Raw genomic sequence first — 144,179 nt, 5'->3', positions numbered from 1 at the left:
AATCCGCATGTACAATCCGCGTGTACAATCCGCATATACAATCCGCATGTACAATCCGCATGTACAATCTGCATGTACAATCCGCATGTACAATCCGCATATACAATCCGCGTGTACAATCCGCGTGTACAATCCGCATATACAATCCGCATGTACAATCCGCATGTACAATCCGCGTGTACAATCCGCGTGTACAATCCGCATATACAATCCGCATGTACAATCCGCGTGTACAATCCGCATGTACAATCCGCATGTACAATCCGCATGTACAATCCGCATGCGTTTTTTATGCCAGCGAGATGCAGAAACGCTCAGGAAAAATCCGGAGCTTTTGTGCATCGTGGGCACATAGCCTAAGTCTCTGCATTTGTCTGCTTACACATCTGTACATTTCTGAACACATTCAGCAAAAATTGCAGTACATTTGTTAAAATTGGGCATATAGCATACTATAGGTGCTTCTCACAAAATTAGAATATCATCAAAAAGTTAATTTATTTCAGTTCTTCAATACAAATAGTAAAACTCATATTATATAGAGTCATTACAGACAGAGTGATCTATTTCAAGTGTTTATTTCTGTTAATGTTATTATCTCAGTAAATTAGAATACTTTATAACACCAGCTTGAAAAATGTTTTTAAAATCTGAAATGTTGTCCTACTGAAATGTATGTTCAGTAAATGCCCTCAATACTTGGCCAGGCTCCTTTTGCATCAATTACTGCATCAATGCGGCAATGTGGCATGGAGGCGATCAGCCTGTGACACTGCTGAGGTGTTATGGAAGCCCAGGTGGCTTTGATAGAAGCCTTCAGCTCGTCTGCATTGTTGGGTCTGGTGTCTCTCATCTTTCTCTTGACAATACCCCATAGATTCTCTATAATAGATTCTCTATGGGGTTAAGGTCAGGTGAGTTTGCTGCCAATCAAGCACAGTGATACTGTTGTGTAAACCAGGTATTGGTACTTTTGGCAGTGTGGACAGGGGCCAAGTCCTGCTGGAAAATGACATTTCCATCTCCATAAAGCTTGTCGGCAGAGGGAAGCATGAAGTGCTCTACAATGTCCTGGTAGACGGGTGCGCTGACTTTGGTCTTGATAAAACACAGTGGACCTACACCAGCAGATGACATGGCTCCCCAAACCATCACCGATTGTGGAAACTTCACACGAGACCTCAAGCAGCTTGGATTGTGGCCTCTCCACTCTTCCTCCAGACTCTGGGACCTTGATTTCCAAATTAAATGCAAAATTTACTTTCATCGGAAAACAACACCTTGGACCACTGAGCAACAGTCCAGGTGTTTTTCTCCTTGGCCCAGGTAAGATGCTTCTGGCGTTGTCTATTGGTGATGAGTGGCTCGACACAAGGAATGTGACACTTGTAGCCCATGTCCTGGATACGTCTGTGTGTGGTGGCTCTTGAAGCAATGACTCCAGCAGCAGTCCACTCCTTGTGAATCTTCCCCAAATGTTTGAATGGCCTTTCCTTAACAATCTTTTCAAGGCTGCGCTTATCCCGGTTGCTTGTGCACCTCTTCCTACCACACTTTTTCTTTCCACTCAACTTTCCATAAATATGCTTGGATACAGCACTCTGTTAACAGCCAGCTTCTTTAGCAATGACCTTTTGTGGTTTACACTCCTTGTGGAGTGTGTCAATGACTGCCTTCTGGACATCTGTCAAGTCATCAGTCTTCCCCATGATTGTGGAGCCTACTGAAACAGACAAAGGGACCTTTTTAAATGCGTAAGAAGCCTTTGCAGGTGTTTTTTGTTAATTATTCTAATTTACTGAGATAATGACTTTTGTGTTTTCATTGGCTGTAAGCCATCATTATCAACATTAACAGAAATAAACACTTGAAATAGATCACTCTGTAATGACTCTGTATAATATATGAGTTTCACTTTTTGGATTGAAGAACTGAAATAAATAAACTTTTTGATGATATTCTAATTTTGTGAGAAGCACCTGTATGTTTGATGCATCTCATTAGCTAAGCTCAACCTCTTCCTTGCTTCACCTCAATTTGAGCCATAAATTGTGATATTTCATTTTGGTGCATTTTATGACTCCTTTTTGTCACACTTTTCTCATAACTATTTTTTTTATAACTGAGGGAAAATAACAAAATCTTATTTGTTGTACTCAAGTTTTCACAGAAACATCTGATAAAGTGTTGACTTATTTTTCTGAGTTAAACTCTTCCTTTTGGCCCTCTATATATTTGAGTTTGACAGCCCTGATGTAGATGGATGATGATGTGGCAAGAAGGGGCAGAGGGGCAGAGCCTCCTGGCTCTCAGCTTCGCTCTCCACTGCTCACAGGAGACAGCAGTTACTTCACAAATGTAACTGATAGAAAAGATGTCACGTAAGAGGGGGTCAGGGGAGCGATGTGCTGCAGGAAGAGGAGGATTAGGCAGGGAGCGCTGTGCTGCAGGAAGAGGAGGATTAGGCAGGGGAGTGATGTAAAGCAGGAGGGGGAGGCTTAGGCAGGGAAGCGATGTGCTGCAGGAAGAGGTGGCTTATGCAGGGGAGTGATGTAATGCAATAGGAGAGGATTAGGCAGGGAGCGATATGCTGCAGGAAGTGCAGGATTTGGCAGTGGGCGATGTGGTGCAAGAGGGGATTTGGCAGTGGGTGATGTGGTGCAGGAAGGGGGAGATTTAGAAAGGGCACAATGTGCTGCAAGGAGGGGAGGATTAGACGGGAGCAATGTGCCGCAAGAGGGGGAGGTTTAGAAAGGGGAGTGATGTGCTGCAGGAGTGGGAGAATTAAGCGGTGAGAAACATGCTGCAGGACGGGGAGGGTTAGGCAGGGGAGCAATGTGCTGCAGGTGGAAGGAGAATCTGTGACTACAGCCCAGTGTTTAAGGTTTATTGGAGCCTGTCTTTTATATATTTTATTGTTTTTTTTTCTGACAAAACTGCATAACATCTGACATGAAGTCCGCTTAGCAGTCACTGTCCCTGTAGATTGTTACTGTCCAGGTTCACCGCGGTCTCTTTTTGTTTTTAGTGCCAATCTGACAGCAGTGAAGGTTCCGCTGATAATGGCGGTCGGGTTCCGAATAGAATGTTCATGTCTGTTCTCATTGTAGTAACATCACGGAATATGCTAATTTCTTCTGACCACACCCGATGACTGAATAAAGGCGCCTCACCCACTTGTCTATGTCATCACTTTGTGGTGTCACAATGATCTAAGGGGATAAAAAAACGCTCCTGGCAGCTTTACAGTCGTCCCTTCGTGTTAAAGGAGCAGGATGATAGAGCCGCACCATGCCAGCCAGAAGAAAAGAAAGTGGAGCCCTTCAAGATGATGAAGCAAGAAAGCAGACTGTGGAAGGCCATCCAGGACCAAGAGCATCATGAGGGCCTGGTAACGTATACTACACAACTGTTCTGTATATGCTCATGCCATGTAAACCTATGGTGGCCGATTCATCAAGGCTGGTGGATTTCTATACCAGCATTCATGAAGCGCCTATTGGAGGAACGTGCACCAAATTCATTAAAAAGACTAAACCTCTTAATGAACTTGACTCATCCTTAAAGGGGTTGTTCCCTTTCAATAAATGAATGTCCCTAGCTGCAGGTCATTTAATTAAAAAAAAGAGGTTCCACCATCTCAGAGCTGCAGCAGCTCAGTGCGCTCAGCTGGGCAGTCCGTCTGATTACATTTGTTGGCTGCGGCAGTATTGAGGTGATGTCAGTGCCATACACAATCCCAGGAATGGGTCAGGACAGCACAGTTTGATTCCTTATACCTGCAGCCAGGGTCATTCATTTATTGAAATATCCCCTTAAAGCTGACGTACTACACCTCAAGAAATGTACTCCAGTCAAAAGATGAAGTCAATTTCAGTCCTATTTTACACCACTTTTCCAGCCTAATTTGTAATAAGTTTTCAGGTAAAGCTAAGCCACAAGCGGTCCAGATAAGCTCTGTTCACTATTTAAGAAGTTAAAAGAGTGGGTGTAAAAAGGTCAGAGTATTTAAATGTAAGTTGCGCAGGAATTTACTGAGATTCAAACAGTTGTGCAACACATTTCCGGTGAAAACTGCTTGATGAAAAATGTTCCTTGAATAATATAACATTTCAGGTTAGTGGTAATAGATTTTATTATGGGACGTTGATCCAGGGAACTAGTCTGATTGCCATATGTGGAGTCGGGAAGGAATTTTTCCCCTAAAATGGGGCAATTAGCATCTGCCTCATGGGGTTTTTGCCTTCCTCTGGATCAACACATTAGCTTTTAGGTTGAACTTGATGGACTTGTGTCTTTCAACCTTAAAACTATGAAACTGTCCCTGTATTGAGGTTCAAGGGTGAAGCCCAGGGTTCATTTGGAACCATCAGAAATGGTGTGTTTTGCGCCCAGTCTGTCCAAGGAAGCCTGTTTGAGCCAACGGCCTCAGAAATATCCTAACATTTCAGAAAGTAGCAATAGTTAGGGTGGCTGAACCATTCTAGCCTTAAGTTTGCCCCTCCAGTCAGCATCTACTATGTAGATGCAATCAAGGCCATGTAATAAGTCTTTATCGCTGTACAGGGCTGTAAGAGTGAAGGCCAGAGTTCCTTTGGAACCTGTAGGATAGACTGGCTTTTGCCAAGTCTTTCCAAAGAAGCTTTTTTGAGCCATAGGCCTCAGACAGGTCCTAACAAGAAAGTGGCATTAGATAGGTTTTTCTTTAGTTAGGATTGATTCAACTACTCAAGCCTCAAGCGCACTCCTCCGGCCAGCAGCTACTCTGTAGATGCAACCCTGGGCCTATGGTAAGTATCTATCCCTGTACAGGGGTGTAATGGTAAAAACCTGGGTTCCCTTGGGATCTGCAGAATGGAGTAGCTTGCGCCAAGTCTGTCCGAGGAAGTCTGTTTGAGCCAAACAGCCTTAAACAGATCCCAGTATTTAGGAAAAAAAAAAGCTTCAGTTAGAGTTGAATCAACCACTATAGCCTCAAGCTCGCTCCTCCGGCCAGCAGATACTCTGTAGATGCAGCCCTGGGCCTATGGTAAGTATCTATCCATGTACAGGTGTGTAATGGTAAAGGCCAGGGTTCCCTTGGGATCTGCAGAATGGAGTAGCTTGCGCCAAGTCTGTCCGAGAAAGCCTTTTTGAGCTGATGGATTTAAACAAATTTCAACATTTAGGAAAAAAGCATTAATCTATTTCAGTTAGAGTTAATTCAATTACTCTAGCATAAAGATCCTAATTCACTTTGTCTAAAGGAAGTTAGTTGGCAAATTTTTATTGTGTGAGCAATGAGGTTATGAAACTCTCTACCACATGAAATTGAAATACTTAATTTTCTAAAAAAAATTCAAGGAGGGCATGTGTGTGCCTTTCTTGAATAATATAAAATTGCAGGTTATCCGTACTAGATTTTGTTATGGGACGTTGATCCAGGGAACTAGTCTGATTGCCATATGTGGAGTCGGGAAGGAATTTTTCCCCAAATATGGGGCAATTAGCATCTCCCTCATGGGGTTTTTGCCTTCCTCTGGATCAACACATTAGCTTTTAGGTTGAACTTGATGGACTTGTGTCTTTCAACCTTAAAACTATGAAACGGTCCCTGTATAGAGGTTCAAGGGTGAAGCCCAGGGTTCATTTGGAAACATCAGAAATGGTGTGTTTTGCGCCCAGTCTGTCCAAGGAAGCCTGTTTGAGCCAACGGCCTCAGAAATATCTTAACATTTAAGAAAGTAGCAATAGTTAGGGTTGGCTGAACCATTCTAGCCTTAAGTTTGCCCCTCCAGTCAGCATCTACTATGTAGATGCAATCAAGGCCCTGTAATAAGTCTTTATCGCTGTACAGGGCTGTAAGAGTGAAGGCCAGAGTTCCTTTGGAACCTGTAGGATAGACTGGCTTTTGCCAAGTCTTTCCAAAGAAGCTATTTTGAGCCATAGGCCTCAGACAGGTCCTAACAAGAAAGTGGCATTAGATAGGTTTTTCTTTAGTTAGGATTGATTCAACTACTCAAGCCTCAAGCGCACTCCTCCGGCCAGCAGCTACTCTGTAGATGCAACCCTGGGCCTATGGTAAGTATCTATCCCTGTACAGGGGTGTAATGGTAAAAACCAGGGTTCCCTTGGGATCTGCAGAATGGAGTAGCTTGCGCCAAGTCTGTCCGAGGAAGTCTGTTTGAGCCAACAGCCTTAAACAGATCCCAGTATTTAGGAAAAAAAAGCTTTAGTTAGAGTTGAATCAACCACTATAGCCTCAAGCTCGCTCCTCCGGCCAGCAGCTACTCTGTAGATGCAGCCCTGGGCCTATGGTAAGTATCTATCCCTGTACAGGGGTGTAATGGTAAAGGCCAGGGTTCCCTTGGGATCTGCAGAATGGAGTAGCTTGCGCCAAGTCTGTCCGAGAAAGCCTTTTTGAGCTGATGGATTTAAACAAATTTCAACATTTAGGAAAAAAGCATTAATCTATTTCAGTTAGAGTTAATTCAATTACTCTAGCATAAAGATCCTAATTCACTTTGTCTAAAGGAAGTTAGTTGGCAAATTTTTATTGTGTGAGCAATGAGGTTATGAAACTCTCTACCACATGAAATTGAAATACTTAATTTTCTAAAAAAAATTCAAGGAGGGCATGTGTGTGCCTTTCTTGAATAATATAAAATTGCAGGTTATCCGTACTAGATTTTGTTATGGGACGTTGATCCAGGGAACTAGTCTGATTGCCATATGTGGAGTCGGGAAGGAATTTTTCCCCAAATATGGGGCAATTAGCATCTGCCTCATGGGGTTTTTGCCTTCCTCTGGATCAACATATTAGCTTTTAGGTTGAACTTGATGGACTTGTGTCTTTCAACCTTAAAACTATGAAACGGTCCCTGTATAGAGGTTCAAGGGTGAAGCCCAGGGTTCATTTGGAAACATCAGAAATGGTGTGTTTTGCGCCAAGTCTGTCCAAGGAAGCCTGTTTGAGCCAACGGCCTCAGAAATATCCTAACATTTAAGAAAGTAGCAATAGTTAGGGTTGGCTGAATCATTCTAACCTTAAGTTTGCCCCTCCAGTCAGCATCTACTATGTAGATGCAATCAAGGCCCTGTAATAAGTCTTTATCGCTGTACAGGGCTGTAAGAGTGAAGGCCAGAGTTCCTTTGGAACCTGTAGGATAGACTGGCTTTTGCCAAGTCTTTCCAAAGAAGCTTTTTTGAGCCATAGGCCTCAGACAGGTCCTAACAAGAAAGTGGCATTAGATAGGTTTTTCTTTAGTTAGGATTGATTCAACTACTCAAGCCTCAAGCGCACTCCTCCGGCCAGCAGCTACTCTGTAGATGCAACCCTGGGCCTATGGTAAGTATCTATCCCTGTACAGGGGTGTAATGGTAAAAACCAGGGTTCCCTTGGGATCTGCAGAATGGAGTAGCTTGCGCCAAGTCTGTCCAAGGAAGTCTGTTTGAGCCAACAGCCTTAAACAGATCCCAGTATTTAGGAAAAAAAAGCTTTAGTTGGAGTTGAATCAACCACTATAGCCTCAAGCTCGCTCGTCCGGCCAGCAGCTACTCTGTAGATGCAGCACTGGACCTATGGTAAGTATCTATCCCTGTACAGGGGTGTAATGGTAAAGGCCAGGGTTCCCTTGGGATCTGCAGAATGGAGTAGCTTGCGCCAAGTCTGTCCGAGAAAGCCTTTTTGAGGTGATGGATTTAAACAAATTTCAACATTTAGGAAAAAAGCATTAATCTATTTCAGTTAGAGTTAATTCAATTACTCTAGCATAAAGATCCTAATTCACTTTGTCTAAAGGAAGTTAGTTGGCAAATTTTTATTGTGTGAGCAATGAGGTTATGAAACTCTCTACCACATGAAATTGAAATACTTAATTTTCTAAAAAAAATTCAAGGAGGGCATGTGTGTGCCTTTCTTAAATAATATAAAATTGCAGGTTATCCGTACTAGATTTTGTTATGGGACGTTGATCCAGGGAACTAGTCTGATTGCCATATGTGGAGTCGGGAAGGAATTTTTCCCCTAATATGGGGCAATTAGCATCTGCCTCATGGGGTTTTTGCCTTCCTCTGGATCAACACATTAGCTTTTAGGTTGAACTTGACAGACTTGTGTCTTTCAACCTTAAAACTATGAAACGGTCCCTGTATAGAGGTTCAAGGGTGAAGCCCAGGGTTCATTTGGAAACATCAGAAATGGTGTGTTTTGCGCCAAGTCTGTCCAAGGAAGCCTGTTTGAGCCAATGGCCTCAGAAATATCCTAACATTTAAGAAAGTAGCAATAGTTAGGGTTGGCTGAACCATTCTAACTTTAAGTTTGCCCCTCCAGTCAGCATCTACTATGTAGATGCAATCAAGGCCCTGTAATAAGTCTTTATCACTGTACAGGGCTGTAAGAGTGAAGGCCAGAGTTCCTTTGGAACCTGTAGGATAGACTGGCTTTTGCCAAGTCTTTCCAAAGAAGCTTTTTTGAGCCATAGGCCTCAGACAGGTCCTAACAAGAAAGTGTCATTAGATAGGTTTTTCTTTAGTTAGGATTGATTCAACTACTCAAGCCTCAAGCGCACTCCTCCGGCCAGCAGCTACTCTGTAGATGCAACCCTGGGCCTATGGTAAGTATCTATCCCTGTACAGGTGTGTAATGGTAAAAACCAGGGTTCCCTTGGGATCTGCAGAATGGAGTAGCTTGCGCCAAGTCTGTCCGAGGAAGTCTGTTTGAGCCAACAGCCTTAAACAGATCCCAGTATTTAGGAAAAAAAAGCTTTAGTTAGAGTTGAATCAACCACTATAGCCTCAAGCTCGCTTCTCCGGCCAGCAGCTACTCTGTAGATGCAGCCCTGGGCCTATGGTAAGTATCTATCCCTGTACAGGGGTGTCATGGTAAAGGCCAGGGTTCCCTTGGGATCTGCAGAATGGAGTAGCTTGCGCCAAGTCTGTCCGAGAAAGCCTTTTTGAGCTGATGGATTTAAACAAATTTCAACATTTAGGAAAAAAGCATTAATCTATTTCAGTTAGAGTTAATTCAATTACTCTAGCATAAAGATCCTAATTCACTTTGTCTAAAGGAAGTTAGTTGGCAAATTTTTATTGTGTGAGCAATGAGGTTATGAAACTCTCTACCACATGAAATTGAAATACTTAATTTTCTAAAAAAAATTCAAGGAGGGCATGTGTGTGCCTTTCTTGAATAATATAAAATTGCAGGTGATCCGTACTAGATTTTGTTATGGGACGTTGATCCAGGGAACTAGTCTGATTGCCATATGTGGAGTCGGGAAGGAATTTTTCCCCTAATATGGGGCAATTAGCATCTGCCTCATGGGGTTTTTGCCTTCCTCTGGATCAACACATTAGCTTTTAGGTTGAACTTGATGGACTTGTGTCTTTCAACCTTAAAACTATGAAACGGTCCCTGTATAGAGGTTCAAGGGTGAAGCCCAGGGATCATTTGGAAACATCAGAAATGGTGTGTTTTGCGCCAAGTCTGTCCAAGGAAGCCTGTTTGAGCCAACGGCCTCAGAAATATCCTAACATTTAAGAAAGTAGCAATAGTTAGGGTTGGCTGAACCATTCTAACCTTAAGTTTGCCCCTCCAGTCAGCATCTACTATGTAGATGCAATCAAGGCCCTGTAATAAGTCTTTATCACTGTACAGGGCTGTAAGAGTGAAGGTCAGAGTTCCTTTGGAACCTGTAGGATAGACTGGCTTTTGCCAAGTTTTTCCAAAGTTGCTTTTTTGAGCCATAGGCCTCAGACAGGTCCTAACAAGAAAGTGTCATTAGATAGGTTTTTCTTTAGTTAGGATTGACTCAACTACTCAAGCCTCAAGCGCACTCCTCCGGCCAGCAGCTACTCTGTAGATGCAACCCTGGGCCTATGGTAAGTATCTATCCCTGTACAGGGGTGTAATGGTAAAAACCAGGGTTCCCTTGGGATCTGCAGAATGGAGTAGCTTGCGCCAAGTCTGTCCGAGGAAGTCTGTTTGAGCCAACAGCCTTAAACAGATCCCAGTATTTAGGAAAAAAAAGCTTTAGTTAGAGTTGAATCAACCACTATAGCCTCAAGCTCGCTCCTCCGGCCAGCAGCTACTCTGTAGATGCAACCCTGGGCCTATGGTAAGTATCTATCCCTGTACAGGGGTGTAATGGTAAAGGCCAGGGTTCCCTTGGGATCTGCAGAATAGAGTAGCTTGCGCCAAGTCTGTCCGAGGAAGTCTTTTTGAGCCAATGGCCTTAGACAGAACCCATCATTTAGTAATAAAAAAGCTTTAGTTAGAGTTATAGCCTTAAGCTCACTCCTCTGGCCAGCAGCTACTCTGTAGATGCAACCCTGAGCATGTGGTAAGTCTCCATTCCTGTAAAGGGGTGTAATGGTAAAGATCAGGGTTCCTTTTGACCTGCTTATGCCAAGTCTGTCAAAGGAAGCCTTTTTGAGCTGATGGCTCTAAACAGATCCTAATGTTTAGGAAAAAAGCTTATGTGTATTTCAGTTAGATTAAAAGTAAAGCCAACAAAAGAGAATTTAACTTTCCCCAAAAAATCAATTATTAATATAGCATTTACCTGCCCAGATCTCAGAACTAATGCACTATTAGGATGTAGCAATCCCATATAATTTTGTGTGCAGTTTTAATACTATGTAATCACCCCCCTCCATTAATTGGTAATATGTGAGTGGTTGTCACATCAGTATTTTGCACCTGTATTGCTGTCATCGTTATTATATGGTATGATTAGTACTGAGACCTAGGCAGGTAAACACTGTTGCCCTTTTTTCCTGTGTTAATTCTTGAATTTTGGTGGGAATTTAAATTTGTCTTTGCTTTTAATGTTAGTGTAGGGACTCGCAAGTATGAGGACCCTTGACGCGGGTTGCGAGCTTGTGTATTTTGGCCAAAATATTTACTAATACCTCATATATATCATATATATTTTTTGCACGTTATTTTTATTCAGGGTGCAGCCAGACCCATCAATGTTGGCCTTGTAAACTAGGGTGTCTGTCTTCATGGGGTGTACTTAAAAAGTGCTGGGCAGCCCGCCTAATCTAATAGTTTGGGCTTCACTAATAGGCTGTAAGCCAGACATTGTGCACTACCTATGTGTGACCAGTGCCCTATACAAGGCTTATTTGTGTGCAGTTTTAATACTAAGCAATCACCCCCTCCATGAATTGGTAGGTTGTGAGTGGTTGTCTCATCAATATTTTGCACCTGTGTTGCTGACTTCTTCATTATATGGGTTTGCTGCATCCTTGTAATTATTGTTGCTGTATTTGCTGTGTTAATTCTTGAATTTTGGTGGGAACTTTAATTCCTTGTTTTTGTGACTTTGCTTTTAATGTTAGTGTAGGGACTCGCAAGTGTGAGGACCCTTGAGCAGGTTGCGAGCTTGTATATTTTGGCCAAAATATCGACCAATACCTCATATATATCATATATATTTTTTACATGCTATTTTTATTCAGGGTGCAGCCAAGCCCATCTACAGGTGCATCTCACAAAATTAGAATATCACCATAAAAGTTAATTTATTTCAGTTCTTCAATACAAAACGTGAAACTCATATATTATATAGAGCCATTACACACAGAGTGATCTATTTCACGTGTTTATTTCTGTTAATGTTGATGATTATGGCTTACAGCCAATGAAAACTCAAAAGTCATTATTTCAATTAATTAGAATACCTTATAACAACAGCTTGAAAAATGTTTTCAAAATCCAAAATGTTATCCTACTGAAATGTATGTTCAATAAATGCCCTCAATACTTGGTCGGGGCTCCTTTTACATCAATTACTGCATCAATGCGGCAATGTGGCATGGAGGGATCAGCCTGTGGCACTGCTGAGGGGTTATGGAAGCCCAGGTGGCTTTGATAGAAGCCTTCAGGTCGTCTGCATTGTTGGGTCTGGTGTCTCTCATTTTCCTCTGGACAATACCCCATAGATTCTTTATGGGGTTAAGGTCAGGTGAGTTTGCTGCCAATCAAGCACAGTGATACTGTTGTTTTAAACCAGGTATTAGTACTTTTGTCAGTGTGGACAGGGGCCAAGTCCTGCTGGAGAATGAAATTTCCATCTCCAAAAAGCTTGGCGTAGCTAAGGTTTTGGTTCAGGGGGCCGAAACTTCTGAGTGGGCCTCTAACCAGGTAACCCTGATTCCAACTATAGCGGCGCACCCAGATAGTTGATGTAGGAAAACCTCAGCAGATGACCGCGCTGTTACTAAAAATAATCTCTATACAAAGACCAGCACTGATATTACCGCCATATGGTGACATATATTGATAGATGCCAGTCCTGCAGAACATATAAGAGATCACAGCTCAGTTATATATAGTACCTTACAGCTGACGTTCTTTCTGATTAAATTGTTCACTTTTCCCGTCTTTTCCATCTGGCCCAGACCGACACGACAACTTCTCCAGCCAGGACTCAGAGTCTCAGGTATGCAGAGATCACAACAAAGACACATTTGACTCCTTACATTTCAGGCACTGACCACATCTATCCCCAACCTGCACAAACTTCTCATCCTGCTGATACCCCAATACTGAGCCTCTGCTGCAAAATGTGTCCCTATTACTGCACCTACTGTGTGCCCTCTAGATGGTAAAACAAACCTCTAAAATAAAGTAATGCCGTGTGCAAGTGTCCTAGAAAACAGTGCCCACATTGTGCCCCCTAGAAAGTAATAGTGCCCCTTCGACAGTCACGATAACCTGAGTTCCCCTATAACAATAAGTGCCCACCTAAGATTTAATAATGTCCTGAGTCTCCCCCCATGTAGAGCTCCGCTCTAACCAGTATGATGTTCTCCTATTCACTATATAATTCCCCCTCACTGTATAGTACCCCCACACAGTATACTGACCCCTTAGTAGCCCACAAGCTGATGGCTCCAACACTGTATGATGGCCTCCACACCATACAAAGATCCCACATTATCTCCCACACTGTATGATGGCCCCCACACTGTTCAAAGAACCCACATTATCTCCCACACTGTATAAATAGAGTACATATAGTATAATGCACCAGATAGTCCCCAATATAGTATAATGCACTCCCCATAGTCCTTCGTATAGTATAATGCGCCCCCATAGGCAGAGTCTGTAGTATAATGTGCCCCCCCTCCTCATAGGCAGAGTCTGTGATATAATGCCCCCCCCATCTCATAGGCAGCGTCTGTAGTATAATGCCCCACCTATAGGCAGAGTCTGTAGTAAAATGCACCCCCCATAGGCAGAGTCTGTAGTATAATGCTCCCCCTCTTATAGGCAGAGTCTGTAGTACAATGTCCCCCCATAGGCAGAGTCTGTAGTCTACTGCTCTCCCCTGCTCATAAACAGAGTCTGTAGTATAATGCCCCCCATAGGCAGAGTCTGTAGTAGAATGCCCCCCCATAGACAGAGGCTTTAGTATAATGCTCCCCCCCTCCCCATAGACAGTCTGTAGTATAATGCCCCCCCTCCCCATAGGCAGAGTCTTTAGTATAATGCCCCCCCTCTCTGTGGGCAGAGTCTTTAGGATAATGCTCCCCCATAGGCAGAGTCTGTAGTATAATGCACCTCTCCCTTCCCATAGGCAGAGTCTGTAATATAATGCCGCCCCCCACCCGGCAAAAAATAAATAAACAGTACTCATCTCTCCTCCTGGTTCCCTCGCTGCTCAGAGCACCCAGCACGCACACATCTTCAGCACAGCGGGCTGGGCGCCAAGTGATGATGTCAGAGACGTCAGTCACAGAAGGGACTAATGGGAGAGAGATCCGCGCTCCCTCTCTCATCAGTAAACTTGCGGCGGTGGCGGGCAGTGGGGCCCGATGCTGGCACCAGGGGCATGCTAGATACAGTTACACTGGCGTAGCCCTGGATGGGCCCCCTAAGAGCGAGGGGCCCGGGGCCACCGCCCCCTTTGCCCCCCTGGTAGCTTGATACTGTGGCAGAGGGAAGCATGAAGTGCTCTAAAATTTCCTGGTAGACGGCTGCGCTGACTTTTGTGTTGAAAAAACACAGTGGACCTACACCAGCAGATGACAAGGCTCCCCAAACCATCACTGATTGTGGAAACTTCACACTAGACCTCAAGCAGCTTGGATTGTGGCCTCTCCACTCTTCTTCCAGACTCTGGGACCTTGATTTCAAATGAAAATTGGAACTCTGGACATCTGTCAAGCCAGCAGTCTTCACCATGATTGTCATGATTGTGGAGCCTACTAAAACAGACTAAGGGACCTTTTTAAATGCTTAGGAAGTCTTTGCAGGTGTTTTTTGTTAATTATTTTAATTTACTGAGTTAATGACTTTTGTGTTTTCATTGGCTATAAGCCATAATCATCAACATTAACAGAAATAAACACTTGAAATAGATCACTGTGTTTGTAATGACTCTATATAATATATGAGGTTCACTTTTTGCATTGAAGAACTGAAATAAATTAACTTTTTGATGATATTCTAATTTTGTGAGATGCACCTATATGTTATGGCCTTGTAAATTAGAGTGTCTATCTTCATGGGGTGCACTTAAATAGTGCTGGGCAGCCCGTGTTCTGGCCTCATCTGCGAATTTAGCTATCCAGGGAATCTAGTCACTTTATGTGTATATCAGTTCTGACATTATGTTGCTTGCATTTGAATCCTGTCTATTTTTTATTGTTTGATAACTGCACTGTCTGCTAGTGATTTAATGTATTTGCTCTAGTTTCAATTTGCAATGCATTATGGGAAAGTTCCAAGAGCATTGTGAGACAGTTCTTGTTGCATTGTGGTCCTGTTCTTGTCACAGTTTGGGCAGCGACCATTATTTCCTCTTCTCTTCTGATGGAGAAGTTCCCTTATCACTCATCTTGTAAAGTGGCACAGAGCGGTAGTCGTGACTGAACGTCAGTCTGATTTCGCTCTGGCACTTTACAGACAATGGGTGTCCCAGTCCCAGTGTGCTCTAGGGTGTGGGGTGCAGCACACTCTCTTGTAGGCCGCAGGCCTCCACTGCCTTCAGGCTTCTGTCCTCAGAAGCCGCCGCACACAATTTAGGGGACACGAAGTTCTTTGTAACAGTCAAACATATACTTGACAGTTCAAGTTCATCAGGTGGGTACAGATGGGATAAGGCACAGCAATTCACATTATCCTCCTTCTTAGCATAACTCCTCTTCAGCCCTGTTGCTAGCTCATCCTGTATTTCTCGTCCACCTCTGCAGTGCACCCGGGACTGGCCTTCAACTTCCATCTATGCAGGTCCCTGTCCATCTTCCTTTGTACTTCAGAGCACACAAAGTGTCCGGCAGCTCCTATGCCAGACCTTAGGCTCTGGACGTGACTGGAGCGACTGCTCTGGATCCCAGTAATGCCTCCCACTGCCTGGAACATTGAGTACTATATACAGTGGGTACGGAAAGCATTCAGACCCCTTTACATCTTTCACTCTTTGTTTCATTGCAGCCATTTGGTAAATTCTAAAAAGTTCATTTTTTTTCTCATTAAAGTACACTGTGCACCCCATCTTGACTGAAAAAAAACAGAAATGTAGAAATTTTTGCAAATTTATTAAAAAAGGAAAACTGAAATATCACATGGTCATAAGTATTCAGACCCTTTGCTCATATTTAAGTCACATGCTGTCCATTTCTTGTGATCCTCCTTGAGATGGTTCTACTCTTTCATTGGAGTCCAGCTGTGTTTAATTAAACTGATAGGACTTGATTTGGAAAGGCACACACCTGTCTATATAAGACCTCACAGCTCACAGTGCATGTCAGACCAAATGAGAATCATGAGCTCATAGGAACTGCCTGTTACGATGTTAATAGATACCCTGAAGTCCAATGGCGTGGGCCAAAAGCAGAGACTGAGACAAGAGTAGTGTGAAAGTCTATTTTAAACTCAAGTGCAAAAGATCACAGCAAACAGTTTATGAAGGTAAGTTCATTCCAAACAACACTTCTTAGAACCTAATCTGTAAGGCACGGCCTTCATTACTATTAGGGTATGTAAACGTTAACCATAGTTCAAGTTTACTTAGGTACAGTAATATGCAAACAGAAATAAGGATAGTAAGCAGACGTAGGCATTCCTCAATTGATTGTGGACTCACGTAGTGCAGAAGAGAAGACAAACTGGAATATGGATCTGGATATTGAAGAATGCAGGAGGTGCAGCGGAGGAAACAGCGATGTCTTAAGCAGAGCTGGAGCCGGGTATTTAAACACAGAGCAAGATGGTGACTATACCAGAGGTGTAGAGATCCAGGAGAAGTTTTCTTCAGGAAGACAAAAGTTCAGAGATCCCAGCGTGAGTGAACAACAGCCAGCGGTTCCTTTCAGCAGAAGTCCCCTTAGCAGAGGATTCAGGCAGCAATCCTTTCAGCGGATGACTAGGAGTAAACACAAAGTCAGCAAGACTCTATTCAGAGGGCTAGCACAGGTGAGTAGAAAGCTAAAAGCACACAATACTCAGGCAAGGCATGATTGCAACACATGCAGTTTAAGTAGGTCCACAGGCAGGAAACACATGACCCCAGTGAGGCAATGGAAGCCATCTTGGCTAAGGGAAAAACTACTGGCAAAGTAAAATTAAACCTGGCATCCTGACACTGCCAAAGGAGCTTAGAGACAGAATTGTGGCAAGGCACAGATCTGGCCAAGTTTACAAAAGAATTTCTGCATTAGTCAAGGGTCCTAAGAACACAGTGGCCTCCATAATCCTTAAGTGGAAAAAGTTTGGGACCACCAGAAGTCTTCCTAGACCTGGCCGTCCAGCTCAACTGAGCAATCGTGGGAGAAGAGCCTTGGTGAGAGAGATAAAGATGAACCCCAAGATCACTGTGGCTGAGCTCCAAAGATGCAGTAGGGAGATGGGAGAAAGTTGCATAAAGTCAACTATCACTGCAGCCCTCCACAAGTCGAGCCTTTATGGCAGAGTGGCCCAACGGAAGCCTCTCCTCAGTGCAAGACATATGAAAGCCTGCACAGAGTTTGCTTAAAAACACATGAAGGACTCCCAGTCTATGAGAAATAAGATTCTTTGGTCTGATGAGACTAAGATAGAACTTTTTGGTGATAATTCCAAGGGGTATGTGACGCGCCCCCTGGGCCATATTCTTTAGTGGGAATATCCGGAGCCGGATCAGATGGGGGTTGTAGTCTTCCGAGTGGCTGTGACCCGGTCCGTGCCCAGGGTGTCAAACTCAGTTGTATGTGGCAGTCCTACAGATGTTAATAAGTTCTTAATGTCGACTACGCCACCCGTTGTATTGCGGTCACTATGGCCGCCGCTGCAGCAGGGTCCGCTGAGGCTGATGGTGTAGGTGCAGCTTGTGATGGTATAACCCCCAACGGGTGGGGTATAGCCTCAGGGGGTCAGGTGCAGAGGATGGGGGTTGTGGTGGTGCAGCATAGGTGTTAAATGAAGACAGAGTCGGGTTGTGCAGTTTAGGGTGTTTACTCACTGCTGATGTTCCGGTCACTCCAGCTTCAAGTGACCTCCCGAGCCGTGCTGCATCCACCAGGTCCTGGATCCAGCCAACCCCCAAACAAGTCCGGAGCGTGACCCTGAGCTCTCCTTCTGTCCTTTCTCTGGCCGTCCCCACTATTGATCCACCCAGGTCCAGCTCCCTCGGGCCTTCTGTTGGGAGACCCTTGGCCTTGGGTTCCCTGACCCTCCACGTGGTATGCCTTCGGGGTGGATGTGGTGGGTGGCCGTGGCAGACGCTGCCCACGGCCTCCGGTCTCTGGCTGGGGTGTGTTTTTGCCCCCACCAGCTTGGGTTCCGGTACCCTGATGCCGACTCTTCACCCGTGGATTGGATTTGGGTTCTTAGAGTCCTTTCTTCTGTTTCCCCCTCTGGGTCTCTCTTTCTTTCTCCTCTCTCTCTCTCTGGGGCTTCTCTGCTCCTCTGCTTCTTACTTCTCTGCAAAGGCTGACAGACTGACTGACCCTGTTCTTTGATGGTGCCCACCTTATATACACCCTCTATGTGTGAGCTCAGGTGACCAGCACCCAATGAGCTCCTATCTTTACCCAGGCTGCTCCCCCTATCTGCCCCTACACTACTTGGGATGTTCCACCCCCCTCCCACTCCAGCCAGGAACAGACTCGGTCGTACCTGCACATTTCTAAGTGGGAGTACCGTCGGTCTGCTCCTCGGAAATGGGATGTGTGTAGTGCATGCAGCCTACCGAGCTCAGGTCCACACTCCATCCTTACCCGGGAGTGGAATATCACACCTCTGGGTTGAGGTGCAATACCCCTGTAGCAGCCGAATCCTCAGGGTGCTACATTCCCCCCTGGTAAATCACAGCACGTCCTCGGGCTGTAAGACATAAAACAACACCAAAACATACAAATTTTTTTTCATAAACATATAAAACATATAAAACATTATATATATATATATCAAATAAACTTTTCATATAAAACATTCTCGTCGCCTCAGGCTCCTCCCTCCGGTCACTGTGCAACGTGTGACCGGGTAAAGTGCGACAGTCTTTTCTTGAAAAATGGTTTTCCTATAAAACCGGTAGGGGGCGCTTTAGGAAGCGCAACTATATACAAAAGGGGTAGTGGCCGCTCTCAGTCCTCGGCCAGGTATTAGGGAGGAATGACCGCTCTCAGTCCTCGGTCAGTGGGATTTAGGGACACACAGGTTAACAGTTCACACATGCTGGTCCCAACGGGGACTATATTAGCAACAGCAACAGTTTCAGTTTACTGTTTCAGTTTCACGGTTTCAGTTTACTGTGCCCCGACGGGCAACTATATACAGCTTCTGCTTTGCTGTCCTTAGCGACGGCGTCCTCCTGCTCTTGCTTTATGGTTACCTTTGGCTTCAGACCCGTCCGGGTCCTCTTGTTCTTCCTCCTCACACCGCAGCTCTTCCTCCGTCAGGCGATGCACATGGAGGGCGTAGGGACCTTTGGCACACTTGTGCCGGGTGAAGGTGACCTCGTCCCCGATGTAAAGGTCACGACCTCTGTGTCCCTCCGGTAGGTGGGACTCAACGTCTCTCCTGGTTACGAAGACGTCGCCTAGGGTGTGGTGGTCTCGGATGAAGCCCCACCCATGCTGCATGTTAAACTTGATCACAGTCCCGGTGGTGCGGGGACTATGCGCTGCACGGGGGTCTCTCCTGGCCCGGCTCTTCTGCTCCGCGCTCCTTATTTGAGCTTGCTGTTCCCGGACCCGCCTCTCTCTCCGCTCCCTCTCAAAGTCCTCGAGCTGTTGGCGGCAGCACTCAGCACGCTCCGCTGCAGCTGCCCGAGTCTCTTGAGTGAATCCCATAAGATCTTCCCCGGTGGGGTCCCACTCAAACTGTGCTTCCGCTAGCGGGGGCGAGATCCTCTTTACGGGCTTTGGAGCCGGGATCAGGGGTTCATCCAGGGGTCTCTCTCTCCGGAGTCGGGGATGGTGGAACTCCGGTGGCCATATAAATGGCTGCCCATCCGGGCACGTGTGCTGGGCGTACAGGTCCTCTCCCAGATGCGGCACTCTTGGTCTTATGGGCGCGGTGGTGTTAGCGCCCGGGTTGCCCGGGCCTTGCGGCCAGGCCTGGGGTATCTGGAAGGTAAAGGGCACCGTAAGGACGGCGGCGCCCTGGGCTACTTGGCCCTGCGACCAGGCCGGGGTCTCCGCGGAGGTAGGGGGCGCTGTTGGTATTGCGGCACCCGGGGGTACTAGGCCTTGCGACCAGGCTGGTGGTACTTCCTGCTTGGTCACGCTCGGGGTCGAGGCGTGTGACGTCACAGGGGTCGCGGCTCCCGTTTGAGGCCTAGTCTGCGGCGGTGACGTTGCAGCGACGGGCACGGCAGGATAGACTTCGGGCTCTGCGACGGGGAGCTGGGGCAGGTACGCGGTTTCCCGGTTTGGGGTATAGACGTCCCCTTTACCTGCCTCCACTCGTTCGGCTCCCTTCTCGGCGCCGTCTCCGGCCTTCAATCCTCCCGCGCCATCCTCAGAGGCGGTCTGTCTCCTCGTCTCAGGTGGCGTGCTCCGCTGACGAGTCTCGGTCTTCTGGGCCATCTCTCGGCTCCACTCCGCCAACGTCTCTCGCTGCACCCGGGCCATCCTCCTTGCGAGGCCCTCCAGAGCGGTCTGTGCACACTCCCGGTCTCGGGGGAGCTGTGCTAGGACCTCCACTAGGCCTAGTGGGGTCGTTGTTTCCAGCAGGCTCCTGACCAACGGGTCGGTGCTGCTCTGCTCTCCTACAGTCGTCTCCAGCAGGCTCCTGGCCAGCGGGCCGGTGCTGCTCTGCTCTCCCTCCTCGGTTTCTAGCAGGCTCCTGGCCAACGGGCCGGTGCTGCTCTGCTTTCTCGCCATCTCCGGGTAAGCTCCTCCGATATTCTTCTCCAGGCTTCTTGCCTCCGGGTGCGCTCGCTCTAGACTGCTCCAAGCGACACCCATCTTTGTTCTCTTCTTTCGTCTCCTCCCCCTTCGAGGGCGGTCCCGGGGCCACTTGGTGACTGTCAGCTCCAGGGGCTGTTCTTTCACACTGACAGACACCTCTAGCATCACAGTCTCTGTCGGTGGGGGCGGTTTCCACTTTTGGCGCCATTTTCGGTCCTGGCCCACGATGGGAGGTGGCCTCTCGCCACCCTCTGGCACGCCCATAATGGCGTCCGCTCTTCCAAGGCGGGAAACCTTTGGAAATGGCGGGAATCGCTTCCCAGTGGCGGGAAACTCTGCAGATGGCGGGAAAAAGCTGTTAACGGCGGACAACCGGCGGGGATCGACTGGTGATGGGGTCCGATGGCGGGGACCCTCCGGAACCGGCAGGAGACTTCTTTTTGAGGTAAACTCGTTCTTTTCTTCAGGCACGCAGTACCCGGTTGTTGTGGGCACGTAATCCTGCCGACTACGCCAAAGTTGACGCGCCCCCTGGGCCATATTCTTTAGTGGGAATATCCGGAGCCGGATCAGATGGGGGTTGTAGTCTTCCGAGTGGCTGTGACCCGGTCCGTGCCCAGGGTGTCAAACTCAGTTGTATGTGGCAGTCCTACAGATGTTAATAAGTTCTTAATGTCGACTACGCCACCCGTTGTATTGCGGTCACTATGGCCGCCGCTGCAGCAGGGTCCGCTGAGGCTGATGGTGTAGGTGCAGCTTGTGATGGTATAACCCCCAACGGGTGGGGTATAGCCTCAGGGGGTCAGGTGCAGAGGATGGGGGTTGTGGTGGTGCAGCATAGGTGTTAAATGAAGACAGAGTCGGGTTGTGCAGTTTAGGGTGTTTACTCACTGCTGATGTTCCGGTCACTCCAGCTTCAAGTGACCTCCCGAGCCGTGCTGCATCCACCAGGTCCTGGATCCAGCCAACCCCCAAACAAGTCCGGAGCGTGACCCTGAGCTCTCCTTCTGTCCTTTCTCTGGCCGTCCCCACTATTGATCCACCCAGGTCCAGCTCCCTCGGGCCTTCTGTTGGGAGACCCTTGGCCTTGGGTTCCCTGACCCTCCACGTGGTATGCCTTCGGGGTGGATGTGGTGGGTGGCCGTGGCAGACGCTGCCCACGGCCTCCGGTCTCTGGCTGGGGTGTGTTTTTGCCCCCACCAGCTTGGGTTCCGGTACCCTGATGCCGACTCTTCACCCGTGGATTGGATTTGGGTTCTTAGAGTCCTTTCTTCTGTTTCCCCCTCTGGGTCTCTCTTTCTTTCTCCTCTCTCTCTCTCTGGGGCTTCTCTGCTCCTCTGCTTCTTACTTCTCTGCAAAGGCTGACAGACTGACTGACCCTGTTCTTTGATGGTGCCCACCTTATATACACCCTCTATGTGTGAGCTCAGGTGACCAGCACCCAATGAGCTCCTATCTTTACCCAGGCTGCTCCCCCTATCTGCCCCTACACCACTTGGGATGTTCCACCCCCCTCCCACTCCAGCCAGGAACAGACTCGGTCGTACCTGCACATTTCTAAGTGGGAGTACCGTCGGTCTGCTCCTCGGAAATGGGATGTGTGTAGTGCATGCAGCCTACCGAGCTCAGGTCCACACTCCATCCTTACCCGGGAGTGGAATATCACACCTCTGGGTTGAGGTGCAATACCCCTGTAGCAGCCGAATCCTCAGGGTGCTACATTCCCCCCTGGTAAATCACAGCACGTCCTCGGGCTGTAAGACATAAAACAACACCAAAACATACAAATTTTTTTTCATAAACATATAAAACATATAAAACATTATATATATATATATCAAATAAACTTTTCATATAAAACATTCTCGTCGCCTCAGGCTCCTCCCTCCGGTCACTGTGCAACGTGTGACCGGGTAAAGTGCGACAGTCTTTTCTTGAAAAATGGTTTTCCTATAAAACCGGTAGGGGGCGCTTTAGGAAGCGCAACTATATACAAAAGGGGTAGTGGCCGCTCTCAGTCCTCGGCCAGGTATTAGGGAGGAATGACCGCTCTCAGTCCTCGGTCAGTGGGATTTAGGGACACACAGGTTAACAGTTCACACATGCTGGTCCCAACGGGGACTATATTAGCAACAGCAACAGTTTCAGTTTACTGTTTCAGTTTCACGGTTTCAGTTTACTGTGCCCCGACGGGCAACTATATACAGCTTCTGCTTTGCTGTCCTTAGCGACGGCGTCCTCCTGCTCTTGCTTTATGGTTACCTTTGGCTTCAGACCCGTCCGGGTCCTCTTGTTCTTCCTCCTCACACCGCAGCTCTTCCTCCGTCAGGCGATGCACATGGAGGGCGTAGGGACCTTTGGCACACTTGTGCCGGGTGAAGGTGACCTCGTCCCCGATGTAAAGGTCACGACCTCTGTGTCCCTCCGGTAGGTGGGACTCAACGTCTCTCCTGGTTACGAAGACGTCGCCTAGGGTGTGGTGGTCTCGGATGAAGCCCCACCCATGCTGCATGTTAAACTTGATCACAGTCCCGGTGGTGCGGGGACTATGCGCTGCACGGGGGTCTCTCCTGGCCCGGCTCTTCTGCTCCGCGCTCCTTATTTGAGCTTGCTGTTCCCGGACCCGCCTCTCTCTCCGCTCCCTCTCAAAGTCCTCGAGCTGTTGGCGGCAGCACTCAGCACGCTCCGCTGCAGCTGCCCGAGTCTCTTGAGTGAATCCCATAAGATCTTCCCCGGTGGGGTCCCACTCAAACTGTGCTTCCGCTAGCGGGGGCGAGATCCTCTTTACGGGCTTTGGAGCCGGGATCAGGGGTTCATCCAGGGGTCTCTCTCTCCGGAGTCGGGGATGGTGGAACTCCGGTGGCCATATAAATGGCTGCCCATCCGGGCACGTGTGCTGGGCGTACAGGTCCTCTCCCAGATGCGGCACTCTTGGTCTTATGGGCGCGGTGGTGTTAGCGCCCGGGTTGCCCGGGCCTTGCGGCCAGGCCTGGGGTATCTGGAAGGTAAAGGGCACCGTAAGGACGGCGGCGCCCTGGGCTACTTGGCCCTGCGACCAGGCCGGGGTCTCCGCGGAGGTAGGGGGCGCTGTTGGTATTGCGGCACCCGGGGGTACTAGGCCTTGCGACCAGGCTGGTGGTACTTCCTGCTTGGTCACGCTCGGGGTCGAGGCGTGTGACGTCACAGGGGTCGCGGCTCCCGTTTGAGGCCTAGTCTGCGGCGGTGACGTTGCAGCGACGGGCACGGCAGGATAGACTTCGGGCTCTGCGACGGGGAGCTGGGGCAGGTACGCGGTTTCCCGGTTTGGGGTATAGACGTCCCCTTTACCTGCCTCCACTCGTTCGGCTCCCTTCTCGGCGCCGTCTCCGGCCTTCAATCCTCCCGCGCCATCCTCAGAGGCGGTCTGTCTCCTCGTCTCAGGTGGCGTGCTCCGCTGACGAGTCTCGGTCTTCTGGGCCATCTCTCGGCTCCACTCCGCCAACGTCTCTCGCTGCACCCGGGCCATCCTCCTTGCGAGGCCCTCCAGAGCGGTCTGTGCACACTCCCGGTCTCGGGGGAGCTGTGCTAGGACCTCCACTAGGCCTAGTGGGGTCGTTGTTTCCAGCAGGCTCCTGACCAACGGGTCGGTGCTGCTCTGCTCTCCTACAGTCGTCTCCAGCAGGCTCCTGGCCAGCGGGCCGGTGCTGCTCTGCTCTCCCTCCTCGGTTTCTAGCAGGCTCCTGGCCAACGGGCCGGTGCTGCTCTGCTTTCTCGCCATCTCCGGGTAAGCTCCTCCGATATTCTTCTCCAGGCTTCTTGCCTCCGGGTGCGCTCGCTCTAGACTGCTCCAAGCGACACCCATCTTTGTTCTCTTCTTTCGTCTCCTCCCCCTTCGAGGGCGGTCCCGGGGCCACTTGGTGACTGTCAGCTCCAGGGGCTGTTCTTTCACGCTGACAGACACCTCTAGCATCACAGTCTCTGTCGGTGGGGGCGGTTTCCACTTTTGGCGCCATTTTCGGTCCTGGCCCACGATGGGAGGTGGCCTCTCGCCACCCTCTGGCACGCCCATAATGGCGTCCGCTCTTCCAAGGCGGGAAACCTTTGGAAATGGCGGGAATCGCTTCCCAGTGGCGGGAAACTCTGCAGATGGCGGGAAAAAGCTGTTAACGGCGGACAACCGGCGGGGATCGACTGGTGATGGGGTCCGATGGCGGGGACCCTCCGGAACCGGCAGGAGACTTCTTTTTGAGGTAAACTCGTTCTTTTCTTCAGGCACGCAGTACCCGGTTGTTGTGGGCACGTAATCCTGCCGACTACGCCAAAGTTGACGCGCCCCCTGGGCCATATTCTTTAGTGGGAATATCCGGAGCCGGATCAGATGGGGGTTGTAGTCTTCCGAGTGGCTGTGACCCGGTCCGTGCCCAGGGTGTCAAACTCAGTTGTATGTGGCAGTCCTACAGATGTTAATAAGTTCTTAATGTCGACTACGCCACCCGTTGTATTGCGGTCACTATGGCCGCCGCTGCAGCAGGGTCCGCTGAGGCTGATGGTGTAGGTGCAGCTTGTGATGGTATAACCCCCAACGGGTGGGGTATAGCCTCAGGGGGTCAGGTGCAGAGGATGGGGGTTGTGGTGGTGCAGCATAGGTGTTAAATGAAGACAGAGTCGGGTTGTGCAGTTTAGGGTGTTTACTCACTGCTGATGTTCCGGTCACTCCAGCTTCAAGTGACCTCCCGAGCCGTGCTGCATCCACCAGGTCCTGGATCCAGCCAACCCCCAAACAAGTCCGGAGCGTGACCCTGAGCTCTCCTTCTGTCCTTTCTCTGGCCGTCCCCACTATTGATCCACCCAGGTCCAGCTCCCTCGGGCCTTCTGTTGGGAGACCCTTGGCCTTGGGTTCCCTGACCCTCCACGTGGTATGCCTTCGGGGTGGATGTGGTGGGTGGCCGTGGCAGACGCTGCCCACGGCCTCCGGTCTCTGGCTGGGGTGTGTTTTTGCCCCCACCAGCTTGGGTTCCGGTACCCTGATGCCGACTCTTCACCCGTGGATTGGATTTGGGTTCTTAGAGTCCTTTCTTCTGTTTCCCCCTCTGGGTCTCTCTTTCTTTCTCCTCTCTCTCTCTCTGGGGCTTCTCTGCTCCTCTGCTTCTTACTTCTCTGCAAAGGCTGACAGACTGACTGACCCTGTTCTTTGATGGTGCCCACCTTATATACACCCTCTATGTGTGAGCTCAGGTGACCAGCACCCAATGAGCTCCTATCTTTACCCAGGCTGCTCCCCCTATCTGCCCCTACACTACTTGGGATGTTCCACCCCCCTCCCACTCCAGCCAGGAACAGACTCGGTCGTACCTGCACATTTCTAAGTGGGAGTACCGTCGGTCTGCTTCTCGGAAATGGGATGTTTGTAGTGCATGCAGCCTACCGAGCTCAGGTCCACACTCCATCCTTACCCGGGAGTGGAATATCACACCTCTGGGTTGAGGTGCAATACCCCTGTAGCAGCCGAATCCTCAGGGTGCTACATATGTGTGGAGAAAACCAGGCACTGCTCATCACCTGCCCAATACAATCCCAACAGTGAAACATGGTGGTGGCAGCATCATGGGGGTGTTTTTCAGCTGCAGGGACAGGACGACTGGTTGGAATTGAAAGAAACATGAATGTGGCCAAGTACACAGATATCCTGGATGAAAACCTCTTCCAGAGTGCTCTGGACCTCAGACTTGGCCGAAGGTTCACCTTCCAACAAGACAATGACCCTATGCACACAGTTAAAATAACAAAGGAGTGGCTTCAGAACAACTCTGTGACCATTCTAGACTGGCCCAGCCAGAGCCCTGACCTAAACCCAATTGAACATCTCTGGAGAGACCTGAAAATGGCTGTCCACCAACGTTCACCATCCAACCTGACAGAACTGGAGAGGATCTGCAAGGAAGAATGGCAGAGGAACCCCAAATCCAGGTGTGAAAAACTTGTTGCATCATTCCCAAGAAGACTCATGGATGCACTAGCTCAAAAGGGGGCTTCTACTCAATACTGGTCATTTGGTCTGACATGCACTGTGAGCTGTGAGGTCTTATATAGACAGGTGTGTGCCTTTCCAAATCAAGTCCTATCAGTTTAATTAAACACAGCTGGACTCCAATGAAAGAGTAGAACCATCTCAAGGAGGATCACAAGGAAATGGACAGCATGTGACTTAAATATGAGCAAAGGGTCTGAATACTTATGACCATGTGATATTTCAGTTTTCCTTTTTTAATAAATTTGCAAAAATTTCTACATTTCTGTTTTTTTCAGTCAACATGGGGTGCAGAGTGGACTTTAATGAGAAAAAAATGAACTTTTTAGAATTTACCAAATGGCTGCAATGAAACAAAGAGTGAAAAATTTAAAGGGGTCTGAATGCTTTCCGTACCCACTGTACTTCAATAAAACTCACCCTATAGATACCCTAGCCTGAACCTGCATGTCAACGGAGATGGGCATCCTACATATAGATGACAATGGCACCCTTGCTGAACGGCAGCTGCCCCTAGACCCTAAAAGTCCCTTATTCGTACTTACATAGACCAAAGATCTGACAGTCTACCAGAAACTGGTACAGATATCACATCAAACAATCAATCCTCAGTGTGTACTAAATGATTAAAGTGACAACAGTGAATAAAGTGACAATGTGCAAATTTATAAAAACACCCAAGAACGCTCCTAATATCTTTGGACCTCCAAGCCAAAGGATACATTCAGGCATCCAAACAAAGGCTACAATCAGCCCTGTTCAACACCCTAGATGCTGATTACCTGCCTTATAGTGGAGGGTGACACCCTAGTTAATGTTGACACTGTGGTGCCCCGCTCCACGGCGGCTATCCCTGGATAACCCTAGCCAGCCCTGGAATTAATCACCCATAGAGGTATCAATGACATAAATGATCACAAGACTAAACAATAAAAGGAACTTATCTTGATAAAGTGCAATACTGATGCGGATCATCTTTATGCCGCATGTCCCGATTTTAAAGAGATTTAATAAAATTTGTATTTTAGGGTTTATGTTATACTTATGTCTTATGGTATCCTAAGCTTATCTTATGCTATACTCACATTATGCATTAACACTTCACATGCTGTTACATCACCATTATACATTACATAAGACACATATCACTTTTAGATATAAAACCGCAAGACAGTATTCACATGACGCGTTTGTTGTCTTCAGGGGCAGGAACAGGGTAACACAGTCCACATCCCTACAGTTTTGTATCTTGGGCTCTGTGCACACAGCCTGCTCCAAGCTTAGCCGGTAAGAGTCCTATCTATGGGGTACAATACTGGGGTTCATCGTATGTTTTCCGCATCTACTGTATGGAGGTTTCTCTACTATCAATAAAGAGAAGGTTTTTCGCAGCCTTATTCTTAAGAAGACAGGGGGTTTAGCTCCATGTCACACTACACACCGTGGTAAGGTGTATGAGGGGAGCATAGCCCGCCTAATCTAATAGTATGGGCGTCACTAATAGGCTGTAAACCAGACACTGTGCGTGACCAGCGCCAAAATATTTACCAGAACCTCATATATAGATTTTGCACGTTATTTTTATTCAGGGTTCAGACAAGCCCATCAATGCTGGATTTGTAAACTAGGGGGTCTGTCCTCATGGGGTGCACTTAGATAGTGCTTTGCAGCCCACCTAATCTAACAGTATGAGGGTCACTAATAGGCTGTAAGCCCTATATTGAGCACTATCTGTGTTAGGCGTCAGGTGTTTTCTGGATCTGAAATGGGTTCAGAATCATCAGTGGATTCTGTGGTCTCCCATTCCGGTCCAGATGCTGCTCAGCATCGTCATTGGTCCCAACGCATAGCTGGTGCACAAGATGTACAAGCTGTCTCTTGGGTCTTTGTTCCTAGCAACATGAAGGATAGGTTGCGGAGGGAAACAGGGCTGTTACAGCCTAAGTCCAGGATACACTGCACTGAGCATGCCCGTGACATGGCGGACCGTGATTAGTGGTTTGGGAGTCAGCTGATCCGGTGACCTGGCACCGCCTGATTGGTCGCGGGTGACGTCACCAATAATGTGACGGTGGGCAGGGCTTAATATTTAAATAGCACGCCCACAAACATGGCGGCGCGCTCTGATTATTGAGCTGAGTTGGTGTTATTGTGTGGACGCTTGGTCGTTTCGGCTCCACGTGTACTTTTGCTGTTATAGCTTCTGACAGGCAGGTTTAGCGGGGGATAGACAGCCTTAGATGGAGGGAGGCAGGTAGCTTCGTCTGACAGTCTGGCTCCAACAAGGGGGTCGCTATACACCCCGAGCAGACTGCGGACTCCGTATTCCCGGCACCGCCTGTTAGCCACGTGGAGAGATACTCCTCAGTCCGGTAGCAAGCCGGCTGGGAGCACGTATAAGCCGGCGTGAATCACACATGCATCCGAGCGCCTGCTGCGTAGCCTCTGTGCAGTTAACAGGGCTACAGCTACATTATTTGTCGCACATCTCTCGTGCAGTTAACGGAGATAGTGCGAATCCCTATTCCCGTTCCGGTGTGCAGTAACACGGGGGGGATTGTTATTTCAGTTGGTTGTTTTACCTTCTTACCCGGAAGGTGTTCGTCCGCAGTCCTCCAGGCTGCATCGCGGACCCCGGGTTCGTTTGCTTTCCATTATTTAATAAAGTTGTTTGCAACCATTCCCCTAACAATCTGTGTGTGACCAGTGACCTATACAAGCCATTTTTTGTGTGCAGTTTTAATACTAAGCAATGACCCCCTCCAAGAATTGGTAGGTTATGAGTTGGTTGTCTCATCAGTATTTTGCACCTGTGCTGCCCCTGCCTTTATTATATGGTTTGCTTCATCCTGATTAGTGCATTCGTTTTGAGACCTGGGCAGGTGAATAAATACTGTTCCTCTTTTTTACTGTGTTAATAATTTTTTTCAGTTTTAATTCAACTACTCTAGCATCAAGCTCCTAATTCGCTTTGTCTAAAGGAAGTTAGATGGCAATGTTTTATTGTGTGAGGTATGGAACTCTCTACCACATGACCTTGTAATACTTAATTCTCTAAAAAAAAGTTCAAGGAGGTCCTGTGTGACTTTCTTGAATAATATTACAGGTTATTCATACTAGATTTTGTTATGGGACGTTGATCCAAGCAACTAGTCTGATTGCCATATGTGGAGTCGGGAAGGAATTTTTCCCCTAATTTTGGGCAAGCAGCATCTGCCTCATGGGGTTTTTTGACTTCCTCTGGATCAACACATTAGCTTTTCACAGGTCTCTATATATAGTGTGATGGCTCCCACAGCTCTTTATATACAGTACTAGATGGTGTCCCGATTCTAACGCATCGGGTATTCTAGAATCTGTATGCGGAGTGGTGTTTAAATGTGGCGCCAAAATCGCTGATTGGTCGCGGCCGCCGGCCACGACCAATCAGCAGAGCGGTGTTTAAATTTGGCGCCAGTATCGCTGATTGGTCGCGGCGCCAATATCGCTGATTCCGACCAATCAGCGAATCGTATTACTGAGGACCGGGCAGCGACGCTACCTGTGCGGGTACTTCCGCTGCGAGGAACCGGGAGATGGCCGGCTGCTCACAGCCGAAGTATCCCGACTGGCGGCGCCGCTGCCCGGTCCTCGCTTCACACTTGCCGTCGGGAGATCAGCGGCCCTAGCCATTGATCTCCCGACGGTAGCCGCATGGAGGTCAGCAGCGCCGCCGGTCGCGGTACTTCTGCTGCGAGCAGCCGGGAGATGAGCGGCTAGCGCCGGTCATCTCCCGGCTGCATCGCCGCTGACCTCCGTGCGGCAGATGAGCTGCTAACGGCCGCCATCTTTTTCTGAAATCCCGCGTCGCTGATTGGCCGCGGCTGGACCAATCAGCGACGCAGGATTTCCTGGACAGAAGGACAGACAGACAGACGGGATTAGACGATTATATACAGTACAGACCAAAAGTTTGGACACACCTTCTCATTTCAAGATTTTTCTGTATTTTCATGACTATGAAAATTGTACATTCACACTGAAGGCATCAAAACTATGAATTAACACATGTGGAATTATATACTTAACAAAAAAGTGTGAAACAACTGAAAATATGTCTTATATTCTAGGTTCTTCAAAGTAGCCACCTTTTGCTTTGATGACTGCTTTGCACACTCTTGGCATTCTCTTGATGAGCTTCAAGAGGTAGTCAATGGAAATGGTCTTCCAACAATCTTGAAGGAGTTCCCAGAGATGCTTAGCACTTGTTGGCCCTTTTGCCTTCACTCTGCGGTCCAGCTCACCCCAAATCATCTCGATTGGGTTCAGGTCTGGTGACTGTGGAGGCCAGGTCATCTGGCGTAGCACCCCATCATTCTCCTTCTTGGTCAAATAGCCCTTACACAGCCTGGAGGTGTGTTTGGGGTCATTGTCCTGTTGAAAAATAAATGATGGTCCAACTAAACGCAAACCGGATGGAATAGCATGCCGCTGCAAGATGCTGTTGTAGCCATGCTGGTTCAGTATGCCTTCAATTTTGAATAAATCCCCAACAGTGTCACCAGCAAAGCACCCCCACACCATCACACCTCCTCCTCCATGCTTCTCGGTGGGAACCAGACATGTAGAGTCCATCCGTTCACCTTTTCTGCATCGCACAAAGACACGGTGGTTGGAACCAAAGATCTCAAATTTAGACTCATCAGACCAAAGCACAGATTTCCACTGGTCTAATGTCCATTCCTTGTGTTCTTTAGCCCAAATAAGTCTCTTCTGCTTGTTGCCTGTCCTTAGCAGTGGTTTCCTAGCAGCTATTTTACCATGAAGGCCTGCTGCACAAAGTCTCCTCTTAACAGTTGTTGAAGAGATGTGTCTGCTGCTAGAACTCTGTGTGGCATTGACCTGGTCTCTAATCTGAGCTGCTGTTAACCTGCGATTTCTGAGGCTGGTGACTCGGATAAACTTATCCTCAGAAGCAGAGGTGACTCTTGGTCTTCCTTTCCTGGGGCAGTCCTCATGTGAGCCAGTTTCTTGCAGCGCTTGATGGTTTTTGCATCTGCACTTGGGGACACTTTCAAAGTTTTACCAATTTTTTGCATTGACTGACCTTCATTTCTTAAAGTAATGATGGCCACTCATTTTTCTTTACTTAGCTGCTTTTTTCTTGCCATAATACAAATTCTAACAGTCTATTTAGTAGGACTATCAGCTGTGTATCCACCAGACTTCTGCACAACACAGCTGATGATCCGAACCCCATTTATAAGGCAAGAACTCCCACTTATTAAACCTGACAGGGCACACCTGTGAAGTGAAAACCATTTCCGGTGACTACCTCTTGAAGCTCATCAAGAGAATGCCAAGAGTGTGCAAAGCAGTCATCAAAGCAAAAGGTGGCTACTTTGAAGAACCTAGAATATAAGACATATTTTCAGTTGTTTCACACTTTTTTTGTTAAGTATATAATTTCACATGTGTTAATTCATAGTTTTGATGCCTTCAGTGTGAATGTACAATTTTCATAGTCATGAAAATACAGAAAAATCTTTAAATGAGAAGGTGTGTCCAAACTTTTGGTCTGTACTGTATATTAGATGATGACCCCACAGACCCTTTACACAGCATTATGTTTCCACAGCTCCTTGTATACAGTATGATTCCCTCATTGTTCCCTAAATACAGTATGATGTGCTCACAGCTCCATATACACCGTATGATGTCCCCACACATGCAGATACACAATATGATACCTATACACAATATGATGCCCCTACATCTCCCTATACACAATATGATGCCCCTACATCTCCCTCCATCTGAACAAGTCTCTCCAACTTCAGAAAGATTATGGACGCATCACATTTTTTTTTACGGACAGGGAAAAAAGTGCCCTATTTTTATGGACTGTCCAAGAATTTCTGGACAGTTGGCTACCCTGCTATTAGTTCCACTGGGGTGGCAGCCTAGGTGGATGCTGGAAGCACAACCGTCTCTCCCTAAGATTCGGAGAGGGAAGGCCACCGATTCCTGACCCTTGCTGTGGCCTTTTCGTTGAGAGGGATGGTTTATTGAGGGCCCATATATACACACAGTCATGGCCGGAAGTGTTTAGCAACCTTGAGATTGTTCCAGAAAGTGAAGTATTTCTCCCAGAAAATTATTACAATTACACATGTTTTGTTATACATTTGTTATAATATTAATTTCCTTTGTGTGTATTGAAACAGCACAAAAAAATGGGAAAAAAAGGCAAATTGGACATAATTTCACACAAAACTCCAAAAATGGGCCGGACAAAATTGTTGGCACTTTTCCAAAATTGTGGAAAAACAACTTTGCTTCAAGCATGTGATGCTCGTTAAAACTCACCTGTGGCAAGTAACAGTCGTGGGTAATATGAAAGTCATACCTGAGACCAGATAAAAAGTGGAGAAGATAGATAGATATGAGATTGATAGATAGATAGATATGAGATAGATAGATGGATATGTGGCACCCCAGGGGTCTGGTTACCACTGTAATAGAAATATTATGTCTGAGAGCAAGTGGGAGGTTTCCTGGTTCGGAGCCCTTAAACATTCAACACCTCCTGTCCCAGACCAGATAGGGGAGGAACCTGCCCTATATAAACTGGATCTGGGGCGGGGTTAGTGAAGTCAGAGCCTGGAGTTAGTTCCAGACACAGGGAAAGTAACAGCGAGGAGCTCTGTAGGAGCAGGAGCTGAAGACCAGGGACTTGAGCTAAGTGGAGTTCGTCCTGGCAGAAGACTCTGAGAACCGGACACAGGAGTCCGAGGTTGCGGGGACTTATATATACCCAGCAGCAGAAACCCGCCGGCAGGGGATTTCAAGTCCTCTGGCCATAGAAGCCCGGAGGCTCAGTCACGAGCAAGGGACCAGCACTGCAATCGAGGAGCGGGGGCTATCAGAAGGCCCCAAGTCACCAGCCATACAGGTGAGCACCACACGGAACACTCAGGGACGTGGGCTACTTCCACTCGCTTACAGCAAGGTAGCCAGGAAGAGTGCAGATAGTCGGGGAGGCCTACAACTCCACCTGGCCAGGGGAACTCCAGTTTGCTCACAGACTGACCAGGCCTCTTATGCTAGCCAGTACTCCCGGGAGGGTCTGCCTTATCACCATCAGTAAAGACCCTGAACTGCACTGCAAAGCCTCTGAGTCGTTCCTGCTGCGCTCGTGTACCATCACTCCTATCATCCACACTCACTAGCCTGAGGCTATACTCCTCCCGTGGGGAGTTATACTACACTCTGCTGCCCTCACAACATCAGCCTCAGAGGTCTGCTCAGCAGCGGCCGTTCTTATTGACCGCAATCCACGGGTGGCGTAGTCGGACATTGCATTATACTGATACAGAGACTGCCACAATATTGGTCTGGCCACCCTGAGCCACGGGACCAGGTCGCCACAACTACTCCCAGCATTGCCCTGAAGTCCGGTCCCGGGTGCCCCATGGCCCAGGGGGCGCGTCATATAGATAATAGATAGATGATAGATAGTCCTATGATATGAGATAGAGGTCGTTATAGACAGGTTTATACACTCTCTCCCGAAGTCGGTAAAATCCTGGGTTGCCCAGGGAGATCCCTATAATGCTGATGACTTGGTGGGGTTGGTGGAAAGATACCAGGCGGTTGAGAGTCCGTTGGGAAAACAAGGGGTCGTAGCCTCTCAATACTGGGGTTCCCAAAAGGAGGCGGACACCCAAAAGAAGGGAGCTAGCGCCACACCTGGGGGGCATCCTAGAGTTCAGGAGGGGTCTGAGTTGCTGCCCAAGGTCCCACCCCATAATATAGTGTGTTGGAGATGTCATACCCCTGGCCATATTGCCTCCCGGTGTCCCATAACCTCTGAACCAATGGACTGTAACATGGGCCGGCGTTGCTCTTATTTTGCCTACCCCGCCTGCAGCGCGGTTCGTCAACATGGCGAGGGCCCTCAGGGATGCTCAGTGTCAGTTAACGGGGCACAAGTCTCTGGACTATTGGTCTCAGGAAGTTTGGTGACCCTGATAAGGGCCACACTCCCTCATCGGCTGGTTTCTGGGAAGGTGGTGGGTGTCCGGTGTATCAATGGGGACGCTAAGAACTATCCTGTGGCCCAGGTGGATGTAAACACAGACTGTGGCACCACATCTCATGAAGTGGCGGTCGTTAAGGACCTATTGCATCCCATAATAATTGGACGCTACTTTGCATTATTCTGGGAAATGTGGGGGAAAGCGGGGACACCTGGTTGCTTGGACGACAGCCAGATCGCCCCTAAGGAAACTTACCCGCAGAACATAGTAGATGAGTTTCCCATGTGTGTGCTGGTGGGCAATGAGGCTGAAGTAGCATCCCCTGAGTCCAATATCCCTGAGCTTTAGGTGTCCGAGGGAAACTTTGGAACTGCCCAACTCAGGGATTTAACTCTGAAAGGGGCCTTTGAAAATGTTACTGTGTTAAATGGGGTGCCTCAGGAACCGGGGGCTGACACTCGGTTCCCTCATTTTGCTGTGAATGGGGATTTGCTGTACAGAATAACCAAGCCAAGGGGTGAGGTAATAGAACAGTTGCTGGTGCCAGGGCCCTATAGACGCAGGGTGTTAGACATGGCTCATTCTCATGTGTTGGGTGGTCACCTGGGTGCAGACAAGATTCAAGAACGGATCCTCCAAAGATTCTACTGGCCAGGTTGCTATAGAGAAATATAGAGTTATTGTCGTTCCTGCCCCACATGCCAGATAACCTCCCCAGTGGCCCACTTCCGCAGTCCCCTAGTGCCACTACCAGTCATCGAGGTTCCATTCGAACGCATAGCAATGGATCTAGTGGGGCCTCTGGTCAAGTCCGCCCAAGTGCATCAGTATATCCTGGTGGTATTAGATTATGCTACATGGTATCTGGAGGCCGTACCACTACGAAACTCCTCCACCAGGTGTATAGCCCGGGAGTTAGTCCACATGTTTTCAAGAACTGGGTTGCCTAACGAGATCCTAACAGACCAAGGAACTCCATTTATGTCGAAGGTCATGAGGGAATTGTGCAAGACACTGCAGATTGCACAACTGAGAACCTCCGTGTACTCTCCCCAGACGGACGGACTGGTAGAGAGGTTTAACAAAACCTTGAAAGCAATGTTGAGGAAAGCAGTGGAAAAGGATGGCCGAGACTGGGACTATATGTTGTTCGCCATGAGGGAAGTTCCCAAAGCTTCCACAGGTTTCTCCCCGTTTGAACCACTCTATGGACGACACCCTCAGGACTCCTGGAGGTGGAGAAAGAGTCCTGGGAAGCTGAGACCACTCCCTATAGGAGAGTGGTGGAGCACGTTGCCCAGATGCAAGAGAGGATTGCCCATGTGATGCCCATTGTGAGGGAGCACCTCCTTAAGGCACAAAAGGCACAGTCCAGGGTGTATAATAGGTCGGCCAGGGTGAGATCGTTCAACCCAGGAGATCGAGTGCTTGTGCTAGTCCCACAGTGGAGACAAGTTCATGGCCAAGTGGCAGGGCCCCTATGAGGTGGTAGAGAAAGTGGGGGAAGTCAACTTTAAGATCCACCAACCAGGGAAGAGGAAGCCCTACCAAATTTACCATGTTAACTTGATTAAGCCATGGCAAGATAGAGAGCCTGCGGAAGCTCCCTGTTTAATGGCTGAGGCCGATGTGAAAGAGGTCAAGGTGGCAGAGTCACTGTCACATGCCCAAAAGCAACAGTGCAAAGAGTTGTTACAGCGAAATAAAGACATGTTTTCGGAGTTGCCAGGACTCACTCAGGTCATAGAGCATGAGGTTCTCACAGAGCCTCATGTTCGCGTCAATCTAAAACCATACCGGATCCCCGAAGCCCGCAGAGAGGTGATCTCTAAAGAAGTAAGGCGGATGCTAAACCTGGGAGTCATTGAAGAGTCCAAAAGTGGATGGTCCAGTCCTATAGTCTTAGTGCCGAAACCAGATGGGGAATGGCGGTTTTGCAACGACTATAGGAAGCTGAACGAGGTCTCAAAGTTCGACGCCTACCCAATGCCTAGGGTAGATGAGCTTATCGAAAGGCTAGGACCCGCTCGGTACATCACCACTCTGGACCTCACCAAAGGATATTGGCAAATTCCCCTGTCCAAAGAGGCTAAGGAGAAGACAGCCTTCTCAACGCCAATACGTCAGGATGCCGTTTGGGTTGAAGGGAGCTCCGGCCACCTTCCAGAGAGCCATGGACCGGATCTTAGCACCCCACAAACAGTATGCAGCGGCCTACCTAGATGCCATCGTCATATTTAGCCAGGACTGGGAAAGTCATCTGGACAAAGTTCAAGCCATACTTGATGCCCTAAGGAAGGCGGGCTTTACTATCAACCCGAAGAAATGTGCCATGGGGATGGAGGAAGCCAAGTACCTAGGGTACGTGGTTGGTAGAGGGGAAATAAAACCACAAATAAATAAGGTCGAGGCGATCTTGAACTGGCCACAGCCCCTCTCGAAGAAGCAGGTCATGGCGTTTCTAGGCATTGTGGGCTACTATCGAAGATTTGTCCCTAACTTTGCCCTGATAGCAGCCCCACTGATGGATCTTCTGAAAGGGATGAAGTCAGCTATGGCCAAGTGGTCCCCGGAAGCAGAAGCGACCTGCCAGGAATTGAAACTGGTCCTCTGTAAACAACCAGTCTTGGTGGCACCCAGCTTCTCCAAGGAGTTTGTGGTCCAGATGGATGCATCGGATGTCGGGCTGGGAGCAGTCTTGTCCCAGGAGATTAACGGAGAAGAACACCCTGTAAAATACCTCAGTCTGAAGCTCTCCGCTTGTGAGAAGGACTACTCCATTGTAGAAAAAGAATGTTTGGCCATTAAGTGGGCGTTAAACACTCTGAGGTATTACCTATTAGGTAGAAGGTTCAGGTTAGTGTCAGACCATGCCCCATTGAGGTGGATGCGAGAAAAGAAGGGAAACAATGCCAGAGTGACTAGGTGGTTCCTGGCTCTACAAGATTTTAGTTTCCGGGTAGAGCATAGGCCTGGGAAACAACATGGGAATGCCGCTGCCTTGTCAAGGGTTTATTGTATGGTGACAGAAGGTGCCAAGCCCTACGGCTTTGGACAGAGGGGGGGTGTATGTAAGGTTGCTGCCGGACAGATCGTGGACGGGAGGTATGTGTCCTCGAAGTGCCATGCTTCGGTGATGTAGGATCCGGAGAAGCAGGCTCCAGCACACATAGTGCTGAGAGGAATTTAATGGGTCCGGATTACAGGGCCGGGTTTTATGAGCAGCTGAAAGAGCACCTGTGACACCTAACAGGTGTTGGCAATAACTAAATCACACTTGCAGCCAGTTAACATGGATTAAAGTTGACTCAACTTCTGTCCTGTGTCCTTGTGTGTACCACATTGAGCATGGAGAAAAGAAAGAAGACCAAAGAACTGTTTGCGGACTTGTGAAACCAAATTGTGAGGAAGCATGAGCAATCTGAAGGCTACAAGTCCGTCTCCAAAGACCTGAATGTTCCTGTGTCTTCCGTACGCAGTGTCATCAAGAAGTTTAAAGCCCATGGCACTGTGGCTAACCTCCCTACATGTGGACGGAAAAGAAAAATTGACGAGAGATTTCAACGCAAGATTGTGCGGATGGTGGATAAAGAACCTCGACTAACATCCAAACAAGTTCAAGCTGCCCTGCAGTCCGAGGCTACAACAGTGTCAACCCGTACTATCCGTCGGCGTCTGAATGAAAAGGGACTGTATGGTAGGATACCCAGGAAGACCCCACTTCTTACCCCGAGACATAAAAAAGCCAGGCTGGAGTTTGCCAAAACTTACCTGATAAAGCCTAAAACTGGAAGTGCATTGAGGTGAAGGTGAAGAGGTATTGGGAATCCTGCAGAAAATACCTGTGTGAATTGCGTGAAGAGGTATTGGGAATCCTGCAGAAAATACCTGTGTGAATTGCGTGAAGAGGTATTGGGAATCCTGCAGAAAATACCTGTGTGAATTGCGGTGAGTGCTGCATTGTGATCTGCTGAGTGCTTTTCTACCTGTTTAGATTGATTGGGCTTTTTAAAATCTATTTTCTCACTACAGTTTTAGTTTCTTAGTTTACTACCTGTGTATTTAAGGGTTAACTACATTGCACTAAAATCCTGAGGTGTAGATTTACTCACAAGGGGTTAATTAAGGGGAAGGGGTCATAATTAAGGGTTTATAAGGGGCAGCTGGTTGGGCATAAAGTCCTTTGGAAGTGCATTGAGGTGAAGGGTACATTGCTGGAAAAGGAAAAAAAAAAAAAAAAAAAACACTTTAAATCTCTTAGTTTGCGAGTGTGAACGAGCTGCGTGTGTCCGGAGCGTAAGTGCGAACGAAAGTAAGTGTGTGACTTGTTTTTCAGTGAAGAGTAGTGTTGAGCGATACCTTCCGATATCAGGAAATATCGTATCGGATTGGATCGGGCCGATACCCAAAAAGTATCGGATATCGCCGATTCCGATACCGGAAACCAATGCAAGTCAATGGGACACAAATATCGGAATGAAAATAAACCCTTTCTTTCCTTGTAGGTTAATTCTACATGAAGTAAAACAACTAAGAATAGTGTAGAATGACATGAAAAGCCGGCAATTCATCAGCGGCATTCACCGGTACCCGACAATTTACAACAGAAAGAATAGAGCTTCACACATAGATTAGATAGATAGAAACATGTCAGTCACATATATATGAAGTACAGTGACAGTGTTGCTTACTGTACTTGTCATTTAGTGTAAATGATTTATTAAAAAAAATATTAGTGTTTTCGTGCACCGTCTCTTTAAAAAAGCCGGCCGGCAATTCAGCAGCGGTACCCGACAATTTATAACAGACAGAATAGAGCTTCACACATAGATTAGATAGATAGAAACATGTCAGTCACATATATATGAAGTACAGTGACAGTGTTGCTTACTGTACTTGTCATTTAGTGTAAAGGATTTATTTAAAAAAATAATAGTGTTTTCATGCACCGTCTCTTTAAGAAAGCCGGCCGGCAATTCAGCATCTGTACCCGACAATTTAGAATAGAAAGAATAGAGAATCACACATAGATTAGATAGATAGAAACATGTCAGTCACATATATATGAAGTACAGTGACAGTGTTGCTTACTGTACTTGTCATTTAGTGTTAAAATAAAGGATTTATTTAAAAAAAAATTGGCGTGGGGTTCCCCTTAATTTTAGGCTCTAGCGGAGGTTAAGCAGACAGCTGGGGCAAATGTTTGAAGCCTGGGAAGTGGGTAATACCCACGGAGCTTCCCAGGCTACTAATATCAGCCCCCAGCTGAATACCTAGCCTTTACTAGCTATTAAAATGGGGGAACCCCCCCAAAAAAATGACGTGGGGTCCCCCCTAATTTAATAGCTAGCAAAGGCTAGGCAGACAGCTGGGGGCTGATATTAATAGCCCAGGAAGGGTGCCATGAATATTGGCCCCCTCCCAGGCTAGAAACACCAGCCGTCAGCCGCCCCAGAAATGGCGCATCCATAGGATGCGCCAATTCTGGCACTTAGCCTCGCTCTTCCACGCTGCCCTGGTGCGGTAGCAGGGGGTAATAGGGTTGGGGTTGATGTCAGCTTATAATGCCAGCTGACATCAAGCCCAGGTTAGTAATGGAGAGGCGTCTATAAGACACCCCCATTACTAACCCCATAGTCAAAGTTAAAAGAAAACACAAACACCCAGAATAAAGTCCTTTAATTGAAATAAAGACACAATTCTTTATTGTTCTAAATTAAACCATACTTACCATCACGCCCATTCCAGCTGAAGCCAACGATCTCCTGCAATAAAAGTAAAATAATAAAGCAACCTCATCCTTACCTTTCCATGGTTCCCACGACAGCTTCAGCTCTGCTACATCGAGATGACAGGCTGGACCGCAGGAGAAAGCTGCCATCCAGCCTGTCATCCCGCAGACACTGAGAAGCGCAGGCATGCTTGCGCTCCTCAGTGTCTCTCTGTGACGTCATCCAGATGAGCCGAGTTCATGTCCAATGAACTCAGCTCACCTCATGCACGTCACTGACAGCGTGGGAAAATTCTCCTGCACTCAGCGCTTCAGCGTGAGAATTCTCCCACGGTGTCAGTGACATACATGAGGTGAGGTCATGTCCAATGAACTCAGCTCACCTCATGCACGTCACTGACAGCGTGGGAAAATTCTCACGCTGAAGTGCTGAGTGCAGGAGAATTTTCCCACGCTGTCAGTGACGTGCATGAGGTGAGCTGAGTTCATTGGACATGACCTCGGCTCATCTGGATGCCGTCACAGCCAGACACTGAGGAGTGGAAGTATGCCTGCGCTTCTCAGTGTCTGCGGGATGACAGGATGGATGGCAGCGTTCTGCTGCGGTCCAGCCTGTCATCTCGATGTAGCAGAGCTGAAGCTGTCGTGGGAGCCATGGAAAGGTAAGGATGATGTTGCTTTATTATTTTACTTTTATTGCAGGAGATCGTTGGCTTCAGCTGGAATGGGCGTGATGGTAAGTATGGTTTAATTTAGAACAATAAAGAATTGTGTGTTTATTTCAATTAAAGGACTTTTTTCTGGGTGTTGTGCTTTTTTAAATACTTTACTAGAAATTCATGGTGGTCATGTCTAATATTGGCGTGACCCCATGAATTTCGGGCTTAGGGCCAGCTGATAATGCCAAGCTGGCCTTAACCCCTTTATTACCCAGTGAGCCACCGCACCAGGGCCCTGGATGAGTTGGGTACAGCGCCAGAAGATGGCGCTTCTATGAACGCGCCATTTTCTGGGGCGGCTGCGGACTGCAATTTGCAGCGGGGGTGGCCCAGAAAGCTTGGGCCTCCCTGCGCTGCAGATTCCATCCCCCAGCTGCCTAGTTGTATCTGGCTGGACACAAAAATAGGGCGAAGCCCCACGCATTTTTTTTTTAAATTATTTCATGAAATTCATGGAATAATTAAGAAAAAAAGGGCTTCCCTATATTGTTGTGTCCAACCAGGTACAAATAGGCAGCTGGTGGTTGGGGGCAGCCCGTTCCTGCCTGCTGTACCTGGCTGGACACAAATATAGTGCGAAGCCCCACGTCAATTTTTTTTAAATCATTTCAGGAAATTCATGAAATAATTAAAAAAAATTGATGTGGGGCTTCGCCCTATATTTGTGTCCAGTCAGGTACAGCAGGCAGGAACGGGCTGCCCCCAACCACCAGCTGCCTATTTGTACCTAGCCGGACACAACAATATAGGGAAGCCCTTTTTTTCTTAATTATTCCATGAATTTCATGAATTTAAAAAAAAAAAACGTGGGGCTTCGCCCTATTTTTGTGTCCAGCCAGGTACAACTAGGCAGCTGGGGGCTGGAATCTGCAGCGCAGGGAGGCCCAAGCTTTCTGGGCCCCACCCGCTGCAAATTGCAGTCCGCAGCCGCCCCGGAAAATGGCGCGTTCATAGAAGCGCCATCTTCTGGCGCTGTACCCAACTCATCCAGGGCCCTGGTGCGGTGGCTCACTGGGTAATAAAGGGGTTAAGGCCAGCTTGGCATTATCAGCTGGCCCTAAGCCCGAAATTCATGGGGTCACGCCAATATTAGACATGACCACCATGAATTTCTAGTAAAGTATTTAAAAAAAACACAAACACCCAGAAAAAAGTCCTTTAATTGAAATAAACACACAATTCTTTATTGTTCTAAATTAAACCATACTTACCATCACGCCCATTCCAGCTGAAGCCAACGATCTCCTGCAATAAAAGAAAAATAATAAAACAACCTCATCCTTACCTTTCCATGGCTCCCACGACGGCTCCAGCTCTGCTACATCGAGATGACAGGCTGGACCGCAGCAGAACGCTGCCATCCAGCCTGTCATCCCGCAGACACTGAGAAGCGCAGGCATACTTCCACTCCTCAGTGTCTGGCTGTGACGGCATCCAGATGAGCCGACAATGAACTCGGCTCACCTCATGTACGTCACTGACAGCGTGGGAGAATTCTCCTGCACTCAGCGCTTCAGCGTGAGAATTTTCCCACGCTGTCAGTGACGTGCATGAGGTGAGGTCATGTCCAATGAACTCGGCGCACCTCATGCACGTCACTGACAGCGTGGGAAAATTCTCACGCTGAAGCGCTGAGTGCAGGAGAATTTTCCCACGCTGTCAGTGACGTGCATGAGGTGAGCTGAGTTCATTGGACATGACCTCACCTCATGCACGTCACTGACAGCGTGGGAAAATTCTCACGCTGAAGCGCTGAGTGCAGGAGAATTCTCCCACGCTGTCAGTGACGTACATGAGGTGAGCCGAGTTCATTGTCGGCTCATCTGGATGCCGTCACAGCCAGACACTGAGGAGTGGAAGTATGCCTGCGCTTCTCAGTGTCTGCGGGATGACAGGCTGGATGGCAGCGTTCTGCTGCGGTCCAGCCTGTCATCTCGATGTAGCAGAGCTGGAGCCGTCGTGGGAGCCATGGAAAGGTAAGGATGAGGTTGTTTTATTATTTTTCTTTTATTGCAGGAGATCGTTGGCTTCAGCTGGAATGGGCGTGATGGTAAGTATGGTTTAATTTAGAACAATAAAGAATTGTGTGTTTATTTCAATTAAAGGACTTTTTTCTGGGTGTTTGTGTTTTTTTTAAATACTTTACTAGAAATTCATGGTGGTCATGTCTAATATTGGCGTGACCCCATGAATTTCGGGCTTAGGGCCAGCTGATAATGCCAAGCTGGCCTTAACCCCTTTATTACCCAGTGAGCCACCGCACCAGGGCCCTGGTTGAGTTGGGTACAGCGCCAGAAGATGGCGCTTCTATGAACGCGCCATTTTCCGGGGCGGCTGCGGACTGCAATTTGCAGCGGGTGGGGCCCAGAAAGCTTGGGCCTCCCTGCGCTGCGGATTCCAGCCCCCAGCTGCCTTGTTGTACCTGGCTGGACACAAAAATAGGGCGAAGCCCCACGTTTTTTTTTTTTTAATTATTTCATGAAATTCATGGAATAATTAAGAAAAAAAGGGCTTCCCTATATTGTTGTGTCCGGCTAGGTACAAATAGGCAGCTGGTGGTTGGGGGCAGCCCGTTCCTGCCTGCTGTACCTGACTGGACACAAATATAGGGCGAAGCCCCACATAATTTTTTTTTAATTATTTCATGAATTTCCTGAAATAATTAAAAAAAAATTGACGTGGGGCTTTGCACTATATTTGGGTCCAGCCAGGTACAGCAGGCAGGAACGGGCTGCCCCCAACCACCAGCTGCCTATTTGTACCTGGTTGGACACAACAATATAGGGAAGCCCTTTTTATCTTAATTATTCCATGAATTTCATGAAATAATTAAAAAAAAAAAAACGTGGAGCTTCTCCCTATTTTTGTGTCCAGCCAGGTACAACTAGGCAGCTGGGGGCTGGAATCTGCAGCGCAGGGAGACCCAAGCTTTCTGCCCCCCGCTGAAAATTGCAGTCCGCAGCCGCCCCGGAAAATGGCGCGTTCATAGAAGCTGGATGCTGTACCTGGCTGGCATACAAAAATATGGCGAAGCCCACGTCAAAAGTTTTGGGAAAAATTAATTAAAAAATAAATAATAATTTAGGGACTGCATCTTTATTAACTCCTCAAATGTCATTTAGTGTTAAAATAATGGATTTATTTTAAAAAAAAATAGCGTGGGATCCCCCATAATTTTAGTCTCTAGCGGAGGTTAAGCAGACGGCTGGGGCAGATGTTTGAAGCCTGGGAAGGGGGTAAAACCCACGGAGCTTCCCAGGCTACTAATATCAGCCCCCAGCTGAATACCTAGCCTTTACTAGCTATTAAAATGGGGGACCCCCCCAAAAAAAATGACGTGGGGTCCCCCCTATTTTAATAGCTAGCAAAGGCTAGGCAGACAGCTGGGGGCTGATATTAATAGCCCAGGAAGGGTGCCATGAATATTGGCCCCCTCCCAGGCTAGAAACACCAGTCGTCAGCCGCCCCAGAAATGGCGCATTCATAGGATGCGCCAACTCTGGCACTTAGCCTCGCTCTTCCACGCTGCCCTGGTGCGGTGGCAGGGGGTAATAGTGGTGGGGTTCATGTCAGCGCCAGCTGCCATGAAGCCCAGGTTAGTAATGATGGGCGTCTATAAGACACCCCCATTACTAACCTACAAAGTGTTAAAAAAAAAAAACACACACTACACCCAGAAAAAAATAATTTATTTGAAATAAAACACACAATTTTATTTAATTCTTAGTTTACTAAAAATAATAGTTACCTGTCCACGTTGCTGCGCTGATCTCCCATGCACAGCTGTCACATCTGGAGATGGTGACAGCTGTGCATGGCTGCTGTAAGCTCACGCTGCCGGGAACACGTCCGCTCCCGGCAGCGGGAGCCACTGACTGAGGTCACCGGAGTGCATTCAGGCAGCGCAGCTCCGGAGACCTCCTTTACGGCACTGCTGTACCGTGGGAATTTCTCACGATACAGCAGGGCCGTAAAGGAGCTAACCGGAGCAGCGCTGCCTGAACTCCGGTGAACCCTTACGGCCCCGTCATTCTAGCGGCGGCAGCGGTTCAGAGCGGTCATATTCTATGTGGCTGCTCTGAACTGGAGATCTTCGTGGGACACTCGTGGACTGCTACGGAGGGGTAAGGATAAGGTTGTGGTTTATTATTTTATATTTTATTACAGGAGATCGATGGCTTCGGGGAATTAGGTGTCTTGGTGAGTATAGGTGTAGTTTTTTATTTTTTACTTTATTTTAGGTGGCGATCGGCGGGGACAGGTAATGTATGAACTAATTTCTTTTAGGTAACCACTGGCCACCAATGACATGTATTTAACATTTATTGGGGACACAGTAGGGCAATTTAAATAGCAGGATCAGGCTGATGGGAACTACTGCTCCCATCGAGCTGATCCTGCTGGCAGGAGTGGACGGGGGACAGACATAGGCCGATGGGAGTAGTAGTGTCACATCGGCCTATGTCTGCCTGCACGCACACACACCGCACACACACCCGCACACATCGCACAGACACCCGCACACACACCCCGCACACACACCCGCACACACACCCGCACACACACCCGCACACACACCCGCACACACACACCCCGCACACACACACCCCGCACACACACACCCCGCACACACACACCCCGCACACACACCCGCACACACCCCGCACAAACATCGCGCACACACCCCGCACACACACCCCGCACACACACTAATCATGACGGGTCTGGGAGGTGAGGCTGACCTGTGCGGCCGTGGGAAAGTTCATGTGAGTTCATGCAGTCAAGCATGAACTCACATGAACCCTCTGAGGGCAACGCGGCGACTTCAAATGAACAGCTGATCGGCATCAGCTGATACCTCAGCTGTTCATTTGAAATAACCGGCGGGAAAGCGCAGCACAGAACGGGAAAGCCGGCGGTGAAGTCTTTTCACTGCCGGCTTCCCCGCCCGGGTCCTTCACTCCCCGCTCCTTGGAGCTGCGCTCCCCGCCCGGTCCTAACTTACGATCGGGATGGGAGGTGGCGAGGGGAGCGGAGGATCGGGGTGGGAGGCTGCGGGGAAGCAGTATGGGGCTGTGTGATTGTTTAAAAGCCGGCGGCTTTATACCGCCCGCCGGCTTTTAAACAATCAGGAGAATTCTCCCCCGCTGGGATGGCATTCTGATGACAGGCTGAATCGCGCTGCCATCCAACTTGTCATCCTTCACAGACACTGCAGAGCGCAGGCATTATGGGAACTTCCGATTCCGGTATCCGATATTGTAAAAGTATCGGAATTAAGTATCGGAATTCCGATACCGCGAATATCGGCCGATACCCGATATTACAGTATCGGAATGCTCAACACTAGTGAAGAGGTATTGGGAATCCTGCAGAAAATACCTGTGTGAATTGCGGTGAGTGCTGCATTGTGATCTGCTGAGTGCTTTTCTACCTGTTTAGATTTATTGGGCTATTAAAAATCTATTTTCTCACTACAGTTTTAGTTTCTTAGTTTACTACCTGTGTATTTAAGGGTTAACTACATTGCACTAAAATCCTGAGGTGTAGATTTACTCACAAGGGGTTAATTAAGGGGAAGGGGTCATAATTAAGGGTTTATAAGGGGCAGCTGGTTGGGCATCAAGTCCTTTGGAAGTGCATTGAGGTGAAGGGTACATTGCTGGAAAAGGAAAAAAAAAACAAAACAAAAAAAACACTTTAAATCTCTTAGTTTGCGAGTGTGAACGAGCTGCGTGTGTCCGGAGCGTAAGTGCGGACGAAAGTAAGTGTGTGACTTGTTTTTCAGTGACTTTGGATTCAGGGAGTTTGGAAGGGAGGACTTAGGACTGAATTGCTGACTGTATTTCATTCTTTCTTTACTTTACTTTTTACTTAATTAATCCACCTGACCTACTTAGCTGATTCCCCCGTCCATACTTGATACTTAATTGATCCCCCGTCCATACTTAACTGATCCCCCGCCGATATCTAATTGATACACTTGCACATCCCTAATTGATCCCCGTCCATACACCTATATATAAATAATTGTGTTTTGTACTTGTATATATATACTGACTGTATCCCCATATTTAGAATGACGTCCATGTTGGACGGAGCCGTGCAGTGTACATCTTGCGCAATGTATGCATTCCGTGAGCACCCGCTCGAGGATCCATACTGCTGCGAGAGATGTGAGCATATCGTGCACTTGGAAGCCCAAATTCTGGATCTAAGTGCTCAGATAGCGGTACTGAGGAGCATCGACAACATAGAACGGAGTTTGCTGCTCACCGAGCAGACACTCAATGGGTCAATACTGGGGGTGGAGCATAGAGGGGAAGTGCAGGCTGAACAGGCAGGGAGCTGGATAACAGTAAGGAGGGATAGAGGGAAGAAGTATAGGAAGGCTGGTTCAGAACCGGCATTATTGGAGCACGACAGATCCTCTGACCGCCGGGGGAGTGTATGCTCCAGTAATGAGGGGGAGGGGGGAAGTGTAGGGCAGGCAAGACAGGTTCTGGTAGTGGGTGACTCTATTATTAGGGGGACAGACAGGGCAATCTGTCACAAAGACCGGGATCGCCGAACGGTGTGCTGCCTCCCTGGCGCTCGAGTCCGGCACATCGCGGATCGGGTTGACAGGTTACTGGGTGGGGCTGGCGAAGACCCAGCGGTCATGGTCCACATTGGCACCAATGACAAAGTGAGTGGTAGATGGAGGGTCCTTAAAAATTATTTCAGGGACCTAGGTAGGAAGCTTAGGGCAAGGACCTCCAAGGTAGTTTTCTCAGAAATACTACCAATCCCGCGAGCCACACAGGAGCGCCAACAGGAGGTTAGGGAGGTGAATAAGTGGCTAAAGAGTTGGTGCAAGGCAGAAGGGTTTGGGTTCATGGAGAACTGGGCCGACTTCGCGGTCGGCTACAGGCTCTACCGTAGGGATGGGCTGCACCTCAATGGGGAGGGTGCAGCGGTGCTGGGGAAGAAGATGGCTAATAGGTTGGAGGAGTTTTTAAACTAGAGACGAGGGGGGGGAACCAAGGAAATAGGTGGGATGTGAGGCAAGCAAGGGGGAAGGGGAGAAGTGAATATAATGAGGGTGGAGAGGGGGGTGGGGATAGTACAGTTAGATCGTTAGAGAAGAATAGGATGCTAAATAACCACAAAGTTTTATCTTGCATGCTGACCAACGCAAGAAGCCTGACCAATAAGGCGGATGAGCTGCGGGCGCTTATATGGGAGGAGAGGTATGACATCGTAGGTATAACAGAGACTTGGCTAGACGATAGCTACGACTGGGCGGTAAATTTATTAGATTATAGTTTATTTAGAAGGGACCGGAAACAGGGGAAAGGCGGAGGAGTCTGCTTATATGTAAAGTCATGTCTAAAACCCAGACTAAGGGAAGATATAGGAGAGGGAGAAGAGGGGGTCGAGTCCATGTGGGTAGAGATAGAGGGAACTAAAAATAATAATAAAATATTACTGGGGGTCTGCTATAAGCCACCCAATATAACAGAGGAGAATGAGAAACTGCTATTAGGACAAATAGACAAAGTAGCAAAACATAATGAAGTGATTGTAATGGGGGATTTCAACTACCCGGATATTGACTGGGAAACAGAAACCTGTAGATCTCAGAAAGGAAAAAGGTTCTTGACAAATATTAAGGATAATTATCTCTCCCAACTAGTGCAGGAACCAACGAGAGGGAAGGCCGTGTTAGACTTAATATTGACTAATAGGCCTGATAGAATAACTGAGGTACAGATAGGGGGTCACCTAGGTAATAGCGACCATAATATTATCGACTTCAAAATGCCCTTCAGTAGGGTTATCAATAAGGGAACAACAAAAACATTAAACTTTAGGAGGGCGAAGTTTGATCAGCTGAAAGAAAGCCTTCAACTTATTGACTGGGACAAAGTTCTTAATCAAAGGAATACGAATAGTAAATGGGAAACCTTCAAAAGAATTCTGAATACTCAGTGCGAGAGGTATATACCGTATGGGAATAAAAGGGCCAGAAATAAGAGGAAACCAATATGGTTGAACAAGAACGTAAAAGGGGCGTTAAATAGCAAAAAAGAGGCATTCAAGAGATTAAAACAGGAAAACAGTAAGGAGGCACTAATGTGTTACAAGGAAAAAACGAGAACCTGCAAAAAACAAATAAAAATAGCGAAGGAGGAAACAGAGAGACGTATTGCTAGGGAAAGTAGATCAAATCCCAAACTGTTCTTTACGTATATAAATAGTAAAAGGATTAAATCGGATAATATTGGACCGATAAAAAGTGAGGAAGGCAAAATCATAGAGAAAGATGAGGATAAAGCTAATCTATTAAATAATTTTTTTTCGACAACTTTCACAAAGGAAATCGAACTAACAGGAGAAATGAGAAGTGACAAACTTAATCCTCCACTAAGTATGACAAATCTAACCCAAGCTGGGGTACAGAAACGCCTCAGTAACATTAAAATAAACAAATCACCAGGACCTGATGGCATACACCCACGGGTACTAAGGGAACTAAGTAATGTGATAGACAGACCGTTATATCTTATATTTAAGGACTCTGTTGAGACTGGGTCTGTGCCACTTGATTGGCGACAGGCGAATGTAGTGCCAATATTCAAAAAGGGAGCGAAAAGTGACGCCGGAAACTATCGGCCGGTGAGTCTGACGACCGTTGTGGGCAAAATTTTTGAAAGCTTCATTAAAGAGGCAATTATGGAGCATCTTGATGCTAATAATCTTTTAATCCCGAACCAACATGGATTCATGAGGAATCGCTCCTGCCAAACAAACCTGATTGACTTCTACGAGGAGGTTAGCTCTCGAGTAGATCAGGGGGAACCAGTGGATGTCGTGTATCTCGACTTCTCAAAAGCGTTCGATAGCGTGCCACATAATAGGTTGGTATACAAAATGAGAATGATGGGGCTGGGGGAAAATGTCTGCAAGTGGGTAGCTAACTGGCTAAAGGATAGAAGGCAGAGGGTGGTTATAAATGGAATATACTCAGATTGGGTAAGCGTCACTAGTGGGGTACCACAGGGGTCTGTACTAGGCCCAATGTTATTTAATATCTTTATTAACGACATAGTCAATGGGATAAATAGTAAAATATCAATATTTGCAGATGACACAAAGTTATGTAAAACAATTAATACAAAAGAGGACAGTGCAGACCTACAGAGGGATTTGGATAAGCTGGGTAGGTGGAGCATTAAATGGCAAATGAGGTTTAACGAGGAGAAATGTAAGGTCATACATATGGGAAGGAAAAATGGAAGTCACCAGTACTCACTGAATGGGAAATCATTGGGGAATTCAGAGATGGAGAAGGACTTGGGCATCTTGATTGATGGCAAACTAAATTGGAGTGCCCAAAGTCAGGCCGCTGCTGTAAGGGCAAACAGGGTAATGGGATGTATCAGAAGAGGTATAGCTGCAAAGGAGGAGAACATTGTTCTTCCACTGTACAAAGCACTGGTCAGACCACACTTGGAATACTGTGCTCAGTTATGGGCCCCAATATATAGAAAGGATATAAATGAGCTTGAAAAGGTACAAAGGAGGGCAACAAAATTAATAAAGGGAATGGAGGGACTGCAATACCCAGAGAGGTTGGCAAAACTAGGACTATTCAGCCTGGAAAAGAGAAGGTTGAGGGGGGACATAATAAATGTGTACAAATATGTTAGGGGACAGTATAGAGATCTTGCCCGGGATTTGTTCAAAAGGAGGGATATTACGGTAACAAGAGGGCATTCACTAAGACTGGAAGAGAAAAGGTTCCAGCACCAGCATAGGAAGGGGTTCTTTACGGTAAGAGCAGTGAGAATATGGAATTCACTGAGTGAGGAGACGGTAATGTCGGATTCACTACACCAGTTCAAGCGGGGACTGGATGCATTTCTAGATACCAGGCAGATTTCAGCGTATACTTAAAAATAAAATAAAATAGTAAGTTGATACAGGGATTTATTCTGACTGCTGGTTTCAGAGTCGGGAGGGAATTTTTCCTCAGGTGAAGATTGGCCAAATCATTTGGGGTTTTTGCCCTCCTCTGGATCAACTTTAGCAATTACAGAACTAACAGGTCGAACTTGATGGACGCAAGTCTTTATTCGGCTTTACTAACTATGTAACTATGTTACTATGGTAACAGTGTTATCCCAGACAGCACATGGATGGCAATGCCAGCTGTCAGCGATGTCATGGACCCATAGATCTGACTGGAGAATTTTCATCAACCACTAGGATAAAAAACGGACACTACATGGTTTTCAACAAAAAAAAATGACATGTGGACGACTCCACAGATTATATTGTGTATGTGATCTATCCGTAACAAATATGGAGAGGACACAAACATGAAAAACAGACGTCTGAATGAGGCCAAAGATATATGTTTCCACACTGATAAGGGAGCGAGAAATATCTATTTCAGATTTGCCAATGAGTCCATGGCAGAAAATTCCAGTTAACCCCTTTATCACCTCAGGTTTTTCCGTTTTTGCGCTTTCATTTTTTGCTCCCCTTCTTCCCAGAGCCATAACTTCTTTATTTTTCCGTCAATATGGCCATGTGAGGGCTTGTTTTATTGTGGGATGAGTTATTCTTTTGAACACCACCATTGATTTTACCATATTGTGTACTGGAAAATGGGAAAAATATCCAAGTGCAGTGAAATGGCAAAAAAAGTGCAATTCCACAAAAGGTTTTTTTTGCAATGTTCAGTAAATGCTAACACTGACCGGCCATTATGATTCTCCCGGTCATTACGAGTTCGTGGTTACCAAACATGTGGAGCTTCTATTTTATTTAAGTGGTGAAATCAAAATTCAAAGCTTGTAAAAAAAAATAATCATTTTTCCGAGACCCATAGCGTCTCCATTTTTCGTGATCTAGAGCCGGATCAGGGGTTATTTTTTGCGCACTGAGCTGACATTTTTATTGATACCGTTTTGGTGTAGATATGATGTTATCATCGCCTGTTATTACATTTTAATGCAATGGTGCGGTGACCAAAACAACTTAATTTTGGAGTTTTGTTTTTTTTCTCGTTATACAGTTTACTGATCGAAGTCATTCTTTTTATATATTGATAGATCGGGCGATTCTAAATGCAGCGATACCAAACGTGTATTTTTGATTGTTTTATTTTGAATGGGGTAAAAGGGGGGTGATTTGAACTTTTAAATATTTTTTTTTTACTTTTTACATGCTTCAATAGTCTCCTTAGCAGACTAGAAGCTGTGATCTTCCGATCGCTTGTGTTACACAAATGGCCGCCTGAGGCAGCAGATGCGCAATTGAGACCTCAGGAGCCGACATCTCAGGAGACATTTACTTGGTTTGGCTTTCTACTTCTTTATCTAACTGTATTGCCCTCTATATCATCCATTCTGTATGGACTGCTCTGTACTCATATTGGACATTTATGCATTTAGTAGGGCTTAAGGGGATTATTGTGCTTGTTACCCATCAAATCTGTAGATGCGCTCACTAATTAGACTTTGTTTAGGGCAATTTTAAAGTATAATATTGATAACGGTCCTGCATAGTGACAAGATTATGTTACAGGATTCTGGACAAATGTACAGTGCCAGTCATTCAAGGGTTAATTCTTTGGAACACTGAGAGAGACTTTCTAGCCAGTGAAGCACCAGTAATGAACACCTGTGGTAACTACGGCAACTGTGCTGATGTCATAAACACATACATCTATGATATAAAAGATGATTCCGGAACCACAGGTCATTCAGCCGTATGAAGCGCCGTACTTGATGTGTCTGGAGACCTGGAGCTTCATCACTCCACAACCTGTAAGGGAGGAAGGGGATACGGCCTAGCCAGCCGGATCAGCCATACCGCCTAGCCAGCCAGATCAGCCATACCGCTTAGCCAGCCAGATCAGCCATACCGCCTAGCCAGCCAGATCAGCCATATCGCCTAGCCAGCCAGATCAAACTAACCCTAGCGATCAATGGGGTGACAGATGTTTCAGCCAGATCTCCCTCACGTCCGGTACTAGTTGCCTTCACCTTTATGTGTACGGCCTGGAGATGTCACATTAGACTTCTCCATATGGTGCTCGCACAGGGCACCTACTTTGACCTTCTCCATTACTGTCTGTTTTCTGATGATGTAATGTGTAACTTGTGTGACTATGTGATGTCACTGCTATCATATCTATAGTGGATGTATATCATGTCTCACTGTAAATATGATACAATGTACAAATTCTAGTACAATTTGCTGTTACTTGTTGGCACTATCCTTCTAAGCCCGAGGGATGGGCAAGTCCTCCAGCCATGGTTTCCTAGAGGTTTCCTCCACAGGGGGTTTTCCTCTCCTGAGTGCTGACGGATGATTCTTCGTGAGTCGGAGGTTTGCCATTTTCAGTGTCTTTTTCATAGCAATTGGCTGATTCTAAATTTCAGACACTGAATGAAATAATATGATTTGTAATAAAATTTGGTCTATTTAACATTCACTAAAAGTGTTTTGTGCATTTCTTTCACAATCTTGGGTTGGTGGGATTTTCTTGGGAATCAGGATCCAGCATCTATGATCAAGCCATGAAGCCGGATATGAAGTCAGAGCATTGTTAACCCTGTGCTTGAAGACAGAATGGAGCAGAAATGACAAAGTGTTACTGCACAAGTAGCATAAGTTCACAATCTTCCTTGCATTCAGATAATGGAGGTGGCTGCTGCAGAAAAACATACCCACAGCATGATACTGCAACCACCATGTTTCACTGTGGGGATGGTGTTTTTGGAGTGATGAGCTGTTGGTTTGGTGCCAGACATAGCGTTTACCTTGGTGGCCAAAAAGTTCAAATTTGGTCTCATCTGACCACAGCACATTCCTCCATATATTTTGGGAGTCTCCCACATGTTTTTTGGCAAACTCAAATCGAGACTTACAATTTTTAAGTAAAAGCTTTTTTCTGCCCACTGAACAAGACAACTGTAGACTGGACAAGGGGATCAGAGGATGCCCACAAGCTCGTGACACTGAGTTTTCAGCTCCTGCAGTGTCAGTGTGTGCAGGGATGAGGATTCAATATAGGTTGTGCTGTCAATCATCGTAAGGGGCAGAGGATGGTAATTAAGCGTGGGGTGTAAATGCTGTTTTTGCATAAAAATATCATCTGTACCTAAAGTATATTTTTTTTATAGGGGCCAAGATTCCTATACAAATCCATAAATGATTTGAGTATTGGGGTGACAGACTCCCTTTAAGAAACTGAGACCACCCCATTAACTGGTTGTACAAAAAAACATGAAAAATGTGAATTAACCAGACAGGTAAATTACAAAAAGGAGATAAACACCAATGGAAATTCTTTGAAAATGTTATCAGTTTATTTCTATTAAGCATAAAACACGTTTTCCTGGAATATCCCTGTGTTTCCAAATAAATACCAGTAGCGCAGTGAAGGATGGACATGGTGGAACAGGTTTCTATTAAAGTGCTTGAGCATATATTATGGATGCACCAAAATTCTGTAGTATAATAAAGCCTGCATCTTGGAGGGTTTCGTCCATATCTGGAGTAATATTAATAAAAATGTGGAGTTGGTGCATCCCTAGTATACTGCTATATCACTAGTAACACAATGGGACACACACAAAGCACTGTGTGCTGCCACCTAGACAGGGTAGCTGCTCAGCAGTGAGGGGTGCGGATTCGGCACAGATTGTCTATGATGACAGATATGTTGAGCTGTCCTCCACATTTATCTGATCGAAACTAGAGGGCTCCACAGCAAACAGTCTTAGCATATCCAGTTCTAGGGGATGCATGCAGCCGCTGACCACCAGGGAATGAAGAGGACCTCCAAAGTCAACAGTGCTGAGTTGCTGCAGAGTGCCCGCCGCTATATGTTGGCCAGATGCCCCCCACGCAGATTGTGTTCTCAGGTAGAGCTGAGGATCGCAACAGAAACATTTGTATCTTAATGATATCGCAATACGGTCTTCTATTTAAAACCATTATAAGAAAACTCACATGCAAAAATACTTATTTTATATATATATAAACCTTTAGGCACAATGGATATTGATGCAAATCAAGGTATTTATTCAGACAATAAATTGTTCATGATACAGATGTTTGACCAACATTTCGGCCTCAGCCTTTATCAAGGTTTATCTAAAACAATACAAAAATGGGAAGAACTGTATAAAAAACGAAAATCCATCGTCTCATGATAAATCAAATTACAATCATATCTGAGAAAAAGAGGGGGGGGGGTAACAAATAATCCGACACTCAGCACATGAAAATATCTCATATAAATGAATACAAAGCGGTGCTTCATTCCAGAGTTAACCACTAAAGAGGAAAAATAAAAAATATACACAATTTAGTTATGGATTGTAACACATATATGCTTCAAGTGTAAAACAGCCTCCTTCAAAAGAGTAAAAAGGGGGGACATACTATGAGGTCAGACGTATCACAGGTATCAAAAAAGCCAAAGTGTAATGACACCATATACGCCCTACAGTATATGCCCCTCATCCTTCTATATGCCCCATCCTGGTATATGGAATATGGTCCCCATCCTGGGTATGTGTATATGCCCCTCCATCCATCCATCCTGAGTAAGTGTATATGCCCCTCCATCCATCCATCCTGGGTAGGTGTATATGCCCCTCCATCCATCCATCCTGGGTAGGTGAATATGCCCCTCCATCCATCCATCCTGGGTAGGTGAATATGCCTCTCCATCCATCAATCCTGGGTAGGTGTATATGCCCCTCCATCCATCAATCCTGGGTAGGTGTATATGCCCCTCCATCTATCCATCCTGGGTAGGAGCATATGCACCTCCATCCATCCATCCTGGGTAGGTGAATATGCCTCTCCATCCATCAATCCTGGGTAGGTGTATATGCCCCTCCATCCATCAATCCTGGGTAGGTGTATATGCCCCTCCATCCATCCATCCTGGGTAGGTGAATATGCCCCTCCATCCATCAATCCTGGGTAGGCGTATATGCCTCTCCATCCATCAATTCTGGGTAGTTGTAGATGCCCCTCCATCCATCAATCCATCCTGGGTAGGTGTTTCGGCCCCTCCATCCATCCTGGGTAGGTGTATATGCCCCTCCATCCATCCATCCTGGGTAGGTGAATATGCCTCTCCATCCATCAATCCTGGGTAGGCGTATATGCCTCTCCATCCATCAATTCTGGGTAGTTGTAGATGCCCCTCCATCCATCAATCCATCCTGGGTAGGTGTTTCGGCCCCTCCATCCATCCTGGGTAGGTGTATATGCCTCTCCATCCATCCAACCTGGGTAGGTGTATATGCCTCTCCATCCATCCATCCTGGGTAGGTGTATATGCCTCTCCATCCATCCATCCTGGGTAGGTGTATATGCCTCTCCATCCATCAATTCTGGGTAGTTGTAGATGCCCCTCCATCCATCAATCCATCCTGGGTAGGTGTTTCGGCCCATCCATCCATCATGGGTAGGTGTAGATGACCCTCCATCCATCCATTCTGGGTAGGCGTAGATGACCCTCCATCCATCCATCCTGGGTAGTCTATTCTAGTATGTGTTTATGCCCCTCCATCCATCCATACTGGGTAGGCGTAGATGGCCCTCCATCCATCCATTCTGGGTAGGCGTAGATGACCCTCCATCCATCCATGCTGGGTAGTCTATTCTAGTATGTGTTTATGCCCCTCCATCCATCCATCCTGGGTAGCAGTATATGTCCCTTCCTCCATCCATGCTGGGTAGGAGTATATGCCCCTCCATCCATCCTTGGTAGGAGAATATGCCCCTCCATCCATCCATTCTGGGTAGGTGTATATGCCCCTCCATCCATCCATCCTGGGTAGGTGTATATACCCCTCCATCTATCCATCCTGGGTAGGTGTATATGCCCCTCCATCCATCCATCCTGGGTAGGTGTATATGCGCCTCCATCCATCCATCCTGGGTAGGTGTATATGCCCCTCCATCCATCCATCCTGGGTAGGTGTATATGCGCCTCCATCCATCCATCCTGGGTAGGTGTATACGCCCCCCCCATCCATACTGGATAGGTGTATATGCCCCTCCATCCATCCTGGGTAGGTGTATATGCCCCTCCATCCATCCATCCTGGGTAGGTGAATATGCCTCTCCATCCATCAATCCTGGGTAGGTGTATCGGCCCATCCATCCATCATGGGTAGGTGTATATGCCCCTCCATCCATCCATTCTGGGTAGGCGTAGATGACCTTCCATCCATCCATTCTGGGTAGGCGTAGATGACCCTCCATCCATCCATCCTGGGTAGTCTATTCTAGTATGTGTTTATGCCCCTCCATCCATCCTGGTTAGGTGTAGATGACCCTCCATCCATCCATGCTGGGTAGGAGCATATGCCCCTCCATGCATCCTTGGTAGGAGAATATGCCCCTCCATCCATCCATCCTGGGTAGGTGTATATACCCCTCCATCTATCCATCCTGGGCAGGTGTATATGCCCCTCCATCCATCCATCCTGGGTAGGTGTATATGCGCCTCCATCCATCCATCTTGGGTAGGTGTATATGCCCCTCCATCCATCCATCCTGGGTAGGTGTATATGCCCCTCCATCCATCCATCCTGGGTAGGTGTATATGCCCCTCCATCCATCCATCCTGGGTAGGTGTATATGCCCCTCCATCCATCCATCCTGGGTAGGTGTATATGCCCCTTCATCCATCCATCCATCATGGGTAGGTGTATATGCCCCTTCATCCATCCATTCTGGGTAGGTGTATATGCCCCTCCATCCATCCATCCTGCGTAGGTGTATATTCCCCTCCATCCATCCATCCTGGGTAGGTGTATATGCCCCTCCATCCATCCAGCCTGGGTAGGTGTATATGCATCTCCATCCATCCATCCTGGGTAGGTGTATATGCCCCTCCATCCATCCATCCTGGGTAGGTGTAGATGCCCCTCCATCCATAAATCCATCCTGGGTAGGTGTATCGGCCCCTCCATCTATCCTGGGTAGGTGTATATGCCCCTCCATCCATCCTGGGTAGGTGTATATGCCCCTCCATCCATCCTAGGTAGGTGTATATGCCCCTCCATCCATCCTGGGTAGGTGTATATGCCCCTCCATCCATCCTGGGTAGGTGTATATGCCCCTCCATCCATCCTGGGTAGGTGTATATGCCCCTCCATCCATCCTGGGTAGGTGTATATGCCCCTCCCTCCATCCTGGGTAAGTATATATGCTCCATCATCTATCCATCCTCGTTAGGTGTAGATGCCCCTTTATCAATCCATCCATCCTGGGTAGGAGTATATGCCCCTCCTTCCATCCTTGGTAGGAGAATATGCCCCTCCATCCATCCTTGGTAGGAGAATATGCCCCTCCATCCATCCATCCTGGGTAGGTGTATATGCCCCTCCATCCATCCATCCTGGGGAGGTGTATATGCCCCTCCATCCATCCATCCTGGGTAGGTGTATATGCCCTTCCATCCATCCATCTTGGGTAGGTGTATATGCCCCTCCATCCATCTATCCTGGGTAGGTGTATATGCCCCTCCATCCATCCATCCTGGGAAGGTGTATATGCCCTTCCATCCATCCATCTTGGGTAGGTGTATATGCCCCTCCATCCATCTATCCTGGGTAGGTGTATATGCCCCTCCATCCATCCATCCTGGGTAGGTGTATATGCCCCCTCCCTCTACTCCCTCTATTCTGGTGAGTATATGCCACCTCTCCATCCTGGTGGGTATATGCCACCTCTCCATCCTGGTGGGTATATGCCCCCCTCCATCCTGGTGGGTATATGCCCCCCCTCCATCCATCCTGGTGGGTATATGCCTCCCTCCATCCATCCTGGTGGGTATATGCCCCCCTACATCCATCCTGGTGGGTATATGCCCCCCCTCCATCCATCCTGATGGGTATATGCCCCCCTCCATCCATCCTGATGGGTATATGCCCCCCTCCATCCTTGTCGGCATAAGCCCCACCTTCATCCTTGTGGATATATGCCCCCCCTCCATCCATCCTGGTGGATATATGCCCCCTTCATCCATCCTGGTGGGTAAATGCCCCCCTTCATTGGTGGGTATATGCACACTCCCTACATCCTGGTGGGTATATGCCCCTTCCATCCATCCTGGTGGGTATATGCCCCCCCCCTCCACCCTGGTGGGTATATGCCTCCAACTACACCCTTGTGTGTATATGCCCCCATATATTCAATGCAAAGGAAAAAAAACAAACAAAACAATAAACGCTTCTACTCACCTTCCATGTTCCCACGCAGCGCTGTGTCTGTGGTGCCTGAGGATGTCGGCAGTGATAACAGCAGAGAAGCTGAGATCACCGCACGGCGCCGCCGCAGATACTCACTCGGGACGTCCACTCCCAGGCATTTCCTCCCCGGCAGCTCCTGTCATGGCACGCTCTGACTGAGCAGTGCGTGCGACGACAGGGGGAATGTACAGCTTACACTGCAGGCTCCACAAAGATGGCTGCAATCTCCTCCCACGGCTGCGACCTGAACAGCCAAGGGGGCGTGCCCAGGTCACAGCTAGAGGCAGGAGGAGCGGCCTCTAGTGTTAGAGATAGGGTCGGTGACAGACTACTGTCTCTTATGGCCAGGGCTGCCGTAAATGAGGTGTGTAAGAGCGCTTCTTACACCCCCCCCCCCCCAAATAAAAATGGCAGCCCCTAGTGGCCAATGTAAAAATAAATACATAAAAAACTAATAAAGTGGGATATTTAATTTTGTATTAAAAATAATTGATTACATAATTATTAATACAAAACATAAAATGGTGGCCCCTTCCCTGTAAGAATAGCACACGGCTCTTTTCACGTCTGGTTATTTGTCTAACAGGTAGAATATGCTCCGTTATAGACCGGGGACAGGTTTACAGCTCTATTTATTGTGGACGATTGATCTGCAAATCAGAACTGAGACCGGTCCGATTTTCATGCGATTTATAGATAAAGATCATCTATTGAAGTCAATGAGTCTGTCAGAAAAATGGCTAGAACCAACCATGTTGCCTGTACTGCCTGTTCTCCAGTGTCTATAGGCCGGGCAAGCGAGGCGAGGAAACCTTTAGCTTTTTACTTTACATATAAAAAATATGCCCCACTGAGGAGAAAAACTGCCACACTGACCAAAATCAGATGAAAATTAGAAAAAAACACTGATTAAAACCTGACATGTGAACGGGGCCTTAGGCCTTAATCAGATGTCAGCAGGGTCGGACTGGGGTGTCTGGGGCCCACAGGGGACATTGACTCCAGGGGCCACCTACAGCAATATGCAGATCTCTTTTCTCTGCTCTCCCTGTTATAGTGGAGCAGTGACCGGCGGCTCCTCACATCTACTCTGCACAGACTAGAACAGGGATGGACAATTTCTGGAGTTTGCATGAAAGAGCTTCTTTGGTTAAAACAAGTGATCACAGATTCATGGGCTACACAGGATAGGTGATCACTTATTGATTGGAAGAATGGGGAAGTTTTATCCCTGACAGGACACTTATCCCCATTTTAAAATGCAGCGACAGGTGGGACGTCTGACCACAGCCTCATTCGTTCTCTTGGGGGCTTCCAAAAAAGAGCAGCGCTCGCAGCCTCTGAGGGAATGAATGGATCAGTGGTCGAGTCGCACATGAGCTCCAGTCTAATGGGGAGAAAAGCTCCACATTCTGCCGATCGGTGCAGGTCCCAGTAGTCAGACCCCCGCCAACCAATAAGTTATCACTGATCCTGTGGAGAGGTGATTACTTGTTTTCACCGGAGAACCCCTGTAAGTGCATCTCTGACGCTCTGCTCCAAGTATTTCATCTCTAAGGCCACAGCCACACAATCAGTATTCAGTCAGGATTATTCTCAGGAGTGGGAGCCAAAACCAGGTGAGGAACAATCAGAGAAAAGGTATAATAGAAACAAGTCACCAATTCTGGATTTATCACCCACTCCTGCTTTTGCCTCTCACTACTGAGAAAAAATACTGACCAAATACTGATAGTGAAGTGTAGCACCCCGAGGGTTCGGCTGCTACAGGGGTATTGCACCTCAGTCCAGAGGTGTGATATTCCACTCCCGGGTAAGGATGGAGTGTGGACCAGGACTCAGTAAGCTGCATGCACCACACACACCCCATTTCCGAGGAACAGACCAACGGTGCTCCCACTAGACAGAGTGCAGGCACGACAGCTTCTGTTCCTGGCTGGAGTGGGGAGGGGGGTGGAAAACCCAGTGGTGTAGGAGCAGATAGGGGTGGGTTTCTGGGCATAGATAGGAGCCCATTGGTTGCTAGTCACCTGGGCTCGGGTGTCAGAAGGAGGTATATAAGGTGGGCACCATCTTAGATCAGGGTTCAGTTCAGGCAGGAGGAGAAGAGGAGAGGAGCTCAGCCAGAGAGGGCTGACAGGGAGCTGTGGCTCAGTCTGGGCCCAGCTCCAGAGGCAGGCCTGGAGTGGAGGCCAGAAGCAGCAGAGAGAGAGAGGAGGAGGAACAGAAAGGAAAGTAAGAAAGGAACTGGAACAGAGGAGAAAGGAAGCAAAGAACACAGAGAAAGGCCCAGAGACACGAAGGCAGAAGGAACCCCATATGCCCAGAGGAGATACTGGGTGAAGGGTTGGCAGAATAGGGTTCCGGAACCCAGATTGGTGGAGGCAACAGATTCCTCAGCCAAAGACCGGAGGTTGTGACCACATCTTGGTGCGACCCCTCACTACATCCACCAGAAAGGCATACCGTATAGGGTCAGGGAAACCGGAGAGAGGTTTCGCCAACAGAAGGCCCGAGGAAGCTGGACAAAGGTGGGTCCCTGGTGGGGACGGCCAGTAGAAAGGAAGAGAGGGGAGCTCTGAGCCACACTCTGGAATTGCCTGGGAGTTGACCGAGTCCCTCACCTGGTGGAAGCAGCACGGCTTGGGCAGTCATCGCCTGCAGCATTGACCTGAATAACAACCGTGAGTAAAGCTTTGGAAACTGCAATTACAAGTCTCTGTGTTTCATCGCCGGACCAGCACCATCAGTACTGGGACACTCACAACATCACTCCCATCATCCACATTAGCTGCCCTGAGGCAATACTTCTCCTGTGGGGAGTTATCCCATACTCGGCTGCGCAAACAACATCAGCCTCAGCGGTCTGCAGCGCAGCGGCGGTCCCCACTGACCGCAATCCACGGGTGGCGTAGTCGGACAATTACAATACCAAGAGACTGCCACTGGTTTGACCACCCTGGGCACGGACCGGGTCACCACCACGGAGAACTACAACCCCCAGCGATCCGGCTCCGGGTATTCCCCCTGCACAGTAGCTGCAGCACAGGCCCAGGGGGCGCGTCAACTTTGGCGTAGTCGGCAGGATCGTTACCAACCCGCCACAAGAGGGTATTGCGTGCCTGAAGAAAACTGCACATGTACCTTAAAAAGAAGTCTCCCGCCATTTCCAGAAGTTTCCCGCCGTCCGGAGTCGTTTCCCGCCATCCAGAGCCGATTCCCGCCATCAGACGCCATCTTGAACCGTTTCCCGCCATCTTCATCAGTTTTTCCCGCCCTGGCAGAGCGGACACCATTATGTGCGCACCAAAGGACAGCAGGAAGCCACCTCCCATCGTGGGCCAGGTCCCAGAGTGGCGCCAAAGAAGGAGCCCGCCCCCACCAGCCATGAATGCAGCAGTGGAGATGTCCATCAGCGTGGGAGGGCTGCCCTTGAAACTGACTGTCACCAAGTTGCCCCAGGACCACCCCCAATGGGGGCGGGAAGTGAAGAAAACTGTGGGGCAGGGCGCGCTCTGGATCAGTCTGGACAGACCGCACCCGGGAATGGAGGAAGCGTCCAGCAGTGCCAACACCTTGGTCCGGAGCCTGCTGCAGGCCGCACCGCCAGACAGCCTAGTGGAGATCCTGGCACAGCTCCCCAGAGATCCGGAACGTGCACAGGCTGCGCTGGAGGACTTGGACCGGAGGATGGCCCGGGCACAGCAGGATGCGCTGGCCGAGTGGAGAAGGGAGATGGCCCGGCAGGCTGGAACCCGCCGGCAGGAGGTGCCACCCGCAACATGGAGCACGTCTGCCTCTGAGGATGGTGCAGGAGGGACGAAGGCCGGAGACGACGCCGCGGAGGGAGTCGCAAGGATTGAGGCAGGTAATGGGGACGTCATCACCCCGAGCCCAGCAGCCGTAAGCCTGCCCCAACCTCCCGTCGCAGAACCCGAAGCCCTACTCACCACACCCGTTGCCGCGCCGCCACTGCTCCCAACTAGGCCTCAAGCGGCAGGAGCCGCGGTCACGCCCGTTCCGCGCCACGCCCCTCGACCCCGGGCGCGGCAAAAGAGGAAGTACCACCGGCCTGGTCGCAAGGCCTGGTGAACCCGGGCGCTGCTGCCCCTCCAGCGCCCTCTTCCTCAACAGTGCCACCCCCAGCCCCAACCGGAAGTTCCCCGGCCTGATCGCAAGGCCAAGTAACCTGGGGCGCTGCTCCCCGATCGGGGCCCGTGGTGCCACCCTTGGGCGCAGATCTCTATGCGCAACATACCAGCCCGGACGGGCTGCCCTTCGTGTGGCCACCGGAGTACGTCAACCCCCGTCTCCGGAGGGAACGGCCCCTGTGTGAACCTCTGATCCCGGCTCCGGAGCCCGCCAAAATCGCTCCGCTTCCGCTGGAGCAGGCCCAGTTTGCATGGGACCCCACCGGTGAGAATCTCATAGGGTTCACCCAGGAGACCCGGGCGGACGCAGCCCGGCGTGAAGAGTGCTGCCGTCAACAGCTGGAGGTATTTGAAAGGGAACGGCGGGAGAGGTGAATCCGAGAAGAACAGCTGCAGGCCCGGAGCGCGGAGCAGAAGCGCAGGGCCCGACAAGATCCCCGAGCCGCCCGCGGTCCCCGAGTCAACGGGACCGTAATAAAGTTCCAGCTGGAGCATGGCTGGGGCTTTATCCGAGACCATCGAACCCCCGGCGACGTCTTTGTCACCCGCAGGGATGTCGAGAGCCACCTGCCGGAGGGACACCGCGGACGTGATCTCTACCTGGGTGATGTGGTCACCTTCACCCGGCACAAGGGTGCCAAGGGACCGTACGCCCTCCACGTTCACAGGCTCATGGAGGAGGAACTACAGTACCGCCCAGAAACAGAGTACACCGAGGGTCCGGACGGACCTGAAGACTACCCGGAAGAACAAGGAGGACACCATTATTAGAGAATGGTAAAGTGGAACTGTATATAGTTACCCGTCAGGGTACAAGAACTCTTGCTGATTGAAGTGTGGTCCCCGTTGGGACTAGTATGGAACTGTTAAAGAACTGTTACCTGTGTGCCCCTAATCCCTAACCAGGCTGAGGACTGTGAGCAGCCATCCCCCTATTCCCACTGGCCGAGGACTGAGAGCGGCCATACCCTTGTACATAGTTGCGCTTCATAAAGCGCCCCCTACTGGTTTTATACAAAAACCGCAACGTCTACCTCAGGAATTAAATGGACTGTTGCACCTTTACTTGGTCGCAAGTTGCACAGCGGCCAGAGCTCAAGAATGTTCTACTTGAAAAAGTTTTATATTGAAAAGTTTTATATGCTGCTAGAATAATAATGCAAATGTTTTATGTGATGTTTTATATGCTAAAAGAGTTCCAGTGGCATTAGCAAGATGTTTTATGAAAAGGAGTACCAGTAACGTTAAAAAGAGAAGAATACCTCCCATAAAGGGATGAGTGAAAAGTTATTGTCTTATATTCTAAAAACTTGTATGTTTAAATTGTCTTTGCTCTTTTCCAGCCCGAGGACGTGCTGTGATTTACCAGGGGGGAATGTAGCACCCCGAGGGCTCGGCTGCTACAGGGGTATTGCACCTCAGTCCAGAGGTGTGATATTCCACTCCCGGGTAAGGATGGAGTGTGGACCAGGACTCAGTAAGCTGCATGCACCACACACACCCCATTTCCGAGGAACAGACCAACGGTGCTCCCACTAGACAGAGTGCAGGCACGACAGCTTCTGTTCCTGGCTGGAGTGGGGAGGGGGGTGGAAAACCCAGTGGTGTAGGAGCAGATAGGGGTGGGTTTCTGGGCATAGATAGGAGCCCATTGGTTGCTAGTCACCTGGGCTCGGGTGTCAGAAGGAGGTATATAAGGTGGGCACCATCTTAGATCAGGGTTCAGTTCAGGCAGGAGGAGAAGAGGAGAGGAGCTCAGCCAGAGAGGGCTGACAGGGAGCTGTGGCTCAGTCTGGGCCCAGCTCCAGAGGCAGGCCTGGAGTGGAGGCCAGAAGCAGCAGAGAGAGAGAGGAGGAGGAACAGAAAGGAAAGTAAGAAAGGAACTGGAACAGAGGAGAAAGGAAGCAAAGAACACAGAGAAAGGCCCAGAGACACGAAGGCAGAAGGAACCCCATATGCCCAGAGGAGATACTGGGTGAAGGGTTGGCAGAATAGGGTACCGGAACCCAGATTGGTGGAGGCAACAGATTCCTCAGCCAAAGACCGGAGGTTGTTACCACATCTTGGTGCGACCCCTCACTACATCCACCAGAAAGGCATACCGTATAGGGTCAGGGAAACCGGAGAGAGGTTTCGCCAACAGAAGGCCCGAGGAAGCTGGACAAAGGTGGGTCCCTGGTGGGGACGGCCAGTAGAAAGGAAGAGAGGGGAGCTCTGAGCCACACTCTGGAATTGCCTGGGAGTTGACCGAGTCCCTCACCTGGTGGAAGCAGCACGGCTTGGGCAGTCATCGCCTGCAGCATTGACCTGAATAACAACCGTGAGTAAAGCTTTGGAAACTGCAATTACAAGTCTCTGTGTTTCATCGCCGGACCAGCACCATCAGTACTGGGACACTCACACCATCACTCCCATCATCCACATTAGCTGCCCTGAGGCAATACTTCTCCCGTGGGGAGTTATCCCATACTCGGCTGCGCAAACAACATCAGCCTCAGCGGTCTGCAGCGCAGTGGCGGTCCCCACTGACCGCAATCCACGGGTGGCGTAGTCGGACAATTACAATACCAATAGACTGCCACTGGTTTGACCACCCTGGGCACGGACCGGGTCACCGCCACGGAGAACTACAACCCCCAGCGATCCGGCTCCGGGTATTCCCCCTGCACAGTAGCTGCAGCACAGGCCCAGGGGGCGCGTCAGAAGCCGTGGCCTCATGGAAAAAAATCTTTTCCTAGTTAATCTCAGCGAGAACAAATGACCGCCATACACAACATAATCCACTATAATAACACCAATAATACCACATACAAAAGGGACAAATATCGCCACACCATGACCAGACCACATATTACCACCACATAGTGACCAAATACTACAATACTGATCAGGAATACAAACCACAATACTAACAACACTGTCACTATACATATGAGCTCTGTATATAGTGTCAGTGTACAGGTAATACAGTGATCACCGGTGACATTATACACAGGAGCTCTGTATATAGTGTACAGGTAATACAGTGATTACCGATGACATTATACACAGGAGCTCTGTATATAGTGTATAGGTAATACACTGGTCACCAGTGACATACACAGGAGCTCTGAATATACTATATAGTGTAAGTGTACAGTAATACACTGACTCACCAGTGATGTCTCTAGGTGAAGTTCTTCATCTTCACTTTTCTTCATCTGGCACAGTCCGCCATCACTTCTTCCAGCGAGGAATCATCTCTGCAGAAAATAACACACAGTTATCAATAACTGATCTCTTTTAGAGCACATTCCCACTTTTCCCCAGGCTTCTACACTACACCAGTTGAAGAAATAAAGCGACATAGTGGCGCCCTGCACAGTAACAGGACCCCCCTTTTGTCCCCTCTTATGGAAAACAGTTTCCTAAAAAGTAAATTATATTACAGAAGTAATAATGTCCCTAATTGGACTTTAAAGTAATAATGTTCCCCACTCGCCATCATAAACTAATAAAGTTCCTCAATCTGGCCACTAAACAGTAATAAAGTCCCTTGTCCAGCGAGGCCACCCATCTATCCATCCTGACCCCCCCCACCCATATATCCATTCTGGTCTCCATGTGTCCAGCCTGCCCCTCCCATATATCCATCCGGGCCTCCATGTGTCCAGCCCGCCCCCTTCATATATCCATCCTGTCCCCCCCATATATGCATCCCACCCCACCCCATATATCTATCCAGGTCCCCATGTGTCCAGCTTGCCGCCCTTCACCTCCATGTGTCCATCCAGGTCCCCAACTTGGCCACCTTCACCTCCATGTGTCTCCACATGCGTCCAGCCAGCCCCCTCTTCAGCCCCGTGCCTCCATCCATAAGTCCCCCCATGCGTCCAGCCAGCCCCCCCTTCAGCCCCATGCCTCAATCCATGTCTCCCCATGCGTCCAGCCAGCCCCCCTTCAGCCCCATGTCTCCTTCCATGTCACCACGGGTCCAGCCAGTCCCCCCTTCAGCCCCATGTCTCCATCCATGTCCCCACGGGTCCAGCCAGCCCCCCCTTCAGCCCCATGTCTCCATCCATGGCCCCATGGGTCCAGCCAGCCCCCCCTTCAGCCCCATGTCTCCATCCATGTCCTCATGGGTCCAGCCAGCCCCCCCTTCAGCCCCATGTCTCCATCCATGTCTCCATCGGTCCAGCCAGCCCCCCCTTCAGCCCTATGTCCCCATGGGTAAAGCCAGCCCCCCCTTCAGACCCATGTCCCCATGGGTCCAGCCAGCCCCCCCTTCAGCCCCATGTCCCCATCCATGTCCCCATGGGTCCAGCCAGCCCCTTCCGCCCCATGTCCCCATCCACGTCCCCATGGGTCCAGCCAGCCCCTCCTTCAGCCCCATGTCCCCATCCATGTCCCCATGGGTCCAGCCAGCCCCTCCTTCAGCCCCATGTCCCCACCCATGCCCCCATGGGTCCAGCCAGCCCCCCCTTCAGTCCCATGTCCCCATCCATGTCACCATGGGTCCAGTCAGCCCCCCCCTTCATCCCCATGGGTCCAGCCAGCCCCCCCCTTTCAGCCCCAAGTCCCCATCCATGTCTCCATGGGTCCAGCCAGCCCCCCCCTTCAGCCCCATCCATGTCCCCATGGGTCCAGCCAGCCCCCCTTCAGCCCCATGTCCCCATGGGTCCAGCCAGCCCCCCCTTCAGCCCCATGTCCCCATGGGTCCAGCCAGCCCCCCCTTCAGCCCCATGTCCCCATGGGTCCAGCCAGTCCCACCTTCAGCCCCATGTCCCCATGGGTCCAGCCAGCCCCCCCTTCAGCCCCATGTCACCATGGGTCCAGCCAGCCCCCCCTTCAGCCCCATGTCCCCATCCCTGTCCCCATGGGTCCAGCCAGCCCCCCCTTCAGCCCCATGTCTCCATCCATGTCCCCACGGGTGCAACCAGCCCCCCCTTCAGCCCCATGTCTCCATCCATGTCCCCACGGGTCCAACCAGCCCCCCCCTTCAGCTCCATGTCTCCATCCATGTCGCCACGGGTCCAGCCAGCCCCCCCTTCAGCCCCATGTCTCCATCCATGGCCCCTTGGGTCCAGCCAGCCCCCCCTTCAGCCCCATGTCTCCATCCATGTCCCCATGGGTCCATCCAGCCCCCCCTTCAGCCCCATGTCTCCATCCATGTCTCCATGGGTCCAGCCAGCCCCCCCTTCAGCTCCATGTCCCCATGGGTAAAGCCAGCCCCCCCTTCAGCCCCATGTCCCCATGGGTCCAGCCAGCCCCCCCTTCAGCCCCATGTCCCCATGGGTCCAGCCAGCCCCCCCTTCAGCCCCATGTCCCCATCCATGTCCCCATGGGTCCAGCCAGCCCCTTCAGCCCCATGTCCCCATCCACATCCCCATGGGTCCAGCCAGCCCCTCCTTCAGCCCCATGTCCCCATCCATGTCCCCATGGGTCCAGCCAGCCCCTCCTTCAGCCCCATGTCCCCATCCATGTCCCCATGGGTCCAGCCAGCCCCCCCTTCAGTCCCATGTCCCCATCCATGTCACCATGGGTCCAGCCAGCCCCCCCTTCAGCCCCATGGGTCCAGCCAGCCCTCCACCTTCAGCCCCAAGTCCCCATCCATGTCTCCATGGGTCCAGCCAGCCCCCCCTTCAGCCCCATCCATGTCCCCATGGGTCCAGCCAGCCCGCCCTTCAGCCCCATGTCCCCATGGGTCCAACCAGCCCCCCCTTCAGCCCCATGTCCCCATGGGTCCAGCCAGCCCCCCCTTCAGCCCCATGTCCCCATGGGTCCAGCCAGCCCCCCCTTCAGCCCCATGTCACCATGGGTCCAGCCAACCCCCCCTTCAGCCCCATGTCCCCATCCCTGTCCCCATGGGTCCAGCCAGCCCCCCCTTCAGCCCCATGTCTCCATCCATGTCCCCACGGGTGCAACCAGCCCCCCCTTCAGCCCCATGTCTCCATCCATGTCCCCACGGGTCCAACCAGCCCACCCTTCAGCCCCATGTCTCCATCCATGTCGCCACGGGTCCACCCAGCCCCCCCCTTCAGCCCCATGTCTCCATACATGTCCCCACGGGTCCATCCAGCCCCCCCTTCAGCCCCATGTCTCCATCCATGTCCCCATGTGACCAGCCTGCGACCCCTCCATATATGGATGATGACCAATACTGGTAACACTCACCCAGAAAAACGTGGATATTGCACTTGACTTGAAGTTGAAGCAGGGAGAGCTGTAGCCGGGGCCGGCAGCCTTGTTTCCAGGGTGATGGTGAGAGAGCAGAGTGCAGGTCACCGCATACTAAGCCCAGGAGCCGGCTTAAAAGGCCAAGAGAGCAGGAGAGAAGAGGGCGGTGCGCGGTGCTGGTGCGGTGTTACATACCCGGACGGGAGCCGGTGTTACAAGGCCAATTCCAAGGGAGCAGGAGCCGGGACTGGAGAGCAGAGCGCGGCGTCGGCGTATCAAAAACCGGCAGGGGAGCAGGGAGAGGAGAGCGTGACGTCCGCGTGTCACCTGACACCACACAACTGCCAGCCACCAGCGGGAAAGCAGAGCGCGGTGCGTGTCACCGCCCACCAAGAACACGTTCTCCTGTCATGTGACTATGCGCGTCACCCGCTGTCACCACTGAATAGTAGGAGCGCCGCACGCGACGCTACATTTCCTTCGGCTGCGCTTTTAAAGGGTCCGCACTTTTTAAGAGCCCCCGTTACCAATTCTCTCACTCTCTCATCGGGGCCTAACGGGAATTTTTCGCGCTATCACACCAGGCCAGTCCAACCCTGCATGGGCCCATCAGGTAAAGTGATGGAATGAAGTTTTCTCTCCTCATGTTGAAAAATGACATTTTCTGCCACCTATTGATGAGAGAAAAAAAGTGATGAAGATTTGCAAACTTCTAACATTAGTCAGTGAAAAACATACAGAACAAGGATGCAAATGGATCTTTTTTTGGCAATCCAATCATTTGAATGGGCCAGCTTTATCTGCAAATCAGATTACAATCAAACATGTCTCAAATTTCTTTTGTGAACCATCAGCATCAGAAAAGGTCCATAGACTATAATTATTATGTTTTTATAAGCTAAGAAAAGAAACACAATGCAAACTCTAAAATCAGACATTTAAATGGATGAGTTTGGTGGGCAAACAGGGTCTGACTGGAGCACCGGGACACTGGACGATTATCCGGTGGCCCAGGGTCCTTGGCAGGACCCTGAGCAGGACGTAGAGGGGGCCCACTGGTTTCAACTGAATGTGCGTCCGAGGACATTTCATTAATGATCAGTATTGTAATATTCGGTCACTATGTTGTAATATCTGGTCCGGTCATGGTGTGGTATTTATCCCTGTATGTGTTATTATTTGGTCACTATGTGGTGTGGACATGGTGTGGTGGTATTTCTCCCTTGTATGTGGAATTATTTGGTCGCTATATGTTGGTAATATCTGGTCTGGTCATGGTGTGGCGATATTTCTCCCTTTTACAGTATGAGGTATTGTTCGGTCACTATGTGGTGGTCATATGTGGTCTGCTCACGGTGTGACGGTAGTTCTCCCTTCTATGTGGAATAATTTGGTCGCTATATGCTGCTAAAATCTGGTCTGGTCATGGTGTGGCACTATTTGTCCCTTTTACAGTATGAGGTATTGTTCGGTCACTATGTGGTGGTCATATGTGGTCTGCTCACGGTGTGACGGTAGTTCTCCCTTCTATGTGGAATAATTTGGTCGCTATATGCTGCTAAAATCTGGTCTGGTCATGGTGTGGCGATATTTGTCCCTAATACAATATGTGGTATTGTTCGGTCACTATGTGGTGGTCATATGTGGTCTGCTCACGGTGTGACGGTAGTTCTCCCTTCTATGTGGAATAATTTGGTCGCTATATGCTGCTAAAATCTGGTCTGATCATGGTGTGGCAATATTTGTCCCTTATACAATATGTGGTATTATTCGGTCACTATGTGGTGGTAATATGTGGTCTGGTCACGGTGTGGCTGTATTTCTCCCTTCTACGTGGGATTATTCGGTCGCTTTATGCTGGTAATATGTGGTCTGGTCACAGTGTCACGTTAGTTCTCCCTTGAATGTGGTATTATTGGTCTTGAAAAAGTGGAGTGTGTTGTGTACAGCAGTCAATTGTTCTCTCTGATATTAGGAGAATAATCTTTATTTAGATTTGTGATTAAATACTTGGAACAAGATGCACTTACAGGAATTCTACTGTGAAAACAAGTAATCACCTTTCCAAAGGATAAGTGATAAGGTATTGATTGGTGGGGGTCTGACTGCTGGGACCCGCACCGATTGGTAGAATGTGGAGCTTTTATCCCCACTAGACTGGAGCAGCATGTGCGACTTCACCACTGATCCATTGATTTCCTCAATGGCTGCGAGCGCTGCTCTTGTTTTTTTCTGGAAGCCCCAAAGAGAATGAATGGATCTGCGGTCAGACATCCCACCTGCCGCTGCATTTTAAAATGGGGATAAAAGTGTCCTGTCGGGGATAAAACTTCCCAATTCTGATCAGTGCAGTTTCCAATGTTCGGACCCAAACGATCATTAAGTTATCACCAATCCTGAGGAGCCCATGGATCGGTGATAACTTGTTTTCACCAAAGAAGCCCTTTAATGCAAACTACCGTAATTGTCCATCCCAGTTGTGCTGTGCGCACAGTAGATGTGCAGGAGCCGCCTGTGTTTTACAGTCGAGGTTCCACTATAACGGGGATAACGGCTATCAGGTATCTGCATCTAGTTGTAGGGTGGGCCCCAGTCTCCCCAGTCCGACGCTGTGGGCAAATATAACCTGTCTGGGCAATTGTAGCCAATTTTGCTGCAAAAAAAGAAAAGTCTTTTTACCTTTTTAACCATAACTTTCAATGTCTTGGATAAATGTGTAACCCTTTATTAAATTCTGCCTTTATTATGGGGATCTCATGGTAGTAGAGCATACCAGAGGTTGACTATATTTTATTTTTTATTTATTTATTTTTTGCAGAAAGATCCACGTAAAGAAAAAAAAGAAGAAAAGTAAAAAAAAATGGAAACCAAAAGAAAATAAACAGACCACACCTTTTTGGTAAATTTTTATACTTTGAGCAGCCCCATGATATAAGCTGGTGCAGGTCACTAATCAGACAAATCCACATGAATGAGTGTAAGAAGTGAATGCAGCACTCACCGCTATAATAAAACATTGTATTCCATCATTAATAACCATCAGCTTCTCACAGAGGGAGATCAGCGAGTGGTAGATACACTGCATTGTGAAAGGATTTGGCCCCCTTGAACTTTTCCTCCTTTTGCCACATTTCTGGCTCCAAACATAAAGATATAAAATTCCAATTTTTTTGGGAAGAATCAACAAGTGGGAATGAAATTTATTGAATATTTTAAACTTAAAAATAAAAAATGAAAAGTGGGGCGTGCAATATTATTCGGCCCCTTTACTTTCAGTGCAGCAAACTCATTCCAGAAGTTCAGTGAGGATCTCTGAATGATCCAATGTTGTCCTAAATGACTGGTAATGATAAATAGAATCCACTGATCCAATGTTGTCCTAAATGACTGGTAATGATAACTAGAATCCACCTGTGTGTAATCAAGTCTCTGTATAAATGCACCTGCTCTGTGATAGTCTCAGGGTTCTGTTTCAAGAGCAGAGAGCACCATGAAGACCAAGGAACACACCAGGCAGGTCCGAGATACTGTTGTGGCGAAGTTCAAAGCCGGATTTGGATACAAAAAGATTTCCCAAGTTTTAAACATCTCAAGGAGCACTGTGTGTAGCACCCTGAGGACTCGGCTGCTACAGGGGTATTGCACCTCACTCCAGAGGTGTGGTATTCCACTCCCGGGTAAGGATGGAGTGTGGGACTGAGCTCGGTAGGCTGCATGCACTACATACATCCCATTTCCGGGGGACAGAACTACGGTACTCCCACCAAGTATATGTGCAGGTACGACAGCGTCTGTCCCTGGCTGGAGTGGGAGGGGGGTGGAACATCCCAGTAGTGTAGGGGCAGATAGGGGGAGTACTCTGGGTAAAGCTAGGAGCTCATTGGGTGCTAGTCACCTGGGCTCACACATAGAGGGAGTATATAAGGTGGGCACCATCTTAGGACAGGGTCTTGTCATGTAGTAGGGGAGTGGAGTGCAGAGGAGTTCAGCCAGGAGGGCTGACAGGGAGCTGTGGCTCCGGCTGGGCCCAGCTCCAGAGCCAAGCCTGCAGAGGAGAGAGGAGAAAGAAAGGCCCAGAGTGGAAGACCAGAGGGAACCCTAAGAACACAGAATCAGACCAAAAAGGGTGAAGGGTTGGCGGACACGGGTACCGGAACCCGAACTGGTGGAGGCCACTTATCCTCAGCCAGGAACCGGAGGTCGTGGTCAAGATTTGCCACGACCCTCACCAAATCCACCAGAAAGGCACACCAAGTATAGGGTCAGGGAACCCAGAGGAGGTTTGACCACCAAGAGACCCGAGGGAGCCGGCCAAAGGTGGATCCCTGGTGGGAACGGCCAGAGACAGAGAGAGAGAGAGAAGGGAGCTCAGGACCACGCTCCGGAACTGCCTGGGGGTTAGCCGAGTCCAGGACCTGGTGGACGCAGCACGGATCGGGTGGTCGCTCAAGGCCAGAGTGACTGAGAGAACACCCGTGAGTAAAAACCCTGAAACTGCATCTCCTGACTCTGACTCTCCTTCCTGCATCATCACAACCCCCATCATCTACACCTGCTGCCCTGAGGCCATACCCCTCCCGTTGGGGGTTATACCACCACGCTGCACATCCTTATACACCTGGCCTCAGTGGACTGTTCTGCAGCGGCGGCTTCAAAGCCGCACTCAACGGGTGGCGTAGTCGATCAAGTTAACATCTACTGCCATAGACTGCCACTTAGTTTGACTCCCTGGGCACGGACCGGGTCACGGCCACAAGGACTACTACCCCTATCCAGATCCGGCTCCGGGTAAGCCCCCGTGCGCGCGATGCCGCACGGCACAGAAGGCCCAGGGGCGCGTCACTGTGCAAGCGATCATATTGAAATGGAAGGAGTATCAGACCAATGCTAATCTACCAAGACCCGGCCGTCCCTCTAAACCAGTGTTTCCCAAACTCCAGTCCTCACGGACCACCACAGGTCATGTTTTCAGGATTTCCTTAGTATTGCATAGGTGATGGAAGTATCATCAAGGCATCAGGAATTTTCTCACCTGTGCAATACTATGGAAATCCTGAAAACATGACCTGTGGGGTCTGTGAGGACTGGAGTATGGGAAACACTGCTCTAAACTTTCATCTCGAACAAGGAGAAGACTGATCAGAGATGCTGCCAAAAGGCCCATGATCACTCTGGATGAACTGCAGAGATCTAGAGCTGAGGTGGGTTAGTCTGTCCATAGGATAACAATCAGTTATACACTGCACAAATCTGGGCTTTATGGAAGAATGGCAAGAAGAAAGCCATTTCTCAAAGATATCTATAAAAAGTCTCGTTTGAAGTTTGCCACAAGCCATCTGGGAGACACACCAAACATGTGGAATAAGGTGCTCTGGTCAGATGAAACCAAAATCAAACTTTTTGGCCACAATGCAAAACGATATGTTTGGCGTAAAAGCAACACAGCTCATCACCCTCAAAACACCATCCCCACTGTCGAACATGGTGGTGGCAGCATCATGGTTTGGGCCTGCTTTTCTTCAGCAGGGACAGAGAAGATGGTTAAAATTGATGGGAAGATGGATGGAGCCAAATACAGGACCATTCTGGAAGAAAACCTGTTGGAGTCTGCAAAAGACCTGAGACTGGGATGGAAATTTATCTTCCAACAAGACAATGATCCCAAACATAAAGCAAAATCTACAATGGAATGGTTCAAAAATAAACATATCCAGGTGTTAGAATGGCCAAGTCAAAGTCCAGACCTGAATCCAATCGAGAATCTGTGGAAAGAGCTGAAAACTGCTGTTCACAAACGCCGTCCATCCAACCTCAATGAGCTCGAGCTGTTTTGCAAGGAAGTATGGGCAAGAATTTCAGCCACTCAATGTGCAAAACTGATAGAGGCATACCCCAAGCGATTGCAGCTGTAATCGCAGCAAAAGGTGGCGCTACAAAGTATTAACTCAAGGGGGCCGAATAATATTGCACGCCCCACTTTTCAGTTTTTAATTTGTTAAAAAAGTTTAAAATAGCAAATAAATTTCATTCCACGTCACGATTGTGTCCCACTTGTTGTTGATTCTTCCCCCAAAAAATAGAATTTTATATCTTTATGTTTAAAGCCAGAAATATGGCAAAAGGTAGAAAAGTTCAAGGGGGCCAAATCCTTTCACAATGCCCTGTATAGGCGACGGCAGTACTGTGTATCTGCAGGATTCCAGGCCAGTATCTGCCACCCGCTGGATTTCCCATGGGAGAAGCTCTGGGATTTTATTACAGGGAAACTGTCATCAGGTTTTTGCTATGTAATCTAAAAGCAACAAGTCGGGGCAGAGGACCTTATCCCAGCGATGTGTCACTTGCTGGTCTGCATGATGGCATTTTGATATAATCCCTCTTTTATCTGCCGCAGATCTAGCAGTTCCCTGAATTCACAGATTATGTAGAGACCAATGCGGGAAAGTTACCCCAAATGTTCTAGAAGTCAGCATTGGATTTTCTGCTTTCAGATCACCTCACAGACCAATGTAAGTTAAGGGACAAGTTCAGATCACTGTTTATCCCACTGTTTTTTGATAGAAAATCGCCATTAAAACTCATGCACACAGTACAAAAAGAAATAGATGCCACAACCAGGGCCGGCTCTAGGATTTCATGGGCCCCGGGCAAAAGTCTCAGTGGGCCCCATTCACACCTACCACGATTCATGATGCACAGAAATATAGGTATAGTACAATGCTAAAGATCTCACTTACTTCTCACATTACATGAGTGATATCTATTGTAAAGTCTACAACAGCTCAGAAACCGGCGAATCCTCCCAGCGCACAGTTCAGACCAGACAATATAGTCCTCTATACAGTATTATGGGCCCCACGTAGTCCTCCATATACAGTATTATGGGCCCCACGTGGTCCTCCATATACAATATTATGGACACCACGTGGTCCTCCATATACAGTATTATGGGCTCCACGTGGTCCTCCATATACAGTATTATGGGCACCACATGGTCCTCCATATACAGTATTATGGACACCACGTGGTCCTCCATACAGTATTATGGGCACCACGTGGTCCTCCATATACAGTATTATGGGCACCACATGGTCCTGCATCCAGTACTATGGGCACCATATATTGCTCCATACAGAATAACGGACCGTATATAATGCTCCATACAGTATGATCCCCATATATTGCTCCATTCAGTATAATGGATCCCATATATTGCTCCATAAAGTAAAATGAGCCCCATATATTGCTCCATACATAATGGGCACCATATAATGCTCCATACAGAATAATGGAGCCCAAATATTGCTCCATACAGTATGGGCCCTATATATTGCTCCATAAATAGTGGGACCAATATATTGCTCCATAAAGAATAGGTCCCATATAATGCTCCATAGATAACGGGCCCTATATAATACTCCATACATAATGGGCCCCATATATTGTTCAATAGATAATGAGCCCCATATAATAATCCATACATAATGAGCCCCATATATTGTTCAATAGATAATAAGCCCTATATAATACTCCATACATAATGAGCCCCATATAATACTCATAACATAAAAAAAAAAATCAAATACTCACCGCTCCTTGCTGGAAGCAGGCCTGTCTCATCAGCGTCTTCTGACTCTCTGCACTGGGACTGCTCAGCAGAGGGCGCTCTGTAGTGACGTCATTGCGCCCTCTGCCCTGAGATGTCACAGAGTAAGAAGAAGCAGAAGACAGAGGAGCAGCAGAGGAACAGGGAGAGGTAAGTATTGCAAACAGTTTAAAGCACTGGGGAAGGCCCAGTGCAAGTGCCCATTCGCTGGCATCAGGCCCCGCTGACTCATGGGCCCCATAGCACACTGGTGTCCCAGAGGGTGAGTGGGCCCCCTGCTCGCTCAGGGCCCAGGCACTTGCCCGGGTGGTGATACCGGCCCTGGGTACAACACATACGGCACCCGTTTTTAACTGATCCGCTGCATTGATTATGTAGGAAACTGTATTCATTTACAATCATCCACAGCGTGAGAGAAAACAGCTACAACATTACTGAATAAACAGAAACCCTGCAAGTATAAGAAAATGATTTTATTAAAAAGATTTTGCATATCAATCCAGTTTGAAAAAAAATAACTCATTAAGCATTTTTTGCAACGTAGCAGTCCCCATCTGACAGACTCCTGTAACTCTGGACACAGTATAATAGTGTGGCCGCTGTTCTCTAGCAGGACCCTCTAATGATAGAAGCAGGACGGCATACTGGATCTCGCACAACGCTACCTGCATGCCATCTGATTGGCTACTGTAAGTGCTCCAGCCGTATAAAGATCACTATGTATACAATATACTCCGAAAAGATGTCAGTGATTACTGTGAAGTCAAAATATTGTGGCCCCCATTGAGCAGGAATGATTAGAGATGGACAAGCTCCAGTTGGCAGACAGTCAGTGATGGCGGAGAGCTGATCATCTTTACTCGCTGCTCATTAGGAAAGTGGTCGCTTTCTGAAACCATTTGACTCTGAACTCGGCGTCAGACGGCATTATGTAAGAGGCCAATGTCTGAGTGGTTTTTGTGTCCATTTGTCCTTCCTCTGTTCTTTCTGCCAAAAGATCCTCACCCATAACCTAAGGATTAAAATAAAGTTGAATTGTTCCTAATATTTTTGTAAATTTAGGACATGAATTGAATTTCATAAACTAAAAGAAAACTTTCCCTCCGATGTCCACAAAACTGAGCGCCACTACATAAGCCCCAAATAGTCTCCCCTCTCTCTCCCAGTCTGTGCAGCGGACGGGAACCATTTCAATGGGTGCAGGGCCGATTTTAGATAAAGTGGGGCCCTGGGGAAAAGTTTAAAGTGGGGTCCCAAATGCTGACATACAGCACCACACAAACATTTAGCTTGTATGTACATGTGCTGAGATCAGGCCGCTAAACGAGCGCAATCCACAATACTGAAGCCGTTCGACGCTTGTTTCCCGACCTCTTTACACCAGCTGAGGAAGAATGATGGATACAGAACAATCACTAATAGATCAATCTGTCCCCATACAGCATCATGTTATCAGCAGCACATCTGCAGGTTACACCGGCCGATGTGCTGCTGAGAACAAGGATTTTTGTTCTGGCATAAACAATCCAATTACTCGATGAATAGGCAGCATTTTGCTTGTTTAGTATAATACATGCCATAGTCCTCCATATTTTATAATGTGCCCCACAGCCCCCCATATTGTATAATGAGGCCCATAGTCCTCCATATAGTATAATACACTCCCGATAGCCCTCCATATAGTATAATGCACTCCCCATAACCCTCTATATAGTATAATATACTCCCCATAGTCCTCCATATTGTATAATGTGCCCCACAGCCCTCCATATTGTATAATGTGGCCCATATTCCTCCAAATAGTATAATACACTCCCCATAGCTCTCTATATAGTATAATGCACCTCATAGTTCTCCATATAGTATAATGCACCTCATAGTCCTCCATATAGTATAATGCACCTCATAGCCCTCCATATAGTATAATATACTCCCCATAGTCCTTCATATAGTATAATGCACTCCCCATAGTCTTTCATATTGTATAATGTGCCCCACAGCCCTCCATATTGTATAATGTGGCCCATATTCCTCAATATAGTAAATACATTCCCCATAGCTCTCTATATAGTATAATGCACCTCATAGTCCTCCATATAGTATAGTACACTCCCCATAGCCCTCCATATAGTATAATACACTGCCCCATAGCCCTCCATATAGCATAATACACTGCCCCATAGCCCTACATATAGTATAATACACTGCCCCATAGCCCTCCATATAGTATAATACACTGCCCCATAGCCCTCCATATAGTATAATACACTGCCCCATAGCCCTCCATATAGTATAATACACTGCCCCATAGCCCTCTATATAGTATAAAATACTGCCCCATAGCCCTCCATATAGTATAATACACTCCCTATAGTATAATGCACTCCCCCAAAGTCTTCAATATAGTATAATGTGCCCCACAGAGCTCCATATTGTATAATGTGACCGATATTCCTCCAGATAGTATAATACACTCCCCGTAGCCCTCCACATAGTATAATGCACCTCATAGTCCTCCATATAGTATAATGAACCTCATAGTCCGCCATATAGTATAATACACTCCCCATAGCCCTCCATATAGTATAATGCACTCCTCATAGCCCTCCATATAGTATAATGCACTTCATAGTCCTCCATATAGTATAATACACTCCCTATAGCCCTCTAAATAGTATAATGCACTCCCCAAAGTCCTCCATATAGTATAATATACTCCCCATAGTCCTCCATATAGTATAATATACTCCCCATAGTCCTCCATATAGTATAATGCACTCCCAATAGTCCTCAATATAGTATAATGTGCCCCACAGCCCTCCATATTGTATAATGTGGCCCATATTCCTCAATATAGTATAATACATTCCCCATAGTCCTCCATATAGTATAATACACTTCCCATAGCCCTCCATATAGTATAATACACTCCCCATAGCCCTCCATATAGTATAATACACTCCCCATAGCCCTCCATATAGTATAATGCACCTCATTGTCCTCCATATAGTATAATTTACTCCCCATAGTCCTCCATATAATGGAATGCACCTCATAGTCCTCCATATAGTATAATGCACTCCCCATAGCCCTCCATATAGTATAATACACTCCCCATAGCCCTCCATATAGTATAATACACTCCCCATAGCCCCCCATATAGTATAATGCACCTCATAGTCCTCCATATAGTATAATACACTCCCCATAGCCCTCCATATAGTATAATACACTCCCCATAGCCCTCCATATAGTATAATACACTCCCCATAGCCCTCCATATAGTATAATGCACCTCATAGTCCTCCATATAGTATAATACACTCCCCATAGCCCTCCATATAGTATAATGCACCTCAAAGTCCTCCATATAGTATAATACACTCCCCATAGCCCTCCATATAGTATAATGCACCTCATAGTCCTCCATATAGTATAATACACTCCCCATAGCCCTCCATATAGTATAATATACTCCCCATAGTCCTCCATATAATGGAATGCACCTCATAGTCCTCCATATAGTATAATGCAATCCCTATAGCCCTCCATATAGTATAATGCACTCCCTATAGCCCTCCCTATAGTATAATGCACTCCCCATAGCCCTCCCTATAGTATAATGCACTCTCCATAGTCCTTCATAGTGTATAATGCACTCCCCATAGTCCTTCATATAGTATAATGCATTCTCCTCAGTCCTTAATAGAGTATAATGCAGCCTCCCTATAGTATAATGCAGCCAAACATATAGTATATATAATATAATGAAACCCATAGTCCTCGTAATGTATAATTCGGCCCCAACCATAGAGTATAATTCAGCCACTCCATACAGTATAATGCAGCCCCCCAGTTCTGCAGTATTATGGTCACCACGTATAAAAAACAAATACATACAATACTCACCTCTCCTCGTTCTCCAGCTGCTCCATGCTCTGCAGAGCGTCTCAGCAGCTCCACTCTGCAGGCACAGTCATTCCCCCGCTACCGATACAGTTCAATGCCCAATGCGGGGGAACGAACTCACGGGCCCTATAGCGGCACGCCACGGGCTGGAGGCCCCAGGCAGATGCCTAGTCTGCCTGCCCTTACATCGGCCCTGAATGGGTGTCTCATATTGGGGACGTGTTTTTCTGCTTTTTTTCTTGCCATAGTACAAATTCTATTCAGTAGGACTATCAGCTGTGTATCCACCAGACTTCTGCACAACAAAACTGATGGTCCCAACCCCATTAATAAGGCAAGAAATCTCACTTATTAAACCTGAAGTGAAAACCATTTCCGGTGACTACCTCTTGAAGTTCATCAAGAGAATGCCAAGAGTGTGCAAAGCAGTCATCAAAGCAAAAAGTGGCTACTTTGAATAACCTAGAATATAAGACATATTTTCAGTTGTTTCACACTTTTTGTTAAGTATATAATTCCACATGTGTTAATTCATAGTTTTGATGCCTTCAGTGTGAATGTACAATTTTCATAGTCATTGAAAATACAGAAAAATCTTTAAATGAGAAGGTGTGTCCAAACTTTTGGTCTGTTACTGTATATATCCAGGATGTGTGATCAAGGGGTGCCATACATACCAGAATGGGGGATCAAGGGGTGTCATGCATACCAGGATGGGTGATCAAGGGATGCCATGCATAACAGGATGGGGGATCAAGGGGTGCCATGCATAGCAGGATGGGGGATCAAGGGGTGCCATGAAAACTAGGATGGGGATCAGGGGGTGCCATGCATACCAGGATGGTAGATCAAATGGGTGCCATGAATACCAGGATGGGGGATCAAGGGGTGCCATGCATTCCAGGATGGGGATGAGGGCCACGTATACCAAGATGGGATGGGAGCCACATATAACCAGGAAGGAGGGACCATACATACCAGGATGGAGGATATTAACAGAATTGGGGGACATTACCCCAATACCAATGTCAGCAGCAGACTCCTATTAGACAAAGATAGCACAAGTATACAGAAAATGCAGTTTTTAAAAGGAAGGTTTTTATGATTAAGGGAAAAGGAAATCCAAACCTACAGGGCCCTGTGTGAAAAAGTGATGCACCTCCCTCCTTAAAACATAAATTAACTGTAATTTGTCACATCTTTGGGAAGCTGAGTTCAATTTCCGTAGCCCCACACAGCCCTGTTTACTCCCACACGTGTTCTCAATCAAGAAATCACTTAAATAGGACATGCCTGACAAAGTGAAGTAGAACAAAAGATCCTCTAAAGCTAGACATCATGCTGCGATCCAAAGAAATTCAGGACCAAATGAGAAACAAAGTAATTGAGATCTATCAGTCTGGAAAAAGTTCTAAAGCCATTTCTAAAGATTTGGGACTCCAGCGAACCACAGTGGGAGTCATTATCCACAATAGGCGAAAATATGGAACAATGGTGAACTTTCCTAGGTGTGGCCGGCTGATCAAAATTACCCCAAGAGCGCAGCAACGACTCATCCAAGAGGTCACAAAAGACCCCACAACAACATCCAGAGAACTGCAGGTCTCACTTGCCTCAGTTAAGGACAGTGTTCATGACTACACCATAAGAAAGAGACTGGGCAAAAATGACACGCATAGCAGAGTTCCAAGACGAAAACCACTGCTGAGCAATAAGAACAAAGGCTCATCTCAGTTTTGGCAGAAAACATCTTGATGATCGCCAAGACTTTTGGGAGAATACTCTGTGGACTGACAAGACAAAAGTTGAACTTTTTGGAAGGCGTATGTCCCATTACATCTGGCGTAGAAGTAACACTGCATTTCAAAAAAGGAACATCATACCAACAGTAAAATATGGTGGCGGTAGCTTGATGGTCTGGGACTGTTATGCTGCTTCAGGACCTGGAAGACTTGCTGTGGAAATGGAACCAAGAATTCTGCTGGTTAACCAAAAAATCCTGAAAGAGAATGTCCGGCCATCTGTTCATGACCTCAAGCTGAAGTGCACTTGGGTTATGCTGCAGGACAATGATCCAAAACACACTATTAAGTCCACCTCTGAATGGCTTAAGGAAAACAAAATTAAGACTTTGCAGTGGCTTAGTCAAAGTCCTGACCTTAAGAAAGCGGTTCATGCTTGGAAACCCTCCAATGTGGCTAAATTACAACCATTTTGCAAAGATGAGTGGGCAAAAATTCCTCCAGAGTGTTGTAAAAGACTCATTGCCAATTATCCCAAACACTTGATTGTAGTTGTTGTTGCTGAGGGTGCTTCAACCAGTTATTAGGTTTAGAGGGCAATCACTTTTTCACACAGGGCCCTGTAGGTTTGGATTTCTTTTTCCCTTAATAATTAGGATCTTCATTTAAAAACTGCATTTTGTGGTTACTTGTGTTATCTTTGTCTAATATTAAAATTTGTTTTGACATCTGAAATATTTAAGTATGACAAACATGCAAAAGAATGAGAAATCAGGAAGGGGCAAACAACTTTTCACACATACACATATACATATATATATATTCATCCCACAATGTCACATTCATGGTAGAAGAGAGGGATTGGTAAGATGGGACAACCATTACAAACCAGCCACCTGATCAGACGTTATTGAACACCTTTCCAGAAGCTTTAATCAATCTTATCTACTGTTATTTTCTGAAGAGAGGAAACAAATGTCCTAAAAATAAAAAAATATAAAAATGAAAGTTAAGAAAAAAAATAAATAATAATAATAGGCTCACCTCCACTATGAGCATTTTTTGCTCTTCTAATAATCCAAGCTTTCCTAATTGTTCTTCTATTTGCTCCTGTGTCTTCATATTCCTCTCCAGCACAAATGATGCATGCTGGGGCTGTAAGAGCTGTAATAGAAGCCTAGAAGAACCATCAGAGGTCAGGCCCATCTGGTTACAGAAAGAACACAGATACACGCTGTATAAGACAATGGGATGGAAACAAGATTTTAAAAGGAGTTATCAAACACTTTTATACTCCACTGGATAGGTCATTAATATAAGATAGGTGGGGTCCAACCATCGGCCCCCCGATGATCAGCTGTCATCACCTCTGTCAAGATGCAGGCAATGTTCAAAGTGGAACAAAACCGCTCCGTACACTGCGGCCGCTGCCGGGTGCAGACCAGCTATTGAGGAGTACCGGAGGTGATCTGCAGCACCAGGCAGTGGCCACTGGGGTGCGCTCTGTTCACAAGTTACATCCGGCCGTTGCCAGAGCTATAAACAGCTTATTGGTGGGGAGCCAAGAGTCGGACCTACAACGATCTGATATAGACCACCTATTTTATGCATAAATCATCTGCATTAAAGCATTAGAGAACGTCTTTAAGAGCCCGGCATTTTCAGAGCCAAACTTCAGTCAACATCTAATAACCAATTCCAATGTCTTTCTTAGGACTCGTTCACACGAATGTATTTTCAGTAGGAAAGTTGTCTGTGGAACAAATGGACGGCACTCAGACCAATGGGATTCAATGGGAAAGTGCAGAGGAGTCATTTTTCTTTTTTGTCACTGATCGAATCTGTGTGTGAGCAAAAAATAAAGAAAGAAAATGGCAGCATGTCCTCGTTTCATCCGTCAGACAAGATTCACCCATTCAAGTCTATGGGTACAGAAAAAAATCTGCTTTATACAGATACATTGCAATCCTGTAGCCCTGGAAACTGTAAATGGTTAAAAAGCCAGATTAGATCTGGACTGCACATGGACGACAAGTGAGGAAAGAATTCTCCCACTTTTCTGGATGAAACTCTGAATGATATTTTATCTGCTTGTGTGAACAGGCCCTTAGAGGTCTCGACAAGACGGAGGAGCTGATCCAGAGTGTCCAGGGAAAGCTAGCAGTCCAGGTAATGGCGGATACGGAGGCAACCATCCACATCGTGCTCCATGCCCTTCTAATCTGACCTCCGTGACAGTGATGCTCAGTGTAAAGCCTGAGCTCAGGAGATGTGGGCTCGGACCCTGTTCAGACACACTGGAACTGATCAATCTCCATTCAACATTATGAACGTAAAACTGGAGCACTGGCCCCACTCAAATATATTGTATTATGGTCAAATCATTCCCTTTAGGAGCTGAGTGCTGTGTAATAGAGGAGGAAAAGGCCCCCCGTATACAGTAATCTATTCTCTGATAGGCGAGAGGGCAGAGACGTCATCTCCTCCTTTCTGATAATGTCCCCTGTATCCTGGTGACAGTGATTGTGCCATCCCAGCCGGTGACACTAGAGCCGCTCCCCGCTCTTAGGCTATGTGCCCATGAAAAACCGTCTGCCATGCAAAGCAATGTGAATTGGGATGTGCTGTGCACATGATGCGCTAATTAGCGCGCCAAATTCACATTGCGTTGCAAAACGCAGCATGACCATTTCTACCGCGATTACGCGGCCATTGAAAAGCAGCAAACCCGCAGGTATATGTGGATTTACTGCGTTTCAATTAAATTCAATGGCCGAGAATTTGCAGCGTAATCGGGGTGCGTGTGGTACCCAGGATGAAGAAGAGACTACAACTCCTCTTCATCCCGGCTACCAAGCGGTGAAAAAAAGAAATAAATAAGTTAAAAATAACAAAACCCTGTATACTCCCCTCTCCGGTCTGCTCCCGGCGGCGTCCTCTCTCCTCGGCGTCCAGCGGTGTACTGGCAGGACCTGCGGTGACGTCATCTAGTCAGCTGATGGTCACCTGACCGCTGACGTCAGAGGTCAGGTGATGGTCGCGTGACCATCAGCTGACTAAATGACGTCACCGCAGGTCCTGCCAGTACACCGCGGGACGCTGAAGAGAGAGAACGCCGCCGGGAGGAGACCGGAGAGGTGAGTATACAGGGTTTTTTTATTTTTAACTTTTTAATTCTTTTTTTTTTTACTATAGATGCAGCATTTAAAGCATCTAAGTTGGTCACACAATATAAATCCATACCGGTTGCATGGATTTATATTGTGTGACCAACTTGTCAAGCACTTTCCAAGTGATGCTCAAAATCACTTGGAAAAGTGCTTGAAAAAACGCTGAAAAAATGCTGAAAAAACACTTCTCTTTGGCAGAAAAAATGCATGTAAATCTGCTACGTGTGCACATAGCCTTAGCGTGTATGTGCTGTACTTATCATTCAGGACTGTGCAAAGACCTGCCTGTGACCAAAAGAACAACAAGGCTGTGTGCACACGCTGCAGATTTGGTGCGTTTTTCAATGGAACAGGCTGCCACGAGAGGTGGTGAATTCTCCTTCAATGGAAGTCTTCAAACAGAGGCTGGACAGATATCTGTCTGAGATGCTTTAGTGAATCCTGCATGGAGCAGGGGTTGGACACTAGGACCCTGGAGGTTCCTCCAATTCTAATGTTCTAGGATTCTATGTATAAACACCAGCTGCAATCTTCCATGGAGAAGTAACTGTGGTTTCAGGAGAACTTGCAGCAGAAGGTCTGTGCCTTCCGCTAGCTCCTCCCCCTTCCGCTAGCTCCTCCCCTTCCGCTAGCTCCTCCCCTTCCTTCTGTAAAGAGTATTAATAGCACTAACTGTCATCTATCTCACTAATAGGAAAGTTTGTCTTCACTGAATACAGATTTTACAGATGTTACCGCAAATTGAGACTGAAAGATCAATCCAGCAGGAAAAAGAAGACTTCTCTGATAAGATGATAAAATTACTTATTTTCATGTGTAATATTAATTTACAAAACAAAAATTAAAACAACGGTTATTCTTTAACTAATAAAGCACTTAGGACACGGATTCATTAAGACTGGCCATATTCAAGCTGCTCTTGATGAGGGAGCGTGCTGGAGTCAGACGGTCCAGATTCATTAAGTGGCGCATGAATTATGCGCTTCTGACAAGTGGTGTGTGCACCTTGCCACAAATCTTACTCCAGTCACGGACTGGAGTAAGATTTCTGGTGTAAGGGAAGCCACAGTTCGCTATGAATTCGACAAGCTGTGGTGCCACACTTCCATCCTGCCCCAACTCTGCCCATTTTGGTGAAGCTGGGCAAAACTGACGTGAAAACACCAAACGACACAACATTTTTGATCAACTCAACAATGTACGAGGTGTATGAAGCGGAGCCGCGCGTGGACGGGGTGTGCGGAGCGGAGCCACGCGTGTACGAGGTGTGCGGAGCAGAGCCCCGCGTGTACGAGGTGTACGGAGCGGAGCCGCGCGTGTGCTAGGTGTGCGGAGCGGAGCCGCGGGTGTACGAGGTGTACAGAGCAGATCCGCGCATGTATGAGGTGTGCGGAGCGGAGTCGAGCGTGTACGAGGTGTGCGGAGCAGAGCCACACGTGTACGAGGTGTGCGGAGCGGAGCCGCACGTGTACGAGGTGTCCAGAGCAGAGCAGCGCATGTACGACGTGTAAGGAGTGGAGACGCGCGTGTACGAGGTGTGCAGAGCAGAGCCGCGAATGTACGAGGTGTTCGGAGCGGAGCCGCACGTGTCCGAGGTGTGCGGAGCGGAGTGGAGCCGCACGTGTACAATGTGTACGGAGCGAGGCCGCGCAAGTACGAGGTGTACGGAGCGAAACTGCGGAAGTACGAGGTGTACGGAGCGGAGCCGCGTGTGTACGAGATGTAAGAGCAGAGCCGCACGTGTACGAGTTTGCGGAGCGGAGTCGCGAGTGTACGAGGTGTACGGAGCAGAGTCACGCGTGTACAAAGCAGAGCTGCACGTGTACGAGGTGTACGAAGCAGAGCCGCACGTGTACGAGTGTGTGGAGCGGAGCCGCCCGTGTACGAGGTGTACCGAGCGGAGCCGCACGTTTACGAGGTGTACGGAGCGGAGCCGCACATGTACGAATTGTACGGAGCTGAGCCGCGTGTGTACAAGGCGTACGGAGCGGCGTCGCACGTGTACGATGTGTGCGGAGCAGAGCCGCCCGTGTACGAGATGTGCAGAGCGGAGCCGCGCATGTTCGAGGTGTACAGAGCAGAGCAGCACGTGTACGAGTGTGCCGAGCTGGAGAGGGGCCGCACGTGTACAAGGTGTATGGAGCGAGACCGCACAAGTACGAGGTGTGCGGAGCCGCCCGTGTTCGAGGTGTACAGAGCAGAGCGTGTACAAGTGTGCAGAGCTGGAGCGGAGCACGGCGTGTACGAAATGTACAGAGTGAAGCCACATGTGTACGAGGTGTATGGAGCAGAGCCGCAGGTGTACGAGTGTGCGGAGCGGATCCGCTTGTGTACAAGGAGTACGAAGTGGATTCGCATGTGTACAAGGTGTACGGAGCGAAGCCACGCGTGTACGAGGTGTACGGAGTGGTGCCACATGTGTACGAGGTGTACGGAGCAGAGCCGCGAATGTACGAGTGTGCGGAGCGGATCATCATGTGTACAAGGTGTACGGAGCGGCGTCGCGCGTGTACAATGTGTGCGGAGCAGAGCAGCGCTTGTACGATGTGTGCGGAGCTGGAGCGGAGCCAAGCGTGTACAAGATGTACGGAGCGAAGCCACGCGTGTATGAGTTGTACAGAGCGGAGCCACATGTGTACGAGGTGTACGGAGCAGAGCCGAGCGTGTACGAGGTGTTCGGAGCAGAGCCGCGCGTGTACGAGGTGTACAGAGCAGAGCAGCGCGTGTACAAGGTGTACGGAGCGGAGCCGCGCATGGACGAGCTGTACGGAGAGGAGCCGCGCGTGTACGAGCTGTACGGAGCGGAGCCGAGCGTGTACGAGGTGTATGGAGCGGAGTCGCGCGTGTACGAGTGTGTGAAGTGTACAGAGTAGTTTGCACGAGTTGTACGGAGCGGAGTCGCGCTTGAATGATGTGTGCGGAGCGGAGTCGCGCGTGTACGAGGTGTATGGAGCAGAGCCGCGCAATTACGAGTCTGCGGAGCGAAGCTGCGCGTGTACGAGGTGTGCGGAGCCACACGTGTACGGGGTGTACAGAGCAGAGCAGTGCCTGTACGAGTGTGCGGAGCGGAGTCGCACGTGTACGAGGTGTACGGAGCGGAGCTGCATGTGTACTAGGTGTACAGAGTGGAGCCGCACATGTACGAGTTGTATGGAGCTGAGTCGCGCGTGTACGATGTGTGCGGAGCAGAGCCGCGCGTGTACGATGTGTGCAGAGCAGAGCCACGCGTGTACGAGATGTGCAGAGCGGAGCCGCGGGTGTACGAAGTGTACAGAGCAGAGCAGCGCGTGTACGAGTGTGCGGAGCTGGAGCGGAGCCGCGCGTGTACGAGATGTACGGAGCGGAGCCACGCGTGTGCAAGGTGTGTGGAGGAGAGTCGCATGTGTACGAGGTGTACAGAGCAGAGCAGCGCGTGTACGAGTGTGTAGAGCGGAGTTGCACGTGTACGAGGTGTAAGGAGGGGAACCGCACGTGTACAAGGTGTGCGGAGCCACGCGCGTATGAAGTGTATGGAGCAGAGCTGCGTGAGTGTGCAGAGCCGCGTGTGTACGAGGTGTGAGGAGCGGAGCTGCGCATGTACGACGTATAAGAAGCGAAGCCGCGCGTGTATGAGATGTATGGAACGGAGCCATGCGTGTACGAGGTGTGCGGAGCGGATCCATGCGTGTACAAGGTGTACGGAGCGGAGCAGCGCGTGTATGAGGTGTGCGGAGTGGAGCCACACGTGGACGAGGTGTACGGAGCAGAGCCGCGTGTGTACGATGTGTGCGGAGCGGAGCCACGCGTGTACGAGGTGTACGGAGCGGAGCGGATCCACTTGTGTACAAGGTGTACGGAGCGGATCCGCACGTGTACGAGGTGTGCGGAGCAGAGCCGCGCGTATAACAGGTGTGCAGAGCGTAGCTGTGCGTTACGAGGCTTATGGAGCGGAAACACGCGTGTACGAGGTGTACGGAGCGGAGCTGCGCATGTACGAGGTGTGCGGAGCGGAGCGGATCCGCGTGTGTACAAAGTGTACGGAGCGGAGCCGCGCGTGTACGAGCAGTACAGAGCGGAGCCGCGCGTGTACGAGCTGTATGGAGTGGAGCCGCGCGTGTACAAGCTGTACGGAGCAGAGCCGTGCATGTACGAGGTATGCAGAGCGGAGCTGCGCGTGTACAAAGTGTATGGAGCGGAACCGTACGTGTATGAGGTGTGCGGAGCAGAGCTGCGCATGTACGAGTGTGCGGAGCGGAGCCGCGCGTGTACAAGCTGTGCGGAGCAGAGCCGCACGTGTACGAGTGTGCGGAGTGGAGCCGCTCATGTACGGAGCGTAGCCGCGCGTGTACGAGGTGTATGGAGCAGAGACACGCGTGTATGAGGTGTGCAGAGCGGAGTGGATCCATGCGTGTACAAGGTGTACGGAGCGGAGCCGCGCGTGTACGAGCTGTACGGAACAGAGCCGCGCGTGTACGAGTTGTACGGAATGGAGCCTGCGTGTACGAGCTGTACGGAGCGGAGCCGCGCGTGTACGAGCTGTACGGAACAGAGCCGCGCGTGTACGAGCTGTACGGAATGGAGCCTGCGTGTACGAGCTGTACGGAGCGGAGCTGCGCGTGTACAAAGTGTATGGAGCGGAGCAGTGCGTGTTCGAGGTGTGCAGAGCGGAGCTGTGCGTGTACGAGGTGTGCAGAGCGGAGCCGCGCGTGTACGAGGTGTGTGGAGCAGAGCCGCACGTGTACGAGGTGTCTCTGCATACAGCTGAATTTTACCACCACAAAAGTACTAGGTGGACTCTGGCTAGCAACAGATAAAAAATTATATTTTTTTTACTGTGCATACAAATCAATTTCACCCCCAAAAACTGATAAGGTGGGCTACTATTGCTTGCGCTATCACACTGGCCAATTATAAAAATATATTTTTGTGTTCTGCACTCAGCTCTGTATAACAGCTGAATTTCAATCCCACAAAATGAAAAGGTGTGCTAGTCTTTATTAAAGCCATAAAAATTAAATAAAAAGTTGAATAAAATGTAACACTAAAGCCATGTTCACACAACATGAAGACTGCATTTTTTTATGCAGGTGTCCGCACCATACAACAAAATAACAATCTTATTATTGTGTGTTTGCTGAGTTTCTTTTGAGTTTTCCCCCTTAAAATGTGTTTTGGTGAAGCTGTGAATCTACATTTTTAATACTACAGAAAAACTTAGATTTTTGAGCTTAAAAATGTTTTTTTTTTTACAGGCTCCACAGAGGCTTATATATAAAAAATAAAAAAAATGCATGAAATCCGCACAGTTCAGCAGCGTCTTTAGACTCACTGCAGGCGTAGATTTCATTAAATCACATCCACTGCACTTGCACATTTAGGCCGTGTTCAGATGTAGCATAAGTGCTGTGTTTTTTCAGCTGCTTTTTTGGAACAGTCATTTTGCAGCATTTAAATGGCCAAGAAAAGTGGATGTGATTTCATGAAAACGGCTCTGTGGTCTAAAGACGCTGCTGATCTGTACGGTTATGGTTTATTTTACGTCTGGAGACTTCTATGTGGAAAAAGAGAGAAAACGCAGGTAAAAAGACTGCAGTTACCTTAAGAGCAGAATCAAAGCCATTCTGTATTATAACAAAAAATGAACAATGCGGCTTCACATCTGCACCAAAAAACATCAAATAAGGGGGAAAAGGCATAAAAAAATGCAGCAAATACGCAATAATCAGAAGATTGTTATTGTGTAGTTTGGTGTGGACATCTGCAGAAAACAAAAAAAAAATACAGTATTTATTCAACATGTGAACACGGCCTTGCAGACACAAAAAAGCCAATGTCAAATAGTGAAGCTACATAAAGATGAGAAAGTTGAATGGACAGAAAATAAATCCATAGATCCCAAGTGAAAGAAGCACGACGCACAGATGACACCATGCCAGCCTCATCAAAAGTCACGCCGGATGAGGTAAGGTTAGTAGTGACGCATGAGCGTGTTCTCTTAACCCTCTCACAGAGCACGCTCAGGTGCTGCCTGAGTATTTTCGGCATCTATGCTCGAGCCGCCGCGGCTGCATGTGTCGCGGCTGTTAGACAGCTGTGACACATGCAGGGATTGTATGTTTGTTAAGCAATCCCTGCATGTGTCACAGCTGTCTAACAGCCCCAGCGGCCCGAGCATAGATACCGAGCACACCGAAAATACTCGGGCAGCACCCGAGCGTGCTCGGTGAAAGGGTAAACCGAGCATGCTCGTGCAACACTATAGGTAAGAGATTCGTGGCCTCCTGTCCAGCGTCCCAAGAATTGATCCTCTCAGCTCTAGTTCCAACTGTCCCGGATACGGTGAACAGCCCCGTATAAATAAACTAGCTACTGTGAGCGAAATACGCTCTCTTCTACGCCTTCCGAACTCCAAATTAATAAGATTTGTTTTACGAGCGCTCGGGAAATCAATACAGCACAGCCTTGTATGGTGACTAGAAAAGACTTCTGCTTTATTAGCACATGTGGCACTTTAAATAGGGTCAGAGACAAAGGAATAGTTCCCTCTGACCTATGAACCAATAGTAACCTTAAGGGAGTGAATAGTAATGTGAAACCTCACTGCCCATCAGTGTTACCTGATGACCATTACATAAGAGTGAAAACAAAATGGATACCACAGAGAAACAAGATGGATTCTTTTGTCTCACACTACTGAATCCGTTCTACACCCGGGTGGCGAGCATCTTTATTGGTATATGGACTCCCATGCTGGTATGTGCTGCCCCCCTTCTGGTATTTGTGCTGCCCCCATCATCCTATACTGGGATGCATGGCACCACTCATCCCCATTGCTGGTATGCGTGGCCCCCCTCATCCCCCAATGCTGGTATGTGTGGCCCCCTCATCCCTATTCTGGTATATATGGAGCCCCTCATCCCCCAATCCTGGTATGTATGACGCCCCTCATCCCCCAATCCTGGTATGTATGGGGCCCCTCATCCCCCAATGCTGGTATGTGTGGCCCCCTCATCCCTATTCTGGTGTGTATGGAGCCCCTCATCCCCCAATCCTGGTATGTATGACGCCCCTCATCCCCCAATCCTGGTATGCATGGTACCCCTCATCCCCCAATCCTGGTATGCATGGTACCCCTCATCCCCCAATCCTGGTATGCATGGCGTCCCTCATCCCCCAATCCTGGTATGCATGGCGTCCCTCACACCCCAATCCTGGTATGCATGGCGTCCCTCATCCCCCAATCCTGGTATGCATGGCGTCCCTCACCCCCCAATCCTGGTATGTGTGGCCCCCTCATCCCTTTCACGCTGCACACACATACAAAAAAATAAACACTTATACTCACCTTTCTTCCCTGTGCTCCAGCGCTGCTCTGTCCTGTTCTGCCGGGGGAGGAGTGCGGTGCCAGAGTACGCGCGTGCTGTCCGGCGCCACTTTGCTGAAGAGACACTGCAAATGTGTCTTCAGTAAAATGGCGCCGGATAGCGCTATGCGCATGCGCCGAAACGACGCCTCACTTCTGTCCCGGTCTCTGGCGAAGAGAGAGGCGCCGCGGCAACGCTCCTCCCGGTCAGGTAAGTATATAAGTATGGCGCCGGAGAACGCGGTATGCGTTCAGTGTCTAGGCATACCGCGATCTCCAGCGCCATACACTCCTCTTACCTGTAACGGCTCCATGCGTTCTTCTGTCTAGAGCCAGACTACGCGTCGCACATGCGCAGTCTATCGAGGCTTCAGACAGAGGGACGCTTTGCTGATTATATTATAGATATAATTATAACACTGTTTATCAATGTACTATATTTTGTTGCTGTGGTGCTCTTTCAGTCATATCTTGATTTATTTTTTTATCTGCAGCATGTGGTCAGAAGAGCGGCAGGCACTATCTAGTACCGTCCTCCCGTGCGGTCTGAAGAGCGGCAGGCACTATCTAGTACCGTCCTCCCGTGTGGTCTGAAGAGCGGCAGGCACTATCTAGTACCGTCCTCCCGTGTGGTCTGAAGAGCGGCAGGCACTATCTAGTACCGTCCTCCCGTGTGGTCTGAAGCACGGCAGGCACTATCTAGTACCGTCCTCCCGTGTGGTCTGAAGCACGGCAGGCACTATCTAGTACCGTCCTCCCGTGTGGTCTGAAGCACGGCAGGCACTATCTAGTACCGTCCTCCCGTGTGGTCTGAAGCACGGCAGGCACTATCTAGTACCGTCCTCCCGTGTGGTCTGAAGCACGGCAGGCACTATCTAGTACCGTCCTCCCGTGTGGTCTGAAGCACGGCAGGCACAATCCAGTACCATCCTCCCGTGTGGTCTGAAGAGCGGCAGGCACAATCCAGTACCATCCTCTCGTGTGGTCTGAAGCACGGCAGGCACTATCTAGTACTGTCCTCCCGTGTGGTCTGAAGCACGGCAGGCACTATCTAGTACCGTCCTCCCGTGTGGTCTGAAGCACGGCAGGCACTATCTAGTACCGTCCTCTCGTGTGGTCTGAAGCACGGCAGGCACTATCTAGTACCGTCCTCCCGTGTGGTCTGAAGCACGGCAGGCACTATCTAGTACCGTCCTCCCGTGTGGTCTGAAGCACGGCAGGCACTATCTAGTACCGTCCTCCCGTGTGGTCTGAAGCACGGCAGGCACTATCTAGTACCGTCCGACTGTGCACATGCGGAAATTTCCGCTGCGGATTATCATTGCGGAAAAAAACGCAGCACTACCAATTATTTTGCGGAAGTGCTGCATTTTCGCCGCCATTGACTTGCATTAGATCACATGGATTACGCATCACTCTATATGTAGATGCGCATTCCATGCGTTCTAGTGTGCGGATGGTACCCAGGTCTAGAGAGGAGAAGAATAAAATAAAAAATAAATATATACTTACCTTCTGGCGGCCACCCGCTGCACTCCTCCTCTCATGCCGGCAGTTTGCGATTTACTGAAGGACCTGCGCTGACGTTATAGTCATGTGACAGGTCACGCGACGCTGACGTCGGCAGGTCCTTCAGTGTATCGTTGCTGGCAAGGGAGAACGGAGGGAAAGCAGGACACCGGGGGTCATCAGAGGGTAAGTATATATTTATTTTTTACCATTCTTTCGGTCACACTATATAAATCCATGCCGGTTGCATGGATTTATTTAGTGTGACCAAGTTGTCAAACACTTTCCAAGTGATGCTAAAATCGCTTGGAAAGCGCTTGACAACCCGCATGCGGAAATGCAAGTGAATAACGCTTCACTTCCGCTTGTCCCTGGCAGCAAAACGCATGCACAATCCGCATGTACAGTCCGCATTGTGATGCAGCAGGCATCCCTTTAATGGTTCAGTGTGTGTTTTGACGGACCACGTACCTCCCTCAGCTGACTGGTCACATGACTGTGACATCACACAGGTCCTTTTGCACAACAGAAGGTCTGGACACGTGACTGTGAGATAAGCACAGGTCCTGTGGCTGTTTCTATAGGATATAAAAACCCTGGTAATTTGAGACAGAAGTGTGCAGGGGTGCAAGGGGTGTGATAGGCGTGAGGCCTGTTACCCGTTACCCGTGTGTGTGGTGCCTGGTGAGGCCTGATGAAGCTTGGTGGACTCCTGGAGGGAGAAGCCTGGATCCTTGTGTGTGTAAGTGATGCCAGTAAGCCTTGGAGAGCCAGAGGCTTTGGAGGATAAGCGTCCTGGAGGGCAGAGCCTGGATCTGTGTGTGTGAGAGATGCCAGTGGCCTTGGACGGGATAAGGGCTGGAGACCACGTGTGGTAAGCTCTAGAGCCACAGTGGTGGCGGAACCAAATGGACTGAAGCAGCTAAAACCTGACAAAGGTAATACACTTTGTTATATGGACATTGCTATAGTATTACCTTGCTGAAGGCTGTATCTGGAGCCAAGTGGGCCTGTCTGCCACTTGGGCTCGTAGACATTATATGTGTGAACTGCGGTTTATGAAGTATAATAAACTGCTGAAGTGTGAAAACCGGAAAGACATTGCTGGTGTGCATTAATTAACGCGCTGCAGCGAGTATTCCCCAGGATGATGACTAGCGCTGCCTTACAGCATGCACAATCCGCATGGACGATCCGCATGGACGATCCGCATGGACGATCCGCATGCACGATCCGCATGCATGATCCGCATGCATTTTTTTCTGCCAGGGCGATGCAGAAACGCTCAGGAAAAAATCCTGAGCATTTCTGCATCGTGGGCACACAGCCTAAAGCAGGTTTTCATCTATGAAGCTTGTACAAGTGAACTTCATTGTTTGAAAAGTGAGTTACCTGTCTAAGCCATGTTATTATAGTACCTTTTATATGGTTTACACAGGTGCATCATGGGCTTTTCCTGCCCTATGAGTAAAATGAAAGGCTAAAATACAATGTGGAAACTTAATCAGAGAAATGTTTTATTTACATTCAGAACAGGTTTAAAAGAAACAAAATAACCATTACCACAGAAATCTCAAACGTTTAATTGTAGAAATATTATAGAAATAACATTTTACCATTATGTATAGAAATAATTCTAATTTTATAAAAGTGCATTTATGGGAGGATTGTGGGTAAGGTCTTTGGCTTTGCCCCGACCCCTCATCCTGCCTCCGGTGTCTGATGTCTCAGCGTCCTGGAACTGAGATCATGATGCTGCTTTGGATAACAAATCAATAGCCTTGAAAAACCCAGGAATAAGGGAAGGGGGTCTTTGGGGAAAGTGGTCTCGAAAACAAGGCAGCGTGGAAAAATCTATTTTGTGGCTGTAGGCGACAACATCTCAGACCCAAGAGTTGTTGACTACCGAGAGCCACTCATCCTGGAACCAAAGGAGACGGCCGCCCACCCTGAGAAACATCCCAGGTGGGAATCTTCTAGATCCGGGCCTGGCAGACCAGCGCTGGTGGGTTCGTTGATGCCAGGAGGGGGCTAGCCTAAAGGAAGGTCTCTTCTTTTCCTGGTGGGCCGGAGTGTTGTCCTTTTGGTTGCTTTTCCACACTGAAAATTTCCGAAAGGACCAAAACTGGACTGTGCATCTCTTGGGAGGAGGGCATTTGGCCCTCTGTTGCGGAAACAAAATACTCTTACCCCCCATGGCATTAGAGATCATCTTATCTAGCTATTCGAAAAGGCAGGAGCCGTGGAAGGTGAGGCTGGTGGACTTTTTGGAAGCTGAATACACGTTCCATGATTTCAGCTATGAGGCCATGGGGATGGTGATGTTGCCGGCTGCCAGGGCTGAATAGGGGGCTGCAGGGGGGCGGGCACACTCTCCTTATGGGGTCTCTGGGGGGATATAATGTTTGCAGGGGGCCATCTGCTGGGATGCCCCCCCCCCCACAAGCGTGCCTCATCTGCCCCGCCCCCCCCCCACAAGCGTGCCTCATCCGCCCCCCCCCACAAGCGTGCATCATCTGTCCCCCCCACAAGCGTGCATCATCTGCGCCCCCCCACAAGCGTGCATCATCAAGCCTGCAGCATCCCCCCCAGAATACCTCCAGAGTCCGCAGCATGCCCTCAGCATCCCCACAGAGCACCCAGAGCCCGCAGCATGCACCCAGAGCCCCCACAAGCCTGCAGCATCCCTCCAGAGCAACCACCAGCCCGCAGCATGCCCCCACCAGAGCCATAGACATGCCACCACAGCCCGCAGCATCCCCCCAGAGCCCCCACACGCGTGCATCATCAGCCCCCCCCCAGAGCCCCCACAAGCCCCCAGCGTCCCCAAAAGCCAGCAGCATTCCTCCAGAGCCACCACCACCCCGCAGCATGCCCACACAGCCCCCACCAGAGCAATAGACATGCCACCACAGCCCGCAGCATGCCCCCAGCATCCCCACCAGCCCGCAGCATCCCTCCAGAGCCCCCACAAGCCCGCAGCATCCCTCCAGAGCCACCACCAGCCCATAGCATGCCCATAGAGCCCCCACCAGAGCCATAGACATGCCACCACAGCCCGCAGCATGCCCCCAGCATCACCACCAGCCCGCAGCATCCCTCCAGAGCCACCACCAGCCCGCAGCATGCCCCCACAAGCCCGCAGCATTCCTCCAGAGCCACCACCAGCCCGTAGCAAGCCCATGGAGCTCCCAGAGCCCCCCCAAGCGTGCATCATCTGCCCCCCCCAAGCGTGCATCATCTGCCCCCCCCAAGCGTGCATCATCTGCCCCCCCCAAGCGTGCATCATCTGCCCCCCCCAAGCGTGCATCATCTGCCCCCCCCAAGCGTGCATCATCTGCCCCCCCCAAGCGTGCATCATCTGCCCCCCCCAAGCGTGCATCATCTGCCCCCCCCCAAGCGTGCATCATCTGCCCCCCCCCCAAGCGTGCATCATCTGCCCCCCCCCAAGCGTGCATCATCTGCCCCCCCCCCAAGCGTGCATCATCTGCCCCCCCCCCAAGCGTGCATCATCTGCCCCCCCCAAGCGTGCATCATCTGCCCCCCCCAAGCGTGCATCATCTGCCCCCCCCCAAGCGTGCATCATCTGCCCCCCCCAAGCGTGCATCATCTGCCCCCCCCAAGCGTGCATCATCTGCCCCCCCCAGCGTGCATCATCTGCCCCCCCAAGCGTGCATCATCTGCCCCCCCAAGCGTGCATCATCTGCCCCCCCAAGCGTGCATCATCTGCCCCCCCAAGCGTGCATCATCTGCCCCCCCAAGCGTGCATCATCTGCCCCCCCAAGCGTGCATCATCTGCCCCCCCAAGCGTGCATCATCTGCCCCCCCAAGCGTGCATCATCCGCCCCCCCCCACAAGCGTGCATCATCCGCCCCCCCCCACAAGCGTGCATCATCCGCCCCCCCCCACAAGCGTGCATCATCCGCCCCCCCCCACAAGCGTGCATCATCCGCCCCCCCCCACAAGCGTGCATCATCCGCCCACCCCCACAAGCGTGCATCACAAAGCCCGCAGCATCCCCCCCAGAATACCTCCAGAGCCCGCAGCATGCCCTCAGCATCCCCACAGAGAACTCAGAGCCCGCAGCATGCACCCAGAGCCCCCACAAGCCTGCAGCTTCCCTCCAGAGCAACCACCAGCCCGCAGCATGCCCCCACCAGAGCCATAGACATGCCACCACAGCCCGCAGCATCCCCCCAGAGCCCCCACACGTGTGCATCATCCCCCCCCCAGAGCCCCCACACGTGTGCATCATCCCCCCCCAGAGCCTCCACACGCGTGCATCATCCGCCCCCCCCAGCGTGCATCATCCGCCCCCCCCAAGCGTGCATCATCCGCCCCCCCCAAGCGTGCATCATCCGCCCCCCCCAAGCGTGCATCATCCGCCCCCCCCAAGCGTGCATCATCCGCCCCCCCAAGCGTGCATCATCCGCCCCCCCAAGCGTGCATCATCCGCCCCCCCAAGCGTGCATCATCCGCCCCCCCAAGCGTGCATCATCCGCGCCCCCCGAAGCGTGCATCATCCGCGCCCCCCCCCAAGCGTGCATCATCCGCCCCCCCCCCAAGCGTGCATCATCCGCCCCCCCCCCCAAGCGTGCATCATCCGCCCACCCCCACAAGCGTGCATCATCCGCCCACCCCCACAAGCGTGCATCATCCGCCCACCCCCACAAGCGTGCATCACCAAGCCCGCAGCATCCCCCCCAGAATACCTCCAGAGCCCGCAGCATGCCCTCAGCATCCCCACAGAGAACTCAGAGCCCGCAGCATGCACCCAGAGCCCCCACAAGCCTGCAGCTTCCCTCCAGAGCAACCACCAGCCCGCAGCATGCCCCCACCAGAGCCATAGACATACCACCACAGCCTGCAGCATCCCCCCAGAGCCCCCACACGTGTGCATCATCCCCCCCCCTGAGCCTCCACACGCGTGCATCATCCCCCCCAAGCGTGCATTATCCGCGCCCCCCAAGCGTGCATTATCCGCGCCCCCCAAGCGTGCATTATCCGCGCCCCCCAAGCGTGCATCATCCGCCCCCCCCCCAAGCGTGCATCATCCGCCCCCCCCAAGCGTGCATCATCCGCCCCCCAAGCGTGCATCATCCGCCCCCCCAAGCGTGCATCATCCGCCCCCCCAAGCGTGCATCATCCGCCCCCCCAAGCGTGCATCATCCGCCCCCCCAAGCGTGCATCATCCGCCCCCCCCAAGCGTGCATCATCCGCCCCCCCCAAGCGTGCATCATCCGCCCGCCCCCAAGCGTGCATCATCCGCCCGCCCCCAAGCGTGCATCATCCGCCCCCCCCCAAGCGTGCATCATCTGCCCCCCCCAAGCGTGCATCATCCGCCCCCCCCAAGCGTGCATCATCCGCCCCCCCCAAGCGTGCATCATCCGCCCCCCCCAAGCGTGCATCATCCGCCCCCCCCCAAGCGTGCATCATCCGCCCCCCCCCAAGCGTGCATCATCCGCCCCCCCCCAAGCGTGCATCATCCGCCCCCCCCCCCAAGCGTGCATCATCCGCCCCCCCCCCCAAGCGTGCATCATCCGCCCCCCCCCCCAAGCGTGCATCATCCGCCCCCCCCCCCAAGCGTGCATCATCCGCCCCCCCCCCAAGCGTGCATCATCCGCCCCCCCCCCCAAGCGTGCATCATCCGCCCCCCCCCCCCAAGCGTGCATCATCCGCCCCCCCCCCCCAAGCGTGCATCATCCGCCCCCCCCCCCAAGCGTGCATCATCCGCCCCCCCCCCCAAGCGTGCATCATCCGCCCCCCCCAAGCATGCATCATCCGCCCCCCCCAAGCATGCATCATCCGCCCCCCCACAAGCATGCATCATCCGGCCCCCCCCCCCCACAAGCGTGCATCACCAAGCCCGCAGCATCCCCCCCGAGCTCGCAGCATGCCCTCAGCATCCCCACAGAGCCCGCAGCATGCACCCAGGGCCCCCACAAGCCTGCAGCTTCCCTCCAGAGCAACCACCAGCCCGCAGCATGCCCCCACCAGAGCCATAGACATGCCACCACAGCCCGCAGCATCGCCACAGAGCCCCCACACGCGTGCATCATCCGACCCCCCCCCCCCCTAGAGCCCCCACACGGGTGCATCATCCCCCCCCAGATTACCTCCAAAGCCCACAGCATGCTCCCACAGAACCCGCACCAGCCCCATAGAGCACCCACGAGCCCGCAGCATGCCCCCAGAGCCACGAGCCCACAGCATGCCCCCACCATCCCCCACAGACCCGCAGCATCCCCCCAGAGCCACCACGAGCCCGCAGCATCCCTCGAGCCCCCGCTGTGTATAGATGGCTACGTGCGCCACCCGCTGAGTATAGATGGTGCCGTGCGGCCCCCCGCTGAGTATAGATGTCGCCGTGCGGCCTCCTGCTGTGTATAGATGGCTACGTGTGGCCTCCCGCTGAGTATAGATGGCGCTGTGCAGCCTCCTGCTGTGTATAGATGGCTACGTGCGGCCTCCCGCTGAGTATAGATGGCGCTGTGCAGCCTCCTGCTGTCTCTGGGGGGAGCGCCGTGCGGCATCTATACTCAGCAGGAGGCCGCACGTAGCCATCTATACACGTATACTCAGCAGGAGGCCGCACGTACCCATCTATACGGCGCCATCTATACACAGCGGGAGGCCGCACGGCGCCATCTATACACAGCGGGAGGCCGCACGGCGCCATCTATACACAGCGGGAGTCTCAGTGCTTTGCAAGAGCAGTCAATAAATTCTGCTTGACTAATTCTGAGCACCATAAAGTCTGGTTCGCTTCTAACCTGCTGTCTTCATTTTCAGCTTGCTGAATTCTAACTCATTTACTGTCATTCGAGACGATGCCTTTGCTGGTCTCTTTCACCTTGAATACCTGTAAGTGCTCCACTTAATGTCATATTTTTGATTCTGTTCTTCTTCATCTTTTGGCATGTGCAATTGTATGAGCAAGTATTCATATGAATTTATGACCTACTTAAACCTTCGAGGACCTTAAATTTTATTCAATCAAATTTTTTTCCAGTTTAAAACTATGGGATATATATGTGCCTTGGTCCTCAAAGGGTTTTTAAAGGGGCTGCAAACATAAATACGAAAAAAATAATTCAATTAGTGCTTTTTGTGTTCATTTAATTTTTATTTGAAGTCCCTTTTTTTTATATACCTTGAAATTAAGCCCTACCCCATGGAATGAAGCCCTACCTACATGACATCTGAGAGCTACATGGATCTCCCAGAGCCCCCACACGCGTGCCTCATCCCCCCCCCAAGCGTGCATCATCAAGCCCGCAGCATCCCCCCCCAGAATACCCACAGAGCACCCAGAGCCCGCAGCATGCACCCAGAGCCCCCACAAGCCTGCAGCATCCCTCCAGAGCAACCACCAGCCCGCAGCATACCCCCCACCAGAGCCATAGACATGCCACCCCAGCCCGCAGCATCCCCCACACAGCCCCCACACGGGTGCATCATCCGACACCCCCCCCCCCCCCCCAGAGCCCCCACACGGGTGCATCATCCCCCTAGATTACCTCCAGAGCCCGCAGCATGCTCCCACAGAACCCGGACCAGCCCCATAGAGCACCCACGAGCCCGCAGCATGCCCCACCATCCCCCACAGACAAGCAGCATCCCTCCAGAGCCCCCACCAGCCCGTAGCATGCCCACAGAGCCCCCACCAGAGCCATAGACATTCCACCACAGCCCGCAGCATCCCCACAGAGCTCCCAGAGCCCCCACACGTGTGCATCATCAGCCCCCCCCCAGAGCCCCCACCAGCCCGCAGCATGCCCCCAGCGTCCCCACAAGCCCGCAGCATTCCTCTAGAGCCACCACCAGCCTGCCAACACAGCCCCCACCAGAGTAATAGACATGCCACCACAGCCCGCAGCATGCCCCCAGTGTCCCCACCAGCCCGCAGCATGCCACCAGCATCCCCACCAGCCCGCAGCATCCCCCCAGAGCCACCACCAGCCAGCAGCATGCCCCCAGCATCCCCACAAGCCCGCAGCATGCCCCCAGCATCCCCACAAGCCCGCAGCATCCCTCCAGAGCCACCACCAGCCCGTAGCATGCCCAGAGCCCCCACCAGAGCCATAGACATGCCACCACAGCACCCCCACAGAGCTCCCAGAGCCCCCACATGCGTGCATCATCAGCCCCCCCCGAGCCCCCACCAGCCAGCAGCATCCCCCCCAGAGCCCCCACACGCGTGCATCATCAGGCCCCCACCAGCCCGCAGCATGCCCAGTGTCCCCACAAGCCCGCAGCATTCCTCCAGAGCCACCACCAGCCCGCAGCATGCCCACACAGCCCCCACCAGAGCAATAGACATGCCACCACAGCCTGCAGTATCCCCACAGAGCTCCCACATGCGTGTATCATCAGCATCCCTCCAGAGCCCCCACCAGCCAGCAGCATCCCTCCAGAGCCACCACCAGCCCGTAGCATGCCCAGAGCCCCCACCAGAGTCATAGACATGCCACCACAGCCTGCAGTATCCCCACAGAGCTCCCACATGCGTGCATCATCAGCCCCCCCCCCCAGAGCCCCCACCGGCCCACAGCATCCCTCTAGAGCCCCCACAAGCCAGCAGCATGCCCCCAGCATCCCCACAGAGCCCGTAGCATGCCCACAGAGCCCCCACCAGAGCCATAGACATGCCACCACAGCCCGCAGCATCCCCCCAGAGCCCCCACACGGGTGCATCATCCGACACCCCCCCCCCCCCGCCAGAGCCCCCACACGGGTGCATCATCTCCCTAGATTACCTCCAGAGCCCGCAGCATGCTCCCACAGAACCCGGACCAGCCCCATAGAGCACCCACGAGCCCGCAGCATGCCCCACCATCCCCCACAGACTAGCAGCATCCCCCCAGAGCCACCACCAGCCCGCAGCATCCCTCCAGAGCCCCCACCAGCCCATAGCATGCCCACAGAGCCCCCACCAGAGCCATAGACATTCCACCACAGCCCGCAGCATCCCCACAGAGCTCCCAGAGCCCCCACACGTGTGCATCATCAGCCCCTCCCAGAGCCCCCACCAGCCCCCAGCATCCCCACAAGCCCGCAGCATTCCTCCAGAGCCACCACCAGCCCGCAGCATGCCCACACAGCCCCCACCAGAGCAATAGACATGCCACCACAGCCCGCAGCATGCCCCCAGCATCCCCACCAGCCCGCAGCATCCCTCCAGAGCCACCACGAGCTCGCAGCATCCCTCCAGAGCCCCCACCAGCCAGCAGCATCCCTCCAGAGCCACCACCAGCCCGTAGCATGCCCAGAGCCCCCACCAGAGCCATAGACATGCCACCACAGCCCGCAGTATCCCCACAGAGCTCCCACATGCGTGCATCATCAGCCCCCCCCCCAGAGCCCCCACCGGCCCACAGCATCCCTCCAGAGCCACCACGAGCTCGCAGCATCCCTCCAGAGCCCCCACCAGCCAGCAGCATCCCTCCAGAGCCACCACCAGCCCGTAGCATGCCCAGAGCCCCCACCAGAGCCATAGACATGCCACCACAGCCCGCAGTATCCCCACAGAGCTCCCACATGCGTGCATCATCAGCCCCCCCCCCCAGAGCCCCCACCGGCCCACAGCATCCCTCCAGAGCCCCCACAAGCCAGCAGCATGCCCCCAGCGTCCCCACAGAGCCCGCAGCATTCCTCCAGAGCCGCCCCCACACGCGTGCATCATCATCATCACACACACATCATCCATCAATCATCCCCCCAGAATACCCAGAACATGCCCCCACCAGCCCCACAGACCACCCAAAGCCCGCAGCATCCCCTCAGAGCCCAGCACTGACCTCCTCCTCCTGAAGCTTCACCGTATCACTTTCTGCATGAATCTATGGCGTCTGGTGCTAAACACGCCCATAATGCAGTCAGGACACGCCCATGGAATCGACGTCATACCTGGAAGGAGCCCATACATTCTAGCGTTTACCAGGGAGGAGGCTGCAGAGCGAGTGGTTGGTGGTGAGGCTGCTGAGTATTGGGGAGACATGGCGGATGACTGCGCACCCCACACTGAGCTCCCGGGGGGGCAGCCTCAGTCCTGGGGGGGCACCCTGGCTTCCTGTGGATGTGGTTAGTCCCCTGCACTATAGAGAGCGGCTCATAGACTGCTGTAGAGCAGCAATGGTCGGTGACGGGTCAGAGCCGGGGATTACAGGGAGCCGCAGCCTCTCACCTGTCAGCAGTTGGACTATAAACCAGGTTTCCAGTCACTGACAGTATGGCTGGAGCTGCGCCCATTATGCACTGTTAGAACTTGGCGATTTCTGCCATGTTTGGAGGTTCCTGGATTCTGTATTTTTCTGCACAGGGTTTGTCCCACGAGAAAAAGTAACACAGAGCGCCAGTCCTGGCCACAGGTTGTGTCTGGTACTACAGCTCCGGTCTAGTGATGTGACAGGTGCTGTAATGCCACACACAGCCTGTGCCCAGGGGTGGCGCTGTAATCCAACAGCTCTGGCTTTCTACTCTGGGACAACTTCTGTAAGGCTGAATTCACACATCTGTGCTCCATGGAGCGAGCTCAGATCTGACAACCGCTGGGTCACCAGTGCTGATCTGTGATTACCTCCTAGGAATAGATGAGGCACTGATCAGGTCCGGAGAGCCGGGCCGGGTCCTCGGATCCCACCACGGATGTGTGAATTCCTCCTTAAGTTAATATCTTAGGGTTAGAGTTCTCCTTTAGAATTTGTGTTCACATGAGAGTAATTTATTATAGTTTATTGTGTAACTTTCGAAAAACGTATCGATTACTAATCCTGAGTTACAGCCAGTGATAATCTAGAGCTGCGTTCAGAGATCTGCAGGCTTCTGAGCTGAAATCTCCCAGCAGTCCTTGCTGAGATCACTATTGTTAGCGTTGCAATGTTAAGGCAGGTGCAGATAGCAGTGTTTTCGGCCGGAGTGCGACCTGACAAAACATTGAATCGCACTGTGACAAGTGTTTGTCCAAGGAGAAAAATCGGACATGTGCACGGCCCGATAGACAGTCTGTCCGAAGACAAAAATCACTATGCTTGAGTTTCATCTAATATTCGGATCACGCTCGGCCATACAAGTTAATGAGTTCTTGGAAAAGATCGCACTGCACTCAGATGACATCTGAGTGCAGTCCCATTTTTCACGGATTGACGGAATGAAGAAGATGGAGAATTTTTTTTGACCTATGTCTTGTATCTTGTTTTGTGTCACTTTATGTACAGTTCTGGCCAAAAGTCTTGTGACTGATAGAAATTTTGGTGTTCACTTCAGTGTTTTTAGATCTTTTAGTCAGATGTTTCTGTGGTTACTGTAGTACAATTATCAGCATTTTATAAGTTTTACACTTTTATTGACAAATACATCAAGTTTATGGAAAGATTCAATATTCAGTGTTGACCCTTATTTTTCAAGACTCGTTCCCTTCGCCTTGGCAGCTGGATATCGGCTGCTCGGCCAAATCCTGACTGACGACGGACAATTTTTGTCTAATCAGTGCTAGGAGCTCACTACATACATTTCTGTTTGTCCACCCGCTTTTTGAGGAGTGACCACAATCGAATTGAGATCTGGAGAGTTTACTAGCCATGAACCCAAAATGTCAATGTTACCCAGACACTTAGTTATCACTTTTGCCTTGTGACATATTCTCCGTCATGCTGGTATATGCATTGTTAATCACCAAAAATGCTCCTGCAGTGTTCTTAGGTATAATTGTGAGTGAGCCCACTCCCTTTTGATGATGGATAACTCCACACATGACTCGTCTCGGGTGCTTTACTGTTGGCATAACACAGGACTCAAAGTAGCGCTCAGCTTTTCTTCTCCGCACATTCATTCTTCCATATGTCCCTAACAGTTTGAAGGGGGCCTTCATCAGGGAAATAACTTTACCCCAGTCCTCTGTAATCCAATCACTGTAGTTTACTGCATTTTATAATCCTGTTCTTCATCTTTTTCATGGAGAAAAGTGGTTTCTTTGCTGCCCTACTTGACACCAGCACAGCCTCCAAAATCCTTCTCCTCACGGTGTGTACAGATGCACTGACGCCTGCCTGCTGCCATTCTTGAGCAAGCTCTGCACTGATGTTGAGCCAATTCCATAGCTGAATCCTATGTAGGAAGTGATACAGGGACTTGCTGGACTTTCTTCGGAGTCATGAAGTCTTCACAGCAAATTAACCTCCCCCTATTAAGTTATTATTTATTATAGTGGCATTTATTACATGGAGCTTTACATGTGAAAAGGGATATACATAGCAAAAAACAAGTACAATAATCTTGAACAAAAGCGAATCACCGACTGGTACAGGAGGAGCGAGGACCCTGCCCGTGAGGGCTTACAGTCTTCAATGAATGGGTGAGGATACAGTAGGTGAGGGTAGAGCTGGTCATGCAGTGGTATGATGGAGCGGTGGTTACTGCAGATTGTAGGCTTGTCAGAAGAGGTGGATCTTCAGCTTCCTTTTGAAGGTTTCCACGGTTGGCAACAGTCTGATATATTGGGGTAGAGTTCTAGAGTAGGGGGATGCATGGGAGAAATCTTACGTGCAATTGTGGGAAGAGGCGATAAGAGGGGAGTAGAGAAGGAGATCTTGTGAGGATTGGAGGTTGCGTGCAGGCCAGTACCGGGACACTAAGTCACAGTTATATGGAGGAGACAGGTTGTGGATGGCTTGGTATGTCATGGTTAGGGTTTTCAACTGGAGTCTCTGGATAATGGGGAGCCAGCGAAGGGATTGACAGAGGGGAGAGGCCAGGGAATAGCGGGGGGGACAGGTGGATTAGTCGGGCAGCAGAGTACAGTTATCTGACAGGAGAAAACAAACTCCTTTGCCATGCTTGCCGATGGGGCGAGGGGTGTGGGAAAGGTGGAATCCAACGTATGAAAGTGCAGCTGGAGACGCCATGTCAGAGGGGGTGAGTCAGGTACCATTGATGCCAAGGAAGGAAAGTTTGTTAGTAATGAAAAGGTCATGGATGTAGGAAAGTTTGTTGCAGATGGAGAGAGCGTTCCATAGAGCTCCTGTTAGTGGGATTGGGGAAGCGGGGGATGGGCAATGGGTATAGGGTTAGAAAGGTTATGGAAATTTGATAGATTGTGGATGAGAGGTAGAAGTGACTGTGTGGATGTGGTGAGGAGGGCCATGATTTGGAGAGATATCGCCAGCTGTGAGGAGCAGCAGGAGAGAGCGTGAGGTGGCTGTGTGTGTTTGGAGACAGAGGATTGTATGTTGAGGAACAGATCTGAGGAGGAGGTGAGATGGAGGGAGAGATGACCAGTTCATTACTAGGTGTAGGGATGAGAAGGGTTAGTAGAACGTGTAGGACTATAGGGGTGAGAGTGAAAACAAAGAGAAACATTTTTTACTCTGGCTGTGCAGTTACCTTCAGTTATCTTCTGGTTCAATTCTGGTCTAACTCAGTGCAGCACACTGTAAGGTGGCTGCCAGACAGGTCGTGGACGGGAGGTATGTGTCCCCGAAGTACCAAACTTCGGTGATGTAGGACATGGAGAAGCAGGCTCCAGAACACATAGTGCTGGGAGGGAGTTAATGGGCCTGGATTAAAGGGCCGGGTTTCAAGAGCAGCTGAAAGAGTTGGGGGGAAACAGCTGCTCACTCACCTCCAGTCCAGGTCTTGGAAGGCTGATTTAAGACAGCTGCGCCTGTCTCAATGGTGCTGTGTGTTGTGCAAGGTGAGCAAACCTTGCATGTGCTGCTCAGTCTGCTGGAGGCCGAGAAAAGCACTACATTTAAACGGCTGATGCCGTGCTGTATGGACTGGTTATTTTTAGTTTTGTTCTGTTATAGCAGTGTTTCCCAAACCCCATCCTCACGGACCCCCATAGGTCATGTTTTCAGAATCTCCTTAGTATTACACAGGTGAGAGAATTCCTGATGCCTTGATGATACTTCAATCACCTGTGTAATACTAAGGAAATCCTGAAAATATGACCTGTGGGGTCTGTGAGGATGGGGTTTGGGAAACACTGCGTTATACCTTTTGTGTATCTATTATATGGTGGCAGAAGGTGCCAAGCCCCCCCTGCTTTGGGCAGAGGGGGGTATGTAAGGTTGCTGCCGGACAGGTCGTGGACGGGAGGTATGTGTCCCCGAAGTGCCAAGCTTTGGTGATGTAGGACCCGGAGAAGCAGGCTCCAGCACACATAGTGTAGTGATAGGGTTTTGTGGTTAAGTAATTTCCTTGGGAAAAAATTAATATGCATTTTTTTTTTTTTAACAATTCATCTGATCATTCTTCATAACAATCTACAGTTAATGCAAATTGACACTATAAAAACTGAAGCAGCAAACTTTATGAAAGCCAGAATGTGTTTCAGTCTCCAAACTTGCCGACTGTGTATTATTGTGTTACCTCTTATGTATATTATTGTGTCACCTCTTATCTTGTGTATCGCTTCTCTCTTCAGTTTGTTAGCCTCATGCGGCTGGTGATTCTTGATGACTATGCCCGGGCTGCGAATGGGCAGCAAAATACATAAGTAATCGCATCGCCCAGTTCAATCCTGGACCTGACAATTACTTCACTCTTGGGCTACCCACAGGTAATGTGCCTTTTATCTATATTTATCCAGTTTTCCACGAGTTGGTTGAAGCATTTTAGTTGTGGATTGAACTATTTTTGCACATGTGAATTATGAGAAGTCCTCACGAGTAAGTCAGATGTGTACGGCAAAGCTTCATAGAGGAGGGAGACTCCAAGTTCACTGCTGAACATCTGCTCTATCCATGTTTCGTTGCGATCTACCAGTGTCTCCGTAAGATTTGGCCATTCTCTACTGTTATATGCAAGAGTGTGCCAATTTTCCAAAGGAACAAGGAGATTGAGTAGCTCAACAGCCTCTTGCCACTGATCGGCAAACAAATTTGGAGAAAATTATTGGACAAAGCCTGAAGTACGCTGTAATGCAGGGCTGTGTTCTGGGGGATCGATGAAGACATAAGAAGCATGATCTGTGCTGAACAGTATGGATGGTAATCCAAAGCCTCCATAACCAAGCTTGGCGTGGAAGGCACTCGGGAAATAGGAGTGTGAGTTGGGGGTCTCCCAGTGGTAATACAGTTGGAATCACTGCCTTATTAATACAACGGGGAACTGTTTTGATTTCAATTAACAATTTAAAGAGGTTGTCCGAAACCAACACTGATTTAATCCTAAATCTCTATTTAATTTAATAATCTACCGTATTTTTCGGACTATAAGACGCACTTTTTTCCTCCAAAATTTTGGCGGAAAATGGGGGGTGCGTCTTATAGTCCAAATGTTGGGGGGGGGGGGTGTATATATATGTGGGAGGAGCGGGGCACAGGAGGCAGCGGCCGCCCGCTGCAGCCTACACTGTCCCCGCTGCTAAAGAAAATGAATATTCACTGCTCCTCACGCCCATGGGGCATGGGGAGCACTGAATATTCATGCTCCTTAATAGCAGCACACAGTGTAGCCGCGCTGCTGCTCCTGCTGCTGCCGGAATCGCCTATGCCCGCTGTTTAAGGGCATAAATATTCAAACTCTCTCCACGCCCATGGGTGTGGGGAGGGGGTGAATATTCATGCCTTTTAACAAGCGGGCACACGCTATAGCCCGGCAGCAGCAGGAGCCGCAGCGCGGCTAAGCTGTGTGCCGGCTATGAAGGAGAGTGAAGTCCCTGCTCCCCGCGCACACAGACCCGGTGTGGGGAGCAGTGACTTCCGGCAGCTGATCTCTCCATGTGAACCGCGCATGGCCGTGACGTGCGGCTCACATGGAGAGATCAGTGCGGGCAGACAGGAGGAGAGAGAAGAAAGGTGAGTATAAGTGTTTATTTATTTTTTTTTATGTGCAGCCTGATGGGGATTAGGGGGACCATGAATATTAGGGTATGGATGAGGGGGCCATACAAAACAGGATAAAGATGATGGCCGCCGTGCGTACCTGGACGGGGATGATGGCCGCCGTGCGTACCTGGACGGGGATGATGGCCGCCGTGCGTACCTGGACGGGGATGATGGCCACGTATAAAAGGAAGGGGGTTGGGCATATATACCAGGATAGGGGATATTGTCAGAATTGGGTATTACTCCTATACCAGTGTCAGCAGAAGACCCCCCCTCCCCCTTAAAAGTGCATCATGAACAATTTTTTGCTTAATTTTTTTTTTTTATTTTCCTCTTCTAAAACCTAGGTGCGTCTTATGGTCCGGTGCGTCTTATAGTCCGAAAAATACGGTAATTGCTTTTCTAATATACTTTAATTAAAAGTTAATCTAAATTTATCTAACGTGTGTGTGTGTGTGTGTGTGTGTGTGTGTGTGTGTGTGTGTGTATATATTTGTTTTTTTTTACCAACTTCCTGTTTGATAACATTTAGTTTGAAAATCCCCAGTGCATCCTGGGATATGAAGACGGACGTGATCAGGGAGCAGAGGCTGCGGTCACTGCTGCTTCTTTCCCCACCCTGAATGAAGCGTCATCAGTGATGCCTGTTTCAGGGGATGGGCTAGTCCCTGCTACTCTACACATGTGTCGGTTGTCAATTCTAACTCTCAGTTGCTCAGCAGGATCTTGTCACTGTGCAATATTCTTTTTAATGCGCAGCGTCAGGGATTCCTCAGAGACGACACCGGGGAGATCACGCAATATCTCACCCCGCCATCACTGTGTCACGGATTTCGTCCGGAATCGCGAGTACACGATTCAGATTACTTGACAGTTCAGCAGTTTTTGTGGATTGCGAATGTCAAGAATGCTACCTCCCGGAAGCTAAAATAAGATAAATGAGGGGCCCGGTGAAGAAAGCCATAGCAAATTCGGTCATGTCCCTTGGAGGTGCAATGTACCCTGATATCGTGAGCACAATACAATTCCAGCGTTTTACAGTGGGATCTGCTACATAATGAAGTTTCTCTTAAGGGGCACTTGGAAGGGAAGATGTCCTTATCACCCCGGTCAGTAAAATCTTTATAGAGGTTAGGCTCATCCTGCCACCAATCTCAAGGGGTTCCCTGGGTACTTGGGGTCACTAGCACAATTACCACAGATGCGAGTCCCAGAGGGTGGGGAGCCCACGGGACCTGGTCAGATATCGAAAAGGGTCTCTCCTCCAATGCAAAAGAACTTTTGTCGGTCCGAGCTCTGCTGTGCCTGTTTGGGGTGAAGTTCGGGTCCTAGGAGGCATCGACTATGCAGCCTGCACAGCAGATCACAGCCCGGGCAAAGCGTCTCCGGGTAAATCTCCACCTTGTGAGTTGCTTCTTGTGCAGCAGCCCCATGCAAGTTGCTCCGCTCTCCTCGGCCAGCTCATGCTGAAGACTGAGCTCCTCTGCCCAATCTAGGAGCTCAATAGCCCTGATCACGTCAGTGGTAGCCCAGCGCTGCTGGATCAGATTTACAAATGGCAAACTAATCAGCCCTAGGCATTTCTAATATGTGCAGAGCAGGCGACATAAGTCTGACCGGTGTCCTCATAGACCTTTCCTCAGCCGGGGTCTAATAGGAGCAGTAAGATGGCCGTCATGGGGTCCATTGTTAGATCTCGGCTGCCATAGAAACTCATCAGCACCATGATCGCGCCTCCCTCTCCTGTCTAAAGTGCCTAAATGCTGTGGAAGCCCCCTACTGTGTCATACAGTGGATTAAACTGCCAGGGTCAGGGTTGGCTCCACTGTTGGTGGCTGAGGCAGGAGCAGGACTGTGTTATACAGCCACACTTCTGCCGCAGATCTTGTAAGAGCCCTGACAGGACCTGCCTGATGATAATGTGTCCTATAGAGCGGGTCCTGGTACCGGACTGCCCTGTACATATTCACCACTAGCTGGGAACCAGTTACTTACAAGGTCTAGTTTCGGATGTGTTTCCAAGATCTGTAGTTATCAGCATTTTATCCTTAAGGCCGAGTTATAATATCACTGTAACACTTTCGCCTTGTACTTGTATACCTGCCCTGTGTGCTGCACAAAATTATATAACAAAGTGTGTGTACACAGATATCTATCTCCTGACTGGTATTACTGCTAGATCTCCTGTACATAGAAATATGAGGTTCTTAGCGCACATTTTGAGCAAATTGTGCGAGCCCATCTGCCAACGTCAAGGCGACCTCTTCAGATGGGTCCCTACACTAACACTACACTAACTTAGTAACTGGGACTAGTTTTTTGTATTATTATTACCACCATTTTTACTATTTATTATTATTGCAATAATGCAATTAATTGTAACTGTTATAACACTAATTAAAAAAAATTAATTCTAATTTTTTTTATTATACTTGTGATACTAATAATGGTATTACTAAAATCCCTATGCCTAAAGCTGTTGATCCAGAAGTAGGCAAAAACCCCAGGACACCTAACGCCAATTTATTTCATAGGGGAAAAAATTCCTTCTTGACCCCTGGAAAAGGCGAACAGTCCTAGGACCCTGGATCAAACCTAATAATGTTATTACAAGTTATATAATATTACGCTAATTATTGTACTACTGGAGTTATTTTAATTTGTTTTTATAAATCTAACTATTTGATATGGTTATTATTAACATTGTGCTATCTTATTACAGTATTATTCTTCTTTCCTATCACTACTAATACTGCCCTATACCTACAGTGTGGATCCAGAAGAAGGCAAAAACCCCAGGACACCTTCAGCCAATTTGTGTTACAGGGGAAAAATTCCTTCTTGACCCTGAGAAAAGACGATCAGTCCTAGAACCCTGGATCAAACCTAATTATGTTACTAGTTATGTAATTACTATTACTGTACTAAATGTACTACTACAGTTTTTAATATAATTTTTTTTTATATATTTTGTCTTATGTCCTGCTTTCTTATTAAAATACTACTCTAACTTTTCTATAACTATTTAATATTACAGTATTGATTGAACTACGTCTATAACTACTTTTATTTACTCTTTGTTCTTTCTATAGATATAAGTAGTTTATATTATTATCCTGCTATCTTATTACAGTATTATTCTTCTTTCCTATTACTACTAATACTACCCTATACCTACAGTGTTGATCCAAAAGAAGGCAAAAACCTCAGGACACCTTCAGCCAATTTGTGTCACAGCGGAAAAATTCCTTCTTGACCCCGAGAAAAGGCGATCAGTCCTAGAACCCTGGATCACACTGTTATTCTACCTACTACTATTACTACTGTTATTTTATTACTTTCTTACTATTATCACTAGTATTATTACTCAAATGACACTAATAATGATATACTACCACTAGATTACTACTATCCTGCTATTATTACTTTGGTGGATTTCTACTTACCAGCCGATATTGCCGTATGATGTTATCGGCAGAGAGGTCTCAGTAGGATGGTCCACATGGTGTTCCTCTTTCCTCTCAAATACCGGTTGATGTAATGGCGGATGTTGTTCTGCTTCTTCCTTTATGTCCTCTTCTGTCCTCTTCTGTCCTCTTCTGTCCTCTTCTGTCCTCTTCTGTCCTCTTCTGTCCTCTTCTGTCCTCTTCTGTCCTCTTCTGTCCTCTTCTGTCCTCTTCTGTCCTCTTCTGTCCTCTTCTGTCCTCTTCTGTCCTCTTCTGTCCTCTTCTGTCCTCTTCTGTCCTCTTCTGTCCTCTTCTGTCCTCTTCTGTCCTCTTCTGTCCTCTTCTGTCCTCTTCTGTCCTCTTCTGTCCTCTTCTGTCCTCTTCTGTCCTCTTCTGTCCTCTTCTGTCCTCTTCTGTCCTCTTCTGTCCTCTTCTGTCCTCTTCTGTCCTCTTCTGTCCTCTTCTGTCCTCTTCTGTCCTCTTCTGTCCTCTTCTGTCCTCTTCTGTCCTCTTCTGTCCTCTTCTGTCCTCTTCTGTCCTCTTCTGTCCTCTTCTGTCCTCTTCTGTCCTCTTCTGTCCTCTTCTGTCCTCTTCTGTCCTCTTCTGTCCTCTTCTGTCCTCTTCTGTCCTCTTCTGTCCTCTTCTGTCCTCTTCTGTCCTCTTCTGTCCTCTTCTGTCCTCTTCTGTCCTCTTCTGTCCTCTTCTGTCCTCTTCTGTCCTCTTCTGTCCTCTTCTGTCCTCTTCTGTCCTCTTCTGTCCTCTTCTGTCCTCTTCTGTCCTCTTCTGTCCTCTTCTGTCCTCTTCTGTCCTCTTCTGTCCTCTTCTGTCCTCTTCTGTCCTCTTCTGTCCTCTTCTGTCCTCTTCTGTCCTCTTCTGTCCTCTTCTGTCCTCTTCTGTCCTCTTCTGTCCTCTTCTGTCCTCTTCTGTCCTCTTCTGTCCTCTTCTGTCCTCTTCTGTCCTCTTCTGTCCTCTTCTGTCCTCTTCTGTCCTCTTCTGTCCTCTTCTGTCCTCTTCTGTCCTCTTCTGTCCTCTTCTGTCCTCTTCTGTCCTCTTCTGTCCTCTTCTGTCCTCTTCTGTCCTCTTCTGTCCTCTTCTGTCCTCTTCTGTCCTCTTCTGTCCTCTTCTGTCCTCTTCTGTCCTCTTCTGTCCTCTTCTGTCCTCTTCTGTCCTCTTCTGTCCTCTTCTGTCCTCTTCTGTCCTCTTCTGTCCTCTTCTGTCCTCTTCTGTCCTCTTCTGTCCTCTTCTGTCCTCTTCTGTCCTCTTCTGTCCTCTTCTGTCCTCTTCTGTCCTCTTCTGTCCTCTTCTGTCCTCTTCTGTCCTCTTCTGTCCTCTTCTGTCCTCTTCTGTCCTCTTCTGTCCTCTTCTGTCCTCTTCTGTCCTCTTCTGTCCTCTTCTGTCCTCTTCTGTCCTCTTCTGTCCTCTTCTGTCCTCTTCTGTCCTCTTCTGTCCTCTTCTGTCCTCTTCTGTCCTCTTCTGTCCTCTTCTGTCCTCTTCTGTCCTCTTCTGTCCTCTTCTGTCCTCTTCTGTCCTCTTCTGTCCTCTTCTGTCCTCTTCTGTCCTCTTCTGTCCTCTTCTGTCCTCTTCTGTCCTCTTCTGTCCTCTTCTGTCCTCTTCTGTCCTCTTCTGTCCTCTTCTGTCCTCTTCTGTCCTCTTCTGTCCTCTTCTGTCCTCTTCTGTCCTCTTCTGTCCTCTTCTGTCCTCTTCTGTCCTCTTCTGTCCTCTTCTGTCCTCTTCTGTCCTCTTCTGTCCTCTTCTGTCCTCTTCTGTCCTCTTCTGTCCTCTTCTGTCCTCTTCTGTCCTCTTCTGTCCTCTTCTGTCCTCTTCTGTCCTCTTCTGTCCTCTTCTGTCCTCTTCTGTCCTCTTCTGTCCTCTTCTGTCCTCTTCTGTCCTCTTCTGTCCTCTTCTGTCCTCTTCTGTCCTCTTCTGTCCTCTTCTGTCCTCTTCTGTCCTCTTCTGTCCTCTTCTGTCCTCTTCTGTCCTCTTCTGTCCTCTTCTGTCCTCTTCTGTCCTCTTCTGTCCTCTTCTGTCCTCTTCTGTCCTCTTCTGTCCTCTTCTGTCCTCTTCTGTCCTCTTCTGTCCTCTTCTGTCCTCTTCTGTCCTCTTCTGTCCTCTTCTGTCCTCTTCTGTCCTCTTCTGTCCTCTTCTGTCCTCTTCTGTCCTCTTCTGTCCTCTTCTGTCCTCTTCTGTCCTCTTCTGTCCTCTTCTGTCCTCTTCTGTCCTCTTCTGTCCTCTTCTGTCCTCTTCTGTCCTCTTCTGTCCTCTTCTGTCCTCTTCTGTCCTCTTCTGTCCTCTTCTGTCCTCTTCTGTCCTCTTCTGTCCTCTTCTGTCCTCTTCTGTCCTCTTCTGTCCTCTTCTGTCCTCTTCTGTCCTCTTCTGTCCTCTTCTGTCCTCTTCTGTCCTCTTCTGTCCTCTTCTGTCCTCTTCTGTCCTCTTCTGTCCTCTTCTGTCCTCTTCTGTCCTCTTCTGTCCTCTTCTGTCCTCTTCTGTCCTCTTCTGTCCTCTTCTGTCCTCTTCTGTCCTCTTCTGTCCTCTTCTGTCCTCTTCTGTCCTCTTCTGTCCTCTTCTGTCCTCTTCTGTCCTCTTCTGTCCTCTTCTGTCCTCTTCTGTCCTCTTCTGTCCTCTTCTGTCCTCTTCTGTCCTCTTCTGTCCTCTTCTGTCCTCTTCTGTCCTCTTCTGTCCTCTTCTGTCCTCTTCTGTCCTCTTCTGTCCTCTTCTGTCCTCTTCTGTCCTCTTCTGTCCTCTTCTGTCCTCTTCTGTCCTCTTCTGTCCTCTTCTGTCCTCTTCTGTCCTCTTCTGTCCTCTTCTGTCCTCTTCTGTCCTCTTCTGTCCTCTTCTGTCCTCTTCTGTCCTCTTCTGTCCTCTTCTGTCCTCTTCTGTCCTCTTCTGTCCTCTTCTGTCCTCTTCTGTCCTCTTCTGTCCTCTTCTGTCCTCTTCTGTCCTCTTCTGTCCTCTTCTGTCCTCTTCTGTCCTCTTCTGTCCTCTTCTGTCCTCTTCTGTCCTCTTCTGTCCTCTTCTGTCCTCTTCTGTCCTCTTCTCAGGAAACGTAACCAGACATTAGGAGCAATCCTCAACTGACAGAGCGCCATTACTGACCTCATCCCGCTAAGTAAAAGTGTTTTTCCTGTTTTACACAGAATGCAGACTACTGTGCAGCAACATATACTCCTGAGGGGCCGCAGGAAACTGGAGTGAATAATGTCCTCCTCTTCCTTTTGGATTACGCTTATGCCGTGTTCTCACTGGTGCTATTGGCTTCCATTGGAGATTTAAGCTTTTTGGTATTTTTGATGCTGTATAGTTAGTCACAAAGTTACCTGAGACGTAATAAATAGCATTAAAGCTGCAGTAATTTTTTTATATACACTGCTCAAAAAATAAACGGAACACTTAAACAACAGAATATAACTCCAAGTAAATCAAACTTCTGTGAAATCAAACTGTCCACTTAGGAAACAACACTGATTGACAATCAATTCCACATGCTGTTGTGCAAATGGAATAGACAATAGATGGAAATTATTGGCAATTATCAAGACATCCTCAGTAAAGGAGTAGTTCTGCAGGTGGGGACCACAGACCACATCTCAGTACCAGTGCTTTCTGGCTGATGTTTTGGTCACTTTTGAATGTTGGTTGTGCTTTCACACTCGTGGTAGCATGAGACGGACTCTACAACCCACAGAAGTTGCTCAGGTAGTGCAGCTCATCCAGGATGGCTCATCAGTGAGAGCTGTGGCAACGAGGTTTGCTGTGTCTCAGCGTAGTGTCCAGAGGCTGGAGACACTACCAGGAGACAGGCCAGTACACCAGGAGACATGGAGGGGGCCTTAGGAGGGCAATAACCCAGCAGCAGGACCGCTACCTCTGCCTATGTGCAAGGAGGAACAGGAGGAGCACTGCCAGAGCCCTGCAAAATGACCTCCAGCAGGCCACAAATGATCCTCCTTAAGACTGTCAGAAGGAGCTCACTGATAGATTCTCAGTTAGCTAATTTTGCAGCCAGGAAGAGACAGTGCAGCACAGATGCTTCAGAAGGCAACATTTTTAATGAAACTCAGTTACAGAAATCAATTTTAGCCCCAAATACTTGCATTAAAGTAAAAAAAACAAATGGCCGCAAAGCAGGACAACCGCTTTAACTCCTTACCAACATCTGCCATACATGTCTGGTATAAGTCAGTAGCGGGTGTATGGAGCAGAGTCAGCTCGCCCCGTACATGGCAGATAATGGCTGTGACAAACAACCAGGACCTGCCGCTAAGAGCTGCGAGTGGAGCGAAGATCTGCCCACCACTGTTAACCTGTTCAGTGCTGCTGTCAATCACTAACAGCGCGCCGGCATTGGGACGCATCGTTCCATGCGCCCACCGGCGCTCCTGTGACGCGATCACAGGGCGCAGATGGACTGCTATGACATCCGGGGGTCTGCTGAAGCCTCCGTGCCTGTCATCATAAAGCTTCATTTGGGCTGTAAAGAAGACCGTGATTTTGCTATATGGAGCATTACTGTGGTATCGCTGTATATAGCACAAGCAATCAGATAATGTATACAAATGCAGTGAAAATTAAAAAAAAAAAAAGTGTAAAATATTAAAACCCCACACGTTCAACTCACCTCCCACTAAAAATAAAGATAATAAAAATATACACATTTGTGGTATGGTCTCTTTCAGAGAAATACAATCTATCCAAATATAAAAAAAAACAAACGATCAGTGAACACAGAAAAAAATTCAAAAAGCCAAAATTACATTTTTTTCGTTCGCCACAATACTGCAGAAAACCCTGTAAGAAGCGATGACCGTGTCATATGTGTCCCAAAATGTTATCAATAAAGTCCTCTTGCCCTTCAAAAAATAAGCCCCCACACAGCTCCATCAACCCGAAAAACGAAAATGTTACGGGTCTCAGAAAAAATGGTGACACCATAAAAAAAAGTTTTCTTCTTTTGCCAAAACTCTTGGAGAAGTTTGGTCTTGCTGTGATCACACTGAGGAGTAGGATCCTATTACCAGGTCATTTTTACCACACTATGTACGCCGTTAAAACCCTTCCCAGAAAAACAGGGTCAGGCTTTTTTTTCCTCGCACTTTTACTGCACTTGGAATGTTTTTCCCGTTTTCTAGTACTATGTGGTAAATGAATGGTGGGATTTATAAGTACCGCTCGTCCTGCAAAATAACAAGACCTCACACTATGTGGACAGACATGAAAAAGTTATAGCCCTTGGAAAAAGCCAAGGAAAAAACAGAAAAAAACCATCAATTGGTTCTGTTGGGAAGGGGTAAAGCTGAAGAAACGCATGTAAGAGCAGAATATGGAGGAAGGTGAGATATCACCGGCTGGTGGATACTACCTGCTCCATCGCTGGCAGAGTAACCCATCCCCATGGTGGCCGCTGAGATCTTCTCTTGTAGAAACGGATCCAAAATCTATAAAACATGGGGAACAGTCAGCAGAGGGTTTGGTGATTGGCTCATATTGGCGATATACCCAGGGGCATTACTGGGCACAGGGAAGATTGGGAATGAATAGGATTGGCTGCTAGATATGTGATCTCTTCCATTAAAGGGGATGTCTAGTTGGAAGAAGTTCTCACTGATCTCTGGATAGGTGATGACTCTTAGATCGGTGGGTTTGGTCGCTATGACCCAATCAGCAGAACAGCACTTATAGATAGAAGTGAGCGAAGTGCAAATGTTCAACCGCCGGTCCGTTCATTCTCTATGGGGGGCGCTGTACTCAGCTTTCTCCTGCATAGAGAATGAATGGAGCGGTGGTCCGGGGAGGGTCTAGCAGGGATTAGTTGGGTTCCCAGCAGATCTAGAAGTTGTCACTTATCATGTGTTGGGGAATAATGACTTCTCCTCTGATAAATGTGCTGATTCCGGTCAGTTGTGGTCGCTGAGTGCGTGTGATGGGATGCGGCTCCGTCCGTTATATTATATCACGTCTTATACCTATAATCTCGCTGATCACAGGTGTCTGTCTTCACACTCAGATGAGATGGAACAAACTGACCATATAGAACTTTTTTTTTTTTTCTTCTAATTCAAACCGAGCAATCCTATTGGCTGAGTATGAATGCAGTTACCATGGTGACAGAAGTAGCTGCAGATTTAAAGGGACAAGATACTAATATTGTACTAAAGTGTATTTTATTATATACTTCACATAACTGACTGGGTACACCTTGGTGCTGGTGGGATGGCTTTTTTTTTTTTTTTATCAAAAACCATGTTTACTAAGTACCCTATATTATATATATTTCCTATTGCTTTTTACTTACTTATAGCAGGGTATATGTTCATATTGTTTCTATCCTAAGTTTGTCTATTTTCTAATAGATGGTGGCAAACTTCTTCCTCGCCTTTGAAGCACAGCTTTCAGTTATTCCTATCGTAAACCAGGTAAAAAGCTTTGAGCCGAGCACGATCAGACTCCTTCAGTCCCGCAGCAGGTAAATCTGTGACCATCGCCGGCACTCCTGCTGTTCCTAGTACCGATCCCTCTGAGCGGCTGTGCAGTAATGAAGGCTGGATTCACCCCAAACTTACTCGTCTTTTTTTTCGATTTCCAGTTCTGGTAATTAGTGATACACATGTGTATATCCAGTGGTCAACTCAAAACCTATGTATGGAAAGTCAATTGTTTGCTGTATGCATCTCATTTGTAGGATGCACACTATTCATTTCAATATGGAGCGGAGTAGGAGGAGACTTTCATTACTGTTCCCTTTACTTCCTCCCTGCTGATAGGAAATGCCATGCTGTTTGCTTGTGTCCTGTGATTACAGCAGCCTGCAACAGTTTTCAGCGTGCACTCCCCGGCTCCGGCATCAAGCAGTAAATGATAACATTAAAACGCTGCTACCCCTTTGTTAGTCACTTTTTTATCTTCTTCCCCTTCTACGAATGCTATAGTCCGTTATTCTAGAACTGCTCTGAAAATGGTTCTCTCTGGAGTGTTGGGATTTGGGTTTAGGGTGGGTTATGGGAATTGAAGTTCAGATACTTTGTTCATATTTTTACTATGGAATTACTATGTCATGTATGTTATTTGAAAGATGGAATATTTGTAGTTGGAGTTTTTCAATAAAAATGATTTGATTAAAAAAAATATATGAAATTAAAATTCCTCTGTTCTTGAGAAAGCATAGGATTTTACTAAGAGGTAAATTGCACGTTCCTTGTTTTCCAGGCGCTTTACATTTTTGCTAGTTTTGTACGATTACACAATCCCTTTTGTAGGCCAGTGCCAGTTGTACATCTCTCCCTAAACTCTTGTTCACACTATATTTTATGCCAGTTTTATTATATGGTTTCTAGATGTTGTCCAGCTTTGATAAATAATTAGTATTTATACTTTTGCTTTTAGATAGACTTGAAGAATGCAGATCCGGAAAGGGTGGAGAAACAAATTGAGAAGATGTTTGACGTTCCCGCTAGTGACTGTATCCGGGTACGATGCGCTCCAGATCAAAATCATTCCTGTAGGCAAATTTAACTCCGCTGTCTGTACCTTGTCTTTTATTTTTTTCTACAAAATGTGGCTGGAAAAGGGGCAATGTAGCGAGGAATTTACATCAATTTTTGGTGTTAAAAAAACCCCCCCCAAAAAAAACAACTTTTGTGACGCATCATTTTTGCGCAAAAATGTGCAGCTTCCTATTTTACAGCACTCTTGCAACTTTTAGAAATTGGGCTTGGTAAGCTACACAGGTCTAAGAACGACCCATTGGGGTTTTAGGTGTTAAAAAAATGATCATATGAAAGATTTTGTGATCTGCGGTTACATGATTGTAATAACAACATTAAAGCCCCATTCAGATGTGCAGGTTTTATCCATGAGAAACTGAGCAGAACGATATATAGGTTTGTGGGAGAAGATTCAGTATAAATTGTAATTTATTCATTAGATTTGAGAGTCCTCAGTGGTTGATACCTTTAATGGCTAACGGAAAAGATGGTAACAAATTGCAAGCTTTCCAGACGACTCAGGCTTCTTCATCAGGCAGACCTGAGACCTGAGTAGTCTGGAAAGCCTGCAATTTGTTACCTTTTAATGGCTAACGGAAAAGATGGTATCAACCACTGAGGACTCTCAAATCTAAATACTCTTCTATCTACTGGCTAATACGGTACAAAGATAGATGTTTTTCCTGTATCAATTTATTCAGTGGAATCCTGCTGTTTGTACAGATGAGTCCAGTGGGCGGTCCTACTAGTGATTGACAGCTATCTTTGCCTGCATGGTCATACAGGGAACTGTCAATCACTTAGTAGGACCGCACACTGGACTAGTGTACATACGGCAGGACTTTTCACTGCATAAAATGCCAGTTTTGCTGACTCTCTTCCCACAGATATGTCTATCAGTCTGATCAACTTCTCTGCTCTACAACATCCCCCCTACAGATCTTATACCATTTCAACATGACAGGTTCCTTTAATCACCTGCAGATGACATAAGTAGCCATGTTCTGTGTGGCTTACGGAGGGGCTTGATTGCTTGTCAGCTTCAAACAGGTTTCATTTCTTCTGATTCGTTGTAGCCGAGTTCTAAACTGTATTAAGAAATTCATTTCTCTGTTTATTTCTATTAGATGTCGGGGAAGCTTGGAACAAATGTGGAAAGTGTTCTTCAAGAAGTTGTCAGGAGGCTTCCACCGTGAGTACGGACTAATGCGGCTCTATCCATCTTCTCTTTATTAAAGGGAACCTGTCACCTTGGAAAATGCTATGTACCTGCAGGTATAGGGTTAATCTGCAGATAAATATTGTTACAATGCTGCCCGACCGCCTTATTGATAGTGTAGGTATCGGGAGAAAATTAACTTCTTTCCTCCCTGCAGCCGCCGGCCTTCACTCATTGTTGTGCACGGAGCGGCTACAGTCTTGGATCACAGCACCGCTCGCTATATCAGGGGCGACGGCTGTAAACCCGGCCTGGATTTTGATTGACAGCTTGCTCTGCACAGATGCGCTGCAGAACCACTTAGAATCTGAGTGAAGGAGTAGTATGTTCACAGATAGAGAACATGGCTCATCCACGTGCAGATCTGCTCCACGTCCGATTACATATTTGTGGGAGAAACCCTAGTGGCAGCCTCATATTTCTGACATGGATCCTCTAGCACTATTTGTGCACCTGCGGCTCCCAGCATAACTTGATGAGAGACCGTCAGTCTGCTGGGACCTGTAGTTTCACTACAGCAGGAGTGTCACAAGCTGCGGACCTCCGCTCACTCCAGCACTGGTCGGCATTTTCAGCACGTGAACGTACGCTATGCTTTCTGGAGACACAAGGGTGTAGATCATTTTATCAAACCCTTGACTGTAAGTTTGCTGAACCCTAAGTGGATTATATTGTTCCCACAGTTTCGGTTTTGGACCATTTAAGGGGAATTTAAAGGGTTCTGGCCACTGATTTTCCTTAAAGGGGATCAGTATCCCTGTATGTCTTTGTATATACTTGATAAAGACCTATAACAGGTCGAAACGTTATGTGATGGCGGAATAAACTTTGTCTTTTGGAATTCATCACTCTGGACTGAACGCTGTTTACTCACCTTTATTCCCCTTACCAGGATGTCTTATTTTTGTGTATTAGTCCCAAGATTGAAAAGGGCAGCCCTCTTAAAGCCCTGCTGTTTGACTCCACGTTTGATCACTACAGAGGCGTCGTAGCAGCATCGCCCTGTGTGGAGGTGACGTGTGTAAAGGCAATAAATCGTGTCTGCCCACTCTGGCAAGTGCTATGAAGTCAATGAGGTTGGCATACTGACCCCAGAGGAAGTGCCAGCCAAAAAACTAAGGTTTTTTTTAATAATTTTATTAGCCTTTCCCTCTGTCTTCACCAATCAGCCCTCTGTATTGATGATCAGATCAAAGATGTAGACAGGGATTGTCTCACGCTGCATCTCCTTCCTGATTGTATCACTGAGAAGACAGAAGCTGCCCCATCCCATTCTCAAAGAAATGCAGAACCCAATGCATCTGCTGTCCGTGATCCGCTTATTGTCAGAGGACATCATTAGGGACTGCATTTTCTCATTGCTTAAGAAATTGTTAATTGCTGAATAATAAAACTGCAGCACCGCTCCATTTAAAGCAGTGTTTCCCAAGCTCCAGTCCTCATGGCCCCCAACAGGTCAGGTTTTCAGGATTTCCTCAGTATTACACATGTGATGAAAGTATCATCAAGGAATCAGGAATTCTCTCACCTGTGCAATACTATGGAAATCCTGAAGACATGACCTGTGGGGGGCCGTGAGGACTGGAGTTTGGGAAACACTGATTTTAAAGGGACTGTCAGCACAGAATGACTATTGAAACCAAGTACAAGCGCTCCGTGGATCACGGCGTGGGCCAATCCTTTATATACACCTTCCCACCTGCTTGTTTTACCTCTGTCTCCTTCCTTCTCTGGTTCTATGAAGCCAGAGCTGTCAATCAAAGAAGAGGAGGGTGTGGATAGAGGGCAAACAAGCAGGTGGGAAGGTGTATATAAATGATTGGCCCCGTCATGAAGCACCGAGAGTTGGGACTTAGTTTGAACAGTCATTCTGTGCTGACAGTCCCTTTAGGTGAACGAGATCCAGATGCAGCTCATTTCACCGCGTAAGGCTGTGTGCCCACTATGCGTTTTTTAAGCGTTTCCGCAGCGGCAATTTCGCCGCAGGAACGCTTAAACGCTTGGTAGAAGGTCTGCAATGTTCCCCAATGATAATCCGCATGTGCTGTGCAGATGCTGCGGAGGTTTCCGCTGCTTATTATCATTGCGGAAAAATCCGCAGCACTACCAATTATTTTGCGCAAGCACTGCGTTTTTGCCGCCATTGACTTGCATTGAATCGCTACATGTACACATGCAGATATTATGCAGTTCAATGTGCGGATGGTACCCGGGTCTGGAGAAGATGACTCTCCTCCAGACCCGGGTACCATAGTTCCTGTTAAAAAACAAAGAATTTAAAATAAAAAATAAACCTTATACTCACCTTCTGATGGCCCCCGGTCTCCTTAGTGATGTGTCCTGGCTCCCCGGCAGCTCGCGATGGTCTAAAAGGACCTTTCATGACGTCATTTAGTCATGTGATGGGTCGCATCGGATAAGGAGACCAGGGGCCATTGGAAGGTGAGTATAATGTGTTTTTTTATTTTTTTACCATTTTTATTCTTTTTTTTAACTAACTTGATCACACTATATAAAATCCATGCCGGTTGTATGGATTTTTATAGTGTGACCAAGTTGTCAAGAACTTTTCCAAGTGATGCTAAAATCGCTTGAAAAACGCTTGACAACCCGCATGCGGAATCGTATGTGCAAAACGAGGGAGAAAAAGTAACACAAAAAGAGAGCGGTCAGGCTAGGGGGTACAAAAGTAGACTTATTATAAATTACAAGTGTGCCACAAAAATGCTGTCACATAGTGAATAATCTACACTGGATTAGCAGTATAAAAAATCTATAAATAAATAGTAAGGTATGTAGAGGGAGAATATAAAGTGCTCAGTGCAAAGTAAAGTGCTCCATACTACCCTAGATGTAAATAAAAATCTGGTTTACAGTGCTGTGGACATTAGCAGTAATGTCTCTATCAACCAGAAAATAGTCAGAATAAATAATTACATGGCAAATGATGTGTGACATACATGACAACAGGTAAAAAGGTAGCACACAATATGAAATGATGATAACTATTACTGACCCCCTGAGAACTTCCCGGATCCAACGCGCGTTTTGCCACTGGCTTTGACGAGGATGTAATGTTGAAATGTGAATGTAAAGTATTTAAAGGGAATTTGGCCAATCAAAAATGTCCATACTGGGCAGTCAATTTCGAACATCTATGAATGTATATATTTGCATGGCGCCATGCTGCAGTGAGCCGATCGTGACCTCCTCGGGCGAGCCGCGTCTCCATGGAGCGCAGCACCTCCGTGGAAGGCGGCGTCGGCGTGCGTCTCACGGTGGACTGCATATAGCAGAAGTGATGTAATAGGCATGTCCGGGGAAAGAGAGATCAGTGTGCGTTCCACTGTGGAACACGAAGGAAAAAAGGAGCGTGTCTAGGAAAGGAGAAGTCAGTGTGTGTTCCACTGTGGAACGCATGAAGAAAACCATGGGCAAAGATAAAAGGTGTGTGAGTGCTAGCTAACAAGAGAACTGCCCTGGAAATTAATAACAGGATAGCAGGGAAAGTATATGAGATAATAACGTGAAAATGTTATAGGAGAATATATATCATATGAAAAAATTATATATCTATGATATATGTTAGATAGTGTGACACCTATCATATAATATGACCCATACAGTGCAATTGTGCTAGTGAATATGTAGTGAAAAATATGATGAGATGAAAAATATATTTATATAACAAAAAGGCATGGGGCACATAAATGCATGACATTATACATATATTACTAGAAGATATTTAAATTCTTTAAAATATAAAAAGAGGTTCAAATGCACTGGTGATGATGACGCTCAAGAAGATGACCAACTCTGAAAAATAGCAAACGTCAGGCGAAAGAACTAAGAAGAGAAGGAAAGAAGAAAACGTAAGTATAAACGAATAAAAACAATTAATATAAAAGTAAAAGTAAAATGACCATAATACAATGCACTCCACTAGGAACCACCCAACAATATTAAAGAAATGAAACAAAACTATTTGTCTCATTGAGACCATGGGGGGTTAAGGTGTTCAACACAGTGATCCACCTTGCCTCCTTCTGTGCCAGGATTTTTTTCCAGTTACCTCCTCTAGTGCCTTGGTAGACCTTATCAAAACCACTCACCTGGAGACCAGAAGGGTCACTGTTATGAAACTTCTTAAAGTGACGCGGTAATGTCTTGAGCTCATCCACATTGTCAGTTTCTTTTGCTGCCTTGATATCCAAGACGCGTTCTCTAGTTCTTCTTCGGAGTTCTCTTGATGTAAGGCCTACATATATTCTTTTGCAAGGGCATTTTGCACAGTAGATCACCCCAACTGTGGTACATGTGATGGTATGAGTAATCTTATATTGCTTCGTACCATTTGAATTTGTAAAGATTTTCGTAGACTCCATATTGGGGCACGCCACACAAGAGCCACATGGGTGGCAGCCACAGCTTGGGCCCTTGGATCCAAATTAACCCTTAGCTGCTGGCCCCCCCCCAGGTGGCTGTTACCAGAAGATATTTTAATTTTTTTGAGCGTCTATATGTAATAGCAGGATTGTTTGAGAGAAGAGAAGAGAGAAATAGACTTCATCACAAGAACCGCCGGTTTTCAGTCATACATATGAGTATGTAAGTGGCTGCTGTAAGCACACCCTAGCAATTTGACCTCTCGCGATGCAGTGCATCAACTGTAGAGCCAGCTGTCAGTCAAAGTGCCAGGGCGTGTGTGGCGCCCCTGAGGGTTCGGTCGCCACAGGGGTACTGCATCTCTTTAATGAGGTGTGGTATCTCTCTTTCGAGGTAAGGATGGTGCAGCTGTCAGGACCCCACCTCTGCATTCAACACTACATCTCTCCCACCTGTAGGGGGGCTTTAAGGCACCAGGGTGCTGCCCCAGCCGGGATAAGTGGAGATGGGGGAACCAAAGTAAGGGGGAACCTAGTAGTGGGTGAGGGTGGAGGATACACTTAGAGGTTACATGTACTAAATTCATATTTAATAGCCAGCCATCTTAAGTTCAAGATCTTTGATTGTGATCTTCATCGCTGAACGTGGCTTTCTGTGTGAACCTGCAGTTGATGGGGACACGGTCCTCGAACTCTGGCCTTGTGTCGAGGAACAGGCAAGAGTTAACGGCTGTCTCTACCCGGTCAAGGTCCTTACTTAAGAAGGCCTGGAGGGGAGCGGAGGAGTAAAGCTCCGCAGGCAAAAGGATCCCAGGGGGATGCAGACTGAGCGGTATACGCCACCTGTCCTCACTATTCTGGCCTAGTCTGAGGGATTCCTGCTGCAAAAGGGGTACCGGCCCCTGATATCTGACTCTGTCACTACAAGTCTTAGTCAGAGAAACCCGGACGCTCAGTGGATCCCACCGGGTAATGGAGCGGAGTCGCCACCCGTACCCTTGTTCTGTGCATAGTCCAGAGGGAGACCCGGCCTTAGTACACGCACCACAAACGGACAGGAGAGGACCTAGTGGGAAAGTCTAGGAAAACTCTGGTGCGGGGTCCTGACCAAAGCACCTGAACTACCTGGAGGTTGTCGGACCCCCGGTCCTGGTGGCCGCAGCGCGCCGTGAGGAGCAGGGAGAAGCCTTGCAGCTGTGCATTCTACCGTGAGTAAAGCTTGGAAGACTACCCCTATGGCCTCCGGTTTCTTATTGCAACGCGGCACCGCACTACACCCCACAACATCTTCCACAACAGCTCCCATCCTCTTGTCCTCTTTGCCCTGAGGCCCTGCTCCGCCTGTGGGGAGTAGTACCATCTTCTGCTGCCGCTACATCCCGCTTCAGAGGATTGAACGCAGAGCTGGTGAAGAATCACCAGGCACCACAGGTGGTGTAGTCAATACAACCACTCGATTAACACCAACCCTGAAAGCCCATTAAATCTTTTAATGTGACGGCCCTGGGCACGGAACGGGTCCTGGCCACGGCTACATCCCCCAACATCTGACCCGGCTCCGAGTACCCCCCCATCTTCCCAGGGAGGACTGTGAGCGTCACACGTGCCTGCAGGAGCCACTCGCAGTGCTAGGAGCTGCAATTGTAGACGCTTTGTACACACCTGTATGACTGAAGGCCGGTAAAGGTTCTTGGAATGATTTAAATTCCATTTTTTTCCCATGAGCTGCACTTTCAGTACAGCAGTTGGGCACCTTTCTATACTATTAACCTGCACTGCAGGTCAATAATGTGGCGCCCCTGCGGGCTCAGTCGCCACAGAGTTATTGCACCCCACTTAAGGGTGTGATATCTCCTCTTCCAGGTAAGTATGGAGTACCACACAGGACCCCAAACACACACTCAACACTACACCACTCCAGTTCTGAAGGGGGCCTATATGCACCATAGTGCCGCCCCGGGCCGGATTGGAGGAGTTGGGGGGAACCAAAGTTAGGGGGAACCATGTAGTGAGTGAGAGTGGAGGAAGCGTTTATTTTGAGCACTTAGCTGGATCATATATATATGGAGGCCATCTTGGTATCATTGTCTTTGGTTGTGGGTCGTTGGTCGGTAGACAGCACAACGCTGCAGCCAGCTGAGGGTCCACGGTCCTCGGTCTCAGGCCTCGAGACGAGGAGCGGGGCAGAGTTGCTGTAGGCTCTGTCTCGGTCAGGGTCCTGAGAGTAGGAGGCCCAGGAGGGGAGCAGAGGAGTCAAGCTCCACAGGCGAAAGGATCCCAGGGGATATGGACAGAGCGGAGCCACCACCTGTATACCTTATTCTGGCCTAGCCAGAGGGACCCGGCCGGAAGAGGGGTAACCGGTCCCCGATCTGACTTTGTACTTCACGTCTCTGTCGGAAGAATCCGGAGGCTTATGTGGATCCCAGGGGGATACGGACGGAGCGGAGTTGCCACCTGTATGCCCTAATCTGAGTTTACCCAGAGGGACCCGGCCTTACGCCTCAGCCTCACCACAAGTCACCAAAAAGGGCGCCCAGTCGGTCCGGGAACTACACGCTGCCCATAGGGACATCGCAGCACCCGTACGGGACTCAGTGGGGAACACACGGCGGGAGAAGTTGAGCAACAGCGGAACACACTAGAGCGGGGTCCTGGCAGGTGCTCCTGAACTACCTGGAAAGTGCTGAGCCCCACCCTGACGGCCGCAGCTCGCCGTGTGACAGCAGAGAGAAGCTCTGAGCTGATAAAAAGTGAATAAAGACTCGGATGACTTCAACCGCTATCTCTGCCTGTTCTTTCTACCGCGGCACAGCACCAACCACCACTCTACATCACATCTACACTGCCCTGAGGCCTACTCTATCCGTGGAGAGTAGCACCAACTAAGCTGCCCGGAACACCGGCCTCAGAGGACTGTCGCAGCGCTAGTAGTCATTACCGGGTACCACGGGTGGCGTCACGAACATTTACAAACCTACCCTACTTCCCCTTTTTAGTTTACATTTTTATCCCCCCTTTTATTTTTGGACTGACCACCCTGGGTCACGGAATGGGCCAGCCACTGTGACATCCCCCAAATCCATCAAGGCCCGGTTGGCAAGTACCCCGCTGCCCAGTGGGCGCGTCAATAGTGTTTGAGGACATGGACATAATAGGTTCTCTTTACATGACACTGTCATTCTGTGGTTGGGCTTCACAGGCAATAGTGATGTTTCCTATATGTAGCAATGCAAAAGTACTTTTGAATATAGACAAGTGATCTAACGTTCAGTTTCAAGTTGCCTAAGGGGACTAACAAAGTAAAAGAAATGTTAAAAATCCACAGCCATTTTCTCATGTTAAGAGAAGTAGAAGTAGATGTTCTGAGAAAAGTAGATGACAATCTGGTCAGAACTGACTCGCATTATGTTTTTCAGGGTTTATCTGCAGGAACTTCTCTCATGCTTTGATCAATGGAACATGTATCAGGACCAAGAAGCTCTTGGAGAAAGACAAAACAGAGATCCAGTGACTTTCTAGTAAGTGTTTCTCAAGTACATTCGCATATCACTCACACATTCTTATCAATTTCACTCGGGGTTATTTAGTTTGGAAAAACGAAGGCTTAGGGGTGATCTTATTACTATGTACAAGTATATGAGGGGACAGTACAAAGACCTTTCTACTGATCTTTTTACTCTGAGGCCTGAGACGGGGACAAGGGGGCATCTTCTACGTCTGGAGGAAAGAAGGTTTAATGATAATCACAGACGCGGATTCTTTACTGTAAGAGCAGTGAGACTATGGAACTCTCTGCCGCATGATGTTGTAATGAGGGATTCACTACTAACATTTAAGAAGGGCATGGATGCCTTTCTTGATAAGTATAATATTACAGGTTCTATACAGTGCTGTGCAAATTAATTGGGACAAAGCATTTTTTAAGTAAAATCGTAAGTTGGTTACCAGTCAGTGATTCAAACCAGTTTTAACTTTTTTGAACAGGTGTGAGTGTACAACCGTGAGTAACAAAATGTGGTTTGACTGGTTTTAGTCAGAAAATAACAGCTAGCTGCCCCCTCAGCTTCAGTTGAGAGCTTGTTTCTGTGAGGAGTGGTTTAGTGTACTTTTTCTCCATGCCACAATTCCAAGTGTGTGAAGAAATTCCTGGAAGAAAATAAAGTAAAAGTGCTGGACTGGCCTGGCAATTCACCAGACTTAAATCCTATAGAAAATTTGTGGAGCATTGTGAAGAGACGTCTTGGCAAAATGGACTGTACAACCAAAGAACGCATGATAAACAGTGCCATACAAGTGTGGTTCCATGATGAAGAATGGAAGAATTTATGCAAAAACTTGGTAGAATCAATGCCAAAACGCATTGAAAATCTCATATCTGCTAAAGGAGGACATATTTCTTACTAAAATTAGTATGTAACAGTGCATTATAACATTTTATTCTTACATATTCAAAAATATGTTTTTTTTTGGCTTTGTCCCAATTAATTTGCACAGTACTGTATACTAGATTCCTTGATAGGGCGTTGATCCAGGGAACTAGTCTGATTGTCGTCTGGAGTCGGGAAGGAATTTTTTTCCCCAATGTGGAGCTTAGTGTTTGCCACATGTTTTTTTTTGCCTTCCTCTGGATCAGCATGTTAGGCTATGGGTTGAACTAGATGGACTTATTTTTTAAGGTTGAAGGATGACTTTTACTATGTATATGTGTAAACAGATGTTAAGAAAAATTATTTTTTGCCTCATTTCTTTTAGGTATTGAAAATTCAAGTACAGCACATACCATCGTGTGTTTCCTCTTCAAAGTACCAGCCAAACTGTAAGTTACTCACAAAACACACAGACTGACACAGCAGTCATTTTCAGTTTTTATAATTACTTGTAAACTTTACGCCAATTTCCCCTTCAAGTAAGGGGGCATTTACTTTTTTCCCTGTATGATGTTACCCAATAATGTGCAGGAGGTGTCAGGCAGAGGATAAAGCGCACAATCGCAGAGGATATGAGAGCTGGCTTTCTCTGTATATAATACTCATGTCTAACTAGTTAAAAAAAAAAATCTGCCTTCTAACTTTCAGGCACCTGGGCTAAATGCTGAGTGCTGTTTGTTACAAGTGCTGATCGCACACTACAGCTCTAGTCTCACAGCAGCAGGACACTACTGAGATGAGAGCTGCAGTGTCCGATCAGAAGGTGTCGCATACAGCGCTCAGCATCTACCTCAGGTACCAGGGCATTATTCCACACAGCCTGAGATAGATGCAGAGCAGTATATGGAATCACACACCTCTGCTCTCCTCCGCCTGCACAGTAATCACTGCTAGTGACAGTTTTGTCACCTGGTTAAAGCCCCACTCCAGGGTTTGTTTTCTTTTATTTCAGCGCTGGAGTGGTGCAACTAAACTAGTGGTTCCTTAACCCTATTATTATACTTACTAGCCACTGTCTTCAGCTCTTCCCAGCGCCGCTTCAGTCCCACAGCCATGTTTTGACTGCAACTTTGGACTGACCTGAAGTAATGGTCAGAAGCTCTCAGTGTAAGTGTGGGGGCCTGTTGCTGGCCTTGTTCTGGATCTCATGGGCTTAAATTGAGTTATGACTTCCTGATAGGCCAGCAAACACTGGAGCAAGCCGGCAGGTCACAAACTGCTGGAGAACGTCAGGAGCCTCACGGAATACAGATGAAGATGCCGGTTGGTAAGGATGAGACTAGGGGCAGGGAACTTAGATTAGTGGCTCTACTCCAGTGCCGTAATACAAAAAAACTGCAGTATTGCTTTAAACATGAGTCTTATATTACTCAGAAAAGGTGAGGTCTTCCCTTAATCTGTTGGTTTTTCTTTTTTTTTTCCTTCATGCCTCCAGTTTGGTTGGTCAACCTCATACAGGGGAAATGGGTAACACTTCCAGAGACAAATCTTTACTAACATCCCTTGGCTAAAGTTCAAATTAACCTATTAAATGTAGCAAGTAACATACCCCAAAACTATCTGGTATGCTGGAGCTTAGGCTTAGGGAGAGGATACTTTGCTTCTACAGTTTATGGTTCTGACAGCTTTTGAAAAATATATATTTATTTATTGTTATGCATTTGACACTTTATTGATATAATGACTGATGTTTCTATTGTAATGGAAGTGTTATATCGTTAATATTTTCTACTGTATTCTGTGTTTGTTGCACTATTGATATGAAAACCTTGTGAAAATTGGCAAGAGACTTGATTACATATTAAAGTTGGTCTGTTCAATACTATGGGTAAAGTATTTTTTTTAACTGAAGGTAAATTTTAGATTAATTGGATGTTTTTTAGGTTAGTTTCACTCGGCAGCTATTTTTTTCAATAATAATGTTTCAGGTATATGGTGACCTCCGACCCATCACGTGGGGGGGCCACGCGGGGCCCTGGCTATCCTTAATACACCCCTGATACCCAGGTCAGACTACATGCTGTTCTTCTGCACTGGAATTATTTTAGAAGGATGGGTGCGGTAATCATCACCATACTCCCACATGTCATTTACTTTATATAGAAGAATTACTAATCACGATAAAGGATTCTTCATAGAATGTGTGGTATCTGTGTTGTCAGTTACCCGATTTGTTCTACTAGTGATGGTATTGAAAAACTGCCTTAACCTCCCTTTGGCCTGGCAAGTTCACCATTGGCTGGGCCTTCTTGCTCTGCTCCTGCCGGGGATGCTTCGTCCGGGGATTCTTCTTGAGCTGACTCTTCTGCAGCACTAGGCTCTTCTGCAGCACTTACAGGTTCATCTGGCTGTGGAGGGTCTTCTGGCTGTCGAAAGAAGTGGAGTACTGGGATTATGACTGCTCCTCCTATTTGAGGCCAATCTGCCGGGAAATCTCCTAAATCAGTATGGATTACTGCTTCTTCAGGTTCCTCCGGGGTGATGAGAGGCACTTCTTCTTGGGGCTTTAGCAGTTCTGGACACAACTTCAGGTGGTCTCTAGATACCGTTGCAGTTGTTCTTCCTTCATCTTTGCTAATCAAACACGTCTTCCTGTTATCAAACCTTTAAATTCAACACAGGGTAGGGTTCTGTCTCCCACTGGTCATCAAGTTTGTGGTTTCTCCTTTTCCTTTTCAATACCACTTATCCTGGTGTGAAGGGTTCTGCTGGCGCACTCTTATTATAGTGGTCTTCCTGCTTGTCCTTCACCCTAGCGAGACTGTCTTCGACACAGGCTTGTACTCTTCTGTACTGCTCCTGTCTGGACGTGTCCCAGTCCTCAGTGGACATATCTGCTTCTGGTTCTGCAACACCAAGCTCCAGGTCCATGGGCAACTTTCCTGGTCTTGCTCGCATGAGATATGCTGGAGTGCAATTGGTGGAACTCATAGGTATGTGATTGTACAGATCTACCAGGTCAGGTAGTAGGTCTGGCCACTGATTTCTCTCCTCAAGTGGTAAGGTCTTCAGCAGGTCGATGACAATGTTGTTCATCTTTTCACAGAGACCATTGGTTTGGGGGTGGTACGGTATAGTTCTTATCTTCCTACACACATACAAATGGCAGAACTCTTTGAACAACTCGGCCTCGAAGGCTGGGCCTTGGTCTGTCAGCACCTGCTCAGGGTATCCATGGGGTCTGCAGAAATATGCTTGGAACGTTTTTGCTGCTGTTTCTGCCGTCAGGTCTTTGACAGGGGCGACCACCAGGAACCTGGAGTAGTGATCTACCATGGTCAGGGCATAGGAGTACCCTGACCTGCTGGGTGACAGCTTGACATGGTCCAGCGCCACGATCTCCAGGGGTCAAGCCATCTTGATGGGTTGCAGGGGCACCTTCTGGCTGCTGTAGTCTTTTCTTCTGAAGCTACAGGATCCACAGTCTCTGCACCACTTCTCAATGGAGCTGCGCATTCCCACCCAGTAGAATCGACACTTTAGCAGGGTTTCTAGCTTTTTCCAGCCAAAGTGCCCCGCCTGATCGTGGTAGGCCTCCAACACCATCTGGATGTCCATCTTGGGGACCACTATCTGCCATACCATCTCGTGGGTCTTGGGATTGATGTACCTCCGGCACAGCTTCTCTCGATAGATGAACAGCCGGCTTCTCTCATTCCACAGCTGTTTTGCTTGGAAAGACGCATCCTTCTCCAGGTAGGAACCTTCTTGGGTTATCAGCTCCTTGATACGGCTGACAACCGGGTCGCTGTCCTTGGTCTCCTTCCAGCTGTGGTGAGGCAAAGGGTTTAACGTCTTACCACGCTGCCTCCTGGAGGCTCGTTACTCGTGGATCATCCCATTCCGGTGAAAGGCAGGTAGCTCAATCTCCTCCAGGTCATCCACTTCTTCTTCTGTGTCTGACTGGTGAGGCATCCTGGACAGGGCATCGGCATTGGCGTTCTTGCGGCCCGCCCGGTATTTAATTGTGAATTGGTAATTGGACAGCCGAGCCATCCATCGCTGTTCCATGGCTCCTTGCTTGGTTGTTTCAAGATGAGTCAGGGGGTTATTGTCAGTGTAGGCAGTGAACTTGCTGGAGGCTAAGTAGTGCTTGAACCTTTCAGTGATGGCCCAGACCAAGGCCAGGAACTCTAACTTGAAGCTGCTATAGTTCTCTGGGTTCCTCTCAGTCGGGCGGAGCTTCCTGCTTGCATAGGCTGTCACTTTCTCTAGGCCATTCTGCTTCTGACTTAGGACAGCTCCTAATCCTTCATTGCTGGCATCAGTATACAGCAAGAACGGTTGGCTGTAGTCAGGGTAGGCTAGGATCTCGTCGCCTGTCAGTATCTCCTTCATCTCTTGAAATGATTCGGCTTGCTCCTCACCCCAGTGGAATGGGGGATTTCTGCCTTTGGGGGGACTGTCCTACCAGGAGGTCTTGCAGAGGCGCTGCTTTCTTGGTGTAATCTTTTACAAACCTCCGGTAGTATCCTACTAGTCCCAGGAACTGACGTACCTCCTTGAGGTTCTTCGGCTCCGGCCATTTCTGGATGGCAGTGACCTTCTCCGGGTCTGGTGCCACTCCCTCTGGACTGACAATGTGCCCCAGGTACTGTACCTTTCTCTTGAGCAGGTGGCACTTTGAGGGCTTCAGCTTCATCCCATACTGGGACTGTGACTCAAATACCTCCGCCAGGTGCTTCAAGTGGTCCTCATACGTCTTGGAGTACACAATCACGTCGTCCAGGTATAGTAACACAGTCTCGAAGTTGTGGTGTCTCAGGCAGCACTCCATCAATCTCTGAAACGTTCCAGGGGCATTGCAGAGTCCAAACGGCATACTGTTGAACTCGCAGAGTTCCATCGGGGTGGTGAAGGCCGTCTTCTCCCGATCCTCCTCAGCCACAGCTACTTGCCAGTACCCACTAGTGAGGTCAAGGGTGGAAAAGTAATTTGATTTGCAGACTTTAAGGCAGCCAGGGATTCCTCTATTCGTGATAAAGGGTATGCATCTTTATGTGTAATGCGATTTACTTTTCTGTAATCTACACACATCCTCATGCTTCCATCCTTCTTCCTGACTAACACTAGGGGAGCTGCCCAGGGACTACAACTATCCCTTACTACCCTGCCTTTTATATGTCGTGCAACATCTCCTTGGCTTTCTGGTAGTGTGCTGGTGGTATAGGCCTGTACCGTTCTTTGATGGGGGGATGGTTGCCTGTGGGGATGTGATGTTGTACCCCCTAAATCCTCCCAAAGTCAAGTGGGTGCTTGCTGAATACCTGTGCGTATTCCTGAACCACCCGGTGTACCCCCTGTTTCTGGTGAGCTGGAGTGGTGTCTGTCCCAACATGGATCTGTTGACACCAGTCCTCCACCTGGGTTGCCGGGTCATTATCCTCCACTTGGTCTGGGGAGGTTAAGGACTCCACCGTGTGGATGGAGTTGTTATTTACAGCATGTAACTTGCAACAGTGGTATATTGTGGTAATCTGACCTCGTCTTCCCCATAGTTGAGAAGACGGACAGGCACCCTCCCATTGCGTACATCCACTACCCCTCTGGCAGTTAAGAGTGTAGGTCTGTGCTCTGAGCTAAGGGGTTCTACTACCGCCTGGTGACTCTGTCCTTTAAGACCTATTGCTGCTCTACACCATATAAGCATTTCACTCATTGGGGGAATCACAATGGGCATCGGGTCTGCTACCCGCACATTACCAATCTCACCACCGGATAACTTTACTTGCTGCTGGTACATCAGGGCTCGAATCTCCTTCTGGAGGGCTCTCCTCTGCCCCGGTCTGGCGACGTCAGCGAGCTGTTGGAGTAAAAACACCACTTCCTCCAAACAGTTATCAACAATATTAGTTCCTGGTACCATATACAGTCCATTCTCATCAGAGAGAGTCTCTACTACAATGAACCCCTGGTCCTTCAGCTCCACTCTCCCCACCTTTACCGCCACATCCTTAACCCCGACTAGGTTAAGAGGGAGGTTGTTAGAGGCATAAACGGAGAAATCTGTATCTGGGGGTTGGAGATTGTCCATGGACCAGAATCTCTTGTAAAGGGCATCAGGCATTATGATTACCTGAGATCCAGTGTCCAGCAGGGCAGGTATCTCAATGCCGTCCAGGATTATGGACAGGAAAGGTCTTCCTCCCACGAACCTGCTGTGCCAGTCTGAGGGGCCTGCTGAGTCTATTCCCGGGTGTTGGCCCTCGGACCGAGGGCTTGCTCTTTTAAAGGGCAATTGCGCACTGTGTGGCCTGCCTTCTGGCAGCGGTGGCTGACAAACTCTCGTTGAGGGTGGCGCTGGTTGTTGGTCCTTCCACGAGGTGGCGTTGTCCTCCTCCCGGGCGGCGTTGTCCTCCTCCGGGGCGGCGGCGTCCTCCTCCTTCCTCTCATCCAGGGGACATCCTCAGGGCAGTCGGCTAGCAGGATCCTTCCCTCCGTCTCTGGCTCCGTCCGTAGCTGCAGGGCACTCATCAGAGTGACCAGGTTTTTAGTCAGCTGGCGCACTTCTGAGCCCAGACTGTCCAGCTTACAAGGGGGCGCTGCCTGCACTTTGGCTTCATTAGCCAGTGGGGAAAAGGTGGGTGCTGCGGGCGTTGGAGTGGCCCTACCCTGGTAATGTTGTATAGCAGTATCTGCTGTTTCCAGGGGTTGCAGTTCCTTTATAGCCATGTCCTTAAAGGTAGCATCTGGATGATCCAAGGACCACCAACGCACAGTCCTGCTCTCCTCTTGGGACCTCAGCCCCCGGACAAATTGTTCTTTTAGCATTTTACTTTCATCAGTTATGCTGGTTGGACTGACCTGTTTCAGAGCCCGCAGGGCCCCTTGCAAACGGCAGGCATAGTCCCGAACACTGTCCACCGGTTTCTGTGAGCAGTGGTAGAACCTCATCTGGAGGTCTGCCTCAAAGAAGTTTGTAACTTTTTGAAGATTACGGACACTGACTCCTGGTCTGCGGCCGACCAAGTCTCTACTTCTCTCTCCGCAGCACCAGTCAATTGTCCCACAACAAGTGCAGCTCTTTGTTTGCCCATCATAGAATACATGTCCAGTATGCTGCATATTTTTCGCTTGAATCCAGACAGGGTGTCTGGCTTGCCGCTGTACTGGGGGAGCCACTTTGCTCCAGGCATGTACTGTAAAGTCAATGGTACGATAGGCGCTACAGGCCCTTTTGATGGGGCGGTTGCTCCATCCCGCGCGGCATCATCCCCGGTGGGATCATCGGGGTTCTCGACCCGAACCCCGGTATCGGGCTGCTCCTGCGACATCCTGGCACCCCCCTAGCGAACCGTGGCCTACCTTCTTTTTCCGTAGGCCGCAGCTCTGCAGGTGACGGTCTTCGGATAGGACCTTGCGTCGCTTCTCGTCTTACGTCAGAGCGTGCGTTGGGGCTTCCTGCCAGGACCTGACGCTGCGTCAGTGCGTGGGGCGTGTCAGAGACTTCGCGCGGTTACACAGGTACGCCTCCTAGTTTTCGCGTGGTTACGCCCTTCTTCTCGCACAGTGACGTAACAATGGCGTCAATCTTCGCCACAGTACAATATACAGTTCGTGAATAAAGGCGCACAGTACCCGGTGGCAACGGGCACAACTCCTTCCGTAGCCGCGGGCACGCTATCCTGTTCGTGACGCCAGGAAAGAGATGACGAGCCCAGGGGATGGGGATGTACTTGGCACCTGGGCCTTGATGCCTGGCCTTGGGGGATGTCGCGGTAGTCGGCTCCCGGACCCGTACCCTGGGCCTCTCTTTAAAAAGGTGGATAATTATGTGAAAGTTCATGACGCCACCTGTGGTGTCTGGTGAGGATCACCAGCGCTGCGGCAGTTCGCTGAGGCCGGTGTTATGGCAGCTTGGGTGGTATAGCTCCCCACAGGTGGAGCTGGGCCTCAGGGCAGTGTAAATGTAGGGATGCAGGACAGAGGGGACCCAGCCGGGTCTGAAGAAGGATTGGCAACCACACACAGTTCACTTCAGTACCTTTTACTGGTTTAAATTCAGGCACATTCCGGAGCACTATAGGGTGAAGGGTGCATATCAGGATTCTCCCCAGTGAGCAGGTATAGGGCCTCCTGTTTCTTGCCTTTGTGTAGTAAGTTTCTGACCTGCCTGGAGCTAGGCCTAACTTTGTCACTGTCCTTCACCTGCTGATCTTCTGATAGGTCCTTCTCTTGGAGTTCACACTCCCTGCTTGCGGGGCCTCCGTGACTCCTGGCTCTGGTACGTATCAGCTCTTGGGTGATCCTGGGACCTGAAGTCTTCCAGGGAATCCGGTTGTCTCTACAGGGGAATATATGGCCCTGTAGACGCGGACCCGGTGTCCGGTATATGTTTCTGGGGTGAGCTTGTACAGCTCCTCTGCCCCCAATGCTACTCACTCCACTAGCCTTCAGCCTACTCGGGGCCCTCACTAGGCTATACACACTAGCAGCTGGCAGGCTGCGCTTCACCGCTCTTATGGCGTTGGTACACCTTAAGCTCACTAACCTGAGCTACTTGAGTCTAGCTTGGCCTAACTCTGCAGACTGACTCCTGCAGGAACTGGCTGCAGACCTGTTTCTGTGTCTGAGCCTACACTAAAACACAACTAGACTGTTCTGCTCTGTGGCTGCAGCAGACTCACAGGCTGTACTTGCAGGAGCTTCCTGCTCTGTTCTGACTGCCTAACTCCACCCTCCGTATATATATGTCCCTATCCGGGCTCCATCTGGTGGTCTGAGGTAGGGTGGAGGTGTGTGTATGCTCTGAGGGCCTCTTGTGGAGAAATCCGTCCAAGCACCCCTCTAGGATCTGTGGCACTATTGCGCAGCAGGGCGCCACACATCCTCTATATATTACAGCGCACAGAACAGATCCTCTATATACTACACCACACAGGAGAGCCGACAGATACTCTATACACTACACCACACGGGACACATCCTCTATATACTACACCACACAGGACACATCCTCTATATACTACACCACACGGGACACATCCTCTATATACTACACCACAAGTGACACATCCTTTATATACTACACCACACAGGAGAGCCGACAGATCCTCTATACACTACACCACACGGCACAGATCCTCTATATACTACACCACATGGGACAGATCCTCTATATACTACACCACACAGGACAGATCCTCTATATACTACACCACACAGGAGAGCCGACAGATCCTCTATACACTACACCACACGGGACAGATCCTCTATATACTACACCACACAGGAGAGCCGACAGATCCTCTATACACTACACCACACGGGACAGATCCTCTGTATACTACACATCATGTGACACATCCTCTATATACTACACCACAAGGGACAGATCCTCTATATACTACACCACACAGGAGAGCTGACAGATCCTCTATATACTACACCACAAGGGACACATCCTCTATATACTACACATCATGTGACACATCCTCTATATACTACACCACATGGGACACATCCTCTATATACTACACCACACGGGACACATCCTCTATATACTACACCACACGGGACAGATCCTCTATATACTACACCACACGGGACACATCCTCTATATACTACAGCGCACAGGACAGATCCTCTATATACTACACCCCACAGGAGAGCCGACAGATCCTCTGTACACTACACCACACGGGACACATCCTCTATATACTACAGCGCACAGGACAGATCCTCTATATACTACACCACACAGGAGAGCTGACAGATCCTCTATATACTACACCACAAGGGACACATCCTCTATATACTACGCATCATGTGACACATCCTCTATATACTACACCACACGGGACACATCCTCTATATACTACACCACACGGGACACATCCTCTATATACTACACCACATGGGACAGATCCTCTATATACACTGTAACATACCTGGTGGCGGGCTTGCATGGTGCACCATCTCTCACTATGCAAGATTGCAAACTTGATCTTCAGTCCAGTCTGCTAGCCTGGCTTCTATTCATGCTGTCTGTTTGTCTCTGTTCTGACTGCTTAGGGCAGCAGCCCGGTTACTTCCTGTTTTTTGTAGCTGTTGTGGGCACACCCCTAATGCGTCCTCAGCCTATTGCTGTCTGTCACTGGATATTTAAACCAGCTCCACCTTGAAGCTGGTGCCTGAGCAACTCTTATCCTCCGAGGGCTTCTTGCCTGATGTGCCCGGTCCTGTTCTGTTTTTCCTGCCTGTCCGCCTTCCTGGAGGCTGTATTCCCAGGCCTGTCTGAACACGCTCCTAGCCTGTTCGTCCCGCCTTCTGGGGGCCGCATACCCAGACCTGTTATCTGTGTCTTCTAGCCTGTTTGTCCACCATTCTGGGGGCCGCATACCCCCAGAAAAAATATGACGTAGTGGTCATGGGAGATTTCAACTATCCAGACATTTGTTGGGAATCTCTCTCAAGTAAAGCTAACAGGTCAAGCAAATTCTTATCCTCTCTTGCTGACAACTTTATCTTCCAAAAGGTAGGGGAGAAAACAAGGGGATCTGCTACTTTGGATCTAATCCTTATAAACAGGGAGGAAATGGTTGAGGAGGTAAAGGTGGCTGGGACCCTAGGAGGCAGCGATCATGCTATTATAGAATTTTGGATAACTAGAGGAGGAAGACATGTGAAGACTCAGACTTCAAGGTTAGATTTTAGAAAGGCAGATTTTAAGAGACTCAGAAAGAGAATAGGAGGGATCCAATGGCTGGATGTCCTTAAGGACAAAAATGTCCAGGAAGGATGGGAAATTTTTAAAAATGAGATTCTCAAAGCACAATCGTTAACAATCCCGAAAAGTAGGAAGAATGGGAAGCATTTAAGGAAACCAGGATGGATGAACACAGAACTTAAACACATGCTAAAAAGAAAGAAAGAAATGTTTATTAAATGGAAAGAGGGAGGCATATCTAAAGAAGATTATAATGCAGTCTGCAGATCCTGCAGGGCACGTATCAGGTTAGCTAAAGCTGACAATGAATTAAGGCTTGCAAGAGATGTCAAAAGCAATAAAAAAGGATTTTGGGGGTATGTCAAAAGTAAAAGAAAAGTCAAAGATGCTATAGGATTTTTACAGGATGAAAATGGAGAAATGGTAAGAGAGGATGTTGAGAAGGCCGAACTTTTTAATTCCTATTTTGCATCTGTTTTCTCTCAGAAAGAAAATGTAACATCAACTGATCTTCACTGTCCTTTTAAAGGAATAGAGGAATCCAAGTTATCTGTAAACAGAAAGATTGTGAGGGAATATTTAGCTAACATAAATGAGTTCAAGTCTCCAGGTCCAGATGAATTACACCCCAGAGTACTGAAGGAGATCGTAGAAGAAATTTTAGAACCACTCTCCATAATCTTTGAAATTTCTTGGAGAACAGGAGAAGTCCCAGAAGACTGGAGAAGAGCAAATGTTGTTCCTATCTTCAAAAAGGGGAAGAAGGTGGACCCAGGGAACTATAGGCCGGTGAGTCTGACTTCTATACCAGGAAAGATCTTTGAACAAATTATTAAACAACATGTATGTAAGTACATGGATAAGAATGAAGTGATTAACCAGAGTCAGCATGGGTTTGTAACTAACAAGTCATGTCAGACTAACTTAATTTCCTTCTATGACAGAATCACTGACTGGATGGATCAGGGAAATGCTGTAGATATAGTATATCTTGACTTCAGCAAAGCATTTGACAAAGTATCTCACACCATCCTTATTGAAAAAATGACCAAGTATGCAATGGACCAGGCAACTGTTAGGTGGATTCATAACTGGCTTAGTGATCGGACTCAAAGGGTGGTTGTAAATGGCTTCACATCCAGCTGGATGAATGTCTCAAGTGGGGTACCACAGGGCTCCGTCCTGGGACCTGTATTGTTCAACATCTTTATCAATGATTTAGATGAAGGAATTGAGGGTAAACTGATTAAATTTGCTGATGACACAAAGCTAGGAGGGATAGCTAATACTAGAGAAGAGAGAGAGAGGATTCAAAAAGACCTAAATAAACTGGAGCAGTGGGCAAGCAACCAACAGAATGGTTTTTAACAGGGAAAAATGCAAAGTACTACATCTGGGCAATAAAAATGAAAAAAGCATATACAGAATGGGAGGAATAGAGCTAAGCAACAGTACATGTGAAAAAGACTTAGGTATACTAATAGATCATAGACTGAACATGAGTCAACAGTGTGATGCAGCAGCAAAAAAGGCAAATACAATTCTGGGATGTATTAACAGAAGCATACAGTCTAGATCACGTGAAGTCATTATCGGTCTTTACTCCTCTTTGGTCAGACCTCATCTGGAATACTGTGTACAGTTTTGGGCACCACATTTTAAAAAAGACATAGACAAACTGGAGCAAGTTCAGAGAAGAGCGACCAGAATGGTGACTGGTCTGCAAACCATGTCCTATGAGGAACGGTTGCAGGATTTGGGAATGTTTAGCTTGCAAAAAAGAAGACTGAGAGGAGACTTAATAGCTGTCTACAAATATGTCAAGGGCTGTCACATTGTAGAAGGATCATCTTTATTCTCATTTGCACAAGGAAAGACTAGAAGCAATGGGATGAAACTAAATGGGAGGAGACACAGATTAGATATTAGAAAAAACTTTTTGACAGTTAGGGTGATTAATGAGTGGAACAGGCTGCCACGAGAGGTGGTGAGTTCCCCTTCAATGGACGTCTTCAAACAGAGGCTGGACAGACATCTGTCTGAG

Source organism: Phyllobates terribilis, unplaced genomic scaffold (assembly GCF_046119375.1).
Source record: "Phyllobates terribilis strain yellow unplaced genomic scaffold, ASM4611937v1 Scaffold_157__1_contigs__length_4398786, whole genome shotgun sequence".
Lineage (NCBI taxonomy): Eukaryota > Metazoa > Chordata > Amphibia > Anura > Dendrobatidae > Phyllobates > Phyllobates terribilis.
Note: the sequence above shows the minus strand (reverse complement) of the source record.